Raw genomic sequence first — 124,028 nt, forward strand, 5'->3', positions numbered from 1 at the left:
GAAAATATTTGATGAATGCCTCTGGGCTCAGGAGAGAAATCATTCCCATAATGACAAGAAGAGGCATCTGGCTCTGGCTCTCTGCTGGCTGCCATTGTGGTACAGCACTCCCTACTGTGATGCCCAACACGCTTTAGCCCAAGCTAACAATTCAAATGCTGCCACTGAGGGTGCTCTAGAAAAAAACAGAGTTATTCAGACCACTTCTGAGAGGATTTTTATTTTGACAAGAAGAAAAGTGCAGCTAAAGCTTACTATTATTTTTTCAATCTGGCTATGATTTATAATGGCTTCCTGCCAATGGCAATTTGAAGGCAGAGTTGTACCTGGTTTTGCTCTCAAACAATACAAAAAGCAGGATTTGTGTTTTGACAGTTTTGAAGGAAAATGAGTTTTTTCCTAAAATGCACTCTGCTGAAAAGGGCAACAGATTGCCTTAAAACAGATTGTGTTAAGATAATAGTTATTCTGAAAATGGAATCCCTCAACTTTTTCAGTCTGTCTTAGAGGATCATATCCAGTAATTTCTGCCTCCTTGGATCTTGCTCAGCCAAATCATGAGTGTTCTAGTCATGTCTAAATTGGATTCTTGAATTTGCTGAATTCATGCTGTAGAAATACAGTAACAGGTCTCTAACACCTGTTTTGCATAAAAGTCTGGAAAGGCCTGCTTTCACTCAAATTGTAATTTGATGTTTGGGAAAATAGCATTAGAAACTTGTGACTTATAGCAGAAACAATCAATCTGTCATCTTGAAGCCAGTGTTGCAGAAATCTTTGCACTAAATAAAGTCAGGGGAAGAAGAGCAGTAAAGTCAGTGCCTGTTTTAGTTGAGACTGATGTTTAAATCTCGAAGTCCACTTCAAATATGGGACTGACATTTGTACAAGCATACAAATGTCAGACTGTGCTTTTTTAGGCTTGGATCTGTTTAGACTGTTCATGCTTTAAACAGCAGGTTTGAAGTGTTTGTACCTAAATTTGGACAGAAGAGTTTGGGCTCTTTTGAACAGTAGCTAGTATCTTCTCCATAGGAAAAACAAATAAAAAATCCAAACCAACACAACAGTATTTCATTGTGGTTAATTATAAACTTGAGATATTTTTTAAATTAGAAACCTTGGCTGTTTCTGCATAATGCATTCAGTAGGACAGATCAGGATCTATCTGACAGCTGTGATCTTGCAGTATCACACAGAACCTCTTCCCATACAGCAAAGGACTTTCTGCCACAGCCAGATGGAAGCTGTAGGGCAAAAGGTTTTGGAGTTCGTCTTAACCAGGGTTAAGTTCAGAACATCAGTTTATAACTTACCATTAAACAGAAACTTCCATTTTGGTAGCTGTGCTAGACTGACCTTAAAACAATGGCACACATCAGCAAAGGTGACTGGTGTGGAGGTTCCTGTACTGATATGCCAGGTTTTTTCTGTGTGGGAACAATGGGCAAAAGGTTTTGGAGTTCGTCTTAACCAGGGTTAAGTTCAGAACATCAGTTTATAACTTACCATTAAACAGAAACTTCCATTTTGGTAGCTGTGCTAGACTGACCTTAAAACAATGGCACACATCAGCAAAGGTGACTGGTGTGGAGGTTCCTGTACTGATATGCCAGGTTTTTTCTGTGTGGGAACAATGGGTGTGTTTATGTAAATCAGAGTGATATCAAGCTGGTTTTTACACATTGTTTGGAAAGAATTCTTATTTATCTTTGTCTGGAGGATATATCTTGTCCAAAGTTTAGAGGGAGATTATTTTTTTAGTATGTGCAAGCTCTGTTTGGTGTGGTTCTCCCTCCTGCTACTCAGTATTTCTAATGCAGAGAGAGATCTGCATTCTCACATACCCCTGAAACAGGCACGGCTGTGGAGCAGGGCCTCTCCAAGAGGCACAACACATGGCAGTGCTTTGTTGTGGGCTCAATGCACTCATTGTAACTCACAGGTCCTGTGGTAGGAAGGTCACTCTCTACTCCATGGCTAGACACATATTGTGCCTGCTAAATGCTGCTGTAGTATTTCATCGCAGTGGGAACCCAGACAATAGGTCATGCCTTGCATTAATGTGTAGGATCTTGAAAAATCAATACAATTCAAATAACAGGGGACTGCTGCCCAGCCATTTACTGTTCCCAGGACACACAGAGCAGCAATGGCTGTGCCATTAAGCTGCCACTGAGCACACAGAAAGTACAGTGGGCTTGCTGCTAGCTCATACCAATAAATCCAGAATCATGCATGGGCACGTGGTACTGCAAATATGAATGGTTCCCTTCCTCCAAACATCTCTTCAGAATATTTTTTCTAATACAAATATAAGCATCAAATTCCTCAAAGGAAGGCCAGTTTCTGAGTAAATTTTTGTGTCCAAGCGACTGTATCTCTTTTGCTGAGGGCATGCTCTAACAACCATTAGAATCAATAGAAAGGCTAATTGATTTGAAAGGCTTTGGATAAAGCACCTAAGGCCACAACCTGCACTACTGCAACCACCAGAAAATTTATGATTGACCTCAGTGAGTGCAGGATGAAATACCTGAGCTCTTGCTCAGCAGGTATTTGAGTCCACACACACAATTCATTTCACTATAAACCATTCATATACTTAAGTACTTGTCAGATATGGAACAAAAGTGTGATGGTTGCCAGGCTAAGAAAGAGAGTAGCTTTCAGAACTGCCTTTCTCCTGCCAACAGCAATGATATTTGAGAGAAAGAATAAGCAAGTTCATTGTTTCCACCATTTTGTTACAATAGAAAATTAAGAAATAAGTTAAATGAAAATGGAAGAATTTGAGAGCAACACTACAGGAAGAAGAGAGCTTCTATTCCTTCAATTACTTCTCAGGGGACTTTCAGAAATATAAACAGTGACTTTTTATCTTCATTAGGAGTCTGTGTCTCAAATAAAACCCAAGCTTTCCTAGGGCTTGCCTACACTGGAAAAATACATTATGTTAATTGATTAACATTTAATGCTTAATATAACAGTCAGTACAAAGAAAGACTAAGGCTTTGACATTTTTGGTTGTTGTTGACCCAAGGTAACCCAGCTGCCAAACATGACAGTTCTTGTCTACACTAAGTGGTTTGTATCACCTTAATTAACGTGTTCTAACACAATGTAATTTTGCAATACAGATTAGTCCTTTGGGGCATTTATTCTGTACATTTAATTTTCTGTCTCGCCTATCTTGAATTTGCAGATATGTGCTGCTTCTCCCCTCCCCCTTCCTGAAGCAACTATCATTGAAACCTGAAGAGACTTTGTAAGCATTCTCATTTCTTGTTCAACTTATAAACTGAAACTCAATCAAATATACTATTTGTTTATGTCCCTTGATAGTGCTGATGTTATAAAAATAAAGTTGATTTTTTAATTCAGGAATGGCTAGTTCTGCATGGAAAAGTATCATCAAATGCTAGCTGATTGAAGCTTTTGCAAAAATATTGCAGATTTTACAGCTAGGCAGTCTCCTGGTCAACTCACACAACCTATTCCCAGCCACAGGAAGGCACTTTGCAGCATTTTTCCAAAGTCTACTTTATTTTGTTTTACATAGAGAAGCTTTGTCCTTACCAGAAAATGAAGGGAGGAAAAAAAAGAGAAAGCAAAAAAGTAGAAAAAAAGATATCATTAAACATTGAGGTTAAAAGATCAAGTTTATCTGGACTCTAGCAACCAACACACTCAAGCTGCACACAGTATTTTATTACAAAATGCTATTATTTTGTAATAAACCAAGTTCCACAGCACAACTGAAACTGTGAAATATCCTAAATTGGTAGGACATGCTGCATGTAAAATGCTGTTTGCCTACATATCACTGATTTGTTTCAGCATCTTCTGAAGGACACAGATCTTTGCCCATCCAGCACTCACTGCAGTCTGAAGTGACTATTAACTTTCTGATATACCCGGTTATATTAAGTGGCTGAAGGTGTGCAGCACAACCACACCAGCTCTCCTGGACTGTAATTTCACTGTCTGGAAATTCCTTTCTGAGAAAAGAGCAGCTAAAATGAAAAGTGTTGCATTTACATTCATTGCCTCTTCTATCTTTTGCCTAAAAAGATGGAGTCTGTGATCTAGTGCATGAGTTCTCTAGGGCTTTACAGCCCAGCTAAGGTGCTTCAGCCTAATAACTGTTGAGAGATGTAAATCTCCTATACTCTGCTCCCCTAAGACCCCACTTGGAGTCCTGGATCTAATCCTCAGCACAGGAAGGACATGGACCTCAGTACAAGAGAGATAGGAAGTTCCTAGAGCAGTTCTACCAGAGAGCTACAAAGTTGTCAAGGGTCTGGAACATCTTTCTTATTAAGAAAGGCTGGGAATTGGGCCCGTTCAGCCTCAAGAGGAGGCACCTGAGAGGGGTCCTCACCAATGTCCATCAGTCTCTGAAGGGAAGGTGTCAAGAGGATAGGCCAGGCTCTTCATGGTGGTGCCAAGCCGAAGGACAAGAGCCAGTGGGCAGAAATTGATGCACAGAAGGTCCACCTGAATATGAGGAAAAACTTGTGACTGAGCATGGGAACAGGTTGCCCAGAGAGGTGGTGGAGTCTCCCTCCTGGAGATATTCAAGAACCATCTGGACACAATCCTGTGCCATGTGCTCTGGGATGGCCCTGCTTGAGCAGGGAGGCTGGAGCAGATGACCCACTGTGCTCCCTTCCAACCTCACCTGTTCTATGATTCTGTGACCTGTTGGAGCAAGTTCAGGGCAGTGACACCAAGATGACTGGAGGGATGGATCACCTCTCCTATGAAGAAGAGACAATCCCTGAGAGAGTTGGGATTGTTTAGCCATGAGAAGGCTCCAGGGAGACCATGAAGTTTTCCACGGTGAGGGTGGTGAGGCACTGGAAGAGGTTTCCTAGAGGAGCTGTGGCTGCCCCATCCCTGGGAGCGCTCAAGGCCAGGTTGTACGGGGCTGTGGGCAGCCCGGTCTGGCGGAGCTCTCCCTGTCAGGGCAGGGTCCGCTAACGCCGCCATGACCCTACTCCCGCCCGCCCGATCCGCCCCAAGCCACGGGGGCGGGGCGAGGGGCGGGGCGGAGCCGCCGAACCCCGCCCCCTGCGCTCCCCGCCCGCCCGTCACGTGCGTTAGCGACAGGCGGCGGCGGCGCCCATTGGCGGAGGGGCGGGGGGGCGTGGCCGGCGGCCGGTCCGTCAGCTGCGCCGGGCCCTGACAACAAAGGGCTCCGCGGAGGCGGCGGGGCTGGGGCAGCGCGGTGCGGGTGAGTTCGGTGCGCGGGGGGCTGCGGGCACCGGACGCGCTGCCGGTGTCCCGGGTGGAATGGGCTCCCGCTGTGTGAGCGGTGAAGAGCAGCAGCGGCGGAGCCCCCGTTTTCCCGTGCGCCCATCCCGGCTTCTCTCCGCTGGGACGGCGCCGGCGCCGGGGGCTTTTGGCGATTTCCCGGCTGTGGAGCAGCCGGCGGTCTCGTCCGCCCGCCCCCCGGGCAGCCTCGGAGCGGGGCCGGGAAGGTGCGCAGCCGCCGCGGCTGTGCCGGGTGAGCCCGCGCCGCTGGCCGCGGCCGTGTGGAGCCTCCTGGCGGCGGCCGCGGAGCTGCGGGCTGGGGGCGCGGGGCATCGGCGGCTCGGCTCTGGCTCGGAGCTGCTCTAGGACCGACTGGGGGGTGGCTTCTTTGGTTGTGTTTTCTTTTTGCTTGGCACATACCTCATCTCCTTTGCTAGGTTAGAAACAACAACAAAAAAAACATAAAAAAGGAAAAAATACTTTTTGTATTGCAGCGATACTGTATTGTTGACACTCATTCGGTGTGTTATCTGTACCAGCCTCTCAATCATTACTGTCGCTGAGTCAGTTGTTCCCAGGCTTGTGTTTTCCTGCCGCAAACAGTTCCTGACTAAGAACCCGAAAACCTCTCTCGGTCTCTGTCCTGTTTTCCTTCCCGGACGATGGCCCTTGATAACAGCCTAACTTCTCTTGTCCTCCCTGACTTGCACAATAGCACACGAGTGTGGCCTTTTTAAAGGCGCTTGTCCAAAAGGATGTCAAAGCATCAACCACTTTCTAAATGTGCCGTGGTTTTAAGCCCAGCTGGAGATGAAACCAGGACAAAATGATTCAGATGTTTTTTTGGATCCTCCTTGGGCTGGGGGAAGGGAAAAATGGGACAAACTGCTTTTGATCCACAGAAAGTCATTTGTGGGTCAAAAGCTGAGGTTTGTTTAGCTCACATTCTCAGGAGCAGGGATCTCTCTCTTACTTGTTAGAGGGTAATTATTTTATGTTGCTGTGATGCCTTGGGAGCCTTACTAGAGGCGTGTGAGCTCTCATCTTACTCCACTCTGCACAGAACAAAAAGGCAGCCTCTGCCTGAAGGTACCTCCAGGCTTGATCTAGGAAAGAGGCAACACACGCGTGTGGGAGTACAGGGAAAGCCAGTGGTGATCAGCAGCCACACAATGGCTTACTAGTTAGCCTAAAGAAAAAACAAACTCATTTTTTCATAGGCCTGGAGCCAGGAGAGAGTTAGGGAAGGATGTGGAAGGTGACTGGAAAACTACAGGCTTCAAGCTTCCACTTAGAATTCATTTCCTTATCCATAGTAAGCTCTGCCTGTAACTGAAGCACTGAAACCTTCCCAAGAAGGTGCTTGGGAACACTGTAGGCATTTGGCATTTCCTTAGGTAACCCATCCAGGGCTTAGAGACCTTAATGGTTAAAAGTGTTTCCTGCTAATAACCACTGAAAGTTGAGCTTTTCTGCAGTTAAAGCCACTTCTGCTTGCTCTGGGTATAAAAGAAGGCGATAAATGTTTGCCTCTTTCTTTACGTAATTCTTTCTTCTTTCCCTCTATTAAGCTTTACAATTTTTAAAATTTTGTTGATTTTCTTTAGACTTCTGATAATTTTTGTAGCTCTCTCTAGGAGAGACCTGATGTTTCATTTTCTTAAAAATAGACCTGTATCACTATTGCAGCTGAGCCTGTTGTTTCTAGTCTCGTGTTTTCCTGCAGTCAGTCGTTTCTCTTGAGCATAACTTCCTTGAGTTTCACTGTACCTTTTCATATTGCTTCTGAAGACTACTTTAAATTCTGCTCCTCTCCTTCTGTGCTGTCTGAACAAGGGGGAAGCTGCATAAATGTGTACAGGAGCAGTGCTGCATGGAGCAAGTGCTTGTCCTTACCTTGAACAAGTGGGTGATGGGGTCTGGTGTCCTGGGATAAGGTGACACAGGAGGCCAAATGACTCTTTGGTGTGGCCTGAGAGTTCTAGGGTAAAGCAAGGTATACTGATCTATATATAAATAATATTCTTCATGAGTGGTATCTTTTAGTATCTGGGTTTGTCTACTGTCATGTGTCTTGCTCCCTTTCTGAATGCAGGTACTCATACTGTCTTACATGGGAATATACTTTCCTATTTAATTATCAAACAGGTATTTAATCTGTAATAGTTCTGACCTGCTGTAATGATTCAAATATTGCTATGGGCAAAAATAACTTGTTGTTAAGTTGGTGAATATTTTCCCCATAGTTTTTGCTTTTTTTACCTGCTTTAATGACTTTTATTTATTGGCTCATATATAAATATCAAAGGCAGTTCTGGGGTGTTTAAACATTCAGTTTCTTGGTACTAATGGGATTTTTCATCTTAACTGCCAAATGCAGAGGTCAGGCTTGCAGTGACCAATGACATGTAGATTTAGGGGAGTGAATTGAGCAATAAGCACTGGGTTTAGTTAAACACATCCAATACTTTTCCATGTTCCTTAGACTTAGGATACATGACTAGTTGGGCGGTTGCTGTGAACATGATCTCGCTGGTAACTCTGTGGTGTACTTTGAACTTGAAGACAGGATGTGCCTTGCTAGTGTGTTAACTTGCAGTCTGGGTGGAACAGAGAAGAAACACTGCTTTGGGCTTCCCTGGGAGCCCTCACAGGGGCTCCTCTGTGTCAGCAGAGGAGGTGAGTGTATGGAGCAGAAAACCTGCCCTTGCCCTTGGTGTCTCTCTGACATGGAGGGAGATGGGCGAGTGTAGACACAAGAGTCCTATACACCTCCTCCCTTAGGAGAAGGGGGGGACTGACAACTAAACAGAACTTTTTTTGGGAAGGAGGTCTGAGACAAAGGCAATCAGCTCCCAGGAGAGACCCTAGGATTGTGCTTTTTGTTTATATCTAGCTGGGAGGGGATGGTAGATGCCACTGAAGCTGCCTCTCTTCAGGGAAAAATGTTCATTGGTACCTCAGACTGCACTAACTTCTGATTTGTTTCCCTAGGGATGTTACCTGTGGTTTTGTCATTAAGATGCTTGTCATCATTTTTTACAGGTTTCACATAAACTGTTTACAAGTCATGCTTTTGCATGTCCTGTACCTAAGCTGATAAAGCATCTATGCACTTTAATCTCAAGTCTATACCACTCTGCTAGTAGTGTGAGCTGTGCCTTGAACCTTGGATATAAAGACCTACCAGCCAAAGTCTTGTTCCTGCCTTAATAATGTTCCAGAGATTAAATAACATGCTCGTGGGAGAGATTGATAGCTTGTCCAGCCAAGAGCCAGAGTTCAGTGAGAAGGAAGATGACGAGTGGATTCTGGTTGACTTTATAGGTAAGATGTCTGTCAGACATAAATTCTGCCTTTGTCTTGCTCTGGCTCTTGCTTGTCTTACTTCCGTGTGAACAAACCAGCATATTGGGGAAACTTTATATCAGCAAAACCAGTGTGGGATTAGAGTGTAGGGTGTCTTCCAAACAAATGTTACATGTTGTGTAAATTGGTGAGAAGAATGATGTCAGGTTTATAAGCCTGACACAGGCTTCAGCAGAACCGCTTGTACAAATAAAATCTATTTGACTTATTTCGCAATTATATAGCTTACTGATAATGTTGTTTCACGTGTCTAACATGGCTTGTCTGGGAGCTCCCTTTTCCTCTCCCCTGCTTTTAAAAAGTAAAAATTTGTGTATGTGCTAACAGGGCTCTTTTTTTTCTTTTTCTTTGTTTTTTTTTATTATTATTATTTCATATCCCGTTTCTGGCTGTGTGCAACTGTGTTGTTTTCGACCTTCTGCTGTCACCAACATCCGTGGTTCCTCTCCACTGATGACTGGTCCCCTGCAGCAGACACTTGCACTAATTGCTCCATGGAGGAAGCAGACCTCGTTGAAGCATCGGCCACGGACAGCTCGCCCGTCTTCTCTTGTTTATCATCTCCCCTGGAACACTTGCCGGAGGCCAGCGAGTCCTGCTTCATCCAGTTTGAGTCATGTCCTATGGAGGAGAGCTGGTTTATTACCCCTCCCCCATGTTTTACTGCAGGTGGATTAACCACTATCAAAGTGGAGACCAGTCCCATGGAGAACCTCCTGATAGAGCATCCCAGCATGTCTGTGTATGCTGTCCACAACACCTGTCACAGCCTTAATGAGGCTGCATGTGGGGATGAGGAGTTTCACAGCCCAGGTAGCCCCAGGTATGTCTGAATTCTCTTGTCAAGGAGCTCTGGTGCTCAAAAGATCTGGTTTCTCCTTGATCAGCTTAGACACTTAATACTGAATTTTCCAGCTTATTTCAGGGGAGGTGAATAAAGCATGAATACCACACAAGGTGTGTAGAGTGGTCAGCTGCCTGCCTGCTCAGAAAAATGTTATACAAGATGACAGTGTTGGCAAACAGTTGGGTATGCATTTTGGCACTGCAGTGAATATTCATGGAGTCTTGTTACTCCCTTGCAGAGTATGTTCCAGTCCTGTGTAAACTGGTGGCAGTTAATTGTATAGCCAGTAATGTAGATATGAAAGCACTTTGCCCCCTTCACAGCTATGTGTGTTTTTCATAACTGCTAGTCAGTATTCTTTCAGTCACCTTGTGAGATGAAATACAGACCTTTAATGATCCTGACAGGGAAGTGGCTTTGGGTTTGGGTAGGAGGCTTCTGTGGGTTTTTTTTTCATTCCTCAACCTAGTGATAAGGACAGGATTAAATTTGCCCACAAGTGGTTTGTGGAGCAAAAGTAAGCTGAAAGATTCCACAAAACTTAGTCTCCTCAATGTGAAAATCTGTGCTGCAACCTTCTACTTTTAGCAAAGTAAGTGCTTTTGGGTCCTGAAAATCTATCCATGTGGGTTTATTGTAGAGGTATGTTTGCCATGCCCTGCCATTCTTTGGTGTTGGTGTATGCCCCTGTACCAGTACAGTGAACATGGCTGTATGCAAATAGAGGATTCCTTTGCCATTATGACCCCGTGTGTTCATTGGGTTTGAAATAATTGGGTGTTTTGTGAATCCCAGTTAGTAACAAAGACTGACTTTTCCTACCATCTAGTTCTTAAGTTTAGAAACAATAGTACTAAAGAAAAAAATCACAGTATACTGAGCTTTGATATACAGGAAGAAATTAGTATAGCACTTGAGTTGCTGTAGGTAGATGCCTATTGACTTGTCCAATCAACCCCTTGCCATATTTAAGTTTTTAGCTCAAAGAAACCAGGTGACTTTGAAATGACATACTGCTGTATAATGTTGAAATATAGTGCTGATACTATTGAACTTGGTGTGGGATTTGTATAATTATTTGGGGAGGACAGTTTAGGATGTTAAGCATAAGGGTCTAGTTTAAGTTAAATTGGGGGAAACTATGAGCAGACAGCACCTTTAAAATGAGAGTCTGAAGGAATCTGCAAGGGTGCTGTAGGCTGCAGGACATGCCCTAGCACTTTATCTAAAATACAATTTGCAGTGAATAGTAACACTCAAAAGTTGGATACTGACTTTTTAGTCACTTGACATGGGGATCCTGATGTAAATTCACCCAGAGAAGGATCCTGTCTTGTGTTACACAGCACAGTTAAGCTGCTTCAGTGCCTGGGGAAGCTAGAGGTGTGCTCTTCAGCTGGTGTGTAATTAAGTTTCTTCACACTGAACTCTGTGCTGTTGCTTTGTCAGAGGATCCAAGCTCTTGTACAGGATATTTTGTGTGATAACTGGGGTGAGACTTAAGTCTAAAGCTGAGGTAGACTGCAGAATTTGGGAACATTGGTTACACTGATACTAGAGTAAGTTTCAAAAGCTGTTATGAAGTCTCTAGTGGTTTAATGGTTGGCCATTTAATATTGTAGGGCCAAGAAAAGCTGCTTAAGGCACACTGGCACAGTAAGTACTACTGTTTTGGAACAGTGCTTTTTGTTTGATCAGGCTGCTAGCAACACTGCTTCCTCTAGAGCCTTGTCTGCCAAAGCAATACTGGTTTTAGGACTAACCTTTGTGCCAAATGATTACTTGATCAAGCCTAACTACATCTGCTTTAACAAGCCAAAATGCTAAGTGCAGAAAAATTACTGAAATGATTGGGTTGGGTGTCTGAAGCCTTTAATGTTTCTTGTGAGCTGTGGTTGTGTAGCACGATGAGCAGGACACTTCTGCTTTCTGGCAAAATAGACACTGGAAGCACAGCAGCAAATGTATGTAGTGATGGTCTGGCTTAAGACACAGCCCCTCTAAAACTGCATTTTGACAATGTGATGGAGTCTCAGCAACCCTGTTCTCTCAGTGCACGGAGCTCGCTAGTGCCAGCCTACCAAATGCACCTAAGGTACCAAAAGGCTGCATTTTGGAAGAGTATGTGGCTGTTTAGCTAATTCAAACCACCTCTGCTATCCCAGTGTCACTTTGATGACAAATAGAGTGTTGGTTTGCAAACCATTGCTGGAAGAGTATTTGATAAGAGGGGGAGAAAAAAGCTAAAGTATTTTCAGCCAGCAAGTTTAAACCAGTTTTACTCCTTTTGTGGAGGAAATCTCTTTTTTCATTTTAAATTCCTTTCAAAGCCAAAGGATGTTGTATAAACTTCCCTATTTGTCAGATTAGTCATATTTTTCCATAACAAAACCACAGCAGTTTGTATTAACAGTTGCTGCCCTTTGCTAGTTAAGGGTATGCTTAGGAAATACAGGTTGCAATAAGTGGTGTGGCTTCCTGCCTCTGTAATAGCTTTCCCTAGAAAGGCTTCACTTGCAGTTCCACCTCCAGCACTGTTGGATGCACTAAGGGATCACTCCACAAGGAAAATATTAGTCCCATATTTGCAGGTACCCTCATGTAAATTAAACTGGTGTAATTTGCAAAGAATGTATTTACAAGGCACTGTGAATTGATCTGTGCTTGTTACTCACTTTTTTGTTTGGTATTTCAAGTGCTAGGTATAGGATAATATGCAGTGAAAAACAGGGGAAGACCAGCATGTCACATATGACTGTTCTGCAGTCTCTACTCTTCAGTCGTTCATATCAAACTACCCAAGGATCCAAAAGCAAGATTGGGATATTCGAAATAAGAAAAAAGTAGAAGGGAGGGAGTATTCCCTTGATGACAAGGAGTATTTCCCTCCAGTGTGCAGTGGGAGGAGGCAGAAGAGTTTACTTCATGTCAGGCACCTGCAGCCTCCCAGAGTAAGGCTACAAAGGGTACCATGGGCATGGCAGACCTGACTTACGTCTACAGAGACATCCTACAATAATTGCAAGTTAAGCTCTTCCAGAAGAGACTTTGTATGACAAAGTCATGCTAATGTTGAAAGACAGACTTCCCAAGAGACTTCTTGCTCATGCCTGGGCAAGTTCCTGGTCTTGCAGCCATCTTTCCTGGGCACGACTGACCAGTTGACAGCTGGTTGTTGGGCCCTGAGTGGGGAGAGAGAAGGCAAGAAACTCTGCTGCCACTGGTCTCATACCAGCTGTAGCACTCAGATTAGGGTTTTGCTTTGCTTTTAAAATGGCTAGGCTATTTTTAACTTTACTTTGGAAGTTTCAGGAAATGCCAGTGATTGTTCTGTCAAGTAGGGAAGTCCTTTTTCAATATGTCAGTCGCTGCTTGCATAGGCTGCTGGTTTGTTTTTCACTAGTGCATGATGAAGCAAGGGTTTGCCAAAACTGCTGACTCACTGCTCATGACATTTAGGGGGCTGGTTGAGGAAAAATCCTTCTGAGTTATTTTTCATGTGTGTCACAACTGGTCTACCTTTCCATTCCTCTGCATGAGCATTGTTTGTTTGGATTTACTTGTGTGGCTGGCAATTGAAATGCACTTTTGTTAGTGTTAGCTTCTGTTTTCAGGCTGAACCACCAGTGTTCAAGATGATTTTAAACCAAACTTTGCCTAGTGGAAAACTCTCAAGTCTTCTAAAGCTGGAGTAGTGTGACACACATTGCCTTACATTTCTGATCTGTGTTGCATCTTGGGCTTAGGGAGGTGGTGTGGGGAAGAAAGAGCACATTAGAGTAAGAGCCAAAAGTCTTAAGGCTGTTGTGGGGCCCTCACACAGAAAGTGATTTAGCAGCACTACGTGTTACTTACCAGTGTGGTAAGTGGCTTGACCTTACCTCAGCCCAAATCTCTGTCTAGTAGAATAAGGGTTCCCTTTTGAAGTGCTGGATGCTGATGTCCCCGTTCTCCCCTTTGTTTTGCTTGTCCTTTCAATGCACCTCAGTGGTGACTGATACCTGCTTGTTACATTTCTAGACAGGAGGCCCAAAATGAAATGGGACAGCGTGTTCACTGCTACGTCACGGCTCTTGCTACTAGTTCAACTTTTCTGGAAAAAAACAAGAGCTTTCGTCCTACCCACTGGATAAAAGAACATAATGAAAGACACTGTCTCAACAGGAACAGTCTCCGTCGCCAAAACCTCGCCAGGGATTGCCACTCTCGGCAAATCAAGCACAACGGACTGTTTGTTCACCAGCCTTGCCAGCGTCAGTTCAATTACTGATGGCTCTTGTGGTTTTAATCTATGGCCTAATTGTTTCTTAGGTTGCTTTTGTTTTCATGTGTAGGTAAGTGTGGTCAATCTGAAGCTGATTGTCATTCCCTCAAACACAATCGTAACTAGTGTTGCATTATTTTCAAAAGACTCATAAGTCTCCAATCATCTTGCATCAAGTTCTAAATGTTGATGTTAAATATCAGTGTCTTGGAAGCCTATCAGTATGATAGTTTGTGTGCTGTTTTATAAACTTTGATGTATAGATGGGTTCTTAGTTGGTATTTTAAAGAAATTTAACTGAGATGGAAATGAGTTACATTTTGCATTAATCAAAACGAAGTTAGAAAATTAGTCATGTGCTTTAATGACCAGTACTTGACAGTTTGTGTATCTGTCTGTATTCAGCATATATGATTACTTTCTGACAAGGAAATTCTATAGCTGCCAGTGGATATTACATAGCTGTGCTGAGCTGTTTCAAGAAGGACATCTCATCTAAATTCCTAGAACTTACTTGTGTTAGTGGGGGCTGTGTAGGTGTGCTGGGTACTTGATATGGATATTGAAAGAGGGTTAAATGTCCCACCAACATTGTTGCAGTACAATATGGCACCAGTGTTACAGATGTAGTACCTCACAGTGGAGTGGGAAGAAAAGTGAGCCCTTGGGTAACCTGCAGATGCACAACACAGAACTGAACTGGCAGCTTTACCAGATAAAGTTTGAGTTTCTGTAACTATTTCTGTCTTTGAAGCATGTATTTCCCCTACCCTATCTCATTTAATCTCTAGTCTAGTTAAAGGAGAAAGGTTAAAAGAATGGTCAGTCCACCATCTATCAGTAGCTGACTGCTCTTCAAAGAAGTCAGGCTGATAGACAGCTACTTCTGAGCTACAAATTGCTATTAGATTGTCTCATATTCACAGATTGAGAGTAGCTCAGAAGTAGAGATTGAGAGTAGCTCAGAAGTAGCTAGAAGGAAGCTTTTATTCGAAGTTCTCCTAATTTTCTCTCTCATTCTCTATGAAAATGAAATCCAAGTTAATGGGGACTGGAAATGAAGGGCAATGTGAGGTAGGACGAATTGGATGCTGAGCTAAACACAGTGATAACAGTGTATAAAAATTGATCAATCAGCTGTGGTTGTTCTCCTAGCCCACTGGAGGCAGAAGGATTTAATAGCAATTCCATGGGCCAACAGGAAAGAAAAGCCATTCAAAACAATCAAGTAGCTTTCTTAAGAGCACTGAGCAAGATGTTTTTGGAAGTTGGCAGGCAGTGCCAACTACAACTACAGGTAAAGTTCACCTGTTACCAAAAGCTGTGTTACACAGCAGCCAGTGGTATGCTGGACCCTGATAGATCCAGATCAGTCTGGGAAGTGGATTAAATGGGAATGGAAGTAAGGAAGCAGAAATCTTAAGTGAGAGAAGGGGGGAAACCAAAAGTAAGTTTATCTTCCTTTCTGCCAGTGCTTAATGTGACTTGCTGTTTTCCCTTGTGTTTAGTGCCTAGGGCATTACAGTGTTAACATTACACTCAGCTGTGTCTTCCAGTAATCCTTACACAGAAGTTGGTACAAGGAGTCATGTGAGGAGTCCTTGCAATAAGACAAGGTCGATAATGTGAATTGTTCCAGACTTATGAAGTATTTAAATTCAGCCAGATGCTTCAATTTCACTGAAGCAAAACCCCAGCAATTCAAATTGACCTTGATGTAGTGGGTACTGTTGTGTGTTCTGCAGCTGAAATTGTTGTGGAACCTACTTAGCATACAGGGAACAGCATTCATAACCTATGTTTCACTGCAGATGTGCTGCTTCACTGCAATTAGGATTGTCACAAAGGGATATTGAAAATAATTAAATGTACAAAAGCAAGAGGTGCTTTCCTGGATACACTAGTTTTTGGGGTTTTGTTGTTTGGTGATTTTTTTTTTTTTTGACAAATTGAATTCACATGGACACTAAAAGAAAGCAAAATTGGTCACACCATGATTTTCCAAAAGAGATATTTTGTTACTGCTATTTTAGCAGTGTGTGCCCATGTCCATACAACAATTCTCATGTGGTCCAAATACTTTGGTTTATCTGCAAATAGCTGTAGTTTCACCAGTCTCTCTTACTTGCCTCAGATTATCTACCTACCTTTATCACTCCAACTTTTTGTCTAGCTTAAACTTCCTTATCCTTGCTGCCAACTTTCTAGCTCAGGAAAATTCTTTGCTTTCCTGTATTACTTTTCTTTATATAAAAGTAACTACTTTCCTTCAGCTTTAATTTTCTTAAAGTGCAATGAAGGAAGATGGAGTCTCCACCTCCCTGTGTTGGAAGGAGTAAGTAATCCCTTAACTCCTAATGGGGAGATGGAGCTGAGAGTATAAGGCTCCCAGGCATTAAAATGAGAGCCTTGGTCTGTTCTTCTCAGTAGGCAAGTAAATGCAACTTTAGACTGCTCCTAGAATTGGGAGATACTGATCTTTTTATACTGCATTACTAGATGACTTTCTGGTGATGAAAACCTATATCTTTCAGGATATAAACTATTTTGTTGCACAAAGCTGTGCTTCTCAATTTGTAATATTGGAAACCATATTATTGTGTGAGATAGTACTACATCAATGGCTTTTTGTTAATTTGTTTTACATATTTATGTTGGTCTAGCCCTGTTTTGTGCCTGGAGCTATTGGGCAATTAGATTTGTTTTGGTTTACTGTTTTAATAGTGAGCTGTGTGGCTTTTTATATGGTTTTTTGAATTGTATTAAAGTGTGTGTTTTTTCTTGTAAAAGTGGAGGCCTTGCACTGTCTCATACTGATTGATATTCATGAATCTTGCTGAAATTGTATTTTCATATGTATTGGTTAATGGACAGATTTGCATTTTAAACTGTGCCTTCTACACAGCAAACTTGAAGATTCAAAAGGGACATTTCAGTTGGGATTAATACTGTACATCAGTCTATGCATATATGGCAGCTTCTCTCCAGAGCCACTTCTCTATTTGTAGCAGTCCTTTTGATATGGAAGAATCTGTGGCTCTTTTTTTAATAGTTTAACACAAGCTGAAAACAGACAAAATACAGCACTTTGCCAAAAAAGGTAGCATTGCTTAACCAGTGTGTATTTACTAAAGTGATCTTCTGTATTTTGTTTTCATGGTGCGTTCTGCGCACTGTGGGGAAACATGATCTTAACTCTCAATAAAAAATGGCCTATTAAAAGTTGTCAGTCTGTTCTTTAATGTTATAGGTTAGTGAAAATCCAAATGTCTGAGCATCCTGTGCAGGTGGCAGGTCCAAGTACTGTGTCTCTCACTGCTTGCTCTAGTACAGCAGTTGCTCTGGGCCTTGGCTTGCATTGCTGATCCAGTGACAATGTGCATCTGAGCAGTGCTGCAGATCTCTGCTGACTGCTGCCTTTCCTGACCAACATGCAGGAACTCTGTAGGTGAACAGGACAGAGATAAAACCCACATGAAATGTGCATCGTGGGGGTTTTTTTTTTCTGTATCTTAGCTGAACCTCTCTTGTTTCAGCTCATACCCCACTGCCTATCATTTCCCTGCCATGCACCACCATGAAAAAATCTGTATGGAAAGCTGCTGGTACAGGTATCCTGTGAGGGGGCAGAGACCCTGTGCAGATAGGGTTAGGGAAGGCAAAGTAAAGCCACCTGCAGCTGAACTTGGCAAGGGATGTGGCGGGGGACCAGAATCCATGTGACAAAGGACATGGAGAAGGCTGAGGTACTTCATGTCTTTGCCTTGGTGTCTACTGGGGAGACCACCTTTGGGACTGCAGGCCCCTGGCACATGTGGGAAATGTGAAAGCAATGAAGATCAACCCTTGGATGAGAAGTCTCAAGGTAAAAAATGCTTAAAGAAATGCACTGTACACAGTTTTATGGGATGCACCTGTAAGTGGTGAAGGAGCTGGCTCAGAAACTCAGAGCTTGCTGGGCTGCAGCAGGCAGGGTGTTGACAGCAAGGAGGAGGAGGTGGTGTGTCTCCCTGGCCCAGGCTGGAGGTGCAACATCTGAATGGCATGTGCAGTGCTGGGCTCCCTCGAGGAGAGGGCATGGATGTACTAGATGGTATCCAGCAGGAGGCCAGGGCATAACAGGATTGAAGACTGAAATAACCAGGAGAGGATGAGAGCTGGGATTGTTTAGGCTGGGGAAGAAAAGTCAGAGGGGATCTTGTCAAGGTATATAAACAGCTGAAGGGGGCAATAAAGGCAACAGAGCCGGACTCTTCTCTGGTGGCGCCTAGAAAGGACAAAAGGCAGTGTGTGCAAGCTGAAATGCCGGAAATCCTTGAATGTAAGAAATGGGCTCAGTGATCTCCATGTTGCTGCTATGGCTTTTTCTGAAACTATATGAATGAGTGGGGATTTTTGCCTCCAGTCATTGGGGATCCTTGATCTCTCTGGCTTTCCAAGGATCATGGAGATTGGCCTTGAAATTACATCAGCCAGCTCTCTCAGCACACTGGATACAGGCTTCCATGGATTTGTATGGGCTGAGTTGTTAGAAGTAGTTCCTGATTTAATTCTCACCCACCAAACAAGGAGGGTGACAAAATGATCTCTTTAACTGACAGCAGTGAAAAGGTATTTGTGCAACAAGGCATCGATCTTCTCAGAGCAATAACTGAGTAAAATCTTTCCCTTTGAAATGTAGATTTTGTCCTGTACATTTATCAAAGCAGCAAGTCTATGCTGCAAGCTGTACAGTATTCTTCAGGAGAAGGTTTGATCAATTATGCTTGTATTACTGTATCTATGCAGATAGCCTAACATAGTTAAGCTGATAGTGTTCCTTTTGGGGGTGCAGTAAAATCTTTCCCTTTGAAATGTAGATTTTGTCCTGTACATTTATCAAAGCAGTAAGTCTATGCTGAGAGCTGTACAGTATTCTTCAGGAGAAGGTTTGATCAATTATGCTTGTATTATTGTATCTATGCAGATAGCCTAACATAGTTAAGCTGATAGTGTTCCTTTTGGGGGTGCTTATTTCAGACCTGATGCAACTTTTAAAATTTAGCTTGGACAGTCTCCAAAACACCAGGAACTAGTGTCTTTTGTAACTTCTCTGTGCTGAAGCAAAAATGTTTGTATGAAGGGTTGCATTAGTGTAACTATTGGCTTAAGTTCTCAATTTACACTCTAGTTTTCTGTCTATATAAATCCTTGTATGTCTCTGATACAGTGCCTTCATCAGTGTTAAATGTCAGAGAGAACAATAATTACTACTCTGGCTCCTCATCAAGTAATTTGGTATCTGCTTTCTTTGTTTCATTCACTTCTGGTGCATGTTTATAGCCACAAAATATTGTGACTGTTATCGAGTGATATTTGCAAGGAAGATTTGGGCTTTTGGAACATGTAGGAATGACTCATCAAAAGAACATGCTGATGCTGCTGTGGCACTGTTGTTCCCACAGTGTGGTCATGATATATCAGTCTTAGAGTAAATGAGACTGAACTGAGACTTAACAGGATACCTTTTGCAGCCAGCTTTTTTTTGATGAAAATACTGTTCTGAAGTTACTGCTGTATAACTAATACTTCAGAAGAGTCTTGTTCAAAAGTTCTGTGGGCAGACTGATAGCTTAACACTCAAACACCTTAATAAGGCAAATTAACTATTGCAATTTCATGAGTAAGCTAGGGAAAAGGAATAATAACAAAAACAATAACACACCCCCCCCCCCCCAACAAATAGTTAAGAGTAACAAAACTAGGCTAGTGTCCAGGAGCAGGCTTCAGATCTCAGCTTGCAGACATGGGCTGTGCCATAGGTCTATACTTTTTCCTCTATAAATTTCAAATTGTTGTGTCCAAGCAAGGTGATTTAGGCAATATAATAAAAAAATACCATTATGCACAAAAATAAATCTATCAGAGTGCTAAAAGAATTGTAGATTCCCTGAAATGAGGCTGTACAGAGAATCAGCAGCAGAGAGAGGTGGAAAAAAGAAGAGAGGCCTCAGGCTTTTGAGATATGTGGTTATCATCCAAGAGCTGTCAATTTTTGCAAGGTAAACAAAGGAGATGAGATCTTGACCATGAAAGGGAGGACTGACATGGGCAGAAGTATCCCCTTGTCTACTCCTAATCCTATGGATTTCAATTCTAGCTCTTCTATCTATGGTGTGAGACCAAGGAATGATTGATGGGCCAGAGCCAGTGGTCTGAGGTACAGTAAGGCCAAGAAGTGCTGGATCCTTCACTTGGATCACAACACCCCGTGCAGTGCTGCAGGCTTGGGGAAGAGTGGCTGGAAAGTGGCTTGTCAGAAAAGGACCTGAGGCTGCAGGTTGACATGTTTGGATGGTTGCAGGCTCTTTGAGAGGGTTGGACATGGCAGAAGAGATAGAGGTTAGCACTGTATGTAATGGAAGGGCTGGAATGTGTGGAGCTCATAGTTGGCAATGGCACAGTTGACAGACTCTGGATAAGAATCAAGGGGCAAACAAACAATGTGGATGTCATTGTGGGAGTCTACTATAGAGTCGTCAGGCAGGGTGAGGACATCAACAAATTATTGTTTGAAGAACTAAGGGACACTTCCAAATCAACTGCTCTTGTCCTTATGGGGAAATTCAACCTGACAGAAATTAACTGGGAGCATCACACAGCTGGTACAACCTGGGCCTAAAAGATGTGGACAACAATTTTACGGAATAGGTACTGGGGGAGCTGACTCAGGAAGGTGCCCTCCTGGATCTGCTGTTTGTCATCAGAGTGGATCTTGTGAGCAATGTGGTGACTGATGCCATCTTGGCCACAGCAACTACAAAGTGTTTGAGTTTAAAATCCTTGTTGACAGGAGGAAAAGTGCAGGAAAATCTCAACTCTGGACATAAGGAGAGCAGACTTTAGGCTGCTCAAGGACCTAGTTAGAAAAGTCCCCTGGGAAATGTTTCAGTAGTTCTGGGGTCTGTCAATGCTGGTCACTTTTTAAACATCACCTTCCAAGGGCACAGGATCAGCAATTCCCCAGTGTCAGAAGTCAAGCAGAAGGCTGGTTTGGTGAACAGGGATCTTCTTTTGGGTCTAAGGCAAAAAAGGAAGGTGTATGCCCTGTGGAAGCAAGGTCAGGTGACCTGGAAGAATAAGAGATGCAGCTTGCCACTGTAGGGAGAAAATTCACGCAGCTAAAGATCAGTTGGATTGGAAGCTGGCCAGAAATGTGGGAGACAGTAAGAAGTTTTTTCAAATACATTAATGGCAAAAGGCAGCATAGAAATAACATCACCTGTTACAGGATGTGGATGGGCACCTCACAAACAGGGACATGGACAAGGCAGAGGTGTTTAATGCATCCTTTGCCTCTGTCTTCAACACAGATGATGGACCAAGGGGGTCTCAGTGCTCTGAGCTGGAGGACCATGGCTGTGACAATGATCAAATCCCAGTTGACCCTGAATTTGTGCAGGATCTACTCCTCCAGCTGGATCCCTAAAAATCTATAGGGCCTGATGGGATTAATCCAAGAATCCTCAAAGAACTAGCTGATGTCATCACAAAATCTCTCTTGATGATTTTTGAACTAGAGAGGTCCCAGCTGACTGAAAGCTGGTGAACATTGGCCTGATTTCAAGAAGGGCAAGAAGGGGAACCCTGGAAAATACAGACCTGTCTGTCCCACTTTAGTGCTGGTAAAATAATGGAAAAGATTATTCTGGGAGGTATTGAAAAACACCTCGAGGTCAACACAGTCATTGGTCACAGCCAGCACAGCTTCATGAGGAGAAAGTTTTGCTTATCAAACCTGACTTCCTTCTGTAACAGGGTAACCCACTTCACTGATCTAGGAAAGCCTTTTTGGACTTCAGCAAAGCTTTTGATACTCTTTCTCTCAGGATCCTTCTGGACAAAATGTCCAGCACACAGCTGGATAAACACATTGTGTGATGGGCGAGCAGCTGGCTCAGGGGTCAGGCACAGAGGGTTACAGTGAGTGGGGTGTAACCAGGCTGGGGACCTGTCACTCGTGGGGTTCTGCAGGGCCCCATCCTCAGCCCAGTTCTCTTCAACAACTTTATTACCAACTTGGACACAGTGCTTCAAGAAATCCTAAGTAAGTTTATCAAGGACAGCAAACTGGGAGGAGCTGTTGACTCTCTTGAGGTCAGGGAGGCCCTGAAGAGAGAACTCAGCTAGAGAGATGGGCAATCACCAACAGTATGTAGTTTAACAAGGACAAGTGCCAGATTCTGCATGTGGGGTGGGGCAACACAATGTAAGGACAGCCTGGGGAACGAGAGACTGAAGAGCAGTGCCACAGAAAGGATCTGGGGGTCCTGGTCAGTGGAAAGTTGAATGTGAGTCAGCAGTGCCCTGGCAGCCAGGAGGGCCAACCTGTCTGGGGAGGGTATCAGGCCCAGCATCACCAGCAGGGCAAGGGAGGGGATTGTCCTGCTCTGCTCTGCACTGGGGCAGCCTCACCTTGAGTGCTGGGGGCAGTTTTGGGCACCACAACACAAAGAAGACATTAAACTATTAGAGAGTGTCCAAAGGAGGGCCACGAGGATGGTGGAGGGTCTGTAGGAGAACCCTTATTAGGAGCAGCTGAGGTAGGTTTGTTCAGCCTAGAGAAGACTGAGGGGAGACCTCAACATCCTCATGAGGGGAGGCAGAGGGGTGGGACTGATCTCTTCACTCTCATGACCAGTGGAGGACCCAAGGGAACAGCATGAAGCTGAGCCAGGAGGTTTAGGCTGGATATCAGAAAAATTCTGGTTCTTCACCCAGAGGATAGAGAACATTGAAATAGACTCCTCAGGGAAGTGGTCAGAGCACCAAGCCTGACACAGTTCAAGAATTGTTTAGACAATGCTCTCAGGCACTTGGTGTGATTCTTGGGGTGCCCTGGGTAGTGGGACTTGATGATGTGGATGATTTCTACTCACCATAATCTATGATTCTATGACAGCAGCTGAACATGAGCCACCACTACAGGTGCTCCTTCTCACTAGAGAGACACTATCCCTACTGGGGTATGACTGTGGGCTCTGCTCAGGAGATTAGGTGTAAGAATTGTTCTTTAAAGGTGTTTCATCTTTAGTGTGTTCACAGCAGGAGTCTAAATCTCTATGTACAGGAAAGGCTATGGGTCTCTGACATGAATATGAGTTCTCATGGATACAAATAAAGTGCCTTCTGCATAAAAGGGCTTTCAGACAAGAGAATGTTTTTTTCCAAGCTTCCTTCTGATAAGAAAGGTGCATGATCTCAAAAAGAAAGAGGCTACTAATAAGAGCCAGAAGGACACAGTTCATTGGTTTGCTTTCTAACTGCTGTGAAGTGACAGCATCTACCTTCTGAATGTGAGTTTAAAAGCTGGTGACTGATTCCCCACCTCCTTTAAAAGCATGCCGTCAAAAACTTAATTCAAAGAGGAAATCCGTGTATCATGCTATACTGTTCAAGGCTTGACACTGTAAATTGTAAGGGAACTAGTAACTTACTCTTGATCTCTACTTGAGTTTTCTTCCTCTATTATTAAAATAATTCTTAGTTATTATGTTTTAGTTAAAACTCTTAGTTCGGATAGCTTAAGCTGATTTGATTGTCATACAAGCTGCTTATCAATAGCTGGTCTTTGCCTATGCTCTCTGTTGCTGGAATTTGCCTTAGAAAGAGATATTCATTTGCTTATGACTAAAGGTTTACTCTGCTATGTTTTAGCTAACAGGTTCTTAGTAACAGTAATATGAGCTCTCTCCCCACCAAATCACAAAAAACAAAAACAAAAACAAAAAACCCCACAAAATTAGTTCATCTTGTAGGGTCTTAAAAATACTCCTTAATGCATATTAAACTGCATCATGCCTTGTTTAAAAATAAAGAGGTTGTAAATATCTCTCTCACTGGAGATATTCAAGAGCTGTCTCAATGCAACCCTGTGCCATGTGCTCTGGGATGGCCTGCTTGAGCAGGGAGGTTGGGCCAGATGACCCACTGTGCTCCCTTCCAACCTTGTCCATTCTGTGATTCTGTGAAAAGGTCTCTGAATGAAACAAGCAGGAAAGCAGAACATCGTATGCTCTAATAGAAAACAAGAGGTTTTTAAACCTTAGTTTCAAGCTGTCTCAGGCTCTTCAACATAAAAAATACCTTTATGGAAGGGTGTAACTTCCTGCTAAAGTATTTCTCTTGAGGAGGTATGAAGCTTTAATGGTGTTTTGTTTAGGCTATGTAGCTGAAGCCATAAATAACCTTAAAACTCCTCTTAAAACCAGTGAAGTCCATCCACAGAAGAGCAGGCCTTTCCCTTAACTGCCTTACAGAACAGCTTTCACAAAATGGCTGTGACTGAGAAGGACAAAGCCTGACAGCACAAGCAGATGACCATAACAATACATTAACTGCAAGGTAGGAGGAATATGGGACATGATATTCCATGTTATTTTTGTGCCCAGATCACAGTGGAGCTGTGTACAAATGTTCTAATGAAATCCTGCTTCTTTTCTTGGGAACACCTAAATGGATTCAGAAGCTCCCTGGCAGAAGAACAGTATTGAGCACACAGAAATTGGATTGATCCTCATAGCTTTAGATCTGTGCATTTTAGATCGTTTGTAGATTCCAGGGTCCTTCAAATAAATCCATAAAAGGATAACCAAGAAAAACAACCTCAGATGTGTAAACTTGTAAGGAAGGCCTTAACACCTTTTCTGGAATATACCTACAGGTGGTAATTGGAAAAAAAAAAGAAAAAAAAAAAAGAAAACCACTAGATATCTAAAAGGACTTGCCAGATCCCAACACAAACACTGCTCAGCAGTAGTATATTTCTGGAAGCTTAAAAAATCTTCTTTTACATTCATCCTCCCTAAGGAGGCATCCACACAGTGGTGAAAGAGGATGTATTATGTGTCAATCCACTTGGAAATGTCCCATTGTGGACTAACCCACTTCAGCTTTATTGCCACATCAAAAGGTCAGTGTGTTAGCTCACATTAAAATCATAATTTCATTGTCTGCTGCAGGATTCAATTGCATATTAGCTTCTGGGGTTTTGGTTTGGTTTGGTTGGTTGTTTTGTGGGATTTTTTCACTGATGAAAATTTATGGGAAACGTTGCTGCCAGGATGAAGAATGCTCATGGGACCTGGTGCATATTCCACTACTGAATCAAAACCACAACAATGTGGCAGGTGACCTGCAGCAGCTCACATCAAAAGGTCTAGAAAAATGAGCAGCATAATCATTACAGTCTTTCTGCTGAGACCTCTTCATAGCCAACCTGACCCATTCAATTTTTAGCTACCATTCCCTTTACAGTATTCTCCTTTCACAGTGTGCCATGGAATTTATTCCTGATGTACCAAACCCACTTTGCTGTGTGGAGCCTGGTTGCCAACAAACCCTAATCAAGCATCTCTGAAGGCTAGAGTACTTTTAGGGAAAAATTATAATTTGTCTCTCTTCTCTTGCTAGCTGAAGTTTCAGTTGTTTCAAACAAATTAGCTATGGTAGTATTTCAACTTCAACAAGCCAGCTATAGGCAGGAGGTCAATTAGGTCAAGTTTGCCCAAATTCAGGGGACCGCCTTTCCTCTGTAGTCAGTGGAGTAGGAGATGAACTTCCAGACAGCAGGATGCATCTTGCTGGTGGATTTCAGTGGAAGTCAACTAAAAGAGATACCTGCATGTCTACTGCAGGCATCCTGAACTATGGCTTAGATTTCTTGCAATGAGCCGATGCAATACATTCAGTTGACAAAAGATTGCTTAAATGACACTGTTTTTGGGCTTTTTTGCATTCCTTTTGAGCCACAACCAGCAGATTTTCTTCATGACAAGGTCTAGAACAGATATTTTGCAGAGCTGAGGTGGCTGGCTGGCTGCAATGTCCATCTTACACATGTCAGTGCTTTACTTCAAGTTTTCAGGAATTGTTGGCCCCACTTCATCAGGTTCTGTAAGGACACACAACTGAGAGATGGTCCTCAGTGCCCAAAACTTGGGACCTGTTAAACTGCTGTCAGTGACCCTACTGTGACACCTCTGACTTGGTGGGCTGCACTGCTTTTTCTCTTGCCCCCTTTAAAATGGCAAAGCTACCAGAGGAGAAGCACCTGGTTATTGTGTTTAATTATTATAATACATACCTGGAGGCAAACCTTATTGCTTACTTTTCAATAATGTTCCTCTTGGAAACAGAAAAATAAGAACAAAAAAAGAAGAAAATGTGGATTTACTTGAAGGCAGACATGGCTTCTCTTTGTGCTGTTTTGCAGGACACCTGCTCAGCACTGAGAGAAAGTGCCAGTCGTTCCTTATCAGCAAAATGGCTGTGGGTGCCCTGCATTGTGTGTTTTAAAGAAAAGTGTCTGCTTACAGCATTGCTAGGTATGTGCTGTTGTGGGGTTTGGTTGCTTTTGGGATAGTGTGGATTTTTTGGGCGGGATGTTTTGGAATGTGTGTTAAGAAAACTCTATGCAACCACTGAGTGATGTTAACAGGAGGTGTGCTGGTGCTGAGGGTAAGCTTCAGCATCATCTGCTGGAGAAGGGGATTACAGGGTGGGTGCTCCTGCAGTGGGCCCTGCTGCCCTTGGACACGGTGGGACGCTGAGGTGGCCTGGCTGGAAGGTGTGGAAAGCTGCTCTGCAGGGAATAGGGCTTGTCCGTGTGATGTCATGGAGGCTGTGCTTGGGGGAGGCTGTCCAGCTGGCACAGAATCACAGAAATAATTAGGTTGGAAAAGACCTCTGGGATCATCGAGTCCAGCCTCTGAAGGAACACCACTATGTCAACTAGACCGTGGCACTAAGTGCCACATCCAGTCTTTCCTTAAACACCTCCAGGGATGGTGACTCCACCACTTCCCTGGACAGTCCATTCCAATGTCTAATCACCTTTTCTGTGAAGAAATTCTCTGTAATGTCCAACCCCAACCTCCCCTAGTGCAGCCTAAGACTCTGTTCTCTTGACCTGTCCCTTGTTACCCGGGAGAAGAGGATGTTCCCTACTTGGTTATAACCTCCTTTCAGGTGGCTCTAGGGAGCGATGAGGCCATTCCTGAGCCTCCTCTCCACCCCGCCATACATCGTGCAGCGGGATGTATGACAGCCTGCGGCTGCCGCCCGCCACCCCCGTGCACGGTGCGGGGTGTCGGGGCGGTACCGGCCCGGCAGGGTGGCGGGGGGCCCGGCAGGCCGGTGCGGCGGGGCTGACAGCCGCGGCGGGCGGGGCGGGGCCGTGTTTACATCCCGGGCCGCCGCACGCTGCCGCCGCTCCGCGCGCTCCCATTGGCGGCTCCGCCGGTGGCCCCGCCCCGGGGCGGGCGGGCTGAGCCCCGCTGGGCGCGCGGGGCCGCCGGCGGAGCCGCTGCCGTCTACGGCGGGGCCCGGGGCCCGATGGAGCGGACCGGAGCGGGGTGATGGTGTCGGGGGTACCCCCCGCCAGCGGGGCAGGGCGGCGGAGAGGTGCCGGGGCAGCGGGCGGGGGCAGCGATGGCAGCGCTCCCCCCGGCGCTGCCTGCCGCTCTGCCGGCGGAGCCGGAGCAGCCGGGCCGTTCCGGGGTGTTCCGGGGGCGCGGGGTTCGGCGCGGCCCCGCCGCACAGGGGCGGCGCTGGGGCAAGCGGGGCGCGGGCGGCGGACGGGCGGCGGACGGGCGGGGGGGCCGCCTGCCGCCCTCGCACATGCGCAGCGCGGGCCCGGCCGCGCTATATAGCGGGTTGGCGCCGGCGCCAGCTGAGCAGCGCGGCCCGGGCGGCAGCGGAGGAGGTGAGCGGGGTCCCGCCGGTGGGCACGGGGGCTGGTTGGGGGATCATAATAATAATAATAATAATGATGATGATGATGATGTTAATAATGATGATGATATTAATGATGGCATCAGTGATGATGGTAGCGATGCTAATGGGAGCGGTGGCCGTGTTGAGGATGGTGGTGATGATAGTAGTGGTGGTGGCGGTACCGGCAGACACGGTGCCGGTGGTGGGGGGTGTGAAGGGGGCACTGGCAGCGGTGAGGCGGGAGAGGTGGTCGGGAGTCGTGACCGGGAGCGGTGAGGCGGGCTGCCTGCCCGCCCGCCCGGGCAGCATTTTGGAGGGAGAGTGACTGAGGAGAGCCTGGGGGGGGGGGATGTCCCCGGGGGCTGCCCCATCCGCAGGGAGCGGAGAGTAGCGATGGCCCGGACGGGCATCCCCGGAGGGAGCAGTACGGTGGGCCGGGGTGCCGGCGGGATCCCGCCATCGGCTGCCCCCCGCCCCAGCGCGGAGAGCCCCGCGGGAGGCGGGCTGCCCGGTTTTGGAGGGAGCCCGGCGCGCTGGGGGCGGGGATGCCGGCCGAGCAGCTTGGCGGGCTGACCCCGACCGCCCGCCCTGCGCCGCACCCCGGCGGGACCCGGCTCCCTGCCCTGGCCCTTGGAGCGGGGTGCCTGTGGGGACATCCCCTCACAGCCCCGGTCCCTGCACTGGGGGGTCCCGCCGAGGGGTGTCCCGGCGGGGGGTGGGTGTCCCCGCGTGTGAGGCGCCGTCCCGGCAGCCCCTTCCTTCCCCCTCAGGTTTTGGAGGGAGCCGCGCTCTCAGCCAGGCGGGAGCGCGGAGGGGGGGGCGGGGGAGCGGTCCTGCCCCTCCCGCGTCCCCTCAGCACCCTCGGGAGCGGGTGGGTGTCGGATCGGCCCTTCGGGAGGGGAAGGCGGGAGCCGGCGGTGCCCCCAGCCCAGCCTGACCCCGGCACAGGCCGCCGCCGCCTCCCCGCTCGCTGGAAATTGGCGCGGAACCGGCGCGGCGGGAGCGCGGGCGGCGGCGCCCGGCCCATCGCGGCCCCGCCATCCCGGCAGGTGTGGGGGGCATCGCCCCTGAGGGAGCGGCAGCGTCCAAACGTGTGTCTGAGTGGGTGCCTGGAATGGAGGGTGCGGGGGACTAGAGGGGTCACAGCCCCAGGGACCCCCCACACCCTCTTGTGTGGGAAATGTCCCTTTCCAACTTCCCTGCCCCCACCCCCAGGCAGCCTGAGCTAAACTGCTGGCATACCTGGGCACCCTGCAGCAGGACATGCAGCTATGTGTGCTTATACACCCCAATCATGCTCTGCTTAGGCATTCCTCAGGCCAGGGGAATACTTGTGCCCTTCTGTTTGAGCTGTGTGAACCATGCTGCTCTTTGTGATGAGTTCATGACACAAAGTAGGGAACTTAGTTCTAATTTTGTGAGGACACACTAACTGAACTTATCCTATTACTTTGATCCAGGTAGAGATCTCATAGCCCAGAGAAGATGTCAAGGCGCAGGTAAGCTGTTAGCATTGTACTAAGAGTATCTGTACTAATCTAACAACTGCTGCTCTCCTAACATCTCATGTCTTTTTACTCTTTGCAGTAGCCGTTTGCAAGCCAAACAGCAGCAGCCACTGTCCTGTCCAGAAGAGGCTCCACAAGAACTGCAAGCACTAGATTATCTCCAGACCAGAAAAAGGAGAACAGCAGAGGTGAGCAATTTGAGCAACTTGGAAAGTTGGATGATACTGAAAGCTCTCCAGTGCATTTGGATGGGACAGTCTTTACTTTGCCATGTTACAAATGGCAAAGCAGTAGGGTGGCAAGAGATTTTCTGAGGCAGGGGTAGCAAGAGATTTTCTGAGCTGTAGGAGGGTGTGCTGGTCACTGTCAGTGTATTGATGCATCTCTCTTTTCAGCAGGAGATTAAGAAAAGAGAAGATGGAAAAATTGCAAAAAAACATCAATATGAAATTAAGGTAATTCAGTTGTCAATACCATTTCAAACTAGGTAAGGGAGTCTGTCTGGTTTGTGTTGGTAGGTGTGAAATCATGCATTCCACACCAGAAAGTATTGAATAGGAGAAGTTTGTATTTTTAAATATTAGAAGCTATGGGAGCTTAGCACCTTTTTATCTGTTTTACACATGACTTGATTGCAGATAAAAGATCCTTCAATGTAAAAGCCACTGCAGAGTAAGATTAGGTGAAAAAAGGAGAATGACCCCTGATATTTCAGAACAATTCCATATACAGAGCAGGTTAGGCCTAGAGGCAAGTCTAAACAAGATCACTGCACTTGTTTTAACTTTAGGTGTGGTTTCATGGCCATTTAGTTAAGACTCATAACCATGTGGGCCATCTTTAGTTTCATTTAACAGTTCTTTTGATTATTTAAGTCAATTTAGGAATGTGTTTTCACTAACACAGTAAGCTCTTAAAACTGACAGGCCTTATGGTTTTCTGTTGTAAAGCAGACTAGTAAAATATTATAACTTTCTCTTGCAAACAATATTGTTTGTAATTATTCTGTTTGTAAAGTAAATGAGACTAACAGCTATGGTGAAGCAAAACTCTTCTGATTGTGAAGTTGTCTTTGTAAATCTAGAGTAGGGAAAAATGCTGCATAAGTACTTCAGCTGTACCTGGGGTGAAGCTTAAGTGTTAAGTGTTTCAACTTTGCTGAAAGAGGGAAATCCTGTGTCCCTGTCTCTTCTTCCTTGATAGCTGGCTGTGCACTCCATCTCCAGCCTTGCTCCATTCCTTGAACAAAGCAGTAGGCAGGTTCATCTTGCTAATTTGGCATTAGAAAATAAGTTAAAGTTCTGCCAGGTTAGTGAATTAAGTCAACCCAGCAGAGGGTCTGGCAAGCATTGGAGTGGAACTTGGGCAGTGATGCTCACAGGAGAGAAGAAGGAGTAGGACCTCCCTTTTCTGTTGGTTGTGTTCATTAAGGTCAGTTCTGCTGGAGTATGTAACTTCACTCTTGGGGTACTTCAGTCTGGCTATAAATAGGTTTGGATATACTGAGGAATCCTGTGTAGCTTACCTTGCAAGTCAGCTGTATAGGAAAAGCTTCTGTGTTCAGGGACAAGTGTTGCCATTCTTTGTGAATGGGATTCCCTCTCAACTCCACAGGGAATAATTGAAGTTGTGTGACACCATTTTGAAGGCTGTCAGCCATTACAGCATTGCATGTGCTCTAGGGATTTGATACCCCCTTACTCATTGGTTACATACAACCAAATAAGCATTAGTGAAACAAGTTACAGTTAACCAAAGTAATCTAGAATTCCTTCTCTAAGGCTTTCTGCAGGAATACCTTTGCAGTCTTCTCATTTTGAGTCACTGCATCCTATATTTGGCATTGGCAAGCTGAGAGAGAGTTCACAGCTGCTGCTTGCTCAGTGGGTATCTAGCTCTGGAGCTGAGATGGGTGGCTCCTCTCTGGAGCACTAAACTGGAAGATAACAAGTTGCTGAATTTCCACTGAGAGACAGTAAAACCTCCACCCCCTCCTTTCTTTTCCCTCTGAATAGATAAGTAGATTGGACTAGCAACCTAATGTCCTGTGTTATAGTAGCAATTAATGTCTTTGCCTTTTGTATGGTAACTGAGCTTTTCAAGCAATGGATAGGCTACTTGTGGGTTCATAAACTAAAGATGGTCATCTTCCTCAAAGCTGAGTTCCCAAATGCATTCAATTTATTTATATATGTTCCATCTTGGCTATGGAAGGTTTTGTTGGCATTTAATTTTCTTCTTTCTTGGTTTCAGTACTTGAATCAATGCTGAGATCTAGAAAGACTAATGTACATTACGTGTATTGTTGCTGTTACTGTAATCTGCTTATTGCCTTTCTTGCTCTCATAGTAAACAAAGCATTTAAAAGATACCTTGTTTATTTTGCAGAGTTGTTGGCCCCCCACGATAACAGGAGGCATCTCACCTTGCATAATTATTGAAACACCTCACAAAGAATCAGTAACCACTGACTTCTCGAGATTCAAAAAATACAGATTCAGGAACCTCTTCATAAATCCATCACCTTTGCCAGAACTCAAGTAAGTTTAACAGATGCAGTAACTGTTAATGTCTGAACTACTCTAATAAAATCTCTTGTATGTGCTTATGTAATACACACCTCTACTTGTCTCCTTATCTCGCAGAAAATTTGATGTACAAGCAAAAGACAGAATTTCTTGGGTTTGGTTATTTGAATATTTTTTCCCTGATCTTACAAAGACACCAGACAGTTTTCACGTTTCAGAGCTGTCCTTTTATAACTTAACACTGGACACTCTAAGGGTTAAGAGGCATGTAATAGTTAAACTAAACTTCTTTCAGTGCTATTGGTACTGTGGCCAAAAATATTTAACAAAATTTGCTTAAAGAACTTGAAGTGTTCAAATAAACTTGTGGCAATATCACTGTGCAGGTAGCTTGCTAATGCAATGCAATGTGCTTAGTGTAGTCACAGTTCAGACAGTTGCCCTTCTGCAGAGAGATAGAGCTTAGATCAGGCTGTGTTAGAGAAGTACCAGTTGCTGTTTGTATCAGCCTGGGGTTTAATGAAAGAGGTGGTAAATTTACTGCAGCATGTTAAGGAAAACTTCTGCCAAGGTAAATGAGAAGAGAAGCAGAACAGGTAGCATTACTTTAAGAGAACCTTTCTATAGATATACCTTGGTGGTTTTTTGTGCTGGCCCAAACTGGATCAGAACTTCAAGATGCTGCCAGGTGATGCTTTACCTCAAAGACCTGTTCAGATACAGAGCCATGCAAGGTGCTTAATCCTGTTGTTGACAGGCATCTGGTAAAGCTGAACTCCATCCTTTCTGATTAGCTGAATTGGAGGATAATTTACTTCTCCTGCCTTCTTCAGTCTTCCCTAACTGCTGTAAGAAGATCATAATTCATTTCTCAGTGCCTGTCTGCTAAGTGGAGAGAGTTGTGTATTAAACAAGCAAATATCTCCCCAGCTTCTAACTTATGAGGGCAACACAATGAAACTGACCTGGGTTAAAATATGTAGGCAATACCCATGATCAGCTCTCTCTCCCCTTCTGCTTGAGGAAAGGTAAATACATAACTCAAAAAATTTCAGTAGGAAATTATAATTTCATTGGTTAACATGCTTTTCCTCTTAGTTACCTGCAGGATGAGAAGTGCATCTAAGAAAAAGCCCATATGGATTGATAGTAACAATTACAAATAAAGCCATATTGATGATATAGGCATAATCTTCCCAAACAGACTGGAGCACTAATAAATTATAAGTTAGCAATAAAGAAGAATGTATTTTTTCTCTAAATAGCTTGCTTCTGAGCCTTGAAGTAAGCTAGAAAATAAAGGGATGGATGAGTGACTTTTAAACACTATCTCTAGCTTTACTCAAGCTAAGCTTATGTATGCTTTATGTTTCCTAAGAAGGAGTATGTTGTTCTTTTTTAGGGGGGAGGGTTTGGTTTTATCTTCTCTCTGAACAGCCACCAAACTAGGCAAAATAGGGAACTCTAGTTGCATGTGCAGCTTTGAGTGGCACATGTTCAGTTTTACTGCCTGTTCTGTAGAACTGGCTTGTTGGTGACCTTGCCAAGCTGCTGTTGTGGTGATGTAAAATGTTCCAAATATTCCTGCAGTTTTCCAATTACCATAAGGATCTTATAGTATGGAATTTGTCTTTTTGAATGTCTGTAAATAATAAATAATGTATCTGTTTTGGGTTTTTTTGTGAATTGTGCATATACTTACTAATGCTTTGTGTAACTTTATTCCATAGCTGGGGCAATTCCAAAGATGTCTGGCTCAACATCCTGACGAAGGAAAACAGATATGCTCACTGCAAACACTTCACATCATTACATTCTAGTTTGCAACCTCACATGAGATCCATACTGCTAGACTGGCTCTTAGAGGTGTGTATCTTTAGTTACTTTATCATGTGTTATGCCTGTGAAGTAGGCAGGTAAAAGCACAGCTTTTACATAAAGATCTCATAGTAGCATGCACAGTTATAAAAAATGGCAGAACTATTTTGCAGCAGAACAAGTGACTGCTTTTGATGCTCTTGGTGAGCTACATCCAGGCTTTCCTAGGCAGGAGGCACTGAACTTCCCCCCAGGACAGTAAGCAGCAGTGTTTAACTTTTGCTCATGGCACCCTACATCCTGCAAGGGAGAGAAATCTGTTTTTGAGACACTTGTATTGAAATTATGGATCTCTGACTTACGGGGTAGGCCTAGGTAGGTATCTAAGCCATGAGAAAACTGCATCTGTTGAGGATTTATGACCTGACCATATCAAGAGCTCTTGAGTGTCAGCCCATGATGCTATTTTCTGATTTCATAGCAAATTTTCAATTTTATCATAGGAAGAAAGCAGAATATGTCAATGGCTGACAGGTAAAGGTTCTTGATACAGACAGCTTCTTATGTGAAAAGGTTACAAATATATTAGCAAGGAATTTCAAGAAAAATTAAAGCTTTTTTTTTAATACACTCAATAAAAAAAACTATTCCAATTGTATGTTTCACTGGCTCCTCTAATGTGGAATTTACATTAATTTGTTGCTTATACATTAAATTAATTTGTTGCCTTTTTTAAAATCTTGAACTAGGAAATCATCCAACTTCCAGTCAATCAACAGGGGCATTGCTTTTGTCCCACTCAGTGGTTCTATATGCTGCAGTGGATTAAATCCCAGCAACTTTGAGACCTCTTCAGTAGTTCCCAACAGTCTTCTGTAACATTATAACAAATACTGCTTAACATGATCAAGTGTTATTATATTGGGAAATTACATTTCTATAGAAATTCTGCCATTAATTTATGGGCAGGACTGGTCTATGCAGTTTTAGCTCTGAATCTTCTTTAGAGCAGTTGTTAATAGTATCAGAATAACACATCATTTATCAGGTTTAAAAGAGTGGAGCTGTGCTATTTCTGCCAATCAGTTGCATTTTTGGTGGTCAGGAAGGACTTTAATTTGCAAATGAGCTTCCAACCTTATCTTGAGAAATAGCTTGTAGTAGCAAGATTATATTCTGACGTTGTATCCAAGTAAAATAATGAAGTGGCTGGGATCTATTCCTTGGATGTTCTTTTCTGTTCTTGTTCTTTACTGCAAGTAGATTGTAAGTAATTAATGGATATCTAACTGCTTTCTAGCTGTGAAAGGGATATGGAGTTGCAGAAGAGCTGGATATGTGGTAGCCCCTCCCAGTTCAATTAGAGATTAGATGAAAAAGTAGGGCTCTCCTTAAGATCTCCAGGTCTGGGCACTCTCCTTTCTTTTTTTGTTGAACTGGCATTTGAAACACTTTGATACAATGCGAGTATTAAAAGTTCTCCCTGCCAGGGAAACCAGCAATGGGATGGAGCAGATGGCGGCTCCTGCAGTTTTGTTCCTGCTTAGTGAGGCTGTTGGTGTGCCTGAGGGGCTGCAGGCAGTGCTCCTGGCCTGCCAGCACAGCCCACTCCAGCAGGAACTTCCAGGCTTTTTTGCTGTAGAGCCCAAGATTTTTATTTTTTAGTGGCTCTGCCCTGGGACAGACCTACTGGGAATTCAGCGGGGATTTGACTTCAGCTTGAGGCTTGGAGTGTATTCTTAATCAAGATAATTAGTGTGTGTATGTGTAGGTGTTGCTGTTTTATTGGGGTTTTTTCCTCCACGGGCTTTCTTCTTTCAGTGCAAAAATGGTTGCTATTTAATTTGGAAAAAGTATTTCTTGAAAGTCTGTTAGTACATCATAGGCAATTCACATTTAGGTGGGAGCATGGGAAATACCTTTTCCAATCCCATGCTAACCACTGCATCACACCATACCTTGGTATGTGAAGCTTTGTGTGTGCAAAAGATGAACCTGCATTTTGCTGTTAAAGCTTGAATATTCCAGTGTGTGTACACAGAGTTTTATAACAGAACTTTTGGGTTTTTTCCCCTGTTGTAGGTGTGTGAGGTGTATGCACTCCACCGGGAAACCTTCTACCTAGCTCAAGACTTCTTTGATAGATTCATGTTGACACAAAAGAACATTAACAAGAGCATGCTTCAGCTCATAGGAATTACCTCATTATTTATTGCCTCCAAACTTGAGGTAAGAAGCTCTGTTACAGGGAGGAGGATATTGAATTTGGAGTAACTAAAAAGACAGTGATAACAATTATTTAATGTCTGAATCCTTTGAACTCGGGGGTGTATGTGCAACACTGAAGGTCAAAAGGGGAAATTTTTTTCTCTTCCTTCAGTTGTGCATTTGTCAGTCTCTCAGAGAGTAGATTTTGTCCTCTCTTTCTCCAGCAGCAGGGAAGAGACCACATAAACTTTAAAGGCATGCAAATGTGCTAGAAGTAGTTTTGTTTTGTCTTGTCTTTTTCCAAATATACAGCAGTTGGCAGACAATCTCAGGAATGGGTGTGGGACTTGAACAAAACCAAGCCTAAGTCTCAAACTGCCTGTACATCAGGCTGATACCCTTACAACATTCTCCATTTAGCAGAGTGTGAGTCCTGAGGGCAGCAACGGTGATACCTCACATTGTGTGCTACATCCATGGGCCAAGAGCTTTTGTGTGATGCATAGTGGGCTAGACTGACAGGAGAACTTGGGTTTGTTATCTTGGAACCCCCAGATGTCACTGTGGTTCCCAAAGCAAGGTTGTACATATGAGCAGACATTCCTAGCTTAAGGAATCGCATGGGGCCATCGTGGTCACAGAGCCAGCTGCTAGGGAAGCACTTTTGCTGGCAAGCTCTCTTCTACTTACCAAACTATGCTTGGCCCCAGCTGGCATGACTGGCTTAGCAAATTTCCTTGACCATCTCTGCACCATGGATTTTGACAGTTGCAGTGGCTGGTTGTGGGATGTTCTCCTTTTTATTTTTAGCTTTTTTCTTTGTATTTTTTTTTTAATTTATGCAATTACATCAGCACTGACAGTGCAGGTAACCTGTACCAGTCAGCCATCTGTCGGAGAATTGGGATGATCTATGTTTTTACAGCATTGGAATGGCTGAGTAGAAAGATCTATAAATGATAGGGTGTTCTGATTGCTTGGTCAGCATTTATTTCCCCAGAAGCTCAAAGGGTTGCAATAATCCATTGCACTGTACAACAGATACTAAAACCCAAGTAGGTTGTCTGTAAGTTTTATGTCAGTTTTTTCATATAATGAAAAAAACCACTGTTGTAGCATAAGAAATGTTAACATGTCAATATGGACAGAAAAGTATTTCCCAGTATCTTCTCAACCTTTCTTAGAACTGTAAGGTACACTCATCTTCATTTTCTCTCCCTTTAAAGGAAATCTACGCTCCTAAAATACAGGAATTTGCTTATGTCACTGATGGTGCTTGCAGTGAAGAAGATATTGTAAGAATGGAACTTATTATGTTAAAGGTAATAATTTGCTGTGTTTGTAAGTGCTGGGAGAAAGACCCTCCAGCCGAGCCTTCTGTTTTAATGTCACTTACTTGCTTAGGAAAAGGAACCTGTCCCTGTTTCTGTACAATAGTGGAGCCTTTGTTGTGTGTGTGTGGACCTCTGACCCCCTAGCAGAGATGCAATCCCTGACTGGTAGAAAAGGGCAGGTTTCTCATGCTTGTGTGAATGTAAAAGCTCTCAACAGTGCAGACATCCAGTGCCAGCATCCCCTGCTGTCCAGGAACAGGGGCTTGCTCTGGAGAGACAGGCAAAAACTTCACACTGCTTGGTGCTCCTCGTGTTGGAAAGGATCTATCTTTACCAGCACAGGACTCTATATATTTATTCTTCCTTAATAGATATGAGCTGTACGTTCACACAGCAAGCCCAAAAGCTTGAGAAAATATTAATTTCCCAGCTTCTGAATGGAGAAGACATATAAAATCCAACTGCACAGGTGAAAGGATACAGATTTGTGCTGATCCTAATACAGCCTTTTCAAAAAGCAGTGAGAATGCAACTCAAAAAGAATACTTGTACTTAAAATTGTAAATAATTTTTGGTGTCTTTTAAGGATATGTGCAATGATCTCAGGAGAGGTATAGGAAGAAATCCAAGCACAAAACTATCCTTGAGTGGTTTATGGCACTTAACTGTTTGTTAAATATTTGCAGGCTTTAAAATGGGAACTCTGTCCAGTGACAATTGTCTCTTGGCTGAATCTCTATCTTCAAGTGGATGCTCTGAAGGATGTTCCAAAAGTACTGCTACCTCAGTATTCTCAGGAAAAATTCATTCAAATAGCCCAGGTAAGTAGTAAAATGTTGGAAAATGGTTCTTGGAGCAGTGACAAGTGCTACAGAACATTACACCTTGAAAGCCACTTTGTCCTAAGTGTTCCCTTGTTTCCCCCTCACCTGTTTGTTACTTTGTTAAGGAATGTGCAAGTTTGACTCCACCAAAGAAATTCAGTTTTGAGGACAATTACCCCCATGTTTCTCATCTCCTTGCTTTCACATACTTTAAGACTTTTCTGTGTGCTGGAAAAAGAAAAAATCCATTTTCTTTCTTTAATCACTCCAGCATTCTTTAAACAGTAGTGACAGCTCTGAGAGGAAGGTGGATCATTTTGGACTCTAGGCTGTTTTTACCTGTGTTGCCCTTAACAGTGTTTCTGTGTAATTGCCAAGACGGCAGCCTGGGGAGTGTTTTGACTATTTTGGAAGAGCTGTGGTTCTGTTTGTACAGGCATGTGTTGTGCCCAGTGCCCAGCCTCAGAGAGGCTTACTGAAGCCGGGTAGCTCAGTGGTGTAAATACTGCACTAGGTAGTATTTAAATTTGAAGACAATACCTTCCTGGAGCTCAGCCCTGTTCTGGGGCACAGGCTGTAGGAGGACTGCTGTATGCATAGCTCTCTCTGAGAAAGGATCATGCTAGAGTATCAGCTTGTTAACACTTGTTACTCTTCATGTCCTCAGCTTTTAGACCTGTGTATTCTGGATGTGAATTCTTTGGACTTCCAGTACAGAACACTAGCTGCTGCAGCACTCTGCCACTATACCTCAATCGAAATAGTTAAGAAAGCTTCAGGTAAGATGCCTCTGCAAAGCTTGGCCTTGTGGGGCAGGGAATTCCAGAAGCTGTCACAGACCCAAATTTGCTTAAGATGGTATTGGTTTACCAAGCTGCAAAGACCAAAACTTACATGGACACTAATATTTGTTCTGTGTGCTAATTTTCCTTCTAATTTCACTTCCTACCAGTATTTCAGATGTTACGAAGACTCAGAAGAAGGAAACACCAGCAGTGAAGCTTTTGCTGAGGAATTGAAACATTTATTCTTGCTTGTGGGCTAATATTTGCTCTATGGCTTCCAAGTGTTTGGGGAATCATTAGCTATATATTTGGCCACTTTTTCTCCTGAAATGTAGTTTTGAAGCAGTGGTGCATGTCTGTCAGCAACAGCCAGTGTGTTTTTATAGCGTGACCCACAATCTTGTGTTCAAGCCACAAGTCACTTCAGCCTCCCCTGGAAAGCAACAACCCTTGTGCCCTCCATTCACCCTCTAGCCACCACCCTTTTAAATAACAAGCATAAGGAAATGTTGGCTGTTTCTGGGATGATGTTCCTGAATTGTTATCTGCAGTATTACTTACTGTGTTTTTTAACTCATGGCCATATGGCAACACTGCAACTCCCTCATGATTTCTAAATATATTCTGGTGTTCTACCCTTCAGGCTTAGATTGGGACAGCATTTCAGAATGTGTACAATGGATGGTTCCTTTTGTGAATGTGGCAAAAAAGTTCCCTGTGAAGCTGAAGAACTTTAAGAAGGTTGCAGCAGAAGATCGACACAATATCCAGACTCACACAAATTATCTGGACATGCTGGTACGTGGTTTGTGGATGTGCAGTTTGGGCAGCTGAGAGTTCATTACACATCCCTTGTCCCGAGGCAGCTTTTGAGTGGCCAAAGCACCTCCTTGCTGCCACCTGGCCTGGCTCACCTCAGGGAGTGAGTGCCCAGCCACCAGTGCTGCTGTAAACAAACAACACGTGCTTTACCCTAACACTCCCAGCACACACTTGCATTACCAGTACAGGGGAGCTGTTTGTATCTTTGTTATGCAATGTCACTTTGGTTTTCTCAGTATCCTGACTCTAGAGCACTTGAGCTGTGTGAGTGGCGTGAGGAAGCACTGCTGCCTCCTCCTGCCACAAAAAAGGAGACCTTGTCACAGGTATTAACTGCTGTCTTCTTTCCCCAATATGCAGGAAGAAGTGAACAGTGCAGTAGTGTCTACTGCCCCAGGGCAGTTATCACCTGTGTTAACAGGAGGAATAATAACCCCTCCCAAAAGCACAGAGAAGAAATGAAATACAGTCAATTGTCATGAACAGATTCAGAAACAGGACTTGGTGCTTCAGAACAAGACCACACTAAAGGTGACTCATGCTCTTCACTGCTATTAAAGATTTGGGCAGTAAAAGACACAGCAGATGGAAACTGAGGCCAGCATCCTCCTACAGACTTGACAAAAAGAGCTCAGCTGAGCATTGCATCCTGCTATCACAAGAGCCTGGATCACCTTGGTCCATTCTGACATGATGTAATGGTGAGAACTGAATTCTTAACTTATGACTTTCAAGAACATCTTTAAATAGGGCTGGGTGGCAAGATTTGTCCACTCAAGCTTATATGGCAGACTTGCTTTAATTTGGGTTAGATAGCAGGAGAATATTGACAGCTTGTACGTATTACCTCTTCTTGACCCTTTTTCTTTTCCTGGGAAGGTCAGAGCTCATTCGTGTCAGTCAGTCAGTCCCCCCAGCTCAGGTGCAGTATTACAGGGGCCTGTGGGTAAGCAGTTCACGTCTCTGAAACCACTCCATGTGTGCAGGACACTGCAGCCAGCCTTCTATCAAACCTCAGCTCCACAGGAGGCTGATGTGTTTAAGGCCCTTTAGGCCTGCCATGAACTTCAGTTTTAGTGTATCACTGACCTCAGGTAAGAGTACCAGCAAAGAACCTGCTGCTGCAGTAACTCTAACTGGAAGAAGTACAGTCCCCAGCCAGCCACGTTGCACCAAGAAAGAAAAGCATGAGAACTGGAGAAGGTGTGGAACAAAGGGAGCCGCAGGTACTCTGCAACCACGCACGTCATAGGAACAGTATTTTAAACTGTGGAGCTGTATGTCAGCAGTGTTTATAAACAGCATTAACTACTGTGTTTTCCTCGGAATACTCACTACCTCTGAGTCACTTCTGTGATGAAGGGCAGTACTGGGAAAGAAGGGTATCATTCATCTTCCCTCTTTCATGATGCTCCAATCCGTGCTGCACACCCAGGGACAAGTGTTACATTACACTGAGCAGCCCACGAGGCTGCACTAGAGCATCAAGTGCCACCCACATCCACTTTACACTCACAACAACTTTGCAAACTTGAATTCATGTCTTCTCAAACAAGCCATTGTGGAACTAGCTGCAGTTGCTTCCAGCCTTCTGTACAGTTTGTAAAATAAGGGGTTTATTGTAAGATTTCATCTATTTCTAAGAAGAAAGATACTAGACTGTAAATGTTGTACAAAAATTTAATTGAATTTTTAAAAATAATAAAGTCTTGAAAGATTTTTTCCACTTTTATACATTTTGTAATCATCTCCCAGCATTAGCCTAAAAGTAAAGTTTTGCCATTGCTTGAAGAAACTTCTTTTTCCTTCTCTGAGCAGCAAGCTGTAGGACTTCCTCAGGATTGCTGGCGTTCAGCTCTGTCTGGCCAATGGCTTTTATCTTCAAACAAAAGAGGAGACACAACCAACCTGAGGCCTTCCAGTAGAGCTGTTTAATTTCAAGGCACTTTCAGCACTAGTTCCATGGGTGATTTATTTCTGTATATAATTTCCTGTATGCCCTGTCACCCCACCCCTTCAGCCACAACTTTATGTAAGCACCCAGATTCTAAAATAATTGTATGGTGAAATTAAAACTGGAACCGAAACCACCTTTGCAGAGGTGATTTCAGACAGGGAAAGACTCAAAAGTAAAGTCCCAGCACCCTGGGTTAACTCACTGCTATCTGCCGCTTGTCTGTCTCTCCTCTTTTGTGGTGGAGATCTGAGGATGAGTTAAGAAAAGTCACTTAGGTAGGTAATAGACTTTTTCTCAGCTGTCAACATCCCAGCATGTGTGGTATTCCAGCAAAAGGATACATGTCAAGTATTCCAAGATGGTGACATCCCAGATGTATTCATAGTAAGAATCCATGGCATCGTGACTGAAAGACAAAGCAGATTAACTGAGAGAGTCACATACTGTGTTCAGGCATCTATAAACTTTGTTGTAACATTTACCTGTTCTGTTCCTGCAGTGCCTTAAAAGCAGTTTTATAGTCTACTTCTCTGAGGAACTGGCACAAAATAGCTACCTGTAAGGAAAGACTCAGTGATTCTGGCAGCCTCAATTCCCCACAAACAAACCTTCCACACAATGCCTTGTTCATTCCACTCGTTTTCTAGACCTAATCTAGACCTTGTTACCAGTGCAAGCAAGTTCTGAGCACCTGAACACAGATCATTCTCACACAGCAGTGGCAACAGCTACAAGAAAAGGGGATTGACTCAAGAAGGGAGGGACTTGGCTTCCAGGTTTCCAAGTGCATTTAAGAGCTTTAGAGTGCAGTACAAGCTTTGTTACTTCTTGGAGAATGACTGACCCCATGGATCAGCAACAGCACCTAAGTTATGACAAGGCCAGGTTCCCAGATACCTCCTCTCTTAAAAAAAAAAAAGGTCTATATTATCAGAGAAAAGTAGAGCAAAACAGCCCAAGACTACTTCTACTTTTTACATTTCCAAGTATGTGTTTATTTATTCACTAATTTTAGTCCTCTAACTGACCCAGAAGCAAAGGTAACAAAGCCTACTCTACTGAGTTTGTATTTCCAAGGGAAGTTGAATTTAGTATTTTTTAAATTTATCCCCTATATAAATATTTATAAGCAACTTTTTTAGTAAATGCCATGTTTCACATCTTACCTGGGTGTGACAATTGAGTAAAGAACAACACTTGATCATTCTTTTTATCACCTACAGAAAGGTTAAAAACAAAACACATTCTGAAATGCTTGTTTTGGAACAAACTGCAATTTTTATTGTTTTCTTTTTTACTTTGAGGAACCACCTAAACAGCTATCTACATTCTTCTACCCCCTAGAAACTCCCAGGCTTTAGCACATCCCTATTCATCACTATAGTGATTCCCAGCACAGTAGGATCCAGATGTTTTCAGCAGCTGGAGCTCAGGTGAGCACTGCAGCACTGCTGGTGAGGCAGGGCTGCTGCACTGTCCTGAGCAGCTCTGTCCCCAGCCCTGCCCAGCACGGTGTGGCTCTGCAGGGATGAGCCAGGGATGGTCACACCACACACTGATGGTGCTCTGGGCTTTTCCATTTGCTCTCCACTGCCCTGGTGTCCCACAGTGCTTTCCCAGCATACAGCTCTGCAGGCTCTATGAACTAACAGAAAAGCCTTCTGTGTTCAGCAAAGGAGAAGGCTCAGATTTTCTCTGGCTTTCAAGCAACAAGCCAAAAAAGAAAAAGACTGATGAGGACATGTGTTCCTAAATGGATCAAGATAGAACACCTCACATGCTACAGGAAAGTGTGTGTGCTGGACACTTTTGTCTCTACATAGAATCAGGATGCTGACTGAATCCAAAGAGAGATTTCTGCAAATCCCACTTCAGCTCACCTGGTCTGTGTATACATCTGGTGGCACCATCTTATTAAAGAAGTCTGAGCATACAGCTCCTGCCTGTAGGTAATAGTGAAGGGCTGCTGAATACTGATTAGTTGCTGCCAAGGGAAAAAAGCAAAATAAGGTCTCAAAAGTAAATACAGCAGTTATTTAATACTCAGATCAATTGTTTACAGAATTATTCAGATACATATCTCATAGCTGAATTCTACTGGGAAAATGACTTGTGCTTCATTGTTTAAAAAGCATGGACACACAAAGTGGTTACATAGTGGTAGATGGAAAAACTACACAATCAGGGAAATAGCACCACAGGCAAATATCTGCCTTTTGGAGATTACTTTTTATTTTTTTCAGGCAGTTGATCTTGAATCCATCAGCCTTAGAGTGGAAGTTTGTCTTCAGTGAGCTGAGCACACACAGGTAGTGAAGGAGTTGAGTTGGTGTGAGTGAGAGAACAGCACTCTCATGGCTCCGCACTACTTCACTCCCAGAAATCCCTTCCTGAGCTGCAGAGAAGGCAGCAGCCTCTGGGGCTCTGTGGCAGAGCAGCCTCCTTGCCCATGGCTGCTGAAATACAGACCACTGCCACTGCTCCAACCACTGCTCTTTCAAACACCAGCTCTGAGGCTCCCTGCATAAATGTCCTCCTTCTGGGGTGCTGCTGCACTTTGTACAGGCAATAAACACTGGAAAACAGGTTTATAACCCTGAATCACTCTCCCACATGTAACATGACAGCACTGAGCACTGCATTAAGACTCCTCCTCTTACCCCAAGGGTTATAAAGCTGTAGCTATTCCTCATTTACAAACCCTTCCTCATACTTCCTCATTCACAAACCCTTGATACTTGCCTATATAAAATACAGATCCTCTCCACTCTGCTCATCTTGTGCTCCACTGAAGCTGATCTCCACATTTAAAAGCAACCACTATTCACAACTTTCCATTCACTTATAAAACACTGTAGTGCCATGGTTTTGCACAATTACACCACTCAAGGACCAACTGCACTAGAAGAGTGAAGTTAAGGGTAACTATCAAAGTTTTCCTTACCCTAAAAGCAAGTCTGCATGACCTATCAGAAGCTCAGGCTATCTCTGGGCTTAGACACCTTCCCAGACAAATCCACCAACACCACTGCATCTGAAGATTTTAAACTCATATATCACTTAAACTTCTTTTCATAAAAGGAAATACAAGGAGGGTTATGTCAAACAAATCTCAGAGCAGCAAGGCTCCTCTACACATGTTAAACACAGACATTGGTTTCACTTACCAAAATAAATATCTGCCTGAATAATTAACCAGAAGTGGTTGTTTGCATTGATAGTCAAGGCATAGCTGACCAGCTCTTTTACTGTAATAGCTACAGCTTCAAAGTCCACTGATTGAAGACTAAAAGGAAAAAGAAAGAAAAATAATTCCTAACTTACTGCTTTGTTTTTTTAACCACTAACGATTTCCCCTCTAGTTGAAGTCCAAAGCACCTTGCCCTAAGTGTGAAGCATAACTAACTCCAGAAAGGATTTTGTGTTGACTAAGACTACTGTTGTTACAATACAGTAAATCTGACTGAATAAATACAGCCTTCACAGGCTTGAACAAAAAGCCAGAACTAAACCAGATTCTGAGATCCCACCCCACAGAGCCTCTAAATTTCAGTGGAGAAATGCAGTTCAATACAGTCAGAATAAATCAATACGTACAATTAACTTTAACTTTGCTACTTCCTATTTTGGCTATTATTCAAACACATCTCAAAAAATATTAGTGATTCCATATTAAAGTATTATATAGTTCAGATATAGTGAACATATAGTTCAATAAAGCACACAGATTAAAAGCCATATTTTTTCTTCTCCTCTTTCTTCTTTCCCCTATCTCCATCAGGACCATCAAACTAGGAACAAAACTCTCCATGTCCTCAAACCAACCTTCCCAGACAGAATGGGGGCAGTGATGCCTTTACTTGGAGAGACCACAGTAACAGTAACTGGGACCAAACCCATCACATACAGCATTTTGAAAAAAGTGGTTTTAATCATCATCTTACTTGGGGATGGATGAGGGCCAGATAGAAATGTGTTCTGCTGCAATATCATTCACAATGTCTTCCTAAGAGAAGAAAGATGGTGTGAGAAATCAGAACAAGAAACATTTCAAGAAAACCAAGAAAGACTTTGCCGATGTATACTAACCCGAACATTATGAAGTTTGACAAACAGGGACAATATTGTAGTTAGAACCAATGGTTCCTGCAGGGGAAAAAAAAATATTCCCATGAACTGACAAAACTCCACTTTCTTCCCTAAGCTTTAAAACTATGTAAGAAGTTATGCACTCATTACAGTTCCCTATTGAAATAGGACAATATTTTCTTAAGAGATCTGCAACACAAGGATACTGCAAGAATGTTTCTGTAGAAAGCTTTTAATTACTTCAGATTTTCCTGAATGACTCCTTGAATGTAAACTTTACTTTTGTTTTACGCATCTTTATGTTGTTTCTGTGATTACTACCTAACCTTAAACTTAAGCTAGGTTTACTACAACTTTCTATGCATTTACAAACCCAGAAGCTATAAACAATTTCCCTCCTTCTTACTTCTGCTGCTTAGTATGATGCATGTAGCAGCTTCTGTCTCCCTCCAAAAGGAATGCTTTGCTTCGTGACAGCTGCAATAAAATACACTCCCAATGTAAACAGATCTCCATCAGAATTCAGGGTAATTTTTTTTACAAGCTATTCCACACTGCTGTATGCCAGGTATAGCAAACTCAGACGTTTTTCAGCCATACAAAGCACCCATATAACTGTTAAGATTTTCTGGAATTTAACACAAAAACTCCAGAAAAATACTACACCAAAAGGATGTTTTGGTTGCAAACATATTTTCAACAGCATTTGACTTACCCGAAGCTTTTTGATGAAGGACAACAATTCACTCCTAAATTAGGGACACAAATAACCGTGTAAGTAATCATCCACAATAAAGAATATACGCACACTTAAAACAAGAGTCAGTAGAGAAAATTCTTCACCTGCTAAAATACCCCTTCACCTCTAAGTTCACAAATGTAGGGCATGTAAATGAAAATGCTCGACCAGCCCATTTACTTTAATACAGTTACTAGCAAATTTTACACAAAAAATAGGCTAAATATGTTCTTCTATCAAGCTATAAAAGGCATGAAAATCACAGAAGGCAACCAAAGGGTTGACTCTAAAGGGGGAATCAATTGAACTGTACTGCAATTCCCCAAGCTAGCTTTGCAGCAATGACCTACACACTTACAGAAGAGGGTACACAGTGATCATTTACAATGTACTTCAGTTTCCTTGTAATGAACATCAGAAATTGTCACCATAGGACAATCCAGACAAGGACAACCTTTGGAAAAGTTTTCACTACTTCTTTTCCATAATAACAACAGGGTCACTGCCCTTTACTTGCCCTTTTTGTTTGAATCAGAGGGATGAGGAAAGGTTCAGTAACCTGGAGTACAGCTGTACTCCTTTTCCTTGCCAGAGTACACAACTGGGAGCTGCAGCACGTTGGTACCCCCTACACCTGCCCCAGAGCAGCGTAAGCAAACGCAGCTGGCCTTTAGCACACCTTAACCTGATTAGCTCAAGGAAGGCAAAGACACAGAGGTTTGACAGAGGCACCTCTCCCAAGGCTTATCGTGGAAAGCTGTTCAATACAGTCACACAAGCCAAACTGTACCATATTAGACAACTTATATGGCTCAGACTTCAGAACAGGCCAAGAACTGGACAGATCAGATGCCAGCACTGGACAAATCAGAGTCCTGAATCAGTCATTTGAGGCTAAGGCTGCTAAGGTGTCTGACAGAAGACTTTTGAGCAGAGTAATTTGATTTTCTTACTCTGCAGAGTTTAGCTGAATTAGAATTTCATTTCAAGACTGAGTAACATTTAACTTTAGACTCACAAACAAAGCTAAGTATAGATACCCATGCTGTGAGGTATGTGCCTGATACAGCTATAAAAGTATAAAACTGATACACAATAATTCAATTTGCTGCAAAGCAGACACCTCCAGCCATCAGCTCTACTGCCCTCTAGATGCCATTGACTTTACTGGTTATAATGGGAGCACAGCCACATATGCTTCAGCTTCTGCAGGGAGAGCTGCCTCCCACACACTCCTCTTCTCCCTCTGAAAAGGAAAGCCAGCACATCCTTCCTAATACTCAACTCCCACAGTGGACAGGATTTTTACTCAGATCTTTAGCTGCTGCCATCACTCTGATAGTGGAATCCAGACAATTTTTGACAAGAACATGGGATCAAACAAACCATTCAAGCCATCTTCAAAAATAATTTTAGAACCGTACCTGTACATAATACCCAATGTAGACTCCCTGTGTTTTATCAAACTCACTCTTCCATCATTGCCACGTTTGTGCTGGTTGGATACACTGCAGATTTGTACAACAACTTCCCAGAGATCTTTAGCTGTGCGTCGACTTTCTTTGGGACCTGGCAGTTCCTTGCACGTAGCAGCCAGCAACTGGCCCAGCTATGCAATGCAACAGAAAAAATACAGGAACTAAGGCTCCTCTGCATATCATCTACAGCAAAGGAATTACTGGCCTTTAAAATGGCTAAGCAAGTGATTTTCAATTATGAACTACAAAGGAATGTGACTAAATTTTGCAGCAGAGAACACTGATGAAGAAGCTGGAGAACAGGAATTAAACAGAGCATTTTTCCATTCATTAGCTTCCTTGGTGTGTATTTCATTATTAAAAGCTCCAGAAAACAAACATAAATTACATAAAACCTAACCCCCATAAAATATGGGTTAATGAAGACTGTCTCTTTAGAACTCAGTTAACTTCCATATAGTAATTAATCTTAACTGAAACTGGCACAATGGTTATACAAAAAAGCTGAACCTCAGAACAGAAATTAGGAAGTATCATAGGTAAGCAGAGCAGGGTAAAAACGAACCTGTCCTGTAATACAATCTGCCTTCTGCTCCATGGCCTAACTGTGAAGTAGAAACATTGGTGCAAAACAATTTTGAAAACAAAGTTTCAAAGAAGGCAGGGCTTGAATGTCTCCAAAAATTCAAACACCAGCGTTGGGTAAAAAACCAGAACTCTTACAGTGCATTTGGAACACAAGTATCTCAGGAACAGAAAAGAAGCCAGACTTGAAAACAGAGATCTGCACACTTCTCATACTTCTTACATAAACCTAGGCTGAATTCCAGCTGAGAGGAGAGTCCTTTAGGAAGTGCTACAGCTTTTCAATCATGGATCATAACCACACACCCCTGATGGAACCAACCTTAGCTGGCAGCCAACAAGGGCCAAGATTTCATGTGTTCCTGCAGCACAGCTTCCATGTTTTTTGTCAAGTTCTAAACATGCTTGTTGCTTAGCCCTACTACGTTCTACCCCGTACTTAATTCATTACAGCCACAAAGCCCCACACTCTTAAGCAGAAGGGTACTTGCTTTGAAAAGTACAAAATACTTCAACAAAAAAAAAGTCAATTTACAGTCTGAGAAAGCCTTGAGACTGAGCACTTGTTACCTTCACATAAGGATTAGTCTGAACCAGAGGTAATGGAACTTGCATGGTCAAATACTCATTCTCACACCAGTTTAACAGGAAGGCAACACATTCTTCAGCTATAACTTGTCGAAGAGGAATATCTAAAAGGAAAGGGATTCTTTGTTTAACTTTTTATTTTTGAGAAAACAGTGTTGTAAAATGGTGTTGTATGAAAATAAGCATATCCAATTCCCTCTAATCAGCTCTTTTTGCTCCACAGCTATCACAGGAAAATATGATGCTTAGCCCAACGGGAGACCTCACCTCTGGAAATCAGAAGCAACAAGGGTTTCACCTAATCACAACAGTACCATGTTACTCTCTTCTTGTGAAACCAGGAGAAAGCTTTAACAACTGGCAAAACCCTTTGGCAGAAGTGCAGAGATCTTTATCCTGTTCAAGTCCTTTAAGTGGCACTGAATAGAAACTGTCAATGTTTAGCAACAGATAGGCATCATGCTCACTTCCAAATTCTAAAAACTAATAAAACTTCTGAAGACTTACTAAAACCAGTGTCAAAGTCTGTTTTTCCACTTACACACCTAAGTGGTTCATCTGCAATACAAAGTTGTTTTATTTTGCTGTGGATTTTTTCCCATTCTCTCAAGGTTTGTGCTTTACTGCATCCTCAGAAAGACAGTCATGTACTTACCAGGTACTCTCATTTCCAAATATCCTCGGACTCTGCTTATAAGATCAGAAGGAGGACGTTCTCCAGAAACACCAGCTCCAGCTTCGTGAGTGTAAATGTCCAAAAGCAGCATTTCATTGAGCATGACCTGACGGAGCTTTGGAGAAAACTCTGTCACAAGCTCCAAACAAGCAGCAAAAAGCTGTTTTGCATGGACAAAATCCTGCAATAAAAATTATATGCATTAATGATTCCTAACAACTTCATAAGGGGAAATACTACCAGGTAAAGTGCAATCAGCTCTATCTTGGCTGAACCAGCCTCAGCATCCATTAGCATCAGCATTACTCAAGCATCTCACAGTGTCTACTTATGAGTCTTTTGGACTTGCTATTAAGCTTAAGAGTTCCAGATCTTCTGAAAACAAAACAAGGAGTTTAAGCAAAAACATCCTAGAACCAACTACTGGTATGCTTGGTATACAATTTTGTTTTAGCTGCAGTTTAGCAAATTTGTCAATTACAAGGAAAACAGAACAGCATTCCAATAAATTCCTTATGTAATGCACTTATTCAAAAGAACCGCACTTCATATCAGTAAATCAAATCACCACTGGATGTAGATGCCACACGATCTAGAACAACATAATTTCATTCATATAAAGTTCTGATTATCTCCAGGCCCAACTCACTGGAAAGCCATCATCTTTGCTCTGCTGATGAAACTTTGAGAGACAGAAATCCTTATCCATTACACAACACATGGAGCTCGTCACAATATCTCCCTCACCACCCAATTTTTCAGTTCTTTTTCTAAAAAAGGGCTTTCAAATTTTCCATTTCATTAAGATTCAATTGTCCAAACCAACCAGTAAGCTCAGATGGCTTGCTCACCTTAATGGCACAGCAGTGTAATCCTTTCGCCATCAGGATGTAGACCAAATCCCTAGTCAGACTGTCTTTGATTCCTAAAATAACACTGCCGTAAACATTTGGTACTTCCCACTGGGAGAGAAATGCATAGGATATTTGCACAGAAACAAGTTTTAGAATTCACATCACTGTTTAAAACAACATAAACAAACCCCAAATATTGAAAATTACTGCCAATTCCTGTCTTTACATCTCATCACAAGTAATGCATGGTTCATTTAGAAATATGATAAAAACGCCCGATAACCCTTTGTTCACTCTCTGAATATGCAGTAATTAAAGGGAGGAGCTAAAAAAAAAAAGACAAGAAATCTTTGCTTAAACAAAGTCCTCTTCTCTCCTGCTCCCACCTTCTAATGACAGAAATTTAAGCTAAAACAATATTGCTATCTAGTCAGAACACTAAAAGCACAAGCTACAAAAACATCTTTTCTCATAAGGAAAGCTTGTGATACAGCCAGCAGTTCCTTAAAACAAAGGTTATAGGGTTTTTGTAACACTCTTCACATAGAATGTGTGTTAAGATATGTATCATCATTCTTATTAAACCACTACTATGCAGAGAGAGAAAAGATAAGTCACCCTGAGGATCTATGAGAAAATGTTTCTTGTTCACTGCAGTATGATACCTAACCTGTCCTTGAATTATAGTTTCTTGTGAGCACATGAGCTAAGTTACCTTATTAGAAATGGTCCAGAATTGGCGTTCTGAGGTCATACCATGCAATTCGATCAAGATCTGGCGAATCCTCCAAGGATCCACTGACAGTATGAGCTGATGTTCAAGCTGGCCAATATTGACACTTGCTGAAGCTGGAAGAAAAGCAACCAGGTCTTCAGCACATTTCTTCTCAATGTAGATACTTCCAATTCTTTAGTATATAACACTTAATCAGAACATAGTAAGAACAGCAGATATATCATGCTTCCATAAGTCCAGACATCCTTTTGTGTCCTCTGACAAATACCTTGTGCTACCTTCACCCTGACCTAAAGGGCTGCTTGCAATCCCCTTCCTCACTCCAGCAGCTCTGACCACTCTTGTTATAGCAGAGCAAAGATTCAAGATCAGAAAAGGTAAGGCCTTTCCAGCTCCAGCCACCATCCGGCACCTCTTGTTAGCTTTGACTTGTGCAGCTGCACAGCCAGCCAGCTGTATTGGGGAATTTAACTGGTTTACTTTGGTAGGTTAAAAATTTCATTCAGATGGCACTCCTGCGTCCAGCTTACCACACAGTCACGTCATCATTAATGTATGTAAAGTCCAGAGGCAGGGTTCCCTTTCTGGGAACAGCTGCCACAGCCACATTTTGTTCAAACTAATGCCATGCTCTCTCACTCTGTCACCCAGGACATATTCATTTGAGCTTATGTATTACACTCACTTGAGAAACAAGCAAGTAGCAGCCAACTTCTTGAACAAGTGGGACATGCACCAACCAACAACAGGAAGTACTGTCTCTAAAAACATTCTAAAGTTTTTTGAGAACAGACCTGCACTTTGTAACCTCAAGGTTCTCATCATGGAAATAGGACACTGTCTGCAGTTAATGAAAATGCTGTGAAAGTTACCTGGGATATCATAAAAAGAAGTGACAGGTTTTGTGCACAGATTGATTCGAGGAGATCTCTTCCGCATTTGGTCAATGAGCAGCTTCCGTTCATCGTCTTTCAGTAGTTTTATGAAAAGCTCATGAGATGAAATCATGAAGACAAACTGAAGATCTTCCATGCCCAAACACAAATTTCTAAACAAATAAAAATGTTAGTACATAGGCAGGAAAAAAGTGCTTATTTTTCCAGTTATAAGTTCTTGAAATATTTCTTGTGCTGTATTATACTGCTTGCAAATTCATATTATCTTAATATGGGTACATACTTGAGAAACGCTGCCATTCTTCTCTTCAATTCTTCAGAAGCACTTTCCAAGTTTATTGACCCTGAACAAACCTGGAAAAGAAAGCAGAAAATAACTAAGCAGCCCCCTTGCACATTTACAATATTTAGTTACAGCCAGTGTTACTGACCAGCTTTCTGTCTCACAAGTAGTAACAGCTAGTAAACCTCTATCTCAGGTGAGGCAACAAAGTTATAGAATCATGGAATGGTTTTGATCATCCAGTTCTAAAAGCCCTGCCATGGGCAGGGACACCTTTCCGTGGACCAGGTTGCCCAAAGCCCCGCCCAGCCTGGCCTTGAACACTTCCAGGGATGGAGCATCCCCAGCTTCTCTGGGCAACCTGTTCAAGTGCCTCACCAGCCTCACTGTAAAGGATTTCTTCCTAATATTTCATCTGCCATTTGAGTTTGAACCTATTACCCTCGTCCTGTCCCACAACAAAATGCAAAACAGCTTTCTTCTAGTCCCCTTTAGGAACCTGAAGGTTCTCCAAGATCCCTTTGGAGCCTTTGCTTCTCCACCCTGAACAATTCCAACTCTTTTGGCCTGTCTGTTGTTTTTACTTTGTAGAGCAATTTTTGAATCTGCTAAGTGCTGTTGGGTGGGAACCAAGTGCAGCATTGCTGGGTGGTTACCCTAATTAATCTAGAATCAAACAAATATTTCTGTTTTGCTCTGTGTAACCCTGTCGTGACTCAGTTACTCAAATTGTAGAGATGAGACCAGCTCTCAAGGGTTTCTTGTAAGCCAAAGAAAGTAAGAAAAGATTTGACTGACAAAGCTTGATACAGAAATCTCAGCACAACTGTGTGAAATAAGACTGTCTTTGAAGTAAACCTGATAAAAGCTACTGCCATCACATATGGATCAGTTTCCTTCAACCTGTACACAAGACAGGATGTTTCAGACAACTGTCATCTTCTGTCAGACTCCTTTTTCCTACTCCCCTGGTATACAGAAGCACTGACACTGAGTGCCACACAAGATCATTTAGCATATGAGTTTAAAAATGAAGTATTTCTAAGTGCAAAATTATAAGATTCACTAGGACTTAGGGGTTGTTTTTAAACCAGCAGTTGAAAAATAACTGGATAGTTGAATCTGTCAGCTTGCAATAATTTTTTTAGAAGTATGTTTCAGTCCCAATATGAGCAGTTGATGTAAACTTTTACTAGCTCTGCAGTAGAGAGTACCATCAGTTAATTTTTTGCCACATGACTGAAGAGACAAGCAAAAGAATTAGGCTCAAATTAATAAAAGACATTAAAATAACAGCAAAGCAATAAAAGGATTAAGTTTTGTTTAAGCAATATCAGTTCCTAAAAAGCTTCACTAAGGGTAACAGTGTAGGTCTCACACATAGCAGTAACTCAGGATCACTTTACCACATGCTAACTTCTACAAAAAAGCTGATAAGGGAAAAGTGGTCCCCCTTCCACAGGTACTTTCTCTACTCATTCTCTCTGTTTAGGAGAATTTGATTCTTTGTTAAATTATGTAGCAATATTGCTGAATATTTGTTTCAGTGGAACAATGTCAGGAATAGCAGTGATTTCAAATACAGCCTGAAGCAACAGCTCTCCACTGGATCCTCCCTGACAGATGGAAACAGAGCTAAGAACAACAGATGCAGAACTGATCACTGAGTGGAGCTGTACTAACTGCAAATAAGTTGAATAATGTTTGAGAAGAGACCTTTCTCTCCTTCAGAAAGAGCATCACTTGAAATAATAACAGTTATGTGGGGCAAGAAATCTCTCACTAAATATCGTTTTCACTTCCAATTTTAGGTTAAAGTTTTACCTCAAGAAGGAAGTCTATTTTCTCTTTGCTGGGTTTCAGGAACAGTTGACAAAACTGAATATCAATTATTCGACCTTGTAATACATCGCAGACTGTGTTGCACACGCAGACTTTGAAACAGACTTCATCCAGAGCGTCATTCCTGCAAGAACACAGAACTGAAGATCACAGAACAGCTCTGACACACAAAGAGTGGTATCACAGCAGGTGGAAAAAAAATTTTTAAAGAATCAGTCAAGTGATAAAATTAACTGTTAACATGCATTACATTTTTCCATCTATGGCCACAGGGAGACACAACTAAGGAGCTGTGGCGTGATGTAAAATGTAGTTTAGACTACCACTAACAGAAACGAAGGCAGAAGTTTCATGGATGTAAGCAGTTTGTTGTTAAAAGATTTTACATACTTTCCACAAAAAATATAACCAATGAAAATTGCTCTTCATCGTCACTGAACATTGATTATAATTTAGTGTCTCACCCTTGCTGAGCTTTTTGGAAGAGTTCTCTCAGCACTGATTGTCTGAATTGTTCAGGTAAACTGAGGGTTAGGTTATCTTCAAGGAATATCTTCACTAAGTCCTGTAACAAAAACAATTGGAATAGAGAATGCATAATGCAGAAGAACCAGACAGAAAATTATTTTATCTGATAAAAATGAGGAAACTAAGAGAAGCATCTCACATCCATATTTAATACCAAATTAACTGAATAATCAAAAAGGAGTCAAGTAACAGAAGTAGTTCTTTATCATCAAAAAAAATCAAAGAAAACAAAAACAAAACAAACAAAAAACCCAAAAAAACCCAAACAAACAAACAAAAAAAACCAACCAAAAAAAACCAAAACAAACTTACACATCTAAGTAGCAACAGTCTCTGAAACTCAAGGAATTAGAACCTGAGAATTAGCTGAAAGAGTAATTCTCAAGACCCAAAGAATTACCTGAAAAGCTCTTATCTCAGCTGGCAGGAATTATTTACCATTGTATGGAATCCAAGATATTTTAATCTAATATGTACCAGATTATGTTATATTCCTGAACACACAGGACTTAAAACAGTATGTAAATGGTTAAATTGCCATTTAACATTTCTTAAAATCCATACCAGTCCAAGTGGAATCCTCCACAAAGAATGATAAAACCCCCCTCAGATACACATGGGTTTGTTTAGGCATTCTACCTGGTATTTGCCAGATTTCATACAGCTGTGGATTTTACTGTATGGAGTTGCCTGTTGAGATGCATCATCAGATGAGGTAAGAACTTCACAAGCTTGACAGTACCCAGCTAATCGTTCTTCATCTATGGTAAAATGAAGTGATGATGAGCCATTCTGAAAAGTAAGAGTTACAGCAGATCTTAGTAGCTGAAGTATTATGAAATATATGCTTAATTCAGAAACAGAGACTCACAATTTCCAACAGCAAAAGAACAAAAGAATGTACATTTACACACTTCATTTAAATAAAAACTGGAATTTTGAAGTTTTGAAAATATGAATATGAAACAAAAAAAAGGAAGCAAACCATACTTATAAAGTAAGATGAACTTTCTTTAAAAGGTTAGAACACAGAGAATCTGATTTTCAAGGGAAAGTCAGATTTAAAAAAAAAAGAAAAAAAGAAGTGCTGTATGGTTACCTTCCTCAAAAACACATCATCACTATGGACACAGGATATACTGTTCAGTCAAGTTACTATTAGCACTGGAGATGTCATTTCTACATTTTTTGCATCAATACATTTTGTGTAAAAGACTATTCATTACAAAAGGTAGAACAAAGCAGCAATGTATTACAACCAATTAATATAATTTCAAACCAGGCACAACGAGAAAAAAATTACTCTCAAAACTTCAGGAAGTTTCTTTAAAAACTCTGGGTACCATTAAGAGTTATTAAACTGCTAAAGAAGGAAGCAATAATTTAGACAAGGCGTTTTCTTAGAAAAGAGTTGAATACACATGTAAAAAGAACACTTCTTACCTTTGCAATCAACTCCTTTGTTTTGAAAAACTTTTCCTTAGCCTTTTCATGAACAGCTGCATTTGTAGATCCTTGTTGGAAATAGATTGCACCCAAATCATAGCAAACCTGCAAAGAGCACTGATATCAAACACACAGTCTTGGACATCATGTTCCAAGTCAATTAAGTATTTCAGCTCAAACCTTGCATGTACTTTAAACTATTCCTACTTTTATTTAATTTACCAACATACACTACACACCTTACCCCACATACTTCAACTGCTTCCCCTTTATCAGTCTGAGTAATTCTGCACAAGCATTACAAAATTAAAGAATGATTTCCCCATAATCATTGAAAACAATGCAATAAGCTGTCCTTGTCATATAATGGGTTATTTCAGGGGATTGAGAGGGCAAAAGTGAGAGGTTAGTGGGAAGTAACAACAGTTACAATGGTTAAAAAAACGTTCTATTAATGTAAAAATGAAGCCAGTATTATTTCATTGCATTACAAAAGAAACCAACAGACAAACAAAAAAACAAAAAAACCAACCCAAAATAACACAAGGAATAAAAAAAACCCTGTGATTTACCTCAAAATTATTACTTAACACTTTTTCTAAAAAAAAAAAGTAGAAACTGAAAGCTGTAGTACAAAAGGTGAGCTACCTGGCACTGTATCTCCTCTGCACTGATTTTCAGTCCAGCTGTGGAACTCTCTGTTTCTCCATTCACCATCCCAGGTTCCATGGCCAATAAATCCAGAGTTCTTATAGTATGGACATAAAGATCTTTGTTTAATTTAAGTGCTCCTTCCAGGACCAGGATGGAATCAGCAGCCTGCTCCTTCAACTGTAATAGTTCAAATACATTTAAAGAATTAACCTCTTAGTCTCGAGTTTAAGTCTGGGTTTCAGTTAATGCTACATTTTAAACAGCTCAGTAAAAGGATAGTTTTAAAAAAAGTCCTTTAAAAATTCTATACAATGTAGAATTGGCTTTTGTATTTCTTGTACAATAAAGAAATTCATATTTACATGCAAATTTGAGCAAAAATATGAAGGGAAAAGAGTCTCACCACTTTCAAAATATTTTCAGTTAGTTCCTTTTCTTGCTGAATATGATTCATACTGCAAGTTAGACACAAGAGGTCAAGCATTCAGTTATAAGGCAGATCTGCATATTCCTTCATGTACTCGATCACAACAATTCATTCATGCTTGGTTTTGCTTAACTACATTTTGAACGTCATAATGCAGGACCACTGACTGCTCTTATCTATCTATATCTGAAATACAGAACTTCTATAACGAAAAGATAGTTTTGTATGAGAATATGGTTCAATAAAACAAAAAGTTGCAAAGTTATCATTGCCTTTTTTCAAGATCAGATTGCTAATACCAATTCAATAGCAAAGCAATAATGAAGAAAAGCTTCATGAGACTTGAGGCTGTGGAAGCTCAACATTTAAATCTTCTCAAACCTGTCAGGGGCAGAAGCATGTTCACATGCATATGTAAAAATTAAAAGTATTTTTCAATTATTTTCCCACACAGATTTTTTTTTTTAAATTCAGGATCAGACTCTGATACATATAGGACAATATAAGATCTATGGTAAAATGAGGAGGAAGAGGAATATGTTTAAAAACAGACTCTCTCAAACAAGTATGGTCTAACACTTAAGTGTAAAATGAACGAAAACCATATAAAAAGCACCACTTGAATACTTCCAAATTTTGGAGAAATCTGTAACATAAAAGTCAAGGACCAGTTGTTACTAAAGCCTCACAACTTCTAGAAGGCAAAACGCAAAATTGATTTTAAATTACAAATTATTGCCTAATGAAGCAAATACTTCATTATTTCTAAGGTTATCACACACAATGCTTCAAAATGGTGTAATAAAACAACCATATTAAGCAAACTACTAAAAGTTAGGGATGCAAAAGAATGCAAGAAATGTACCCCATCTAAACTAGAGCATAAGCATTCTGCCAAGGGAAATTGTCACCTCTCTTCCTCTCTTGAGTTTTCATGCCATGGCAAAGTCACAGAGATTATAACATTGACAGAGTGGAACAACAGACAAGTATATGTACCAAGCATGTCTGACAGGAAAGTGAGAATAGACTTGAAATAAATCCAAGTTTTCCATGTAACAACTAGACATTTTAGAAACTCTATGTTATTATCATGATTTAATCCACTTAGAAATTACATTCTTGATTATAAAATACCTATGACATCCAAATTAATTATATCTGTAACTTACACATTTAACTGAGGTGGACCAGGTTTCACTTGCTTTACAGGAAAACTACTTTGAACGATGGTCCTTATGGCCCTACACAGGGGAAAAAATATGTAAAGAATGGTATTAGCCTCAGAAATGTAATAAGCAGATTACAGGCCTCTTGATAATAGCAGTTTACCATTTCAGAAACATTATACCATTAGAATACATCCTTTACTCAAGAGCACATCTAGCAGCTAAGAAATGCTCTTATGTCCATAAGAAGCTGAAAGATGAAGATTTTTATATTTGTAAGGAGAGAGTTTAAATCATTATCTTGACTATTTTTTAGAGAAGAAAACCAGCTCTAGAACAGCTTTTCAGACTCAGCTCCTTCACTATAACCTAGCAACAGATCACAACACTTATTAGTACTTTAAGGTTCTTTCTCCATCTACATACAATTATACAGATAGAAGAAAGCATTGCTTTGTTCCATAATGATTTTATATTATTGCCATGTAGTGGTTTACCATCTGTTGTAGAGTAGTATTGCCATTGCAGTGGTTGGAGGTAAGCTGGACAGATCTACATCCACATGTTTAGTTCCTGGGGGAACTTTGCTGATACACAGAAGTTCATTCAATAGCATGTTCAAGACAGGAACAGACAAGCTATTAAAAAATAAAAGACAGAATCAGATACTCCATAGAGTGAATCTACTTATGGAATGCTAAACAATGTACACTACTATTCAGTACAGTTTACTGAATACTATTAAGTACTATTCAGTACTTAACATCACAGGGATGATGAGATCACAGCATTTGAGATCAGGTATGTAAAGCAGTTACCAGTATTAGCTGCATAAATTAAGCCCAAGAGGATGGGCCAAAGCAGTAGCTCAGCTGCCCTGACAGCTGAACTGCTACGCTGCACTACTGCATTACCCACACAGGCACCTTACCAGAATAATCCACTCACCTGTAACAGCACGACCCAGCTAATAAGAAGTTCTTTCAAAGCAGCCCCAGATCATACTCCCTGAAGGTAAGCAACCCTTTTTTCATCACAAATAAAATTTCACTCACATAAAGTTAAGACTAGGAACTTTTTGAAATAGTGGTAAGTACAACATACATTAGCTGGGACAGGACTCTCCTTAATAAAATGAGAAGATATGCAGGCTGGACTCCACTGCTCCAAGCTTTTGTGGTATAATTTAACACAACTAAAATATTATTACTAATTTAGACATTATTTGAAATTAGATCAGCTACTGCCAAAGTACCTTTGATCTTGTGAAAAATTTGCATGCTTTGCAACAAGTATTGAAAACAACCAGTGAAACTACATTTTAGCAGCTAAAGCCAGGATTTCTGTTTAACAAATTTTAGGTCTTGTGTTCTATCAGAAATGTTCTACAAGCAGTGGCTGAGGCAACTGGGGCTGTTTAGCCAGAAGAAAAGAAGGCTCAGAGAGGACCTTACCACTCTCTACAGCTCCCCAAGAGGAGGTTGTAGCAAGTGGGTGGTCAATCTCTTCTTCCAGGCAAATGACAGGATGAAAGGAAATGGCCTCAAGTTGTGCTAGAGAAGGTTTAGATTGAATTTTATGAAATTGATTGAATTTTATGAAGTTTTTCAACAAATGGGTGATTAGCCATTGGAACAGGCTGCCCAGGGAAGTGGCCGAGTCACCATCATACCCTGAAGGTATTTCAATTATATGCAGATGTGGCACTTAGGGAATGGCTTAGTGGCAGGCTTGGCAGTGTCAAATTAACAGCTGGCCTCAATGATCTTAAAGCTCCTTTCCAGCCTAAATGATTCTACAATTGCATGCAAGTTAGAACCAGGGCAATTATTGTCCCCTTAAGATTTTACATTAAATTACAGATAAAGGGGGCAAGAGACCTGTGTGAATGAATAAGGAACTTCTGCCATTACCTAAGTGCAAACAGGAAGCCAAGTGTAAACAAGAATCACCTGGACACAATCCTGGGCAGTGTGTTTTGGGATGACCTAGCTCTAGCAGGGAGGCTGGATCAGATGACCCACTGTGGTTCTTTCCAACCATACCCATCCTGTGATTCTGTGAAGTGCAGCTCCCTAATGTGCATAGCACTGCCAAAGTGAAGTAGTTCTTGACTGTTCTAGTTCATCAGACCATTTTTCAGCTGAAATTTCCAAAGGAAAGATGCAAAGCTGGGGTTTGTCTACTTCAACCACAGTCATTTCACAGATACATGGAGTTATTCACATCAACAACACTGGAGCAAGACTTCCAATTTCAAGCATGTCAGAATAAGGAAACTCACGCTAGTTTTGTCACTGAAGAAAACATAACCTCAAATTCATCTTTATGAAGCTTGCACATACATATCTTAACATCTAAGACATGCTGGTTTTCCTCTCTAAACACTGTTAATTTGTTCAGACACACTGCCTTTATCAAAACTGTTTTGTAACTTACAGCTAAAACAAAACTAGATTTCAATTATCACACCCAAAAGGAAGCAAGACAGATTTCTATTTTTTAAAATAAATATCTCAGGCCACTTCAATTTAGTAAACTTAGCATGAAGATGTATATTTAGTAAACTTGGCATGAAGACTATACCTTTTTTCTAATACATCCAAATCCCACTTCAGATGAGCAGCAACTTTGAGAGCAAGAAGTTTTAGAATGCGGTTTCTTTTGTTATCAGGTGGTGGCTGGACTTGGTTCTGTTCATTCACTGATGGTTTTGAAGCTTGTTCCAAGAACTGAACAATCAGCTGCACAGGTGGCGGGTCTGCAAGAAAACACAGCCACTCCTCAAATTCTTTATAAGCTCAGAATTTTTTTTTTTTTCCCTAGCTATGAACACAGTTCTTTTATCCTTGGTGTTTATAGTGCTGACATTGTTACCTGGAAGATTCTAATCCCAAATGGTGTCCTGCATGTGTGACTCAAATCAGACTATCAACATATCTTTGCTTAACGTTAAAGTTCACTTGACCATGGTAACCACACTCTCACATTTTTATTTATTTTCACTATTTTGTATTAATTATGTTTTGATACTTGCATCTACTGAAAATAAATGCTGCCTAATGAAATGACAAGATACAAAAACTGCATCCTCTGCACATAAAGTATATTTACAAGCAATTGCTGGTACTTCTGAATACATTTAGAAGATACTTTCAGATTGGTTAAAAAGCAGCATCGAAAAAGCACCCAATCTCTCCCTTACAATAAGATAGCCAACACCTTTCAGCTCTTTTGAAAAAGGAGGTCAACCCGTAGCTATTACACTCTCACCGAACTTTGTGAAACATAAAGCAAGTATTATCAAATTACTTAATTCATTACAAAACAGATTCTGCTTAAATTGACTTTTTGTAGAGGCAACACCGGCCCAGGTTTTCCTGTTTCCTTCACCTCCTCGCAGAATTCGGGTGTTGAAAATGATGACTACCACTTATGACTGTCAAAAGATCAGGTCATTTTAAATATGGCCACTTTCTTATAGTACATCAGACGAGATTTCTATTTATTCCAGGTCCAGAGAGCAATTTCAGCACTGAACCTTTCGGAGGACTTCAGCTCCTGCCACTAACAGGACTCCAATGGCAGAAAACCAGCTGCCAACTGCAATGACGTGCACAAGCAGCACTTCCCACCGAATAAACAAACTACAACACTTCCGCACACAACATTCACATACGCGAAAGGAAAAGCGATCAACCAGACAAGAAAGACAAAGAAATTAAGTTACTAAGTAGGAAGGATAAAGTGAAATGAGAAAACCCGCCCTATTGCCGGCGGTAAATGCCGCCGCACGGCCGCGGGCAGTGCCCGGCTCCCTCTGCCCCGCTCTCCCCAGCACCGCAGCAGAGCCCCCGCAGTGCCGCCTCACAGCCCCCGGAACGAGCCGGCCCCAGGAAGGGCCGGGGAGCGGGGCCGGGGAGCGGGGCCGGGCCCGAGGGGAGGCGGCGGCCAGCAGGGCACGCACCGGGAGAGGGCTTCTGCAGGTGCTGCTCCAGCAGCGCCTCCTCCAGCACGAACTCGAACCACGACGTCTGCGGCGGCGTGCATGGCCGGCTGGAGGTGGCTGCCTCCCGGTCCGCCGCCTCCGCGCTCATGCCGGCCGCTCGGCAGGGACCCCCACAAACCCCGCAGCCACCGCCGCCGCACAAGATGGCCGCCGGCCGCGCCCCCTCGGAGGCGGCCCGTAAGGGCCCCGCCCGCCGCGGCGCGGGGAGCGCGGCCCCGTGGGGCGGCCCTGCGGAGCGGGCCTATCGGCAGAGCAGCCTGGCTGCCTTATGGCATCGGTGGTTCTCTTTACCAAGTCACTCGTTCGGCGCATATCCCTGCGTATCCCTGCGTATCCCTGCAGCCGTCCTTCTGCCTTTGCGTCCGCTGCGGTCCTGTCCCCGCAGTGCTCCCTGTGAGCCTTCAGGCCGATAAATGGCTCACCCTCCATACTCGTGCCCATGAGCCTCATGAAAGGGTAAAGAATTGAGGACTGCGATCCATGGAGGCAGATTTAAATCACGGAATCAGAATGTTAAGGGGTTGGAACGGACCTTAAGGATCATCGAGACCCAACCACTCCTGCCGTGGACAGACACCTCCCACCAGACCAGGTTGCTCAGAGCCCCGTCCAGCCTGGCCTTGAACTTGAACTTGAAGGGTTGGGACATCCTCAACCTCCCTGGGCAACTGTTCCAGGGTTTCACCACCCTCACAGCTGATAGGAAAGATGGGTGCTAATGCCTTTACAAATTATTTAATGAGAAGATGATTTAGGAGAAATGGGTGTTACTGTCTTTGAAATGTGTCTCTAGGAGCATCACGCTGCATGGGTTTGTGACAGAACCCAGGCGTTTTGACCAGACATTTTGAATTCCTGAACTTCAGAGTATTAGGAGAAATGCATCTGTGCAAAGTCTATTGCAGAGCCCAGATGGTCTGAACTTTTGGTGGATCTGCAGAACCTAAACAGTCTGAACTTCCCGACTTTAGGGTAAAATGATGATACATGTTTTTGGGGGAATATGCGGTAGGTGGTTTGGGAAGGCTGTACCTTCCTAGTACCTCAGCCAGTGGGGAAACAAACAAAGAGGGCAACATGCAGTCGGGAGTTTAGGATGAAAGGAAGCTGCGTCCTCCAAAACCTCAAGAGAGACCCCGTGGGGGATAGGCCTAGTGACTCTCTCCCATTATTAGAATAAAATTGCAGGACTCCTCTGCCTCCTTTATGGACTTTAGCTTTTCATAGCATGGCTTTTATGCACACAGTTGAGAATTTTTTCCTAACAGTTAATCTAAATTTCCCCTCTTTCCATTTGTATCCACTCCTCCTTGTGCTATCACTACAGTTCCTGACAAAGAATCCCTCTCCAGCTTTCCTGTAGGCTTGCTTCAGATACTGAAAGGCTGCTATGAGGTCTCTACACAACCTTCTCTTCTCCAGCATGAACAGCTCCAACTTTCTCAGCCTGTCTTCATAGTGGGGATGCTCCTGTCCTCTTATCAACTTCATGGCCCTCCTCTGGACTTGCTCCATGTCCATCTTAGCAGTAACAGCTTCCAGTGTTATTAAGGTGTCAGTATTTGCATGACAGTCCATGTGCAACTGTGCTACTCTCTCAACTGCAACTAGCCAGGATCTGGTTCTGAAGCTTTTCAGGTATCCCTGTTCTTAGAACATACATGTCCTGGGGAGAAGCAGGACTACAAAAGTGTTGTAGTGTGATGTAATACCCTGTTGCAGCTATCCCAGTTCCTTTCCCAGGTGTGCCAATACTTTCTCCCTTCCCCTTCCCCTTGCCTCCTGCTGAGAGCTGTCTGTCAATCTCGGTATGCCAGCAAGGACGTTGTATGATTGGCGAAGTTCAAAAGATGCCTCAAAGCCCTGGGTTCATTGGGGTATCCAGGTGTCATTTGTCCCCTGAGACTTCCTCCCCCCTCACCTGGTTGGTGGGATCCCTACCCCTTCCCTCCCCCTCTCCCCAGGGTTAAAAGATACAGGGACCATGCGGTTCTGTGTTCTGTTGGAGCTGTTCAGAGGTCTGTGTGCTACGAATAAAGCTCTGGATCAAAACTGTCCAGCAGGACCCATCTCCTTTTCCTTGACTTTGCCTAAAGCCTTTCCACTAGAGGTAAACCTGAGTTCCTGCTTGCCTGGACTTGTTCCAAGCACCCAGCTGCAACATCCAGCCAGCCAAAGGTGTCTCTGAGGTGAAACACCACAGCTGCCGCCTTTGGTCCAGCAGCAAGGGTCAGATGAGCCCAGGCACGTTCCATCCGGCAATATTGGGATCTTTATTCCAATACAGAAGCTTTTATCTATTTCAGTAATTTGGCTGAGTTTCTGTAATACTTTATCAAGAGAAGAGTTCACAAAGGCTGCACAGGAGGTTTGCAATGTAGATATATGATTACATACAATAATATTACAGTACTGGAAAAGTTTTTCACCCAGAGGGTGGTTGGGCAGTGGAATGGGCTACCCAGGGAAGTGGTTTCAGCACCAAGTCTGGCAGTTCAAGAAGTGTTTGGACCATGCTTTCAGGCAAATAGTGTGCCTCTTGGGACTGCCATGTGCAGCTCTCAGCTATAAACATTCTTGCTATAAGTGACCCAAGGAAATAGATGAAAGTTCTTTCTCGCCTTCCATAAAGAGAGAAGTCCATTATATGTCCTGAGTTCAATGCAATTTATCTTCTGTTGTGCATGTTACTTTGTATGTTCGGTTTTTTGAGGGAAAAAATAAAGTACTGCTTCAGCTTTCCTGAGTTATTTAATGTATCCAAATGTAAAATGTTCAGTTTCAGAATATGAATTACCAAATAACCCTCGGGGAGATCATAGTCTGTTAGCATGATTTGTAGCACATTGTTCAAATTAGTCTCTTTTGGAAGAGACAATTTACCAATAATTATGCTAAGCTTTACTTGATACCAAGTTCAGAAGAGGCAACTTAATAAAGAGCAATAAAAATGTATATCCACTTCATGAAAATGTTGTAAGAATTCAAAACTTGTAAGAGTCATGTTACTGAAGTTCTGTGGCTCAGCAGTTTTCATTTGCAACAATCATATATTAATATCCCCTGGTGTAAGAAATGTTGTAGTTTCTTACCACACTACACATCTTTAGAAAGGAGGAAAAATTTACATTAAACAATATGTGGCTATATGCTAATATATCCACCCTATTTATTTTTTATGACTTCGTAAGAATGATCAGTGCCCAGCCATGTGAGGTTTTGGCATGAAAGAGTGGCTCATGATGACTCCTCCAAATATTTCTAATAAATATTACTAATTTAGTGTCATTTACACAAATAATTTTATTAAATGACTGCAAATTGTTTCATTCAGTTCACATAGTACTTTTGTTCAGTTTATTTTTTATCTAAACTATTTGTTCTAATAGTATCAAAATCTTCCCTCTAGGTACAAAACTAATTTACATTTGCATTCTTTATGCCAAGTAAAATGATGAAGAGTGATGAAAGATCTAATTTTAAAACATTAATAATAAATCAAAGCAAGTGTCAAGACTTTGATAAAAAAACAAATGTTGAGTATCATGGTAATTAAAAAATCCCACTAAGTTGAAAACAGTTAAAAACCCCTTGGTGCTTCAAAGCTTAACAAGCACTCTGTAAGCACCTATTAACATTCACACATCACCCCATGCATTGGGAGCTGCCCAAGAGGGGAGCCCCAGCTTCAGAGAGTTAAGAGAGAAAGAACAAGATGATTTGCCCATGGTCACAGAGGTGAGTGTTCAAGTCAATGTCAGATTTCAGAAGTTTCTGATTCCATTTTTTCCATACTAAAACCAGTTGTTTTTTGGAGAGCAGGAGGAGACAAAGGAGTAGAGGCTAGGTTTCCCATGCTTTCTGTTTTGAGGATCCCAACTTTTACAACGATTGTCCTGATTGAAAGAATTCAGTTCCAGCTTTTGCCTGGATGCCCTTCTGTCTTGTCTTCACACCTGCTATCAGCTCTTCTGTTTTCCAGCTGCACACTTTGAAGATGGGTTCCATGTGAAAAGCAAAGTTGGACATAGAAGTTTACTGAAAATAAACTTTTTCCAGGTCTTACAACTGCCTTTAAGAGTGTAAAATTGTCACAAAGTCATGTTCACAGATGGGATCTTGCTACTCTTTTCCCCTTGGTACAGGTAGTTAGAAATAGGGTCAGACAGGAAAAGTTCCATAGAGCTGGGCAGCCTGTGAGTGAGGTGATGTGTGTCATGTCATGGAAGAGCAGAGTTTAGGAGGATACAATAAAAGCTGACAAGAAACCAGAAATCGTAAATGTTTTATATTTAACATTGGTAATAATTATTTCAGAGTCTAAAATTAATTCAATTTTAAAAAAGAATGCCCTATGCATTGTTATCTGCCTGATAGGTTTCACATTAATACTAGGGAGAAAATAATTCAAGTTCTTGCATCCAGGATAATTCTAATAAGTCACTGTGGTCTACATAAATAAAAAAGGATATTATAATACTATTCTATAGCTATCCTACATTCCAAAGTTTTCAAGAAAACTCATGCTTTAAAAGTCTTTGCACTTATATAATGAAATAACTTTGTACAGTGCATATAAAAAGATTATTCAGATTATCACTCCTGGGAAAAGTGAATATATCATGCTATTGTACCTAAAAACTTGCATCATGTAAGTTACTTGATGTAATTTATATATAAAAAAGGGCATTTTTAAAAGTAGTGTCCATATGTCATGACAATGTGTCAAGTTCCTTTAACTCTGGTTATAAATTTTCATTTGAGACTGCATAGAGTTCTTTAAGCTTCTCAAACTTTGACCCCCACTCTTGGAGGCAATCATAATTCAGATCTTCATCTCCACTGATGGAATCTAATGAGCTAAGGCTCCCTGCTAGAGAGCATTGCCCTTCCAAGCAGTAAAAATGAATAGTGTCAGCTGGAAGACTCTTTAGATCATTGTCTGCATCCCGTATGATTTGAGAAACATATTCCTTGAAGTCTGGGATGCTGGTAACAGCTGATATTGATTGCTTTTGATGTGCATGTTTGGGGAGTGAATCTCTTTTTGGGCCAGTTGGTGTCCTGGAGTGTGGAGCAGCTGCTCGCAAGGAGGAGCGGGGAATTTTATGGAGAGGTTTCTTCAGTTCATCTATATCATAAGCATTCTGGAAACAAAGAGAATGCAAATATCAGAGAGAAACAATTCAAAAGTAAACTGATTGAAAAAATGTTTTACAACACAACGCAACACAAGACTGAATTCTGTGAGTTTTCTACAAGCTGACGAAGAGAGTGCCTAGTTCAGAGGACTAAGTTCAGATCATACCAAATCCCTTTGTGTAATGATAACTTTCAGCTAAATCAACTATGAGGTATCCAAAGACCACCCGTGGAAGTGGGCAAACATGACCAGCATCATTAAAGGTACAGATGGGGCTGAAATAGAAGCCTCCCTCTTAAGAGAATTTCAGGTAAAAAAAAATAAGAAGAAAAAAGCCAATTTGATAAGAAGTTAACTAAAAGGTCTGGGAAAGGAAAGTGAGGAGATGTTGGATTTGCAAAGCTGGATTGAAGCTGCATCATACCTGGTCACGTTCTCCACCTCCTTCTTCATTATAATTGAAGACATTTTCTCTAACATCCTCCCAGCTTTCACGCTCTTCAGGAATGTGGTAAATTCCTCCTTTCCGAAACCCTGAACTTCCCCACTGACTCCACACTGTGTAGGAAACCAAGAGTGCTGGAAGAAATAAAGACACATATTTGTTATATGAGGTGTGACAAGGTATGTTGCATGATAAACAAGTAGTTATATAATTCCTGAGATATTAAATTGACTCTTAATTTGACAACTAAATTTGCAGGTAAGAAATGAGTATTATTAATATACAAAAACTAAAATTAATGAATGTAAAGAATAATCTATGTATATTACATCATAAACTTCATTAAAAGGGTATTTTACTTACCTAAAGGAATCCATTTAAATAGAAGGCATTTTGGCCAATCTCTGGCCTTTCACCAATCCTGAGTAAATAAGATACCCAAAGTAAGTAAACCACTGTTTTAATGAAGGTTACAAGTGTAATATAATCCTGGAATCTTTGCTATTATGAGATGTCTGTGCAGTTTATCAACACAGTTTTATGGTATTATTAATTTATGGTGTTACTAATTTTTCAGCCAAAGCGCAGCTGAAAAAGGACACACTGTGAATATCTCTCTGTGCCCATGCTTTTAATGAGGCTTGCCTTTTAAGACCATGAACTTTCTAGATCTCTTCTTTCCTAATATGTGAAGAGCATATGTAGCTGTAGGTTCTACCTACTATAAATGTAAGGGCTCAGGGCAGGTGGGAGTTTCAAATGGATGTGGCTGAACACAAAGATGGAAAGCTCTTACTTAAGAAGGATTGAAAGTAACTGACTGGAAAAGTCCTAACTTTGCTAGAACTGTCCTCAAAACAAGTAAACTGTAACTATGTGCTGATGTCTGTCTCTTAGCTTCCTCAAATAGTGACCTCCAGAAAAGGCAAAATACTGATCATAACACTCAAAGGTAAAGCAGACTTAATTCAGTGGAACAAGTTACAAGATTAAAAATAAGGAAAAAGGGTACATGATCTCCTACCTAGGAAGACAAGGAGGCACATGCTGATTGCCAGAATAGAGCCAGAGCTTAGTCCAACAGGTCTTCCAGCCTTCACCTGGCTAATTTCACACCATCTTCCCTTGTAACCTTCAGGGCACTGGCAGATAGTCTTGTCTTGGGATTGAGCCACACAGGTACCTCCATTCCTACAGGTCCAGTGTCCACAAGGGGATGAGGTACAGTGTCTGAGCCCTGTAAGGGTGTCAGTCACTTCTACTTTCCCAGCTGGGCACCTGAACAACCAAAGCAGATGATATCCTATAGGCAAGCAAAGCATCTGGAGCTGTATGTTGTTTTGTGCAAAGTTCGTTAATGTTTCTTAAAGTAAAGTTTAATAATTCTCAAGCAGACCACAAATCCACATTGCAAGTTTGAAATACATGGAAAGTCTAACTTAGTGAGCTAGTAGACTTATGAAAACATGAACACATGTTCTGGTTTCCTGATCCAGAAGATATGCAGAAAAGCTTCACTCTTTCCTTAAAAGAGGGAGCCATAATTTTCTGACTAACCCTTTTTCTCAATCCATGCTCTAATCAAAGCCCCTGAAAGAAAATGGACAGCTGAGATCAATAGGCAGAGAGCTAGTGAGCACGTGGTATAAGTTTAGTCATGTTCCTTTGGACCCTGGGGAGAAATATCATTGACCTCCTTGGAATGACTCGTCTTGTCTTTTAGGATTGATTTCTTCTTGCATGTAATTGGAGAGGCCCTGGAGGTATAGTGTGAAGTCACAGATTTCTTTCTGCAATCTAAAGAAAAAATTGTACTGAAAAAATGGCAAAGACTTCATATTGTTCTTTCAGAAGCAGTCTGAAGAATGGAGTGTCCCCAAGCACACTTAAAACAATCTCACAGCCTCTTCTAGCAAAGAATCACCAGACTTCACAAGTGCCAAATTTTGTCTGAATTCCAAAAATTCAAGTGACTTCTCCTCTCAGTCCTGTGTGTATTTATGTTCGGGTTTTTTAAACAGAAATGCCTGTATTTTGATTTGCATATTTTAATAAATATTTTGAAATTTTTCTTTAAATAGCAGATCTTCTCCAAGAAACTTACTGTGTAGGATAACAGCTGTTGGGCTTTGGCTCTGGGAAGTCAATTCTAGAATCCAGTTTTGTGACAATCTAATTTTAAAAGTCTCATTGTTTCATACAAATTATGATTAATTTCAACTTCTTTACAAGAAATATATGTAAATATGTATTTGCAATATACATATATATTTATAAATATATATATTTTATACACATGTATGTATGTATATATTGATGTGTATATACACACACACACTGTCTATATATACTATAAGTGTATATATACACTGTATTGGTATTTTCATACAGAGGACAGACCAAAGCTTTTGCAATCCACCTTTTATTAAAGGACATTTAATTTTCTCACTGGCCTTCTGGTGATCTTTTCACCATGGAAAGAAAGGTGGAGTAATTAGTAATTTTTCTGCATATCAGACTTGCATAGAAAGGCAAGTCTAGTCCATGACAGGAGATGAGATGGAAAGAACAATTTGTTCACATAATGTCTCTCTCTGGCCAGCAGCCACAGGGAATTTCACTGTTAGAAGCAAGTTGCCTGGTCAAAGGTGGAAAGAAAGAGCTTCCCAGCCATCCCTGGATGAAAACAAAAGCTGCATGTACCGGCACTCGTATTTTCTCCAAAGGTCTACACAAAGGAAGGGGCTGTAACAGGGCTGGCTGCTGCAGGCACTGGAGTGGCACCCCATGGTGACCCCTTGCCGCCTCAAAATCAGTCCGAACTCTGTGCTCCTGCCCTCCACGAGGAGCGGCTGTCCGTCCAGCTGGACATCGCGCATACAGCCTGCAACAAAGCACAGGAGCACGCACAGGAGCACATTCCATTAGCTTCTTCTCCACCTCAAGCCTTGCCCCCAGCACATAAGTGGGAGAACTTAAAGCATTGAAGAAAACTTAAAACATTGTTTAAAAATATCCTTATACTCCTCAGGTTTATTTTAGGAGAGCAACAGAAAATATGTCTATTGTGTTCTGGTCAATCTGCAGATTGACAATACTTCTGCAGGAGAGCTGCACTGTACCAATACCACAGTTCAGCAGAATGGTGCTATGAATCAGAACAGCTCCACTAAATTAATCTAGATTTAAGATATAATCTTAAAAGTGGGGCTGAATAAAAGGCAACAGAATGGGAAAAGCTGTCTTCTTGTTGAACAAGAATCTGTCTCAGCACGCAACCCCAGGAAATGGAGAGAGCACCACAATTGCCTTGTAATTCTTTCTCCTCCTGCGAAAAGTTGCGTTGCCTGTTCCTTAGATCCTTCCAAGACAAAAACAGGAGATCACACCATGAGTACACTGCTTGAGGCATGAGAAACCCTGATCTAGTAGAAGTGCCTCTGCCAGAGGGTTTGGAACGAGATGATCTTTAGGACCTCTTCCAACCTATTCTATGACTCTATGAAACAAAAAATTGAAGTGCTATTTTTTTAATATTTACAGGAAATCTCACGCCTTCACTAGAATCAGATACAATGGCACATAGGGTTGAACACTGAATTCCCCAGTAAAGGAAGGGCATAGTAGTCCATATAGGAATTGTTACCTGCGTTGTAGACTATCCAATACACTCAAAGATGCCACTTTCAGGCTTTAATTCCCCCCTATTAGGAATCCATCATATCACTTACCTTGGAAATCATTCTCTGAATGATTGGGAAGGCGGTTTCCTAGCACGATGCTTGCCCAATCCATTTCAAACCATCTAGTCACACCCAAGACAGAGGTGACTTCCTGATCCCCTCCACCACTGTTAACACGCAGGGTAAATTCATTGTTGTAGCGCTCCATGGTCAGAAGAACCCACTGGCCATTGTTTATACGTAATGTTCTCATTCTCAAAGAGTGGTTTTTGTCCCCCAAACTGAAGTTAACACTAAAGAAACCCTCAACCACCTAGAAGAAGATGATAAAGACCTTTAATAACAGAATTGCACTTCTAAATGTTATTACACAGTCCTGCCTCAAGAAATGGATGTGAATTTTTAAAATGGAAATGGCATTCTTGTTTTTAAGTGCTTTATTCCCAGATAAAAGTTACCACAAGAAGACAACAGATGGAGGAATTATCAACTCTTTTTTTCACAGGCCACTCTTCTAACTCACAGGAACTCTTTAATCAGTCTTCTCCCTATTGATAGCTACCTCTAAGTCTTCCCAGCTGACCCTCCTGTTTCAATTAGAATAATTAGCCTCTCTCTGGCTAGCATAGTCCACACAGCTTTTTTCAACAGCAACAAAAACGTAGAGGCAAGTTTGACAGAGAGGGAAAGAGAGAAGCCAAGGGAAAAAGCAAGCAGGACAAGCAAAACAATGTTCTTCATTCACATGCATCACATGGACATTTTATGTGCAGTGCAAACTAGAATTTATTGCAAAGAGTAATACTGAGAAGGACAACACAAATGAGAGTAGTTACCCTCATATGGAAAATTCTTGCTCTTTTTTACATGACAGAACAAGTGTCTTTAACCAGAAACTGCATGATTTTCTCCCGCTGTGGTACTCCATGACAAACTGAGAGCCTCTAGCAGAGCAGCTCTGCTCACCTCCAGTCGGATGTGTCCATTGCCATCGGCAGAGGCCAGGCTGAGCAGGGTGCTGTGGGAGATGCGGGTGCGCACCAGCAGCTGGACCCGCGTGCTGCGAGTGCTGCGGGTGCGCCTTGGCTCGTAATGGATCCAGCTGTCCCTTCCGAAAGCCCATTCTGGAAGAACTGAGCACAGCACACAAAATCAAAGTGAAAACCTCAGAAATGGCTGCTCCCTCAGATTTCTGCTCTTGGAGAATTTACTAGCTCTGAATGTCAGAGTTTTAGATCTTAAGGAATTTTGGTAAATACGATGAAGCATATCTTCATTGTATCTTCATCGGAAAGCAACCTCTGTCCCACTTCAAAGGGAATTAAGAGGAAACCAACAAATTGAGGATTCAGAATTTAGGCAGGAAAGGGACAATTAGATACTATCTCTTGCAGTCTGCCTGTTACAAGCTATATGTTCTACCCAATCACTCCTACACTGTGCCCAAATCACTTTGGGTTTTTTAGATCTGAAGCATATTTTCCAGGAAAGTAGCTTATGTTGATCTGAAAAATAGAAAAACCAAACAACTCCCAAAAAAACAACCAAAGAAAAGAATCAAATATTTCCTTCAGTAGTTTATACCCGTGGTTAAAACCCCTACTGTTAGAAAATATGCACTTTACTTCCCATTTCAGTTGGCACAAGAGAAAGCCTCAGGGAAGGCACAGGACTTTTTTAACTACAAAGGGAGATTAAGTTAGTGTTTACTATTTAACTTGGGAAAATGTACTGAAATTATTTGTTTCCTATCCCTCTGAGGAACCCAGGGTCCAGCACAGAGTTTGATGAAGTTGCACTGCATACTTCTGTGGAAATCAAACACCACTAAACCACCCAGGCCCTGATGCTCTTACAGAGCAGGCCCCTATTTCAGTCTAATTAGCTAACAGCAATTCTAGATCTGTTTTGGGCCAAGCTTAGTTAAAAAAAAGAAATTTCTTTTCACCAGATAAAGAGATAGTTCAAGTTAGTTAACAGACAGGACAGACACTGGGTCACCAACAGCTCATCAGATGTCAATGCTGTGAAAGTAGAAATCCAAAGAGTACCCAGCACATCCTGGGGCATTTAGTTTGGTTCCCAGGACATGAAATATCAAATGATCAAGAGACTTAATTTCTGCACTCTCTTTTCCTTTTACTGTTTGTCTTCTCTCTTTCCTTTCATGAAGCATGTTTTCTTTTCTCCTCTAGGTTTCCCCCCCACATTATTTTTCTTAACCCAGTTCTTTCTGGTTCACTGTCTCTGCAGCTACAGGTTCTAGCTGATGAGCAGGCATGGGTTTTCCTGGGATGCTCCAGTGACTCCTGTCGTCAGCTGTCTGCTCCTTGCTGTGAGAATGTCACAGTCATGCATAAAGCACCAGCTGCACACCAGCATTTTGCAGCCCAATATATTAGAAGAAGCTGGTGCCAATCAAAGTTTTTCTGTTATATCAGGATATGACTTACAGATTTTGAACAACTGCTTTCTGAGCCCTTGGTTTGTCCCACAGTAATGAGGGGTAGAACCAATACATCAGCTGGGCTTGTGAAGCAGTATTTAAAAATAATGCAAAGCAGAGTGTGATTTGAATCCAGGCAGATGTTTATAAACCAGTATATCTGTCTGTAATACAAATAGCTTAACTATATTAACCAATTTTTTGGTCATTATGAACACCTTAAACAGTGAATGCTCCAGGCCTAGACCATGCCAATTACAATTCCAGTCTTCCCCCTCATTGGACAGACAGGCCTTGCACTGAGTAATTTACTGTCAAACTTTTTAGGTCTTGTGTGGCAGATGGAGAAAGAAAAGAGGGTCTGGCTGTCTGCATAGGGTGTTATTGTTCTGTATACAAGAAGGAAAATTAAGTGCATTGAGCTGAAAGGATATGTGTAATGCACCATTGTCCTGTTCATTAATTCCAACGTATTGATCCAACACTAGCTTGTAGTGTTGGATCAGCTGCTCTCTGCTGCTCATCCTCACCTGTAGTTCAGTCAAACTACAGGACTGAGGGGGACAATTCTCTTCCAACAAAAGCCCCCAGAGTTACGAGGCACTGGTGCTCTTTACAAACTGTTATGATCAACCACGTTGTTTGTACCTTGTACCTAGAGGCAGGTGAAGTCCCAATAAACATCTGTCACTCACTTCTGATTCCTGCTTGGCTGATGAAGGTTTTAAGATAGAGAGGACAAAGGCAACTTCAAGTGTATATCCCCTGTACCCCAAACATGGATGTGGGCTACTAGGAGTTAAATAATTTATTTCCTACATTTTTTAATTGTGCTAAAATTTTACACTTTCTTACAACATCTCAGAGATTTTCATTATCCACCACAGGAAACTTTTGTTCTCTGATACATATTTCATGGTGACTTTGTACAGGATAACACATTTGGTGCAGGCAGCCTGATACTATGCCCCAACATACACCCACTGCCGTGGTCTAGGGGCATTGCTCAACTTGCAATTCATTCTAGTGACAGATGCAAATGCAATTATCACCATTTCACAAATGGGAAATGGGGTCTGAAGATAACAAGAGGGTTATGCCCACAGGTTTCATACATTCATTAAACTTCAGTTTGTGATCAGCCTGAGCAGAGGGAAAAGGCACAATGCAGAGTATTTCCCCTTTCACCACTGAGAAATAAGTTAGTGATAAAAATGACAAAACAACCTGACCATTTCCCTACCCTGCAAAATGAAGCAGCTCTAAACACAACCCTCATCTGTGACATTATATTTATTTAACAAGAGTTAGTAGGATCTTTACATCTTTGAAGATCTAAATCTTTCCCAGAGTACAGCATGCTGTTGTTATTCTATTCAGTTCGAAGTCACGGCAGGATGACTTTGAACACTGGAACAGAGGGTCTGATGCTGTTCCCACAGATCCTCACCATAAATTTTTCCCTTGCAGTACCTTTTTCACATGCTAATCCAGCATATCCTGGGGAACAGTCACAGTGGAAGAAATCCCAGCCACCAACACACTTGCCATGGGTGCCACAGGAGGCCATCCCACCACTCTGACACATCTCATCCATAAGGACACAGCCTGGAGCGCTGTTCAGGGACTCTGCAGGGTGCTCTAAATCATAGACCTGGAAAAGGTCAAAGAAAACCATCACAGCAGGTGGTTACAATTACCAGCAGTAAACCCAAAAGTGATCTCTGTGGCCCTACCTTACTGTCAACGATGACGTTGCGTATGCAGCCCACAAACCCTCTGAAGTGCCTTTGGGAGTCACGGTAAGGCAAGGTCTTCTTAACTCCACCCAGCTGCAGGGGCTGATGGCCACTGAAGAGCTTTCCCATGCTGGAGAGGAGGGAGGGAAAGAAAGAATTAGTGCCATGCAAAATACAACAGCTTGGCTGATTTTACCACCCCACCCCCACCTTTTTCTGTAGCTCTTTTGAGTAGTTGTGTTTCAATTTTTTTTTTTTTGTTGGGTTTTTTGGCGGGGGGGGTTTGGTTGGTTGGTTGGTTGGTTTTGGGTTTGTTTTTTTTTTTTTGTTTTGTTGTTTTGGCTTTTTGTTTACCTTTGAAATCCCACAATCTCTCCAGAGGCTTCACAGGTAGACAGATCCATTTGGGAAATCTTCTTAGTGACACTGCCATTGTCTCTAACTGAGACATTCAAACAGTTGTCAAGGATCAGCTTCACTTCCTAGAAAAAGGCATTATTTAAAACAATTATATCCAGAGACATGCATATATTTTAATCCCATATTTTCTTTCACTTCTCAGAAGATAGAATAGTAACTAGCAATTACAGTGCAGGAAACTTTGTTAAAATAATAAAATACTCCACATACTAATCTGGAAAGTTATTGCACATGGCATAACTAAAAGAAAGATCTGACTCTGCCATGACCATGCCAAGTCATTGGCATAGTAGAGGGAGCATAGGAGTAGAGGGAGCTTGGAGTTTTCTGCAAGATCAGAACACAGAAAGATAACAGAGAGATAAGAGAGATAACAGATAAGAGAGATAACAGATAACCTAACAGAGCAGAAGGTCTGTCAGGCTGCATCCCAGATCCTGATCTCCCCTTTGGCTTGTCTTATGTGGGAGAGAAGGGGCAGCCTAGCAGATGCCTTCAGCAGTGTTGTATCAGCAAGATATTCCCTGTACACAGAAGTGCATCCACCTCCTTTGTGCTACACATCTAAAGTCTCTTGCTGGGGCAGGGCTTCTCACTCAGATAAAGTACAAATATTTCACCCAATCACATCAGCAAGCATTTAGCCCCTGGATTATCACAACTCTGTTGTCTAAGCAGCAGGCAGGATAACTAAAGAAAGGAAATATCATGGCCAGTTTCATAACTGCATCAGACTTCTCCAGGCCTTGTTTTGCTTCACTGCTTCAAGACTAAGAGGATGTCCAAACTGACAAACTCCTACCCCTGCCATTTCAGAGATGATGGAAAATTGATTGACTGAGTTCTACAGAAGGGAGGAAGGATTTGGAAGGAATAACTAGGTACATGAATTAATGTTTACACAGGACTGCCTGTGTCATATTTACACTTGCCTTTCCATCATTTATAATTTTAATATTGTGCCAGCGGCGATCTGCAACATTAACTTTTTGTGACAGCTGCAGGAAAAGCTCACCAGAGCTGTGGCTCACAGTCAGAGACGGGACACCACCAGAGAGTTCTGCAAAGGAAAGACTCTTATTGGATATGCAGTAACCATGTTCCCATTCAAATGAAGCTGAAATTACTGTTGCAGTTAGATCTTAGTTGGAGAAGATCTTTAGACAGCTTAAAAAAAGTCCAGCTTCCAACAGTGACACAAAGATATGAATTAGGCATACTGGCAAACTATTGCGCATTCTTGTTATTCTCCAGAAGTAACTTTCTGAGCCTTTTTTAAAATAAAACCCCAAACCTGTGAACTAAGTAGAATCTCACCTTCACATAAACACAAATACTTTATAAGGTGCTAACCTAAAGCAAGGAAGCTTTCCTGTTCTCCAGGCTGCCCTGGTGCTGCTGGTCCATGGTACAACAGAAGGCCATCAGCAACTTCAGTGATAAACTCTAAGGAGATGCGGCTCTCAAAGCAGGGCTGAAGAGGAGGGAACCAGGCATAACCATGGCCTCTGAAGCTGTGTTTTGTCTGCTGGCAGTCTGGTCCATGAAAATTTGCAGCACATTTGCATCTATTTAATAAAAAATAAAAGCAAATTTCTACCATGCAAACAGAAAATACAAAGATCTCTTCTGAGAACAGGACTCTCCACTTTGAACACAGGACTCCATGTTCCCTAGGTCATAGTACAGGTAAAGCACTAGCAAAACTTCTGTCAAAAATTCTTTTGACTTGTTTGTACAAACACAATATAAATTTAGTCTAAATTATGTCTATGCAAGGATATTCTGTGAGTAAATGATGGACCTGTTGTAATATATAAAGCCCATGAAAACCTCTTACATCTTCAGCACAAAAAAAGAAAAACATGTTTTTCACTTAGTTATCAGCTTGTCTGAAGACTTTGTAATGCTGACAGGAAAAGCAAAGGAATCACAGAATCACAGAATGCCAGGTGGAATGGGCCTCAAGTATAATTTGGTCCATCTTTTCTTGGCAAAAGAATGATCTAGACAAGATGGCCTAGCATCCTGGTAGTGTCCATTGTTGGGTAGACCACCTCCAACCAACCAGCCAACCAACCTACCTCCCTGGGGAGATTAATACAATGATTGATTATTCTCATTGGGAAAGAAATTCTGCTTGTGTCCAATCAGAGTCTCCACAGGAAGGGTGTGGGAAGGAAATATCACCCAGAAAAAGTGGGATGTGGCAGTCATAAATCTTGACCTCTTCGCGTTTATTGCAAGATACTTGCTAGTTTATTTCTTTTACACTATCAAACAAGAGACACTTGGAGTTCTTTCCTTAATAATCTGTAGAAAAAAGTAGCCACAGTGTGACAGTAACAGAACCTGTAAGTGGGAAACCAAAGGAACAACAGAAATGGGCAGAGAGACAGGAAGGAAGATCAGCTGGGCTCCTATTTCTGAGTTTCTGTTTCCCATAGGTTGCTAATACCTTTGAGAGCAGAATGATGGGGGTAGGATGCAGGAAAAGATGACACCCAAAACTACTGAAAATGGAGCAAAAGCAAAGAAACCTGAGAGCTGAACAAATGATAGGCGACAGGCCTACCTAGAGTTTCTGGGCAGCAAAATTTCACTGTCTGATAATACCTGAGTAGCAATAAAAACTTTAGCACGACAAGAGCTTCTGCAGCTTCAGTCTGAGTCCTTTCACCTCTGCTAAGGATGCTATGAAGACACTGGCCAGTGTTTCTGCTTTCCTATATTGGGATGATTATTTTTAAGCAAACATGCTGGAAGCCACATTCTGGAATGGGATCAGGCTAATTCTGAGCTAGTACAGTCCTATAATTTTTTTTTCATCTTTATACTATATTATCTATGAGATCTCATTTTTGGAGAAACAAATAAGGCAAGAAATGTGGGAAAGAGGTTATTAAGTGACATAACAGATATGATTAAAACATTTAGCAGCATTAAAATGTTTAAGGCAGGCTGCACAAACTAAGAGCATTTTGCAGGGGGCCATTAATGGAACTAGTGCAGCCTGGAATGTTCCCAAGGTTTTCCTGGAGACTATGTTGAACATAAAATGTATGTACCTAATATATGTACCTGAGAATAGAGGTTCTTTTGCAAGACATGTGTGTGAAGCATAACAAAACTTAGATTTGCCACAGTGGGAAGACAGGCAGTTGATGGTTCCTGCAGCTTTGACTCATCCTCCTTACAGTATGCACTCCTACATTCACTGTGTTTGCACACCTTATGGAGCTTTACCAACCTGTAGCCCAAATCAGTGTCCACACATGTGCCACCATTGAGACAAGGGTTTGTCTGGTATGAGGAGCAGGAAAGATGAGGATTCTCCCGAGCAGCACAGCCACACACAGCATGACTGAGGACTCTCACAGACACCAGTGAAACACTTCCAGCTGTGGTTATGGTTGGTACATGGTTCTGTTCATGCTTACTGATGCATCCGCTGCTGTGAGTGCAGTCTGCAGTCACACACTCATCAATGCCAGTCTGGGTGATATTTATGTCCAGAATACTTTCCAGCTGAAGAAGAATAATTAGTTGCATTCATCTGACTTTTCCAATAATTCACCAATGACAGCAATGAAAAGCCCAAGTCTTATTTCTTTGCAAAACTGCTTGCTGTGCAATTTCCTTCCAATGTCTACCTCACCCTATACAGCCAAAGGCAGCTCAGTCTGGCGTCTGTTAAGGCCAAAGCCTTGCTGTAAGTCAATTACAGTATGAATAAGCATTTCAAGGGCAAAAATACTGTCAATATTCATTAGAGACTGAGTGGATAAATTTTTTATCACTAATATTCTGATGCATTATTTACACAGCATCTAAACTATATTTTAATCTGAACTTCTGACTTAAAGATACTGGGAATTGGCACTGGATAGTGAAGAAATATCTTTCCTGGCAAGAATGAGGTCGTACAGCTCTGCACCAACATGTTTCCAACAGAGCAAGTAATTTAACTCTTTTCAATGGTGGTTTTGTTGTTTTTGGTTTTGGGTTTTTTTTTTTGCTAAAGGGAAAGGAACTTTACTAAATTTTAAACACATATTCCACTGGTTTTGTACTGGAGAGTAGCTCTTTTACCACTTTGCTCTTTAAAGTCTAGAACCTTGAAACGTTTGGCTGGTTTGGGAGTTTCAACTAGAGAACTAAAAATTGAAACATTAAGGCATCATGTAGAAAGGCCAAACACATTCTTTATATAGTGTTTTACAGTCTTTTCAATAGGAAAAATGTGTTCGCAGTCCTAAAAGCTTATTGTGTTTAGGTGACTTAATATGTATTTAGAGTCTGGCTTTCAGAACATTAGAATTTGAAACTTTTAGTATAAGTGCAAAAGGATTGTTTGGTTTTACTGATTTAAGCTATCTACTTAAAACTATCACACATTACTCTCTCAATCATTCTAATTGTTCACATTCACTAGGCAATGGGAATTACCTGAATAGACACAATGAGAAGATGCTGTGGTTTCATACACAGGATGGATACTTACCCAGGCTCTGGAAGCTGCTACATTGCCATTAAGTTTTTCTGCTTTATAATAAGGTGGACCATAAACTGCAAACCAAACGTCAACCCCTCGGATTGGACTCGGGCTATTCAGTACACTGAAAATGTGAACATTTTCCAGTTGAACTGAGATAATTTCTGAAAGCAGCTTCTTCATCTGGTAGTATCTACTTTGTTTTTCAGGGGACTGGGATATGAACTCCTCTGGTGTGATACCTGTAACAGCAGTTGAAAATTTGACACCCATTTCTTGCAACTGTTGTAGCAATAGAAGAGAGGAGCAGCACAGAATAAATCATAAGGTTGCAGAAAATGGACTCAACTGCAAATTCAGGAGTATTGTAATTTTTAGGCTCTGAAATTTTCCGTGCTTGCTTCTGCTAAACCTGTGTGTTCTGAAACTTTTTAGACTTTTATTAATTTCCAATTTTTTAAAATTATTTTTTAGAATCAGAAACATGTTTAAGAAGATTTTACTTTTCCACAAAGGTTGAAAGGATTTGGTGATTTTTGGGCAGACACTTGTTCAAATAAATTTTTCTTCTGAAATATAAGTTGCTTGGTTTTTTTAAAAGTTGGTATAGAAATCAGACAACTTTTCCTTGTTGTCTATTTTCTCCATAGGTGCCCCTTCACATGCAGCATCAGAGGACCATGCAAAGATGCATTTTCAAATCCTAAACTGGAAAACTATTAATTCTCATCCCATGTCTAAGAGCATTCTAAGCAGAATTCAAAATATCACAGCAGGAACATTGCAGACCTAGACTGTACTTGAGCACATTGCTTACCTTTTATTCGTACAGAACCAGCATTACGGAGGGCGTCATCTTTGATTTCCTTCACTATAACCTTTACAGTGGAGATAACATCTGGCCAGACTCCATCAATGACTCTAACTCTTATGTTGTATGTTCCTGGTGGGGTTCCTTCTTTAATAGTCAGCAAACCTGAGTTATCATTAAGGATAAAGTACCTGTAATAAGAGTTAAGCCAAGGAACAAGCTATGAGAAGTTCAAAAGCTAAGTACTAATTATCATCACTGGTGGTTTTTCTGAACCACTTTCTATTTATCAAAGAAAGCAGATGTGTTCTCTCATGAAGGGACAGAGCAGAACAGAACTTTTTTACATTGTCTCCTGTGGCTTCTAATGACTCTTCACCAGGGTATCATGAAGGTTTTGTCCTGCTGCTATGCTGAATTAACTGTGTAGGAAAACTTTGAAAACTTTGAAAACTTTGTAGGAAAACTGTGTAGGAAAGCTGCAATAGCCATAACTTTGGAAATAGTGAAAACTCTAGTGTAGATACATTCACTGAGAGTGACACCTCTGTCAAAACCTCTGAATGGCACATGGACATCTCAGCTCCAGTCACAATCCAGACACTCCCAAGTCTGTACATCTAGTATAAAAAAGGTCTTGAAACCAATGGTGACATGGAAACACCAGGAACTTGGATGAAGGAATTTAGAAGTTAGTAGGTATGTTTCCTGTAGCGGCTCACTGATACAGAAAGTGGGAATGACTGTGAACAGGAATTCAAAATTCTGGCCCATGAGGCAATGGGCAGCAGACTGGTTAGGCATGCAGTGTTATTTACTGCAGCCTCACACTCAGAAGGGCTTTTGGAGACCTGCACACTGAAGTATCTAACCAACAAAATGATTTTATACTCATGTTTTCAAAAAAGAGTCAGTGTAAAAACTTGCTATGATTTTGTATGTGCTCAATTTTCCCATAAAATTTATGCAACTTCAATTTTTCTCTCCAAATACCTTGATGTCTTCCCTTCAAATTGGTAGATTTTGCGATCCCAGTCATCAGCATCAGGGGCACTGACCTGGCCCAGCACAGTCGTCGGGAGAATACCTGGAACAACATAGCACACAAGTGGCACAGTCAGAGCTCTCACATGTACACAGACATGTTCTGGTCTAAGCACATGTGTCATAAGCCTAAGACCTCTACAAAAAACAGTTGTGGTAGTTCTCAAGAGAGTTCTAAGAGATATGCACTGGTTTGCAAATGCTACATGGTGCCCTGATTGTCACATGTTTGCTGTATGACTACATAGATTTCATTCCACAGGTGACTGAAAGGAAAAGCAATGGGAATTTAAAAAGAAAAGCCACCTCTGAGAATTTTCACTATTTTATCTGCATTATTCAACCATCTTACAAAGTGATTTAGACAGGAATTGGTGATTGGCAGGACAAAAAACCAAAATGCAGACTGGGTTATAAAGGGCAAAAACAGTAGCAATTACAAGATAGAAATTACAGCAAGATAGAGAGGATGCCCAAAATACAGTGGCCAGGCTTATTTTGAGTAAATGGTGAGACTGGGGTGAGATGAAAAGCAGTATGTGTTCTGCTTGTTTTGCATCCTCTCAGCAAAACTGACAAATTAGTATTTTCTGGATTTACAAAACTTACTTCTGAAGGAAAGGTTCCTCCTTACTTCTGAAGGAAATAGTTTTCTGAATTCATAAACCTACCGTGTAAAGAATCGAGGATAGACAAAAAGGATAAATGCAGGAGTTCACCATATGACAAGGAGCAGCACAGACCCTGACAACTGAGGAACTGAATGCAAGGAGAGGAAACTGTACCTCTAGCAACTGTGGCAAAATTCACTGGATATTTTGCAGGAGACAGTATGCAGGATGCCCTGGTGTTTGATTCCCACAGGATATGAATGTAACATACAATGTGATAGTAGCCTTTTGATTCTGTCTCTCCTTTATATTTTAATTAATCAAAGATCTGAGGTCTTGAATAGTCCCTCTCAGAAATTAACCGATGTACCGATGGAAGAAACAACTAAAATGGAATTCAGGCTTGAATGAAAATGTTTGGTATTTAAGCTACAGGCAGAGTTTCTCAGCAAACAGAAACAGACTTGGTTTCAATTTAACAAGAAGCTGAACTGGAGTAATTATGCAACAGGCAGTACAAGGCTTCAGTACAAATAAACAGCATCTACTCAGAAGTAGTTCCTAATGTGCCACAACAGATAATCTATTTAATGTGCTATCAAACCATACGACACAGAGCAGAGTAGAAGAGGAAGGAATGCCCTGAGCCAACATGGATGCAAGCATCCCAAAATATTTTTACCTGTGTGTTTTATTTTCCTGATGGGCTTATTATGGGGGGCACCAGATCACAAGAATACTGCTGCCTAATTGCCAAAGCAAGAAGGGAAAGAAGGCTTCTCTCACACTGCATGCAGCCAGCATTCACAGAAAATTCCCCCATAACAGAATCTTCCAGCTGAAGACTTAGATGAATGTTTCAGCAGTTTACATATGAGTTCAGTTTAAGCATATTCATTAAAATTCAATGCAGTCTGGAGAAGGAAAAAGGTTTAAGGAGGAGAAAAAATGTTCTCAGCATTAAGACTCATCATTTCTCAGCAACATTACGAACTTTGGTAATTTTTTCTCCCCTCATATGCTAATGCTGCTGAAAAACTGTATCTGAAACCAGATTTTGACAGAAAGGTGCCAAGAAAAGCAGCCAGTTATGCTCCTTCTTCAAGGCTGGCTCACTTTCTTCTACAAATCAAGCGGCCCAGAGACCTGTGCCCCACATACCTACTGCTCTCTGTTGGGGTTTAAGCAAACTTCAGTAGCACCTCTACTAACAGCTAATGTGGAACAGGACAGAGTCTTCCTGTAAAACTTAAAGCTGCCTCTTTTGGCCTTGTGCCACACTTGGAAGCAAACAGCAGGGAGTGATTTACCATCATAGCTGTAAATGAGAGACTCCATGTAGCCAGCAGAATGCGGGTGGTCATTTTGGTCCCCGATGTTGACGGTCAGCGTGTTGGTGGAGCTCATGGGCGGGATCCCGCTGTCTGTGATCAGGATGGGCAGGTAGAACGCCTTGTGCACCTCCCTGTCAAAGGTGCGCAGGGCGGTGAGCACGGCACTGCCATTGTGGAGGTCCTGCAGGCTGAAGCTGGTCAGGCTATCCAAATCACTGAGGAGGCGAAAGGAGAAAGGGGCTCCGTTCACAGCAGTGTCCCGATCCTTGGCATACAGCAGTGTGGAGGTCTCATTCATTTGGACAACCTGTGGAGAAGCAGTGTTTTCCCAGACCACTGGGTTATAATGTGCCTCAAACTCTGGCCCATTGTCATTTACATCCTGCAGAGTCACCAAAACAGTGGCACTGCCAGTCAGAGGGGGCTGTCCCATATCAGTGGCAATCACAATGAGTTGGTACTGAGCCACCGTCTCATAATCCAGCAATCCTGCAACCATCAGCCACCCATCACTAGCCAAAGAGAACTGGCCACCTGGATCGGACTTGTTTAGCAGGTGGAAAGAAAACCTCCCGTTCAGGCCAGAATCCAAGTCCACAGCAGAAACCTGAATAATTTTGGTGCCAACTGGTACATCTTCCCCAAGTGCAGCCACTTCATAGAACTGGGGATAGAAGACAGGAGCATGATCATTCGAGTCCTCCACATAAATCACACAGTGAGTGATGCTGAAGAAATCCATGTCCTCTGCTTTCACAGTCAAATTGAATACCCTCTCATGAGGCTTCTCAAAGTCGACCCGTTTGCGTAGCCGGATAAACCCACAGTTGTTGAGTTCATCTGTCTCTATGGAGAACTTGCGGTCATTGTCCCCATCAACGATGCTGAATGTCACCATGGCATTTTCTCCCTCATCTCTGTCCACAGCAGACACCACTGCCACCTCAGTGTTAATACTCGCATTCTCGGAGACAAATGCTGTGTAGATCCTTTGCAGGAAGACTGGAGCATGATCATTCACGTCAGTCACCAAAATAGTGGCAGTGCCTGTCCCAGTGAGCCCTCCTCCATCTCTGGCCTCAACCACCACTAGGTATTTGTCTTCCTTCTCACGGTCCAGGGACCCAAGCACTGTAGAGATGGTGCCACTAACTGAATCAATTGAGAACAAGTTCAAATTAATTTCATTTTTGACGTTCTGAATGATACTGTATGTTAGCACAGCATTTATACCAGCCTTGGGGTCATCGAGGTCCACTGCTGTCATTTCCATGATAGGAGTGTCAGCTGGAGAGCCCTCAGGAATGTGGCCTGTGAAACAGCCATCCGACACACAGAGGAAAAGGGGTGCGTTGTCGTTCACGTCCCTCACTTCTATGATCACGTCTGCAAAGCCAGTCAGGCCCTCTCCTCCCTCATCCGTGGCAAGAACGAGGAAGCGCCACGTGGATCGCTTCTCCCGGTCCAGCCTGGTGTGTGCTCTGATCTCACCTGTGCTCTCATCGATGCTGAATTCGCTGCCGGCTCCCTGCCCGTGCAGGGAGTAGCTAATGGCAGCTTGATTTGCTGCTTGGTCGGGATCCATTGCAGAAACCTGGAACAAGCCACAGCAGGCAAGTGTTTATGTTTAAAAAAAGGGAAATCACACTTCTCTCATTGATGGCAGCTGCTACAGTGCAGGCTAAATGAACAGTGTGAATTTTAACAGCAAGCATCTATTGGCTTGAGTCATTCAAGTACTCTTTCAATAAATATTATGTACACCCTAGAGAAACAAAACCAGGACATTTCCACAGACTAATACATTCTACTTCCCTGTTTATTTTGGAAAGAGAAAAAACTGTAGGAATAATCTAGTGAAAATAATAACAGTTCTGCAGAGCAAATATTTCTTATGAAATTTTTTGAGCTGGAATACAAAGGCAAGCAGAGGCTGATTCTCTCTGAGTTTACAGACTGCTGTGAAAACAGGCCATATATCCAAGCTGATGATCAGCATAGGCCAGAGAGAGCTCCCAGCTCCTGATTTGCATCCAAGGATTGTTTAGGAGATTGCTAGTTGGGCCTACCAGGAGCTGCTCTAACAACAAAACAATGAAGATGACTGAGCTGGAGTCAAAGAACAATCCCTGGTTAAATTTAGCATAAATTTAACCATTACATGCATGAAGTACACATGCCAACCATTCTGTGCTTATACAGTTACTCAAAATGTGCCAAATCTTCTTTGTAAAGGAAATTATCACATTTTTCAATAATTAGAAATCAGTTTGAAAAAGACCCTTAAAATCAAACCCAGTCGCTATTTATGTAGGTGAAGAGAGCAAGTCCACCACGAAAAATTACCAGGTTTACTTTATTCTAGTCTTTACAGAAAGTTGCTAGCTACGTTCTAATACCAGACCTCACCCACCCTAAATGTACTATCTTTTTGGATTTGTGTGAATGGATGGGATTGATCTGAACACAAAGCCAGGTTTTGCCCTGCTTTGTGGAAATTGCTTTACCTTTAGAACAAGTACTGGCAGATCAGTGAGCTCCTCCAAGACACTGCCCTGGTATTCATTCTGAGTGAAGACTGGTGCTTCATCATTCTTATTGACAACATTGATGATGATAAGAGTGTGGTTTTCCCATTTTCCATCAGAAGCTACAAGCCGGAGCTCATAATGTTGTTCTTGTTCATAATCCAAAGGCTGAGCAATGAAGACAGTTCCAATCTCAGGTTCCACATCAAAAACCCCTTTCACATTTCCTGAAGTGATCTGATACCTTAGTTTGGCATTTGCACCTATCAGAGAAAGAAACAATTCACCCCTGTTCTCTCTATGAAATGCTCAATCCAGCTATGCACGATGGACATGTATCCAAGAAAAACCTTATTTTCCAAGATTGTTGTGGTGTGTGTTTGTGAGATAAAACAAAAACACACATGGAATGATCTGTATACATAATTTGAAGGTTTTGTGTATGGTAGATAGGAGGCTAGGTTTGTATTTATATTTACAAGTATAATTTACAGACACAGACAAGAACTTGTTGATTGATAATGGAGAGATTGTGTGCCTCTAAATTATCATGCACTCATTTGCCAATAATAAAAAAGTAACATACTCTGAAAATACAAGAAGCTATTTTTACTCAATGTTTCCTAAGCCTCTCATTTCAAATGCCAGTATTCCTTAACTTTTTTTAAACCACTGGGTGGTGCTAAAATATAACAGAAGTCCTCTATTTTGAGCAAGAATTCATCTTCGAACATTCCCCCCACCTGTGCAACAACAGCTCTTTGTTTGCTGCAAAACTTTTCGGAACAACAACAAATAGTTTAGTGCTTCCTGTTTACTTATTTGGAAAGGTAAAAAAATTACATTCCAGTATACAAAGTCATTTCCTAAATTAAATAGGTGAGCTGCTAGGAGCAAAAAGAACATTCAGCTTTTTAAGTTGTGAGTCAGCTGTGGATGACTAGACTAGAGCAACATGGATGGCTAGAAAGTGAAAAGGCTTTGCAGCACTGTCACTGAAAGGAACAGCCAGCTCTCACCTGCTCCCAGAAACACGTCCCTCTGGCTCTCATCTGGGCTCTGTCACCAGCTTGCCTTCTTTTAACCAACAGATTTGTTTCTCTTCAGCAAGTTGAGCTGGACCAGCTCACAAAAGCAACCAAAATACAAAGACAGGGACTGACTGTTGTCAGCATGTTGTACATGCTGTTGGACTGGCTCTGTCCATCTGGTCTCACCACACTGTAGGGGCAGCTTCACACCATCAGAGCTGGTGTCAGGGTGAGCCCAAATGGAAGGTCTGACTTTCCCTTTCTTCCTGACTTCATTTCTGGCCATGCCATCCCACATTTTTCACTGTTTGTCAGATTCCTCCACAAGCATATTAAACACACTAACTCACCAAAAAGCACACATTTGATTTTTTTTACAATAGTGCTAAATAGAACTGACTCCTAGGGAGATCTTGAAAGCACAGGAGTCACCAAAAAGCAAGCATGTGCTCTGGAAAGAGTGAGCACAAAGTTACAGCAGTGCTGTGATTCCAGCTGATTTCATTCTGCCCCAAAGACATTGCCAGCTAACTTAACCTTTACACTACAAACCTCAGCATCTAATTAAAGAAAACACTCACATGCGCCCAGAACTTCTCTCCCCACTTTTCCAAATGTTTGAAATGTGGAATTGTCTCCTGAGTGCAGAGAGCTGTTTGACCATGTAGGATGTAGCCCTTCACACAAACATACATTAACATGAACAGGACTTAAAAGGACATGATGCAGGGGCCACTCACCCTCATCTTCATCATCTGCTGTTGCTGTCACAACAGGACTTCCCACCTCCCTGTCCTCATCCATGCTGACCTCATACACTGACTGAGGAAATGCCGGGGCATTGTCGTTCACATCGCTGACAAAAATCCTCACGTAGGCTGTGTCTGAGAAGGACATGCAAGAGGAACACATAGAGTGTACAAATGGCAGAGGTGGAGTACCTTGCATTATTCCAAACAGCTCACATACCTGCCAAGCCTATGAAAGTTAAAAAGCCCAATACAGAATTCCTTCTTAGTTTTACCTGTGTTGGGCTGCCCATGAACACCAGGTCTAGCAGATTCTGATAAGTCCTGAGACTGAACTTCAATCAAGTAAGAGGCTCTTTTCTCTCTGTCAAAAGATGCCTGGGTGTAAATAATTCCTGTCTCAGGTTCAATGGTGAAGAACTGATAATCCTCATTAGCATCTTTTAATATTAAGTAGTGAACCTGAAAAGGAAATCGTTAAAAGAGGTTACATTTTCAATTTTCATTTTTATGTCCAAGTGCTGTGACCTCCCCCTTCCTCAGTAGCCTCCTGGTTGTGTCTGCAAAGTAGCAACACTCTGAGGAAAGACAGATCACCTGAACAAATTTTTTCTAAGTATTTTTTTTTATTTTTATATAAAAAGTGCAGAATTCTCAAACAGAAGAGCATTTGTACCAGTGATATCAAGGCCCATCAAGCCCAGTATCTAATCTCCAACAGTAGCCAGTAGGGGCAGTTAAGAAAGATCATGAATAACAGAAGGAGAGAGAATGTATGGACTGGCATTTTCCCTGGTGTCTCCTCAGCTTCTAGTAATTCACTGTGCTTCTGATTTAAAAAAAAAAAAAACAACAAACAAACAAAAAAAACACCCCAAAACCACCCCGAAACAACAACAACAAAACCCCAAAACCCCCCACAAAACAAAACGAACCAACTAACCAAACAAACAAATAGCTAATAATTTGGGTCCTGTTCAATGAGACTGAATAAATGAAAACCTCCACCAATGAAAGCTATTCACATTTTTCCCTTTAATAAAAGTCATTCTCTGAAAAAACACCAGTTCCATCCCCACTCCCAAGTTATGCCCAGAGCAGCACCAGCTGTTCTACCACACAGGTTGCTCTTCAGAAGCTACAAAATGACAGTTCCAGAACAGCAGAGTTCTCAGAGTCTCCTCTAGCTAGAGTTTCTTCACAGAAGAGCTAGTAGGATTTTTAGAATGGCTCAGGAAAATGCAAAGAAAATGAGCAATTCCCTTCAGAATTCTGCTTTTTCCTAGGTTTAGGTCATTATTACTATGATGGTCAAATGCTGGTTTGACCAATGATGGTGTTTAATCAACCATATTTAAAAGGCTGCGAATAACTGACAATAATCACTGATGGTGAATTAAAAAATGAGCTAAAGAGGCAGGAGTTTGAAAACATGTCCTGCAGCCATATCCACTGGTCTTGTCATGGGAGCAGCCCTGAGAATCATGCAGCAGTGCTTTGTCATGGTTGCTGCATCAGGATGAGCTGCCACGCTGCAGGACCCTGAGGTCGCTTCTGGCATCTTCGCTGCCTGCATCCCGTGAGATGGACACCAGCCATAAGACACACAAATGCTTGACAAGTGCTGTAAGAACTGCTGGGGGCTCATTACCCTGCACATTCTCACTAATTACAGGACCACAACTTGAGTATGGTGAGGAAAAGAACTGGATTAAGGTCAAACCTCTCCATGTAGGCCAGAATCCAAGTCCATAGCTAACACCTGAACCACGGACGTGCCAACATCTGCTCCTTCTGGCACAGACACTTCGTAGTTAGAAGACATGAAGAAAGGAACATTGTCATTGACATCTGAAAAAGGAGGTGATGAGGATCATGGTAAGAAAATATTTTAAAACTTTTTTGTTTACTGTGTTTTTTTGGTATTTTCCCCACAGTTGTATTTTGCTTGGAGGAAGAACTTACATTGATTATAGTAATAAGCAATCCTGCTCTGGGTTTTCCCATTCTCATGGTAGCAGTCAGGAGACATTTTATAGACACTGGGCAGTTTCTGGGAAACAGTGGCCTAATCCCAGCTGAGATAGTGGCTAATGATTTGACCAGAGATATACTAAGTCCATGAATGCCAGGACCAGGAGGGCTTTCATCCACAGCTAAATTAGTAAAAAAAGGATTTTTTTCTTGTGACCAGAATAAAGTTGCTGCCAAATTCTGGTACCAATAACTGCACTACAGGAAAAACCTTTTGGGACAGGGTCCATAACCTACAATGAGGCTCAGACCCTGCTCTACAGCCTGGAGGGGTTTTGCATTGGTGGATTGTGAAAGACAGGACAATGCCGGGATAAAGTGAAGCAGGAAAGTTGGATTCCCTTTCAAATTACTACTCCATTCTCATTTCCATGGTAGTGGGCAAGACAAATGTTTTTGATGGAGACTTCATTTGTTCTTATTTTCATCTGAATGTTTGCCTAACAAAAGTAACTCCACTAATCCTGCAAAAAGCAGGGATTAGTATCAGATTTATAGTTTTATGTGGATCTACTGGAACAGAGCCTTACAAAAAGATCCTACTATAAGGAGGTTTGGATCAAATTTTTGAAAATTGCACTTATCATAAGGACCCTTCCAATTTTGTTTCTGTACTTGCAATCTCAGTATGCAATGGAAAATACTGAATGTAACAAAATCCCCTAAACAAAATCCCCTATCCAACACAAACCCAGCCTATCTGAGGTGTTTCTCTTTCTATAGCACAGAGTATTTCCAGTAATACTCATCTCCTTTCAATAGCTTGGGAACAAGTACTAGATTTTTCCTCCTTTCAAAAGAAAATCTTTCTAAGTACCTTTACAGAACCAGGAACAGTGCTGCCTAAACATTCAAACAGCTCATTTTTGCACTATCACATCTCCACATTTGATGGCTGTACTTAGGAATTGCCTCAGACAGACCTCTTTAATGACTGCAAAACTATTTACAGTATAGAAATGTACAAAGCATTCTGAGGTGGCTCGGCATTTCATGGATGTTACCTTAATTCATGGCATTATACTAAAAATAATAAGAATATGTTTCTGAACAGCAGCAAAGCTTACCTGTTATATTCACACAAACAGTGGCAAAGGAAGCTAAAGGAGTCATTGCTACATTTTGTGCCCGGACTGTCAGGGTGAAAAACTTAGTAGTCTCAAAGTCAAGTGGCTCAGCGACTAGAAGAGAAGCAGATCCATCAGCTCTGTTTGGCTTCAGATAGAAACGAACTGGCATGTTAGTCTCTGGAACTTGACCCTCCTCCAGGTTATACGTAACCCTGGGATCACCAAGAGGGGATGTGGCTTTGATGGTCTGAAGAAGAAAAGAGCCACCACATACATTCATGAAGCGCGGGGTTGCAAGTGTTAGGTGTTGAGTTTGATGGCAGAAACATACACACGTGTATGTTCTCCAAGAACATACTCGCCTGTATGACTTGGGTAACAGACAAAATAGAAACATTTACAGAGCTGAGTTTTATTTTACAATATCTAGGTTTGGTGCAGGTATTTAATCAACAGGAAATTCATCTGCCTGTAAATGTTCCAAGTCAGAACTGCAGCAGAGCTATAGGAAACCCCTCCTCTCTCCTCCTTCCAAAGCAAGACTGATCCATAAGGAGACAATTTCTCCACTGAATTGTACATTTTACTCAGCAAGTTACAGAAGAACAAGTCAAACCCTAAATTGTTTCCAAGTGCTTGAATATTACATGCAGGAGGAGGAAGGCAGGAATTATGTGGCAATATATAGCAGACTAAGTCTTTTGTCCTTAAAGACTAAGTCTCTATGGGTTAAAAAGGAATTGGTTTGAGTTAGAAGAGTCCAAAGCAAACTATGTCACTCCACACTCTTGTGCTAAACTTAGTTTAAAGCTTTAAGAAAGACACAAGCAAATAGCATAGCTCGCTGAGGATGAGGATGGAGGAGTGAGGAGCTGGCTCTTGGAGGGAACACACAAGAATTTCCTTCTCTGGCAGCACATAAGTCTTGCTCGTGTGAAGCACACCTTGAGGGCCATTAATGTAAGAATTCACTGGGAAAACTGCTGCCAGCTGAAATACCACCCTACTCTGTGACAGGTACACCTGAGAAACTTTATTGGGTACAGGGCAGTGAAGGCTCATAAGGGCACAGTGCAATCCAGTAAGGCTGCAGAGCAGGCATCTGTGAACTTCTGACTAGGAGCACAACAGAGGAAGAAGTGGAAATGAAGAGGGAGGGAAGTAATCAAGCTTTTAACATACCACAATCTTGGTGTCACGAATGGTGTTTTCGGGGATGGTTACCCAGTATGAGCTCTGCTCCCAGCGGGGTGGCTGGCTCAGTGCACTGGTGACAGTCACCGTCAGCTCCACGCTGCTGCTTCTGTTCCCGCCGTCTGTCGCTACAATATAGCGGCTGATGCGCATTGCCTGGGAAACAGAGGCACAGGATGCTTGAAAACTATTGCAATTAACCCTCTGCAATGGATTTGAGGGGTTGGACTCTCACATTACCTGGGGTAGTGGGCAATTCACGTACACCCAGCCTGTGCTGGGGTTGATCTGGAAGTATTCCAGCTGATGCTCTAACATTGAGTATGTGACAGCAGCATTCACACCCTGGTCACTGTCGTGAGCTGCAACTCGGAGGAAACTCGTCCCCACCAGAGTGTCTTCGCTGAGGAAGTCTTTGAAAAGACAAAGATACTGTCAGCAGGTCTGCTCTGGTTTAGCAGGCTGTATTTGTAAAGAAATACCCCGGTAAAACATCATTGTTCCCTTCAAGGGAGATTAAATGTTTCTGTACTGAAACAGGTTATAAAGTACTGTCACCAACAGTGTCTATAGTTCTCTTTCAGCTTCCCCTTCCCTCTCCCCTGCCACGCTGGGTTGTTAAGTGAGCTGCTGGTGATGCAGATTTACTGACACTGCTGCTGCCAGCACGGGTGCCACTCCAGGGTGGTGCTGGCAAGCCCCACAGCAGCTCGCATGCCCACTGCTTTGGATCACAGCCCAGCCTGCTGGGCTCAGCTAATGATAAAAGCAGGTTGGTATCAAAGGGAATTCTGTGTGAATTGAATTAGTCTTGAATATGAGTGGTGCCAGCAGCACTGCCAGTGGGAGACACTAGGTAATTGCAAAGCACAAAGACTCAGGTCACAGAAGAAATGCCTCCAGCCCCACAGTGTTTTGGAAAAGCTGCCCAGGGCAAAGGCAAGGATCATTTTATGTATGTCTCTTTCCTTAAGTTTCACTCCCTGTTCCCAGAAATCCACCTGTGTCAGAGGTCGTGTCTTTCTGCCTGTAGTTCTAGAGAAACCAATCCTTCTTTGAACTTGCTCACATAATTGTCATCTAAAAATCTGGTGGCAAAGTCAGGCATTTGAAGAGCCCACTGCACAGAAGAATAATTAATTTTGTCTTCCTAAGGCCTGATTTCTGGAAGGGACACCAACAAAATGATGGGAAATAATGAGCAGTCATTTTCTGCTCCCCTCCACTCTGTGAAGCACAGTTTCATATGAAACTATCACATCCCTGGTGTCTATCTTCCACACTCATCTTTACATTACACTGATTTTTGGTCCAGCTCTTCCCTCTATCCTCAGCCATCCAGTGCCAATTCCTCTTTCAAGTAGCTATGTGTGCTTGCCTGATTGTGTTTTTGAGCTGCTTGCTTGTACTAAGGCTCCACCAGCTCAGTGTATTAAAACTGACAGTGGGAAGGCTGTTGCAGTTGGGTTGAGGCAACCCAGTCAGTCTGTTCATTTGTGTCTTGTCCAGAAACTATTTCATATCTTTGATCTCCCTTATATGTGTGTCCTTTAGCATTTTTGATGTGAGATAATCAGAACTGCACACTACTTATGGAGCAGTCATGTTTTCTGTTTTGGTCTTTTCCTTTAATGCCTACAGTGTGTAGTAGTGGAGCAGTACAACTTTAAACAGCAGCAACCACTTGCTCTATGAGCAGTAATTTGAGATTTAATTGGCTTCACTTGTCCCTGTGTCATTTAATTGTCCTGGGATTCTTGTCTTCAGTAGGTCAGTAACAGACAAGTAACAGACAAATCTCACAAGAGATTTACCAGCACTAAGATAGATTAATGAAAATTGAATTAACTGCCATAAATCACTGTAAAATTCTCCTTTTTTGTGTTTAGGCTTGTGTGTGTGTGTTTGTGTATTTATGCTGTCTTTAACAGCCAAATTCAGTTAAATTGCATTGTAATAAAAAAGACGAAGTTACTTGGAAGGGTGGTAGTCTCTCATTTCAGGTGCTTTGCTTGCTTCTGACACAACTTTAACGTTTACTGTAGCCTCCCTACTACAGTTTAGCATTTCTTTAATGTCTGTTTTGCAGACAGATGATAAGATGCATGGCTAAATCAGGAATTTAACCAACATCCTAGTGCTGAGAGTAAAGAACCAGCAGTTTCCCGGATGAATAGAAACCTATGACTAATGGCCTTTGATCTTGTTAGGGAAAAAGCTATTTTTAATTCTGTGACGTTCAAGCATTGATTACTTATGTAGAGACACTGGGAAAGTGCTAGGCATAAGGTGACCTCGTTATCTGCAGGTTTGCCATCTCAAAAAGGTGCCTCTCTTCAGAACCTTTGCCAGTACACTCTGTTCATGAAAAAAGAAAAAAAAAACCTGCCTGTTTCTCAAAGTGCTGAAGCCACCATAATTACAAATGCAACCTCTCAGCTTCACAGCTTTTGAGAAAGAATCCTGGGCAGTTTCACCTGAAGGACACGTGTGATGGTGGAATAGAAAGGTTCATCTTTGCACAAACATTACCTCTACCTCAGGAATTGTCTGCTCCACTCAAAAATATTTCTCTCCAGAAAGAACATTCATACTCAACTTCTCAGTGCTGCTTTGGCCAGGTTTGCAGAAGACACTGGTAAGACTGTAGAAATGGCTATTACAAATCTACACATTTTAATGAATTTGGCACTTAGAATTAGTCACTACAAGATACTTTAAAAGGTGCAACACAATTTTCCTTCTGTCCTTGTACATAACTTTGAAGTGTGAATGTATATGTAGCATATTTCTCAGCAGATCACTTCTTGTTAAACTCCTAAAATATAAACATCCAACTTATTTTTGAATCCTTCTAAAATGCTGGCATCTGTGATATTAAAGACAATTTTCTTATAAGCCATCTTCATTTTAATAGGGCATTGGTCACTGCTTTGCCCTCCATGACATTTCCACACAAGTGGCAAAAAAACTCCAAAATTAAATTGTTGGCAGATGCATCAGCAACAATTTTTTTTTTCCATTTTCAAGCATTTATGCAAGGAAGGACCTGTTCCAGTCCAACAGCTAGAGATTATACTCATGACTGAGTATGACATTTAATGCAGAGAGTCCAAGTGTAATGAAATGCAGGATTCTACTGGAGAAGAATCAAGTCAAATTAAACAAAAGACTGATATAAAGCATATCGTGTGGGGATGAAAAAGGGAATGTCACCAGGTCAAATGGGAAAAGCTAGCTCAGCAGGACAGACACAGCAGGCATTGGCTCCCAGCCAAAGGCAGCCTAGAAACCAAGGATTCTGTGCTGTTTGACAAGACATAAATGCCACTTCAGTCTATTCAAACAGAGATACCATGCTACAGAGACACAGATGACAATTGTACTTCTGGTCAGGGTTGATGATTTCTGAGCTAGGATGTCATGTTTTGTTTTGGGACATCAAATAAAAATTTAGCGTGGAAAAAAGCTGGGCAGAGAAAAGCTGCAAAGAGAAGGGATCAGACCTGCCTCATCTGTAGGAGTGAGTATGTAAATGTTTTTAAGAGAACTGCAGTGACTAAGGAGCACTAGTTAATTCTGCTCATTTCTACTGATGATGGGTTAAACAGTAGCTGGCTTAGCGGGCAACAAAGGAATATCAGTCACCTAACAGACTGACCACTGTTACAAGGAATAACCTGCTAACAAATTCCCGCGGCAGCGCTGGGACAGGCAGTGACTGGCACTCACACTGGTAGCGGCTGTTCTCAAACGTGGGGTCGTTGTCGTTGAGGTCGGCGATGAGCACGGTGAGCTGGCACACGCCGATCAGCGGCTCCGGCGCCTGGTCCGTGGCAGTGACAGACAGAGTGTGCTCCCGCTGCTTCTCCCGGTCGAAACTCTGCGTGGTGGTGATGACTCCTGCCAACACAGACACCTCCTGTGCTGCCTGCCACAGCCTCAGCACTGAATCTGCAGAGACCAATCTGCACATCTCCTGCACAAAAGGAAGCTCTGACTACGTGCAGCACAGCCATGAAGCTCAATCCTCACCGACCCTGCAAGGCATTCTTGGACTAGACCAACTCCAGTTCTCTTGTCTCTCCTCTCCTCGCATGCCACCTTTTTCCTGCTGCCCTGATAAGAAGCTCAGTCTGAGTATCTTGTTATCTCATGGGTCATGGAGCACAGGACTTTCTCCTTCTCATTGAAGGGCCTCTCTAGGTTTAGTCCAAGTAACTGAATCAGTTCATTATTACTTGAGGAAGAGTCACGCCACAGAAGACACAAGTGATATGACCAAAGTAACCTCTGCTACAGGAGTTGGAGGCTGTCTCATTGAACAGATTAAAATTGGGTAAAATCATATAGCAGATAAATCAAACCATTTTCTCCAAATCTTCAGGTTTTCCTCCCTACTAATCAAGTCTCTCCCTACCTCAGCTATTTTCTTCTGGTTAGCAGATTTCAAACTGACCTTCTTGAGGCCACTTCTAGACCTATTTTTCTCCTATGCTCAGAGTTCTTCAGCTCTGTTGTAGTCCTTTCCAATTTCCTGCACAGTCCTGGAGATAACAATATCCCATTTTCCTATTTTGACTTTAGAAATATCAACAACTACATAACATCTTCATTTGAAATAAATCATATATAAATACATCATTGCCCTGTTCTGGTATGAGGGTTTTGCCTGCAGTGCACTGGATTTCCTATTTGTGCATGAAATAAGAAATAAACTGTGGCCACATCATAGGGAAGAATAAACTTAACCTGTAAAAATCACACTTTCTGCTCTGCATTTTTATAGCTACCCTTGATCCAAGTAAGAAGGTAAGCAATACAGAACACATTTTTATCTTCTTATTGAACTAGGATTGGTTTCCCTATTTAATTTGCATTTGGAACCCTCAATATAAGAAGGATGTGGATCTGTGAATCCAGAAGAGGGACATGAAGGTGATCAGAGGGTTGGAAACCTCTCCTGTGAAGACAGACTGAGCTGGGATTTTTCAGCCTGGAGAAGAGAAGGTTCCAGGGAGAGCTTACAGCACCTTCCAGTACCTAAAGGTGGCTTACACAAGATCTGGAGAGGATCTGTGGGCATATAGTAATATGACAAATGGTAATGGCTTTAAACTGAGGGAGAACAGGTTTAGATTAGGAAAAAATTCTTTACTGTGAGGATGGTGAGACACTGCCCAACACAAGTTGCCCAGGGAAGCTGTGGAAGCCCCATCCCTGGAAGTGTCCAAGGCCAGGTTGGACGAGGCATTGGGCAACCTGGTCTAGTGGAAGATGTCCCTGCTCACAGCAGGGGTGTTGGAAATAAATAATCTTTTAAGTCTTTTCCAACCCAAACCATTCTATGCTACTATGATTTGAATCACTACAACCTTCATTAAATCTAATCTAATCCAATCCTATCTAATCTATGTTCATGGCTATTTACATACCCTGAGCATTTACCAGTGTTTATCCTATCAACTGTCACAGCTAACCCTGCAGTTACATGGTTAAGCATGAGCCCACATGAACATACTGATACAGCAGCATTTTCATTACAATACAATGTCATTTTCATTTTTTCTCAGTAACCTGAAGCTACTGACCTGTGTCTGGGTCAATGCTGAAGCCAAGGGAAGCTCCATCTCGGTGCATGAGCCCATACTTCACCTCTCCATTGATGCCAAGGTCTGCATCATAGGCTTCCACCTGCAGCACACTCGTGCCTGGAGGCTGGTTCTCCAGAACCCAGGTGCTGTCACTGTAGTAAGCGCACTAAAAACACACCCAAACATCCGACCCTAAATATTACACAGAGTCACGTGAATCTGCTGCACAGCGTCAATATTTCTTCCAGCAGGTCTGGGAAAAACTTGGAAGGAAATCACTACTCTTACTTATGCACATAAAGAAATCAATCTCTAAGGGAGAGGAAGGAAAAAGGAGGATGAAGATTTTATACTTCCTCTAGGAAGAGAACTGTCTTCTGTTCACTTACAAGTTCATTCTGCTCTGCACATACAGAACCTTCAGCCCACCAGCAGCCACCAGTAGCAATAGAGACTATTACTCCAGTTATAGTTTAGATGGGAAAAGAGTATCTGCAGGAAGACATCTTACCTCTCTAAAGACAGGCTTGTTGTTATTAACGTCATTAATTCCTACAATAACCTCAGCAAAACTGCTCAGAGGAGTGGGTCCCCCCGAGGCATTGTCATCTATGGCCGTGACATTCAGGGTGTACTGTGGCCCTTTCAGACTGGGTGGTGGGTTTCTGCGGAGTTTTATGATACCTGAATTTAGAAGCATAAAGTGTCATGTTAATTAACTCTGTAAACACACAAAATCAAGTGAGCATCACATTTCTCTGTCACTGTATTGCTGGCTCAGTTTGTATTTTGGTAGCAAAGCACAGTAACTGTTCATGTTAGTCTGCACAGGCTTGGACCAGGATCCCAAGTTTTGGCTGATAGTTAAAGAACAACCATCATACAGTAGAGGAAATGTATTTGAATATCTGTATAGAGGCTTTGCCCCAGAGGTCCCGGTTGCCCTTGATGGGCTGCAGCCGCGATGTCCTTAATTGGGCTGCAGCTGTAACCAAGGAAGATGACTGGGATAAAAGGGGGCGGGATAGCCAGTCAGGGAGAGCCTTGGGGGAGCTCTGACCTGAGAGAGAACAGCATGCAGCAGAAGGAGTCAGTGAAGATTGGCAGCTGTAAGAATACACCAAAGAGGTATGGACTTTAGAAATCTGATAATATCATTATAAGACTCTAGAGAAATAATAGAAGAACAACACCATCATATCAAAGAACTAATGCTCACTGATACAAAGCATTCCCATCTGCAGATTATATAAGTATGGAGCTCTCTTATGGTTCTTGACATACAGGTGGGGCAGAGTCAATAGAGATTAGACAGTAAATACCTGAGTTCTATACCCTCTTTCCTTACCTTTCTGGCTATCCAGCTCAAAGTTGCCCTCCTCATTGCCCCCTGTGATCAGATAGAGCAGCCCGTCTCCATCAGGGTCCTCTGCCTGAACAGTCGCCACCAAGGTGCCGGGACCAGCATCTTCCGAAAGGAAGGTCCTGTAACTGATGGACACAAGGGAGCAATGGCAGCACACAAAGTATCAGAATAACCATCATCCTCTTAACCATCAGCAACAGTATGAACTCATTATGAATGGCTTTTTAAAGCTTTGGGCATGCAATCATGGAATCTTAAATTGGTTCAAGATATGACTTAGGTCTTCTTTGTTCAATATTTGGTACTTATTTTAGGATTGTAATCCTGTACTTTTGGTATAGATAATTTTGAAGGAGCCTTTGGAGGATAACAATGTGCACCATAATATGTTGTACTGTAAAACAGGATCATCTATCTACTAAAGTTGAGTAAAAGGACTAGTATCTGCCATGCAGTGTTTCTTATGCCCCTATATATTAATGGAAAGCATTAGATACTACAGAGATGAAATTTTTAAAAGTATTTAATTTTGTAAATAAATATATGTATGTTTTGTATTTAAAATATGTTCAGACTTCAAAATTGTGCAAAGAATAGGAACTGTCTAGATTGAGGACAGGAAAGAAAAGGGAGTCTTAAAGAAGCAGGGGCTCATGAAATTAGCTTACAATACAATCTTTTGGTGCTAAAATTCAATTTTGGTAGTAGTTTGCTAACTACCATATTTATTTGTCACCTATTTATACATGGATAATCACTTTGAGACCTAGGAGCCAAGACAGTCAAAATCATTCCCTGTATAGATAGGTCTTTGATTCATTCTGTTCTCTCTCTATAAAGTCAATATACTGGTATCACAAATGATGTATTTTTTTAGACACAATCTAGAAATGAAAGTCCAACTCGTAAAGCCTTTCTATATAGAAATTACCCTTCAATTTCACCGGTATTTACAGTTGCACAAAACAACAAGTGACCATTTAGCCAAGTGCTACAAAGGTTACATGTCAGAACAGCATCATTTAAGAGCAGAGCAGGTGCTGAGGGTGCCTTACAGGGCCTGGGAGAAGACGGGAGCCTCGTCATTGACGTTGGCCATGCGGATGCGCACGGACGCCGTCCCCGTGCGAGGGGGGTGTCCTCTGTCCACAGCGATCACCACAAACTCGTACATGTGGTTGGCTTGCTCAAAGTTCAGCCTCTGGTTAGAATTGATGACCCCGTGACGTGTGATGGAAAAATCAGTGCTCTGGATGAAGTAAGAGATCTCAGAGTTGGAGCCAGAGTCGCAGTCTGTTGCAAGCACTGTTAGAGAACACATTTAACAGAATGGTCATACTGCAAAGGAGGTTTGGTTATGCTGTTTACCACCAAGCCAACTCTGTTTTTTTGTTAGTTTTTGAGAACAGGCATCACCTAAATCTGTTTCATCCATAAAAGTTTTTTTTTGTTGTTTTGTTTTTGCTTTGTTGTTGTTTTTTCTGGTTAGCATCTGGGAACTTAGCAGGAGGCTGGGAGTGAAAAATCAAAACAACTCTTCCCTCTGCTCCAACCCAGCCCGAGTGATCTCAGTCAGGTGAATTTGCAAGAGCTGTGATCCCAGCACTGCACAAAATGCTTTGCACAAATAGCAGTCAACACTGGTAATTAGCACACAATCACTATGCATGTTGGTTAACATTATCAGTCATAAACTGGTTCCTCACTTGTCCCAGGAATGCTATGTTCAAATTTAATTAGCTCCCAGCTAGTTATATACTTTTTAATTACCTGGTGCTTCAAGGTGCAAAGAGTGATTAAACATTCTTCCCCAGTAAGTGTTTATTCAGTACACTGAGTGTCCCATCTGCTCAGGAGCAGCAAACCAGCACAACAAAGCATCAAAAGTGATTTTTAAAAGCAGAAGCTCACCTCACCAATTACCTTGCAATTTTTCTAGCCTAAAAATGAGGCTTCACATCATTCCTACACTGGTAATAAACAAACTCCTTATTCTACCAGTAGGATCCAGATGCAGCCACCCCGGTAGCACACAGCCTTGTGGAAGCAGAACAGTGATTGCAGTGTGTGGACACCCCAGGGAACAGCTGCAGCATCATTCACAGAGGGGTGGCAGAAACAACCTGTCTCTATCAGAATACTAACTCAAAATATGAAAGGAGCAGAGAATGATTTCAAAAGTACACTGAAGAACTGTTCTACTTAGTTGCAAAAAAATTTGACTGCATCTGTCTATGTCATTGTTTACAAGGATATTTAGAGTGGTTGTAACATTTTGTTCAAAATCTCTCCAAATCCTGCCGTGAATAAATGTTTGTGTTACAGACTACAAAATCAAGGGCTTTAATGTTAATCACTCTCTTGCTGCACTGACAGACAAAATATATTAAAAATGCAAAGACTAAAATGACAGTGATTTAAATCTGCCTAATATAGTGGTTAAGTATTGTTTTTAGAAAGGCATGCAGAATGTGAAAAACATTTTTGATTTGAAAAATTCAGATTTAATCTACAGCCATTAGTGAGCCATTTAACCACTCAAAGAAATATATTCTATGTGCTTAACAATATGCTTCTTTTCCAAATAAATATATTCTATGTGCTTAACGATATGCTTCTTTTCCCCCAGATGTTTTCTGGCAAATAGGGAATGTGGCACTTACTTGTACATGACAGAAACATGCCTTACTTCCCAATAGCACCTGGGACTCCCATTCCCCTCCATTTCATTCCATCCTGGAAACTGGTGTGCCTTGCAAAGGATATTTTAAGGCTCATATGCCAGGCACAGCAGTTCTGTGCTGGCTTAGCACATGTTCTGAACTAGCTTAGTGTGAGCTAACTCTGGCTCAAAAGCTGACTGAGCTGCCAGCTACAGCTCCAAGCCTTGTTCTGCTGGCACAGTGGTGCAGCTGAAGGCTGAGGGTCCTTCTGAGAGCACCCTCCATGCTCCAGACTTTGAGTGTGCTAAATTAAAAGCAGCTGAAAACTGAAACCTACATTGGCATCACCCACAGTTTTAACAAAAGCATTTATCACACTACCACCAACAGATACAGGCAGGCCCAGAATGGCAAAAGCTGTCATATTTGCATTTATTTCTGTTTGTGGGTCATTCTGAGGCTGCAACATCCCATCCCTCAAGGAGCTACAGTGAGGGTAAGAGATCTTTGTCTTTTTTTCCTGAGACACTTACCTTGGCAGTCAGAGTTAGTGGCCCAGGTCTCATCTGCACAAGGTACAGCTCCCTTGCAGCCACTAACAACCCTGCTCAGCCCTTCCACAGCAAGTGAGTCTTCACACACCCATTTCCACTGACTGCCACTATACTTCCACCTCACATTTTCTTTTCTAAGATGGCTGTTCCTCTTGAAATGTACACCATATGGCAAGCCAACAACGTGGGATGCAATTGCCCAGCTTTGACATTCTGCTTTCTTTGGACATGGGGCATAAGTTTTTTCCCCCACAAGTAGAATTTTGATGAGCTTTACAAGTCCTCTGGACAGAAGGATATTCATCTCTTTAAGGAGAATCACATGCTTAGGAATTTTAGGATTTGGTTATTCTGATCATTTTCTTTCTTCCCAAGAGCAATTAAATCTAAAAATTAAGTCTGACAAGCTCTGAACTCTCTTTGCAAATGTTTAGAGAAAGCAGGCCCTGCAGCCCCCTTACACAAGGGAAGCTAAACTTCTTATCACCTCTGCAACCTGCAGAGTTCAGCTCCAGCTTTGGGAAATTTATATTTTCATCTTTTTGCTAAGTATCTTGCCTTGGCACATACTCATTTCTCAGAGTCCCTACCCCCTGAAGTCTTTTATCAGCATACTATTTTAGCCTCTAAAAATGTCACCTGTGCACTCAGGATTTATATGCAAGTGACACATGGCCATGTTAAAAACAAACATGGGATGATGACTGGTAAGCCACAACCATAAATTTAAGTTCACAGGCTTTCAAAATATTTTTTCTTTAACACTTTGCAAGTCAGTTATACAGCGTTAATGCCTATTTGACAAAACTAGCTGCCCATTTTAAAAAGCCCGGGTTTTTTTTCTTAACACATTAAGGAAAGTAAAACTAATTGTAGCTGCTTCTGGCACACAAAAAGATTACCAAGATGAGTTAAAAGACAGCTACAACATTTAAAGGAAATGAAGTCACTTCCTATCAGCTGCTTTAACTGCCCTTGGATACCACAGGATCTCTCCTTGGGCACAGTACAGTGATCCTCACCTGAAAACACTCACAGCTCTACTTCCAGGCTAGCTAAAAGTCATCCACAGACTGCCAGGAAAGCTGCCATCCACACCTTACCAAGGCAGTGCCTGTGGAAGAGAGCACTTCCTCATGGCCAGAACATGGAAAGGCAACAAACTAGCAGGTCTGTGGCAGGACTGAAGTGAGAGATGACAGGATGGTCCCCACCTTGCAGAACAGATGTGCCAACGGGAATGGTTTCAGGAACGTTGTCTCTGCTGTAAATGGAGCGCTGGAACTCAGGAGAACAGTCATTTTCATCGGTGATATGGACCATGACCTGAGGAGAAAGGACACACTGAGAGTGGATTTTAGCTCCTACCCTGCTAAAGGAGCACCTCTTTCTGGACACTGCAGTGGCACTCGGTGCTTTTGCTGCTGTCCCATCCTTACACCTCTGATGCTATTCTTCTCACACTACTCCTGTAACACACAGAGAAGTGTTTTCTCCTCCACTCCCAAGACGGGACTGAAAGCCACAAAGTAATACGAGAGGTATTTGCAGAGCCCAGATGTGAACCCAGATTTCTGCCTGTACTACAAGGCTCCCCCCTGCCCAGCATCCTCACTGGGCTATCCATCTGTGTAACTGGTCCTGGATCAAGGGGTTGCAGACCATGGGTAGGAGTGAAGAGATTCCTGTACCTCAGTCACACTGCTGAGAGTGCTCTCAACTTCCATGGCTCTCAGAAGGAGGTGGTAGAGGTGGTGCTCGCTCTCGTAGTCCACGGGGTGGGTCAGGCTGAGCTCTCCACTCTCTTGCCTCACCCGGAACAGCCCAGAGGGGTTTGTCAGGAGAGTGTAGGAAAGAGGCTGGCTCTGGAAAGAAACAGCCTCAACAACTGCTACTCTGCAAAGAACGAGAGAACAACCCTTTGCTTCAAAACAATAACAACAAAAGCTGTCTCCTCAGCACCTAGAGGAGCATAGGATGAAGAAAGCTGTCTTGCTCACTCTCTGTCAATGTTTGGCTCAGTTTTGTATCCAGACTGGAAACCCCTTTTGCTACAGGGAGCCCATCTACCTTCTCTTCTCTCACCAAACTTACTCACTGACATAGCAGTGCTGAAATAACAACCCATTTCAACCCCCACTAACAATAAAATGCTTTCTTCTTTCCTATTGTAGCCTTTTAAATACTTGACAGCAGTTACTAGTTTACCCCCAGTTTCTCAGTTATTCAGAAATAAGTGATCTACTATACTTCTGAGTTTCTCTGTAGTTGTTTATTTAGAAAAGAAATGGGTTTAGACATGGATGGGAAACCCATGGAGCACAGAGCTTTCCAGATCCTGCTGTCCACCTTGGCAGGATATCAAAGGAATATTTGCCTCCCTGCTGTGACTTATGTTTTGAAGCTCCACCTCTCACACCAGTCTTTCACCAGCATAACACACTTTTAGCTCATCTCACTGAAAGCTCCTGCGAAGTAGAGAAATTTCCCTCCTCCTTCTCATTCAGTCTCTCTTAAGGATTAGTGGCACATCTCCAACAATTTTTTCCTAGGTCATCAGTTTATTTCGAGGTTTCCTGCTCCTTAGAGGCCTTATGGCACTGTTCCACCTGCTCCTTAGAGGCCTTAAAGCCCATTCTGCTCTCAAGTAGCTGAACAGTGGCAATAAACCCAGAGCCAGCTTGAGAGCATCTCCCCACTGTGGCTTGGCTTAGCCACTCTCCATGCAACAGCAGAGCCCCTTGGAGACTGAGCTTTATCTCTTTGTACTTCACACTGCTGCTGTTATCTCAAGACTCTGGCAATGACTTGTCTTTCTAGAAATTTAAAACAAGTCAAACAGGACACAAACAACTCCAGATCTGGTTAATTAAAAGACTATTTTTCAAGCATTTGTTTAAATCACTAGGAGATGCATAGCCAGTAGTTCGGCTGTTCTAATTCATGATGCAATGCACTAAAATCCCAAAAGCATTAAAATAATTCCAGCATCCCAGACTACATGTGACACATGGAGACTCATGTCATACTGGAGAAAGATCAAAAGAGGCATAATTTCTTTTAGAAAACACAACATTATTTTTAAAGTGTGATAGACAAATGCATATGCATGGCCCTAAGAAGCAAATCACAACAGTTTCACCCTCTTGTGCTCTGTGAAGCTCCTCTCAGTCTGCAGGGAGGGAGTCACCCAACCAAGTCCAACTCACTTTTCTCCTGCTGGAGTGTTTTCAGGGACAAACACGCTGTAGGACATGTTTGTGAACTGTGGGGGGCGGGAGCCGGCCAGGATGGAAACAGAGGCGTAGGGGCTTCTGTTGCCCTGCTCATCAGAGGCTTCCACAGTCACCACATACTCCTTGTTCCACGTCAAAGGCAGACCAGTGGTCATGATCATGCCAGTGTCTTTATCCACTCGGAATCGCTCGTCACCACCTACCAACACATGCACAAAGCTGCTCTGAGACATGCCCCACAGCAAGAACATTGGCACCTCCACCATTTCAAAGTAAGCCATCCTCAACTCATCCACCTCTGTCCTTGTATGTGCTTCTTTTTACCTTTCCAGTTGTCCACCTTATCTTTCACACATACTGTTTTGTTGACCAGCAGTGTAACAGAGACAAGAACAAGTAAGAAATGGAGCCTTAAGCTAACAGTAAAGCTGCCATCAATTTCAAAATAAGCAAAGAAAATGGCAAGAAGAAAGATTCCCATCCATGTAACTTTTACTTAAGCATTTCCAGCTTCTGTTTGCTGTACTTGTTGTATCTTTAAGGATTCCCCAAGGGAAAAATTTACCCATGAAATTGTAAACTTGGTAAGAAACATTTGCAACTAAAGAGAATTTCACCTTTTGTGTTCAGACCAGCCCTACCTGCAATGAGAGTGTAGGTTATGGCAGCAGAGGTGTTTCCAGGGCTGCTGCAACGTGCGGTGAGCTGGTAGACGAGCGCGCCTTTGCGCGCATCGGGGTCGACGCGCGCCAGGTACGGGTACGGGTACATGGCCCAGGACAGCAGCTCCTCCTCCGGGGCAAGGAGAGTCACGTGGCACAGGTACCAGTCATCATCTGCAAAACACACACGCTTTTCTAGACAGCTTGGTCACCAGCTTAACACTAAGATCTTATCCATTAGTATCTGAGAAGGAAGCTTCCACTGCAAAGGACATGTAGAGATTTAATCACACTATTTTTTACCTCTAGGGAGACCTATTTTCAAGCCTTTTTAATTCACAGCAAGTCACTAACAGATGCTAAAGTTATATATGGGCTTCTTGAAGAAATTTTCCTAAGAACATTTGTGTTCTAAAAGCGGCCTTAAGATTTGACTACAAATTAAAAAGAATGTATTATGGAATGTAGAGAATAAAGTTGAATAAAAAGAGAAACTACATGTAGAAAGGGGGTATGTAGAAAGGTACATAGGAGAAATGTACGTTTTCTGCCTGTTAAAATATGATCACATACTTCAACAAACTGCACTGAGGTTGCAGGTCTGTTAAGGGCTACATCACTACACAATGAAAGACCCACCCAGGTGTATGTGTGTCTCATACAGGAAACCCTTCAACTCTGCCTTCAAGAAGGCCATCTCACACAGGATGGAAGAAGGCAGGAGCATGTGGACAAAACCAGCACCAAAAGCCAGAAATTCCAAACAATTCTAGGTGTGTGTCTCAGGGATGTGATACTAAATAAAAGGCTACCCACAGACAGACATTCCCTGACACACCAGACCTGTACTTACAAGCAGCCTCACCCCACAGTAAAAATACATGCTGGACAAATTTCCCAGAGATAATCATTCCCAGGAAGGAAAAAACTTTACTGAATTTTTGTGGGGTTTTATAGTATTTAAAATCATTTAAGACATGGTTTCCTTAGTTTTCTTAGATTACATGGTTTCTGGTTTTCTCCAGCACTGCATACAGGAGAACATTGGTTTACTTTTTGTTTTCTCTGTATTGCTGTGTAGGACAAGGCACAACCCATAGCATGAAGTAGTAGCTCATAAGAGCAGCTGGAGCAGTCACTATTTTATCTATAGCCAAGAAGGAGGGTTGACAAATACATGTCCTAATTCAGCCTGTAACAGACAGTGTTATTTTGCTAGTAAAGGGATGAAAACTTGTAGGCATGAGCATTTAAAGATATTTTGTTCATTTATTGGTCTAATTCAGGCAGTTCTAATTTCTGCAGAGACTGAATATCTAGTCAAGTATTTTTCCCATATAGTGAAACTTGGAGAATTATTAAAAAATTGTAATTATACAGATTTTTCTTAATATTGCTCCATGTAGGTGATCCAATTTTTAAGTACCAATGAATAATGAGGTCCTAAACCTGCTGCAGGTATTGTAAAACCCGCCAAAAGTCAGCAGTAAAACAGAGTTTTAAAAAAGACAGACAAGGGAACAAATTTCACTGAGTTCAGGACAGCATGTCAGGGAAAATATTTGTGTTGCTCAAATTAACCATAATTTTCTGTACTTTTACAAACACTTCACCTTACCTCTCTATGAAAGGTGTATTTAAATAGAAACATAGAAGAATTTAGATTGAAAAAGAGTCTAAGATCATCAAGTCCAATCATTAACCTGGTACTGCCAACTTAACAACTAAACCTGGGATTCACCATCCCTGGAAACGTTGAAAAAGCATGTGCACATGGCACTTGAGGACATGACTGAATGGTGAACATGGCGCTGGTGCTAGGTTGACAGTCAGACTTGATCATCCTAAAGGTCTTTTTGAACCTTAAGAATTCTACAATTCCATTAAACCATGTCCCTAAATGCCACATCCACATGTCTTTCAAATACCTCCAGGATGGTGACTCAACCACTTCCCTGGACAGCCTTTTCTAATGCTTGGCAACCCTTTCTGTGAGAAATTTTCCCCCTAATATTGAATCTAACCCTCCCCTGGCACAACTTGGGGCCATTTCCTCTTGTGCTATCACTTGTTACTTGGGAGAGGAGACCAAGCCACTCCTGGCCACAATCTCCTTTTGGGCAGTTGCAGAGAGCAATATGGTCACCCCTGAGCCTTTTCTCCAGGCTAAACACCCCCAGCTCCCTCAGCCTCTCCTCACAGGACTTGTGCTCCAGACCCTTCCCCAGCTCTGTTTCCCTCCTCTGGACACGCTCCAGCCCCTCAATGTCCTTCTTGTGGTATGGGGCCCAGAACTGGACACAGCATTCGAGGTGTGGCCTCACCAGTGCCGAGTACAGGGGGAAAATCCCTGCCCTGGTCCTGCTGGCCACACTATTGCTGACACAGGCCAGGATGTCATTGGCCTTCTTGAGCACCTGGGCACTGCTGGCTCATGTTCAGCCCTCACTGGACCTTGGTAAAACCGTGACACTTAGCAAAGCCTCAGATCACAGACTGATGGGATGGGTGAAGGTGGCAGGACCTCTGGAGGTCATCTGGTCCAACCACTCAGCTCAAGCTGGGCTACCCAGAGCTGGCTGCTCAGAAAAACATCCACAAGGCTTCTGAATATCTCCAAGGAAGGAGACTCCAAAACCTCCCTGGGCAATCCAGTGAACTAAAGTTCTAGGAGCTGGATTTCAAGAAAGACATGGACCAGCTGGCAAGTGTCCAGAGAAAAGCCAAGAGCATAACCAGAAAGAATGCATTCAAGAGAGGTGAAAAGACCTGGAGATTTTCAGGAGACTGCAAGAGACATGCAAACAGTGATATAAGAGGCTTAAGGACTAAGGTATGAAGTCAGTCAGCTGTTCTGTAACCTGCAAACCAAAAAATAACTAATTCTGAAGGAAAAGACTGGCATTAGATGTTGGGCACGGAATCCCTCAGCATGTTTTTAATTGTAAGGACAATGGAGCCCTTGATAGTGGCCTGAGAGGTGAGACAGCCTCCACCACTGAGATCTTTAGGACCTGACTAGACAAATATCTGCTGGCAATCACTTTGTTGTGACAAAACCTGCCCCTAGGCAGGGGCACAGAACCAGCAAGACTGTTAAATCCTTTCCATCACACAATAATCTCCCTGCCCTTCAGCTTTTGCATCTCATTGATTTTTGAGGCATATATGTCCACATGTCGCTCATTCCCCTGCAGCTTCAAGGAACTTCTAACATAAACATTCTTTGGACTTTGTGTTTTATCTTTGCTGTTTGCTTAAGGGTAAGAAGTGAGAAAAGGAGTGAATGGCAGTCTAGAAACATCCAGCACCACAAATGAAAGGAAAAACATGGGATGAAGCTAAACCTGGAGGGCTGTAGTACAGCAGCAGGGGTAATAAACTTCAGCTATAGGGTGGAATATCTTTCTGCAGCTGAGACCTGGCTCACTCCTTCAGGCCCTCAGCATTTATTTCAGATTTTCAGACTTAAAGCTGTTTTCTCCATGCAAGTAACAAAATTTAAATTGAAGCAACCTGCAAGCATGCTGACAAAACAGTCCAGGTTATATCTATATAGATCAGAGCTCTAATTCTAGCAAGGCATAAATGGAAGAAAATATAGTTACAAAGAACAGGTTTTATCAATTCAAATCCAAAACCCTAAAAAAGCAGTGTTGAACATGGTCTGGAGACTGACAGGAGGTCAGACAAACAGCACTGATTAACCCTAATTTCCCTAATTTCCCCTATCATGCAGAAAGGGCTGTTCAGAAGCAGCACTATGAGTAGGGACATTTCTGTTCTTGTCACTCCCCTTTGCACACACACCAGGTGTGAGAAACTCAAGGATTTTAAGGTGTTTCAGACTCATGGCAATCAGACACTGTGTAAAATTATCACACTGTCTTGAAACAAGTCAGTGAAACAAAACCAGCCTTGACAAAGTAGAGTTTTTCCCCAGGAATGCATTGGGTTTTCAACTGTCATAGCTGCAAAGGCATTAACAGATCAAGCCTCTGAAATCAATAGTGGTTTATTTTGTTCCTGACACAACCACAGCATCCTATTAAATCAGAATGCAACATCACCCAGCGATGTTGCAGTTCACCCAGTTTTGTCAATATGAATTATCCACTGCAAGGAAGGAAATAATCAGGAAACCAGACTATCAACAGGATGGCCTGGCCTCTGCACTACACATTGGAAAGAGTCTTGGTAAGGTCAGTCTGGAAGAGAACACTAAGGAGTGCTGATTTTCCTGGAGATACTGGTGTATCCCCAAGGCTTCAGCTTTACCTCCTGCTTACATCTAAAAAAGATATGTAAACAAAAGGGATGTCAATCAATCACCAGTTGAGAGCACCTTAAGTAAAATGTTAGGATGTAGCAAGTGCAAGAGTGAGGGGAATGAAGAGATGCTAAGTTTGTGTCTTGGAGGGCTAAACATTATTCAGCAGATCAGAGCACATACACCCACACCTTCCTTGGACAATAATATGAAAGCAAAGAAAGAATTGGAAAAGGTTTTGAAATTGCAAGTGGCTATTCTTGCAAGCCTGTATCAATTTCACTCCTTTGATCATTTCATTTCCTCCCTCACCAGAAGAAGAAACGAGGAGAAGAGAAGAGAAGAGAAGAGAAGAGAAGAGAAGAGAAGAGAAGAGAAGAGAAGAGAAGAGAAGAGAAGAGAAGAGAAGAGAAGAGAAGAGAAGAGAAGAGAAGAGAAATGTCTTTTCCTATGATTAGAATTAGAGCTGCACTGACTGATGTGGGTTTGAGGGGGCTAATGCTGGAAAATTAAAAACTAAAAGTGTGCATAAAAAAATGGTAGTTTATATTTTATTTCTACCCCCTCAGGCAAAAAGAATCATTTGAATTAAAAAGAGAGAGTGCGGTATGTGAAGAAGCGTCTACAGTGCCCAGCCTGAAACAGAACTCCAAGGTGGGATGCCTAGAAAGCCCCCACTCAGGCCACAGCACGAGTCCTCAGTGCAGGGCAGGACATCAGGAGCTTTGGCTCATCATTGAACCATGGCCAGGAAATCTACACCTGAGAAATGGTTAAATGCTAAACCCCCCCTTGTCATCTTCAGGACCATTGGCTAATCTACCTGGGCATATTTAAACTTAAACCAAAATTCCTTGTGGCAGTACTTGGTCTTTAACCAGAATTTATCATCACTTTCAGAAATGCCTTTTTTCCCCTGCATTTTAATGATATCATTAGTGACATTTCCACAGTCATGCTGTCCACTGTGCCACTCTGTCTGCCCAAGGGGCTTTCAAATCTGGTGGTAAATTATTCCTACAAGCTCAAACATCAGCAGCTGGCCCGAAGATGAGCACCCCCAATAAAGGTATGAGGTAAAGGAGAAGAGAAAGCAGCTTTAACTTGGTCTTGAGGACTAACCCAGTCAGCAGCACCTATGATGCTCGTGCCTCTGCCCCAGCTACAGCATGTGCTGTCAGCCCCCTGGGAGAAGTGCAGGGGCATGAAGAAGCTCTCACAGTGGGGACAGCCTTCACAACACAGATCTCCCCCTCAAAAACAAAGGCTTACTTTTATTAATTTCTTTTCCCCAACTCCCTTAAGAAAAGTTGTATGGGAGCACCTTTAGTACAGCTAGTCTGCTGTCATGAACATGATGGGTCACCTCCAACTGAAACATTGATGAGAGATTCCTGGCTGTGATGCTTTCATTAATTAACAGATTTGGTGTCTCACAAGTACTCCTGAGGTTTGGGTACAATGCCCAGGAGTAACACATTCCTTTGCTACATACTAGGGCACTGACTGGACTCATGTTGGACCAAGCAGTGAGTACTGTGTCCTGAAGGCAAGGCAATACCCTCACCATCAGTTCTGGAAATAGGACTCTTTATTCCCTTGGAAGTTCACAAACCCCTGCAGCAGCTTGGGATAAAGAGCCCACAGCCACAGCACACCTGGGCAATGGGACCGTGCCAACTGCCCCAGCTGAAGCTTTCCATTTTCTCTCCTCAGTTAACCACAACCAGCAAGCTTGAAAAAGCAGCCTGCAGAGATCATTTTGCATTATATCTATTACATGTTTCTTAATAGACACCAGCACTGGGACACATTTTCTATGTACACACATCCTCACCCAACTTAGAAGGCAAGGTCTTGCTTTTCTCAGTGCTACCTCTGGACTCACCCAGTGAGTCAGGCTGAAAGGCAGGTGCAGGTGCCACTGCACACATGGAGAGCAAAGGAAAATCTTCAGCCAATCTTTCCCTTTCTGTGTGAGTGCAAGCTGCAGTGGGTACCTCCCTCACATGGGGTGTCTGAGAACCACAGCATCTGTCAGGCAGCAAAGATCATTTCCTCAGGCAGATGACTGTACACCACAGGAAGGGCTGCAGGCAGTTATAGGAGCAGGCCTTCAAAATCCATTGTATTTTTACTGCTATCACATCATCTTGCCTGTGGTGCCCTCCTCTAGTTTTTCAAATCTGTTTTAATTTTGTTGTCTGTTTCCAGAGGAAAGCTCTGAAGCACTCTCAGACCTGTGATTATAGAAGTAGCATTTCTGCCTCAACCCTTAAATCCACTGTATCTGCCAAGAGCTGCTCCTTACCACAAAATCAGGAGAATTAGAAACACAGAGAAGGTAGGAAGCACAACAATTTACAGGATCTCAAAAGCTTCCATGTAGCAGAATTCCACATAAAACAAGTTTTTATTACAGTTTGCCATGTTCACAGCTGACCAATCCTCAGTAAAAATGTTATTAAATACTATAAAAAATTTATTATTTGCAGGCACATCAGTTGATGAGGAAGTCAGATCACACCAACGTAGTAAGAGCAGCTGAGGAGTGAACAGCACAGAGGGCATTTGGGGGATTTTTTATGGCTTTTGAGGAAGGAAAGTGCAGTAAGACACAGCTACAATCATGTCTTCTTGTCATCCTACCCAGCACAGCACCTGCTTTTCCTCATTCAAGTGGCACTTATTAAGTTTAAAGTATTTTGTGTGGGACATAAAAAACATCTTTGTTCCTGAGAGGCTGTAGCAGAGTCTGCTTCAGTGGTTAGGAATCATTTTGCTTTGATGTTCAGTTTTCCTGTGGAAAAACTACAGGCATTTATCAGCTGTCCTTTAACATAGTTAAGTCTCTTCTCCCTGAAGGTTTTTCAAACATTTTTAAAATAAAAAGTAGCTTGCTGAGGCTTCATGCAGTAAGAGCTATTCCTATGACCATACTTAAAATCTATTAACTTCTTTCCAAACACTTAAAAAGTTCATGCCACCAGCAAAATACAATCATTTTAGGACAGCAAATGTGTTTGATATGTACAAAAAGATGCCAAAGAGCTTTGCAATATTAGCTTTACCCCTTTAACCCCCCTGGGTGAGTTGTGAGGAGCAGCTCAGACCCACAGCATGAGCCCCTTTGGTGAGGCTGGGCAGCAGCACCCACTGGGGTGTTTGGAGCAGCAGCCCCCAAAGGAGCTCTCTGCTGGCTGCTCTGCTGTGCCCTCAGAAATGAGAACTTGCTAGATTACCTTCCACTTCTCCTTCTATTCTAGATTCTAAACAGATCCTCTTCCACAGGCATGGTCATTTGACACTTTGCTGCTTCTCTCTCCCAGATCAGTGTCTATGCCACACGGGGTGTCCACCCACAGGAACCAATGGCTCCTTACTTTGTTATCATCAAGCACTGCTTTTAGGGCATTCCATCAGCAACATTCACAGCAGAAGCAGAATTCCAAGTCCTTTCCATCAGCCTGTTTTGTCAGTCAGGTTTTTAAAGGCTTTTCTTAAACTTTCTGCTTTAACATTTTCTTAACTTTTGGGCATTTTCCAGCATCAGGCCAACCTCAGTGCTCAGCCTGCAGTACTGCAGCAGCCAAGGTGTGGCTGCTGTGGCAAGGAGCCCCCAATGCCTGCCCCAAAGCAGCAGCTGGGAAGCCACTGCCCTCTGGGGAGGACAGAGCTTTCCAAGCCCACTGGGGACACAGGAGCAGGAGGAAGCTCAATTCCACTTCAGTCATGGTCCCAAAGAGGGGGCTTTGTGCACATTCTCCATGCTAATATGAATACACTGCCTGAGCAAACGTGGTATGCGTGAATTTTGGGCCTCCCATGTGTAAGGCAGGTGTGTAAAGGCAGCCCCAGGTCAGCTGGCTCCTGCCAGTAAATGAAAATCAAATACTGCTGGGCACTGCACAGCGCTCCTGGAGTGTGAGACAGCACCAGGAGCATGCAGGGCTGTTTCTGGCATGGTGCAGCTTTGATCGGGGTCTAAAACCAGATTTTTAAATGCCTTCCTGCTGTTGAAATGTAATGAAACTCAGAAATACTAAATCATAGTCTGTATAAAAGGATTCAAGATGCTAATCTTAAGAATAAAGGGCTGAATGTTCTATTTTTAAGTTTTCCCACTGCTTTTCTCTCAAATTTGTTATGATAGAGATTTTCTCATGGTTTAAATAGCTTGTGTAACTTACAAGAATACTTGTAACATAAGCTTTACATTTACCTCTCCAGTTCTAAGCATTTTGTAGGCTTCTCAAAATTAATGACTTTGTCAGACACTCTTAAGACTAATTTATAGCCTCTGCATCATTATGTATGTTTACTTTTTTTTTTTTTTAAAACAGCAAGGTTTTCCCAAAGATATTTGCAGACATGGTAAAGTAACAACATTCATACCTTCATCCCAGAGCTTGCTCTTTCATCCAGTGAGCCCTGGCCATTAAAGTGGTTTCATGGGTTAAGTGAAGCAAGCTTTTTCTGTTGGTCCTGAATTTGGAGGCACACTAATGGCATCCACAGATGGTTTTAATCAGTCTGATACCAGGAGGAAACACCCCCCTGACCCCCAGGAAAAAAAAAAAAAAAAAAAAAAGCAGCATATATAATGTGACCTCAATGGCTGATCAAGTCAAGTTTGTGTTTCTGGAGTGAGACTTATTTTCTAAAAATGTCAGGAGGTGCCAGGAAGCAGTGGGACATTTCTGGGTCTGTTGAAAAAAGAAAAAATAAAAAAGATCCCCAAACCTAAGCTATGTCTTGTTTTGAAATCACATACATTAATTACTTGTCAGCTTTTACATGGACTGAAAGGTTTCTCGTCCCAGCAGGCATCCTGGTGGAAGTTTCCTAAGAAAGGAGAAGGGACTCAAACCACATATTCTTTCCATGTGCAGTATTTACAGGAATGTAAAGATCTGACAGGAGCCTTTTTAAAATGCAGTTTGCTTCCAGTGAGTCCTCAGAGTTCAGCACTGCTCATATTCTACCATAAGACACTGCACTGAAGGAACTGCACCATGCTACAGCCTCCTCAGTCAGATTTAAGATCCATCTCCTTGGAATTCGCTTACAGTAGTAAACAGTTGCTATCCCACCTGAAAGAGCAGGGAATGAGGTATCCATCTCACCTCCAAGCCAGGAAAATACTGAACAGTTGCAACTGTTTTACTCACTTCAGTCTAAAACTACCTGCTGGTGTTCACCCCTCTCTGATGTCTTGAGGCATCCCAGAGTTAAAGGGCTGCTAACACTGACCCTTTAACCTTTCAGCACACACATGGGAGGGGAAGAGATTTGTCTTGCCATGCCTTTTTTGAGTTCCTACTGTTGCCAAACAAAATTACCCTCTGTAGATAATGGACTTCTTACACAGCTGTTTTAAGTTAGAGAGCATGTGGGGTGTATCTGCAGTGTGAGTGTGTGCAGGAACATGGACATCTCCCACTGGGGCTCACTACTCCAAGCCAAGGCAGTGTGCACTCTGTAAGCCCTTTGTGACAGGCTCTTAAGTTTAAAGAAACAAAAAACCAAACCAAACAAACAAAAACCAAAACAAACAAAAAACCAAACCAAAAAACAAAGCCAAACCAAAAAACAAAACACCAGAAAAGCCCCCAAACCAAACCAAAGTGACAACTAAAAGTCTTCTAGAGTTGGAGAACAGGGTTATGAAGCATGATAGATAAAGTCCTAAACCTCAAAATTCTACACAGTGTGCACCAGTACCTATTGTCAGCATCAGAGAGGGCAGCTGAGGGGGCAGAAGAGGAAACAGCATCTGCACATCCCACCCTGTGTAAGTTGGTATGAGAAGGATGAAAACCTGTGTAGGTACTTGTAGGTGTGCATGAACAGAGAGAGACATGGGAGAGAAAGGGAGCTTCAACTCTTCCTCACCACCCCCAGCTTTCCATGCTCTGGCCACCCACTGTTCTGATGGTGCAGTCAGTGTTTCCAGGATGTGAAATGTCCCAAAAGAAAATCTGGATGAGAAATGTTGGGTCTGCAACTCATGCCTTGGTATTGATGCCTTAAGATTTAGCTTTCATATTTTTCAGATTCTGTACTGCTTTATTGTATAACTGTGAACTTCATATAAAGTGTTAGCAAGTTCTCCTCACAGTTTAGTTAGAGAAAACAATCCTTTTCCAGCCTGAGAACCAAGGGCACCATTGCAGCTTTAGGCCCAAAAAGTGTAAACAATGGTGAATTGAAGAAAGCAATCTAGGAGGATGGGACTTCTTGTTTAAACTCCAGGTCCAATCCATAACTATCCATGCACAGAGCCCAGAACAGCAAGGGTTTGACAGGCAGATGGAGGCTGCCAGATTCCTAAAGAAGATGCAAACTGCTCTGTGGAGGTAAATAAGACAAGTCACAGAAGTTGTGCCAACATCTTTACCATTCACAGTCCACGTACCACGTGTATATTCAATGGGAGAACAGCTGTGTTTTCACAGTGCCTGCTACAGGGTCCCCACAAAACAGATGGCAGCCCCCTCCCTATCACTGCTGTGTGTGCTACTGAGCAGCTGCGAAGATTCAGAAGGTTTTTGTACTCTGCACTCAGCTTTATTTCAGTATTTCAACTGCACACAGACATACCTTGTCTTCCTAGGACTGCTGTTGCAGGCAACAGTGGTTTAAGTTACTATGTGAGCTACTGTTTAATTTTTTTTAAAGCTTATTTTTTAAAAAGCTGTTCTTTTCTTGAAAAAAAAAAAAGGCAAATGCATCCAAAACCCCAAGACACACACTTCCCTGGAGAAGCAGCACCTGTGAAATGCCTAAGTCCATTCATGTTTTTTACATAAGAGACAGCAATTAAAAAAGGTCTGAGAGCTTTGTTTTTCAATTAAAGAGGTTATTAAAAGTTTGGCACACGTTCCATAATATTGATTGCTTTGTGAGTGATTTTTAATTACATTTAGTAAGAGACATGAGGAGAAATGAGGAGCAGACCAAAGTCAATTCTGTTTGACTTTTGGCAGTTCACCAGGTCTCTTCAGATTAAAAAAATGGATGCTCAAATGCTTTCACCATTTCACTATACTTGTGTAAAATAAGCAGACAGGAAAATATCCCAAGTTTGTTGCTGTACAAAGTTATGAGAGAGTTTTGATTTTCAAAGTAGCTTAAAGGAGTGCCTAAATGACCTTGTCCCACTTGACCATTGAATTCCTTTCTCCCTGAGGCTCATCTGTTGTCAATACATTATTAGCACACAGACAGTGGTAAAAACATGATGTGCACCACCAGATTGGAAAGGACAACACAATCATATGTTGAACACTGTTCACAAGGTTATTTGCTTTCATTATAAATTAGCAAGACAGTCAAGCTGTGTGTCCCCTTTCCAGCTCCATCTTTAGCTTGAATGAGAAGTTCTACTTCAAATATAAGGTGATTTGTTTAAAGTTAGTAGCTGGAAATACTGTGCAGAGTGTTTCTAATGTTAAATGTTTGTCACTTGCACAGCACATCCCATTGCTGCAAGAGTAAGTTTCTCCGGCAGGCAGCTCTGGGCTCACAGATTGCACACAGCAGTCTGGTGAAGATCACAGTCCCCAGCATGCTGCAACACATTTGTTTTCCTCCCAGCTCTATGTTTCACATTTCCTGAGCACTAGACTGTAAAATTCATTGATGTAATTTGGTAAATACTCCCTCTTTTAGTTGCAAGCATCGAAGAAAAAAGACAAGCAAACAATACAAAATAAACCCAAGCAAATGATAACCAGTTATGTTATTAGAGACCTGAGCTGCACTTACAAACGCACTCTAAATCTTACTCTAAGATGAAAGCAACACATGGAAGGGATGGCTCTTGCAACCATAACACACCTCAAGCTTAATGTGATTTAAGAAGTTTATCAAGTCTAGCCATTCTCTTTGCTGTCCTACTAGGAAAACCGTACACAACAGTATATGAACGCTTGACATACAGGTGTAACTACAGTATCTCCATTTAGTTCTCTACACCAACTCCTAGGATTCCTGATTCAGATTTATTTTTCTTTTTCTTGTCCTAGGCTCGTTGACATCTCTTTTGTAACGAGTCCTTTCCCTTCCCGTGCGCTGCTCTCCAGTGCTGTGCCTGACTCCCAGCATCATTCCGTGCGGTTCAGGGTGGCATGTCTGTGAGTGCCCAGACCCAGGACAGCGTCACCTCTTCCTTCCCAGCTCCTTCCAGCAGAACCAGAGCGGCAGGAGAGGCTCCCTGCTGGCTGCCCCCACTACGAAACCAGCCGTCTGTTGTGGCGTGGCCCCTTCTTTACCGGGCCCCAATTGCTTGTTAATCCCTGAGTAGACGCCTCTGGTCCCACAAAAGTGAACCTACTGTGACAACAATTCCTTACAAGACAGCATAACCAAAACACCATTCCCTTCATTTCCAGCTGCTCCTTCAAAGGCAAGAGGCCGAAGCTCTGCGGGCGGTACCGGGGAAGAGCCAGCACATTCCCACGCCACCCTCCGAGCTTCCACAGCCGGGGTGCAGCTCCCGCAGCCGCCTGAGGCTCTGCGCGCCCCACGGAGGGCAGCATCACCGCGGCTTCATTTCCTCGAATGGAAAATGCCCGGCACGGCTGTGCCTGGTCAGCATCCCCCTCCTTCGGGGCAGCCCTTCATGCCCATCCGTTCCTTCTGCGGCCATCCCGACCCACTCGCGGCAGCGCCGCGGGGAGAACCGACCCCATCCCGGCCACCCTCGCCGACCCCTCCCAGACCGCTACCTCCTCCGCCGCCGCGGTGCACCTTGACCAGCACCTCCGCCCGGCCGCCCGCTCGCAGCTCCCGCCGCAGGTAGAGCCGCCCCGACGTCCTGTCGATCCCCACGGGGGTGGCACCGGGAGAGGCCAGCTCGAACCAGCCGCCCGCCGCCCGCTCTCGGCTCCTCGGGACGGTGAAGACGGTGTCGCCCACCCGCGCTCCGGGGGCCAGGCGGGCCGTGTAGCGCCGGGCCCCGGCCCCCGGCGGCTGCAGCGAGCGCGGCCCCCGCCGCCGCCCCGCGCCGCCCGCCGCCCCCCGCCCGCGCACGGCCAGGCGCAGGCACCGCGCGGGGCTGCGCAGCGGCCGCGGCCGCCCGTGGTCCAGAGCCGCCACGCAGAGGCGGAGCCGGCGCAGCCCCAGCAGCGAGCCCACGGTCAGCACCTGCCCGCTGCGGGGCACCACGAAGAGCAGGCGGCTGCCGGCGCCCGGCGGCCAGGGCCGGTAGGTGAGGCGCGCGTTGGCGCCCTCGTCGCCGTCCGAGGCGCGGAGCCGGGCCACCTCCGTGCCCAGCGGCACCAGCTCGTCCACCTCCAGCGGCCGCGCCGGCGGCAGCCGGGGCCGGTGGTCGTTGCGGTCCAGGACCCGAACCCGCAGCAGCGCCTCCCGGGGGGACCGTCCCGCTCGCCGCCGCAGCCGGAGCCCGTACTCGGGCTGCGCCTCCCGGTCCAGGGGCTCGGCGGTGCGGAGAAGCAGCAGCCCCCCGCCGCCGCCCGGCCGCCGCTGCAGGGAGAAGCGGGAGGCGCCGTCGCCTTCCAGCGCCCACTCCCCGGCCGGCTCCCCGGGGCCCAGCAGCCTCCGCAGCGGCACCTGCAAACCCCGCACCCGCGTCCCCGCCGGGCTGTTCTCGGGCACCTGCCCGGAGAAGCGCAGCAGGCGGGGGGAGCCACCGCACTCCAGCCCCGCCGCCCCGGCGAGCAGCGGCAGCAGCAGCAGCAGCAGGAGCGGGAGCAGCCCGCAGCCGCTCCGCCGCGCCCTGCCCATCCCGCCGAGCGCAGCGCAGCGCACGCAGCCCGGCTCTGCGCCGCTCCCGCCGCGGGCACACACGGCACGGGCAGCCCGGGCCCGTCCCGCAGCCACTCACGGCCGTGGGCGGGGACGGACCGAGCCCGCCCCGCCTGGTCGAGCGGGGAGCCCGCCCGTGGCAAAGCGCGCAATACTGAAGTGCAAATTCCTCACTTTCTCCTATTCTGTGGCAAAGCGCACAATGTTGCTTGGCAAATGCCTCATCTTCCCCCATTTCACATTGCCCGTGAGGGTCATCTGTGAATGATCTCTCCCTGTCCCTGTTTTGACGCGTGAACTTTTTGTTGTATTTTCTCTCCTCTGTCCAGTTGCAGAGGGGAGTGACAGAGCAGCTTTGATGGGTGCCTGCCATTCAACGGAAGCCACACCACCACATGCATCCAGCTGCTCCCTCCAGGTCTTCTGCAAGCTGAGCAGACACAGGATGAACTACACTTCCCGGGGGAGTGACCTGGGGGAAAATGGGCAATCTCCCCCCCTCTCCTGAGGCTGTATGAAAAAATCCACTCAGCCAAGCTACAAGAACCACCATAAAAGAAACAGAGGAAAAAGCCACTATTGCATAAAGGAGAGAGGACCTTGAATTATAAGAGTAGTTATCACTTAGCAGACATGCTCCTCTGTCATAAGCTGGGTTTGTCTTGGAAGTACAGCCTCTCAGAAGTGCGCATTCAGGTTGCTGCTCCTTCAGGAAAGATGCAATATTTTTGGGACAATAACAGTGTGTGCTGTTATTGAGAGCAAGACTGAAATGGTCCTTCTGAACATACTGAGCAAACACATCAGTCTCACTAAATATGCAAAAAACAATCTGGGCATGGAACTCATCACTCTGGTTAGTCTGTGATCAATGGCAGTGTGAATACACGCCAGACCACTGCAGTGTCAACCACTGCTCATCAAACCAAACAGTACTCATTTTCTCATCACTCCAAGCAGCAGCATCTTCCTGTTAATAAACAAGAGTATCTCCCTTCACACAGTGATGGTAACAGCTCAGGAGCAGCCTTTTGTGCAGTCTCCACATCCAGCTGGTCAAACTGTGTTAGGTGTTGTTCCATCAGAAATGCTCCCTCTTCCTGCTTTGAGCAGGCTCGCTAGTTTTACCAGAAGGTTGTAAGGAAGGCAGAGGTGTTACCAGCTGTGTTATAACTTCAGAGGTGACCTATCTAGGCTGGAGGTGAAGCTCTGCTCAAGAAAGCCAGAATCCATTTCACTCGTCTTTAGTCAAATATTACAGGAAACAGTCAAAGGTGACAACCAACTGCTAGACCTGCACCTGTGCCACCTGGGGAATTACCAGTTTTAAGGAGAGGTAATTGTTGGGAGATCACATCCCATTATTACAAACTGCCAACCTTTATTTTTTACCCCCTCAAGGATGACAGTTTCTAAAATGAGGCACAATGAAAGATTTCAGACTGGGAAGGCAAAAAGTAAAACTAAACAGTTTTATAGAATGGTTTACCAGTAACAACATGAAAGTAACCATCCAGAGCCCTACCTGGTCAATGTGCTGTAGCAAGCTTTGAGTATGCTAAGGTTGCTCTTTGTGCCCTAATTCCTTCCTTCACAAAGGCACTAGAAGCTCATTAATTTAAAACACTTAATGAGCTAGCCAGACCATGCAAACAAGCGTTCAGTTTAGGACAAGCTTAGCTCTGTATGGAGACACAGCAGAGCATTCCCTCTTCTGAAGTGTGTTTCATCCTTACACAACTTTCTACAAGCAAATTAAATCCTTTCAAAATCAAGTTCCTGTTTTTAGCCTACATTACAGGACACACTACCTTTTCTATTCTCTTCTATTCAAGCACATAGAAACATGCAGTTTCCCCTACAGCCTGGGAAGATATAAACTACATTTTATTCACAGTATTCCCTCCCACCCTATGAACTCAATGTATTTCTAATACATTAACAAAGCATTTTGGTGATGGAATTTCAGGCTTTTCCTGCATGTCACTCCCATTGCCAGAATTTAGGGCACACCTCACAGAGGACAACCAGAGCCAAGCTCACCTTGTGGATACTCACTAGCACAATTGTGTTATTTTTGACATCCAGTTACACAAAACCTGTGTGACAACAAAACAAATGTACAGATATTTGTGGCCACAGATCCTACCCTGCCATTTAAAGAGATGCAAACACACTTGAGTGTAGCTGTGTTTTCTAAAGGAACTTGTCTCTTCCTGCAAAACTGAAGCAGAATCCACAGAGACTGATCCACTGTTAATCCAAAAGGACTTCTCAATAAAGATAGTGGAGATGATTCTTGGCTTCAATAGGAAACAACATAGAAAAGAAATAAATACAAATAAATAAGCTCCTTAGATATTGTCTAAAACAACACAGATACCTTCAGGACAGTGTCAGCTTCTATTGCCAAAGAATCATAGTGAAATTTAGTTTTAGGATTCTTCTTAAACCAAGCTGATCTAGTGAACTGAGTACTGTGACCTGCAATCACTAAATCTAAGTACTGCCATTCTGAGGCCAAAACATCAGCAAGCCCAACAGCCTTTCTCTGTCCCTGCCTCACAGCTGGGACAAGCCCCTGGAATACAGCCAGCAGTTCAGACTGCAGCTCAGATTGTCATAAAATGGGCCAACTTGGGAGGAGAGAAAAAGAAAAAAAAAAAGGAAAGGAAAAAAGAAAGGAGCAGCATTTATCAATGTGTTAACAATGCTGAAATAGATGAAAATTACTGTTAGTGTTTCAGGACTGTGTGTGTTTCAGGAAGAGGTTTTCATGATGAAATTAAAAACAGGCTTGATTTTAATGTACCTTTCCAAAATTGCATAAATGGTTTAGTCACTTCTGCTGCAGTGAT

General features: G+C 42.7%; 4 protein-coding genes across 8 annotated transcripts; 2 read left to right on the top strand and 2 right to left on the bottom strand.

Moving 5' to 3' along the window:
* Positions 1-5,175: 5,175 nt before the first annotated feature.
* TP53INP1 (tumor protein p53 inducible nuclear protein 1) lies at positions 5,176-16,961 on the top strand. 4 transcript variants are annotated; one of them, XM_066565290.1, is made up of 5 exons: positions 5,176-5,239; positions 8,305-8,586; positions 9,103-9,451; positions 11,098-11,131; positions 13,496-13,618. In XM_066565290.1, the coding sequence occupies exons 2-5, from the start codon at positions 8,475-8,477 to the stop codon at positions 13,511-13,513; spliced, it is 513 nt and encodes a 170-aa protein (XP_066421387.1). In that variant the 5' UTR covers positions 5,176-5,239; positions 8,305-8,474; the 3' UTR covers positions 13,514-13,618. The 4 variants fall into 4 exon arrangements, with proteins under 4 accessions (XP_066421387.1, XP_066421362.1, XP_066421378.1 ...); XM_066565265.1 differs by lacking the exon at positions 11,098-11,131 and having other exon boundaries at positions 9,100-9,451; positions 13,496-16,961; XM_066565281.1 differs by lacking the exon at positions 11,098-11,131 and having other exon boundaries at positions 13,496-16,961.
* A 10,422-nt stretch (positions 16,962-27,383) lies between these two features.
* On the top strand, positions 27,384-41,053 carry CCNE2 (cyclin E2). Of its 2 annotated transcripts, XM_066565316.1 has the most exons (12): positions 27,384-27,483; positions 28,955-28,993; positions 29,082-29,190; positions 29,398-29,457; positions 31,391-31,542; positions 33,261-33,396; positions 35,431-35,577; positions 36,783-36,878; positions 37,577-37,711; positions 38,382-38,493; positions 39,143-39,297; positions 39,682-41,053. In XM_066565316.1, exons 2-12 carry the CDS (start codon positions 28,980-28,982, stop codon positions 39,781-39,783), a joined length of 1,218 nt encoding a protein of 405 aa, XP_066421413.1. In that variant the 5' UTR covers positions 27,384-27,483; positions 28,955-28,979; the 3' UTR covers positions 39,784-41,053. The 2 variants fall into 2 exon arrangements, with proteins under 2 accessions (XP_066421413.1, XP_066421421.1); XM_066565324.1 differs by lacking the exon at positions 27,384-27,483 and having other exon boundaries at positions 28,798-28,993; positions 29,085-29,190; positions 29,401-29,457.
* INTS8 (integrator complex subunit 8) lies at positions 40,988-62,414 on the bottom strand. Its single transcript, XM_066565304.1, has 27 exons — positions 62,236-62,414; positions 60,855-61,029; positions 58,766-58,906; positions 58,272-58,343; positions 57,076-57,127; positions 56,667-56,849; positions 56,016-56,123; positions 55,212-55,364; positions 54,509-54,609; positions 54,027-54,168; positions 52,203-52,273; positions 51,896-52,071; positions 51,003-51,136; positions 50,285-50,395; positions 49,413-49,614; positions 48,740-48,861; positions 47,531-47,715; positions 46,083-46,116; positions 45,368-45,424; positions 45,223-45,284; positions 44,446-44,564; positions 43,159-43,262; positions 42,445-42,495; positions 41,761-41,834; positions 41,620-41,684; positions 41,481-41,524; positions 40,988-41,200 (listed from the first exon to the last, which is right to left on the bottom strand). The coding sequence occupies exons 1-27, from the start codon at positions 62,363-62,365 to the stop codon at positions 41,084-41,086; spliced, it is 2,985 nt and encodes a 994-aa protein (XP_066421401.1). The 5' UTR covers positions 62,366-62,414; the 3' UTR covers positions 40,988-41,083.
* Positions 62,415-65,552: 3,138 nt separating this feature from the next.
* On the bottom strand, positions 65,553-121,149 carry LOC136555235 (neural-cadherin-like). Its single transcript, XM_066547845.1, has 33 exons — positions 120,132-121,149; positions 107,109-107,303; positions 106,441-106,666; positions 104,923-105,127; positions 104,446-104,557; positions 101,070-101,319; positions 99,997-100,139; positions 99,160-99,332; positions 98,646-98,814; positions 96,787-96,957; positions 93,295-93,467; positions 93,043-93,210; positions 91,858-92,107; positions 90,480-90,607; positions 89,032-89,218; positions 88,748-88,891; positions 86,956-87,239; positions 84,425-86,042; positions 82,453-82,546; positions 81,466-81,650; positions 80,658-80,890; positions 79,404-79,681; positions 77,507-77,721; positions 77,086-77,213; positions 76,088-76,215; positions 75,731-75,863; positions 75,468-75,648; positions 72,515-72,681; positions 71,597-71,861; positions 70,569-70,749; positions 68,890-69,143; positions 67,845-67,999; positions 65,553-67,424 (listed from the first exon to the last, which is right to left on the bottom strand). The coding sequence occupies exons 1-33, from the start codon at positions 121,147-121,149 to the stop codon at positions 67,023-67,025; spliced, it is 8,613 nt and encodes a 2,870-aa protein (XP_066403942.1). The 3' UTR covers positions 65,553-67,022.
* Positions 121,150-124,028: the final 2,879 nt, after the last annotated feature.

Source organism: Molothrus aeneus, chromosome 1 (genome assembly GCF_037042795.1).
Source record: "Molothrus aeneus isolate 106 chromosome 1, BPBGC_Maene_1.0, whole genome shotgun sequence".
In the NCBI taxonomy this organism is placed as follows: domain Eukaryota; kingdom Metazoa; phylum Chordata; class Aves; order Passeriformes; family Icteridae; genus Molothrus; species Molothrus aeneus.

Coding starts and splice junctions, on each gene's coding strand:
- CCNE2 (XM_066565316.1), top strand. Junction 29,458..31,390: donor AACATCAATATGAAATTAAG/GTAATTCAGTTG, acceptor TTTATTTTGCAG/AGTTGTTGGCCCCCCACGAT. Junction 33,397..35,430: donor TGCTAGACTGGCTCTTAGAG/GTGTGTATCTTT, acceptor CCCCTGTTGTAG/GTGTGTGAGGTGTATGCACT.
- LOC136555235 (XM_066547845.1), bottom strand. CDS start 121,149: ATGGGCAGGGCGCGGCGGAGCGGCTGCGGGCTGCTCCCGCTCCTGCTG. Junction 101,320..104,445: donor TGGCACATCTGTTCTGCAAG/GTGGGGACCATC, acceptor GTTCTCTAACAG/TGCTTGCAACAGACTGCGAC. Junction 93,468..96,786: donor TGAGAACAGCCGCTACCAGT/GTGAGTGCCAGT, acceptor GTCTTTTCAAAG/ACTTCCTCAGCGAAGACACT.
- TP53INP1 (XM_066565265.1), top strand. CDS start 8,475: ATGTTCCAGAGATTAAATAACATGCTCGTGGGAGAGATTGATAGCTTG. Junction 8,587..9,099: donor GATTCTGGTTGACTTTATAG/GTAAGATGTCTG, acceptor GGTCCCCTGCAG/CAGACACTTGCACTAATTGC. Junction 9,452..13,495: donor CACAGCCCAGGTAGCCCCAG/GTATGTCTGAAT, acceptor TTACATTTCTAG/ACAGGAGGCCCAAAATGAAA.
- INTS8 (XM_066565304.1), bottom strand. CDS start 62,365: ATGAGCGCGGAGGCGGCGGACCGGGAGGCAGCCACCTCCAGCCGGCCA. Junction 58,907..60,854: donor TTGGATGTATTAGAAAAAAG/GTATAGTCTTCA, acceptor ATTTTTTAATAG/CTTGTCTGTTCCTGTCTTGA. Junction 56,850..57,075: donor CTGAAAATATTTTGAAAGTG/GTGAGACTCTTT, acceptor GAACTATTACAG/TTGAAGGAGCAGGCTGCTGA.